The 144,179-nt window shown below is 41.0% G+C and overlaps 1 protein-coding gene across 1 annotated transcript; it reads right to left on the bottom strand.

Annotated features, from left to right (window-relative positions):
* Window positions 1-18,604: 18,604 nt before the first annotated feature.
* On the bottom strand, window positions 18,605-114,627 carry ALDH1A2 (aldehyde dehydrogenase 1 family member A2). The gene is given in 13 exon segments (NM_001287089.1): window positions 18,605-20,437; window positions 28,284-28,358; window positions 28,727-28,884; window positions 29,553-29,717; window positions 31,095-31,279; window positions 33,007-33,109; window positions 56,214-56,327; window positions 56,456-56,584; window positions 58,592-58,653; window positions 71,030-71,159; window positions 74,228-74,368; window positions 74,552-74,656; window positions 114,478-114,627. Coding segments are annotated over 13 exon segments (1,557 nt in total). The 5' UTR covers window positions 114,595-114,627; the 3' UTR covers window positions 18,605-20,364.
* Window positions 114,628-144,179: the final 29,552 nt, after the last annotated feature.

A 144,179-nucleotide genomic window follows, 5' to 3' on the forward strand; every position in this document is an offset into this window, starting at 1 on the left:
CACCTTCATAATCCTATAGGTGGCAGCTCTGTCCAGGGACCCAGAAGGTGTGTGACAATGCCCTGCGCACTGGTGTTCCTTGGCAAGAGCGACAGGTTAAATGAAAATGTGTTTGCCACTCAGAGAGCTGGGGTTTGGTGTCCATGGATCAGGTCATAGCCTCTTCACATGTAAATGATTTGTCACAGATTACTTTGGAGTTATTCTATTGTGCAAGAGAACTGGAATCGTCTAAGTAAAACCACCCCTCAGGAGCCTCTGCTCTCACGAATCCTGAAGTTTTTCTCAAATCGGGGTGGGAAGGATCAAGTCTTTCAAGCTAGAATCTTCTCTTCTACCAAACCTGGTACAGATCTGGCCCATGGATCTAAAAGCAAGGGCCTATTCTATGAGATCAATCAACAGAAACCAGAGACCTCAGCCTGTTGGCCAAACTGTAGATCAGAGCCTGACTGATGGACAAACTCGCGGGGGAAGCTCCTCAAGGGTGAATGAGAGTGCAGTTACCTTAGAAGTAAAGGCTGGACCCTTTGATTTGGCAAGCTGGATCAAGCAGAAGTGTAGCAAGTTATTGGGGCGCGGCTATGTCCAAGGTAGCAGGTGACCGATGGGCATCAACTCATTTCCTTCCATATGAATCATTAAGCATTTTAGAAATCCTTCTTTGTCATCAGATATGCATAACAGATTTTAAAGAATATTTTAAACGTTTAAATGATCTCATCCACAAAGATGGGAAAAAAACGGTTTAAAAAAAATCATTCCAACCGAATTACTATTCCCACCTAGGCAGAGAAAGTAATTTAAGTTTGGAAAAAGGTAATTTCATCTTTATCTTCATTTTTCTTTTAGTATAAGTTAGAGTGGGTAGATAGAGATTTGTATTTCTGCTTTTCAGTAGTTCCTTGATTTCTTATTATAAAATGAACTTCAACAGAGGAAAGACAATTACAGATAGAACATCAAGTAGCGTGAACCCAAGGGTTCAGGAGGATTACTCTATGAGGAGAGACCATTTCAAAACCTCAACAAATCTAGGGCATCTAGGTGGCTCAGTCAGGCATCTGCCTTCGGCTCAGGTCATGATCTGAGGGTTCTGGGGTCAAGTCTAGCATCGGGCTCCCTGCTCAGCGGGAAGTCTACTTCTCCCTCTCCCTCTGCCCTTCCTCCCTGTTTGTGCTCTCTCTCTCTCTCTCAAATTAATTAATTAATTAATTAATTAAATCTAAAAAAAACCCTCAACAAATCTTATAAGTTTCATCCTTCACCCAGCTTAACCCAGACATTATTATTCTATCTAGAGCTATATAGAGACAAACCCAAGAAACATTGTTCTTCAAGGTGAAATGAACCTTAGCAAGGTCCTTCTCCAGTCGCTTGTTTACAGATGGGGCACCACGACCCGGAGAGGCTGTGTCTTGTCTCACGCCACAGGGGTGTTAGTGGCCATGCTAGCTCAGAACATAAGGATCCTGGTAACACACTGACTGTGTGGCCCTTCCTTCTCAACCATGAATCACTGACCCTGGAAGGAGAGAAATAAGACAATTGTGCTACTTACATGTATTTCCTCAATGCTGACAATGAACTCTGTCATGGCATAGTCCTGTTTTCAAGATCTCCAATTTCTCCCCAGTGTCAAGAAATCAGCAGTTCGTAAAAGGTCAAATTTCCTGTACCCTGTTCAAGGGCAAAGGTAGTATCTGAGTGGCCAGCACAGGTTCTGTCCTCTTTGGTAGATGTCAAGAACAGAGCCTATGAGGATTCATTCTCTGTCTGGTCACCACCTTATTCTCCACTTGTCCTGCAGGTCAGAGAACAGGTCCTAGCTCTATCTTTCCACTCTGAGGACACCCCATGGATGCCCACACAGGGCAGCTGCAATGGAGTATAGACACTATCTTTCTGGTTTCCCTCTCCCTTTCTACTCTTTCCCTCTTTCTTTCTGATAATTTTCCCCGGACCCAGATAGCTGAAGTGTAAGGTGTCCTGAATGAGTCCCACACCATATGTTAGTAGCTGAAGGCTCTCTCCACTTTATGTCATACTGGAGATATCTACAGCACAGCCAACCACCAATAGGAGACCTTGCCATCTGAGTTTCCTTAAGTTGCTAATTTGGTAAACTTTCCACTAATAATGCATTGCCATTTTTTTTTAAGTTTCTTTCAGTGGCTGCATTAGCACATTTTACCCTCAAGGCTGTGGTATGATATTCTTTCCTTTTCCTTTTTAGTGATTTATCTGTGATGGTTGCCCTGACGGTCAGACATTATCCTGGTATTGGGGTCCAAGCTGTGACAACAATGTGTAGGTTCTCCACCGACTCTAAAGGAAATTCACTCCACAAACAAGCTTTTAAAATACTAGTTCTTGTTGGTGGCACTCGTTGGTTGTTATTACAAATGTACCTGAGTATTAATATAAACCTATTTTTTTATGGTGGAGAGTTTGAAAAATCTTTTGGCTTACGAAGAGCTATTCCCTTGACATCCACCGGCCTCACCAACTGGCTGGAGTTAGGAGAGAGCTGTTGCAGTAAATCCCGTGTACTGATGGGTGTGCTCAACTGCTGCTAGAGATGCTCAGATGCTGCAAAAAGAGGATGTGTCCCTACTGCTCTTCCCAACTGCAGTTAAAAGATGGCAGATCTGTACCAGAATAACAAAAGCACTCAGATGCTATTGTGAGAATTTGGTTGCCCAAAGTCCTCCAGGAGGTCGTGGGAGTCTGAGAGCCTACTGGATGGAGAGGCCAGGGTCCCATCCATCACCTTCAGAGCAGCATCCTGGGTTGGGGTGCTTCCCCGGTGAGCTCCACAGGGCAAACAGGCATCTCATTTGCATATCTTTGTTGCACTGTTGTATTTTGCACGTCACCACCTGTTTGCTCAAAGGTAGAAGTTCATTAAAATATCCTCCAGCGGGCCTCCTTCCCAGGAGATAGAGTTTTCCTTTTCCCACAGGACCCTCTTCCTGGGCCAGCCCTTACCTTCCGGAAGCCCAGGCAGCTCTTTCTCTTAAGGAAGGAGCATCCCACTCAGAAGCTTCTCCTTTGTTTTCTGAGCCCCTCCTTCTCATTTATATCAAAGTTTAGGTCTTCCTGGACATGCCTATGGTACTCTGATGAACCTCCCTTGATTAACTGTGTGGCTTAGAGTTAAGTGCTTGATTATATTCACAGAAACTTTCGGGTGGACAGTGGGTGTGACCAGATGGACAATCAACATATCTCTGCAGATCCAAGCTCCGCAGTTGAAAGCTAAGTAACTTTGTTCCCAGGGACTTCTTTCTGGATGCAATGAGCTCTGCCTCCCATGGAGAGAAGTATTTTTCTTTAATATTTCTATGTCACCTCCAGAGACTTCTGGACCTATCTACAGATGGCACCCTGTGAAGAGGAGCCCCAGACATAGTTCACCGGTGTTTGGATGAGCTTTTGAAACTTTTCTTAAAAGGTTCCTTGGCTCTCTGAATCAAGTTGTATTTATTTGCCACCCCAAACTAGTATAAAAGTATAATAGTTAGAAATTACGATCACTGTTTCATAATGACACTTTTGACCTTTAATATAGCTTGAGTGGAAATATTTTTCTATGGGAATGGTAACTGTATTTTCTGAAACAAACATCAGGATGCAGATTCTGTCAATAAGTCAAGGTGTTTGAAGAAGATTCTGCCAAAGAATAGCTAAGATGTGCACAGTAATTACAAAAATATATGTTCTCATAATGAATGTTTTAACCTGACTATCCCAACTCCACAAAAACAAAAACAAGATTCCAAGCTTTTCCATTGTTTTTTTTTTTAAAGTTAATTTTAAAGTTGTCACTTAATTTTAGTAGAAAGTTAAATCCTCTCTAAAACTCTCGGGCATTCTGCTTAAGCTGGAGTCTCAGCTTCCCCCTCTGTAATCTGGGGATAATGATGATTCCTGCCCTGCAAGAGTCTTGAGGACTAAATAAGATAATATGTGAAAGTGCTCTGCCATGCAAATTTACTTGTGAGTGATTTATTTCCTTGGAGCATTGACTGGGAACAAGTAAATCACCATAATCACCATTTGCCTTTGTCCACAAGTGAAATATTCATGCCATGAGATAGGCTTTCACCGGAGCTGTACTTTTCCTAAGGAAGCCTGGTGATGTGTGTGTAAAGAAAGAGACATTCACGTTTTATAGGCACAGAAATGAAGCTGAGTCTGATTGCTTTGATACCTTGGAGAATATGATTTTGTATTATTAGAATACTAAGTGTTGGGAACCAGTGTAAAACTCACTAACTGTGTTGCTTGGACAAGCCATTGAATTTGTCTGGCCTTCCTTTCCTTATCTGTAGAATGACCGTAGACTAAATGTGGACCTTCCCAACTCCACTGTAGGATGATTTTTGCTGACCTATTGTAGGAAGGAGGGTAATGATAGGAAAAGCTACGTAACTGACCCTTTCCACATGCCAGGCTCTCCATGGTTTATATCTGTTGGCTCATCTATCCTCACTTGCCCTTGGCAAGGACTATTATTATGTTTATATCAAGGATGAGGAAAACGAAGGCAAGGGAGGTTATGTGACTTGGCTAAATCCACACAGTGAAAGTAGTGGAGCTGGGCTATGCACCCAGGCTGTCTGGGTTCAGAGCCAGTAGTTTCAACTGCACCCTATGCTGAGATAAATTATATATACATTAGATTTGCATTCATTTAACTTCTCTGTTTAATCTATGAATGCATTCTTAAAAGAAATTGAAACTTTCCTGCTAAAGTGAAAGTGCCCTATGACAACCCCATTCCTATGCCAAGCCCTTCTCCAGACATAACCACTGATAGACATTTGGTGTGAATCTAATGTGCACTATGGACATATATGACATGTTTGTGTGTGCGTCTCAATCTACATGGCATCAAGCTTCATGCATTGTTCTTTAACAGCTTTCTTCGCTTTGCATTATGTTGAAAAACATACTATTTTCCCTCTTCCTGGCACATGGAAAGGAGTCAATAAGTGTAGTTCATTCTATTGTAGAGCTACACAAAAGTATATTTAACCTGTCACTGTGAGACTGCACAGTCATGAGTACTAGTAAAAATAAGGATCTTTTCATATACAAACTGGACTGAGCTTTTATGTTTATTCTTCTGTGAATTACTTATTCATATTATTTGTCCAGTTTTCTAGTGGCTCATCTCTTTCTTATTAGTTTCTAGGACCTCTTTATATATTCTGGATACTGATACTTTGTTACATATATTGCAATACTTTGTCCTAGTCTGTTGGATGCATTTTTTAAAAAAGTCTTATGTATTGAATGCTTTCTATGTACTAGGCTTTGACATGCATGAGTAATACTTGTAATACTGCAAATTATGTGTTAGTCTCTCCCTCAGTTTCAGAGTAGAACAATATGAGTGGCAAAAGAGAAACGTCTTGCCATCGGTCACACATAAATGGCACCAGGATCACCAGGATTTGAAGACTGCCCGTTTAAATTTAGACCCAGTCTTACTACCATTCTTGACTTTGTCTATTCAAATAGTTCCATGTGGCCAAATGCAATGATTATTTTTTTAAAGATCAGGTCATTCTTCTAATATACAAAAAATACAAATTTTTGAACTTAACCGGTAAATTCCCCTATTTTCCATTAATGTTATTTGGTGTGACAATTATGCAAGCTGGCCGTAGAAATATAAATCCAACCACAAATGCTTTGAAGGTAGTAGCCAAGTCTTATTCACGGTGCCAGGTCAGAGCCCGCCACAGTACCTACCTCATGGAGGTGCTTGATGAAATGCAAGCTTCACTTGGTGGAGCTCCACAAGGTCCACATGGTGGACTGAATTCTACTTGCCTGGTGTTGTTGCCATGGAAGGATTCATGCTCTTCAGTGTCCATGGGAATGTGTTTCCATTGGTGCATCCCCACCCTGGACTCTAGGCTGAGATCTATGTGAATAGATCCCACTTGCAGAAGGTTGGTCCCCTCTTCCTTTCTACTCATTGCTCCTCCTGAATTCCAGTGGAGTACCTGTGCAGTGCACTTGCCAGCCTGGAGCACTGGGGAAGCCTTGATCAGGGTCACAGAGCAAAGTGGAAGTAGACTGTGTTACCAAGTTTCTCCTCATTTTTTAAAACAATATTTATTTGTTTGTTTCACAGAGAGAGGGGACAAGCAGGGGCAGAGGGAGAAGTAGGGTCCCTGCTCAGCAGGGAGCCCAATGTGAGGCTCTATCTAGGGACTATGGGATCATGACCTGAGCTGAAGGCAGACACTGAACCAACTGAGCCACCCAGGTGCTCCTTGAGTTTCTCTTCAAGAGCTCCTATTCCAGAACATGCCTCACCCATGTCCTTGCAAGATCCATTAGCATCTCAGAGAGTAGGGTAGCCATCATTTTTATTTACTGTCATCAATTCCTGGTCACCTTCCCCTGCCTTCCAAATAATTTTTTAGAAAGATTTTATTTATTTATTCATGAGAGACACAAAGAGAGAGGCAGAGATATAGGCAAAGGGAGAAGTAGGCTCCTCACAGGGAGCTTGATGCGGGACTCGATCCCAGATCCTGGGATCATGACCTGAGCCAAAGGCAGACGCTCAACCACTGAGCCACCCAGGTGCCCCTCCAAATCAGTCTTAAAGGCCCTGCAGGTACTTTCTGCTTTGGTTACATACACTTAGGATCTACCCTTGCTTGATGGACAGATGTGTTCCCCTTGAGGCTGATTCCAAGTAACTCTGGGTTTTCTCTTCTTGCTTACATCTGCACATTTTTTCCCCTAGAAGCTACTGTGCTAGAGAGAGTCTGTATGAGATTAAGATTCTGGGCTTTGGACATACCTCTGAATCGTCTAGCTGTGTGTCATGCAGCAAAAAATGCCTGATATGTAGTAGGCTACATGATAAATCATAACATTCTCTCTCTGGCCCCTTCCCTATACTCATCCTCTTAAAATCCTCTTTGGAAGCAGGGAGGTATTAAAAGAACTCAAATGTCACCTTCTCTATAAAATTTCCCCCCAAACTCAGCCTAGCCCCTGCTCACCTATCAAAATTGATCACTTTCCTCCCCTGCCTTGTCACTGCAGTTTCTCCTTCCTGGTACAGCTCTTATCTGATGCCACTAGAGTGAGTGGTTCATTTCTGTCTCCCACCTTAGACGGTAAGCTTCAGAAGACCGGCCCCTCTCACTCAGTAGGTATTCCCAGCACCTAGCATGCCAGCAGGGAGCGGTCATCTCACTGAAAGTATGAAGGAAAGACAGAAGGAAAAAGGACATGGGGGAAGTGGGGCTGGGTTCTGGGGAGAGGGAGCAGGTGCCAACAGAGCCGGAGAACAATAGCCAATGGGTTATTTGGGGTTGGCAGAGGGAGCAGCGGAGTGTGGGCCAGCGGTGATGGAGATGTGTGGCTGGACAGAGGTGGTGGGGTGAAGGCCAACCAGCCCTACAGGTGCTTCACCCCAATGCCTGGAATTCCACTGGACTCGGGATCCTGCACTGCCACTTGTGATTTCTTCTCAAATCTCAGTGCCATCAACGAGACACGACTGGCCAGGCCTCTCACAGCGGGTCGTGCTGGGACTGGAGGGAGCAACGCCCGGGTGAGGAAGCGGGTGGAGGGCAGGGAGTCAGCTCACAGCCAGGACCGGAGCCCAGGTGCCTGGCCGGCGAGCAGGGCCCTCTGGCCCCGTGGGGCTGCAGAACAGGACCCCGCCCGGGGGCTGCGCAGGAATTCTGCTAGCGCGCACACAAAGCCCCACTCACGGCCAGCTCCGAGGAGGGCCACCTGAACTGGATGCTGAGAAACAGGAAACAACCAAGCCACGAAGTAAGCTGATCCGAGTGTTGAAAAGATAATTTGTCCAGAAACAGACCCCTGGTGAAGCTTCACTGTGTTATTTATTAGCTAAGGGCAGGAGTCTGCAAATGACGGTTGCTGGGCCCATTACTGGGAGATCTTTAAGGCCATTAGGGACTCAAATATCAGGAACGAAGTCACCTCCGTCTCTAGGATTCTTAGCTCCTTTTCTGGGAAGGTTTTTCGGATATGAAATCAGTCAGCTTTGGGAAACCATCCCTGTGCTTAAATTTGGGGTGCTGCAAAGGAGAGGGAGAGGGGGGAAAGAGGTAGTGCCCATGGCGGAGCTCACATCCTCCTGGGCGCCCCAGACAGGCAGGTCTCACTGGTCCAGTTTCCCTCTGGGGCAGCGCCGGGGTCCCCACAGTCATCCTTCCAAAGCCCCCGAAGCGTGGCCAGGCATTGGGCCCTGAGCAAAGGAGAAGCTTTTCCTGGCCAGGTTTCTCTTTCTTTCTTTCTTTCTCTCTTTCTTTCTTTCTTTCTTTCTTTCTTTCTTTCTTTCTTTCTTTCTTTCTTTCTTTCTTTCTTTCTTTTTTCTTTCTCTTTTTTAAGATTTTACTTATTTATTCATGAGAGACAGAGAGAGAGAGAGAGAGAGACCGAGGCAGAGACACAGGCAGAGGGAGAAGCAGGCTCCATGCAGGGAGTCCGAGGCAGGACTCGATCCCGGGTCTCCAGAATCAGGCCCTGGGCTGAAGGCGGCCCTAAACCGCTGAGCCACCCGGGCTGCCCCCGGCTGGGTTTCATGGCAGGTGAGAATTCAGCTCTTCCGTCCACAGGAGACACACCAGAGCCCCCCAGTCCCTGGCACAGTGGCCGCCAGCAAGACAATGACACCAGCAGATGCAGGCCGGGGCAAGCAGAGGACAGAGAGCATCGCGTGTCCCAGCCGCTGTCATCGCACTACTGCTCCATGAGGTGAAGCTCTATCACCTCTGAGGCTCAGCTCCCTAATCCACAAAGCTAAGGAGATCCTGGAGCAGATAGACCCCCCAAATGCCTGCCTTGAGACCAGCTACACCACAAGCCCTTGGGCTACTTGTTGATGTCGATGGCATCTCTGGAAAGATACCAAGAAACCGACACCCGGGTCTGCTTCTGGAAAGAGGGCCTGGGGACAGGACAAGGCATTGGAAGGAAACCTTCCGGTACATAAATACTCTTATTTATTTTATTTTATTTTTTTAGCTTTTGAGTTTTATACCGAACACATGCAAACAGCTGTTCAGTAATAACTAAAACAATTCACATTTAAAACAAGATGAACCACATGTAGAGATTACCAGCCTGAACTTCAGTCCAATCGAATCAAAATAGCCAGAGAGGAAACAGGGCAGTGTTTTTAACCAATTCTCCAAGGTGACTCTGATGTCAGGTTCAAGGACCCCTGTCCCCGAGGACACCTCTTCGGTCCCACCCAGGACCACCGCCCAGGTGGCTCAGCAGTTTAGCGCTGCCTTCAGTCCGGGGCCTGATCCTGGAGACCCAGGATCGAGTCCCACATCAGGCTCCCTGCATGGAGCCTGCTTCTCCCTCTGCCTGAGTCTCTGCCTCTCTCTCTCTCTCTCTCTCTCTGTGTCTCTCATGAATAAATAAATAAAATCTTAAAAAAAAAAAGAAAACTAAGCTCTGAGAGGGGCAGGGATGGGGCCGAGTCACACTGTTGCTCAGAAGCAGAACAGCAAGTAAAAGCAGATCTCCAAGCCATGACACCCTCACCCTCAGCCCGTTGCAGGCCCCAGCCTCTTTCCCTCACAATTCTACTTCTTTACACAAGAAAGACTTTCCTCATCTCAGATCCCTTGCCCTTCAAACCCTGCTTTCTTTAAGCTAATCTGGTAAACCGAGTGATGATGTGTTTAGTGGGTACTAATGGGCTAATGTGTTCTATTAAAAGACGCTGCTTGAACCCTTCTGGAAACATTTGCAATTAATGGCTACGTTTTACTTCTGTAAAGTAATATGGGGGATTCAGTATAACAAGTTTCCAAAAAATTCTATTCCAGGTGGCAGAGGAGAAAAAGCATTGGACTAAAATCCTGAAATCTGAGTTGAAAGGTTTACCGTGTGGAAGTCATTTCTCTTTTTTTTTTTTTTTTTGTCTCATTTTCTACATCTGTGAAATGAAGGTATTAGACCGAATAATCTCAAAGGTCCCCTTTAACTCTTAAAATCCCATTATACAGCCCTGTCTAAATCTTCCTTTTCTGGCTAAATCCATACTTTCAACAACAGGCATTGGAAAATACCATTGTCCCTTTGGAGACTAGTTCCTGGTGACACTGAATATTTTGCAGCTCTGAGCACTGGGAGCATGGGTTTTGCTGTTTCAGGATCAGGTGGGGTGGCAAAGGGGACCATTTGGTACAAATTCTGTCTTGGTCACACGAAAGAAGAAGAGCTTGGGGTTCACTAAAAGAAAATGAAACCAAACAAAAATTACAGATGGAAGACAGTCGGCTTGAGTTGGAGGGTACCCAGCACGGGAAGCATGAACACACCTGGTCTCTAGTGATTTCTGTTCCTACTGAGGGAGGAGAGCCAGGTATGTGTCTGAGAAAAGGATGGTCAAGAAGAGAGGCTCTATTTTTCATTCCCTTACAAGGCCTCCTCTAACAGCTGGGATAAGAGGCCTTGATCTGAGGCTTCTGCGAAAATGCAAGCCTCCCTAGAGAGGTAATACTCAGTTCTCATCAGCCATATACCCCTGAGTACATATGGATTTATCAAACCTTTTCATGAGCAGGAGTTTTCTTTATTGTGGTAAAATACGCATGACATACAACGTGCCACGTTAACCATGTTTGAGTGTATCGTTCTGTGGCATTAAGCACATTCCTTATTGTGTTATCAACACAACCATCCATCTTCGGAACATTTCATCCTTTCCAACTGACACTTTGAACCCATTACATAATAACTCCCCATTTCCTCCTCCCCCAGCCCCAGCCACCACCACTCCACTTTCTGTCTCTATGGACTTGACTCTTTAAGAACCTCATATAAGCGGAACCAGGCATTATTTGTTCTTTTGGGCCTTGCTTCTCTCACTTAGCATAACCTCCTTAAATTTCATCCACGTTGTAGCATATGTCAGAGTCTCTTCCCTTTTTAAGGCTGGGTAATATACCATTGGGTGGATACACTACACCTGAAAACATGGATGTACAAGTATCTGTTCGATTCCTGCTATGACCAGATTTGAATAAGGGTGGGAGGACCCTATCTGGCAGGTTAGGGCACTGAGAACCTAGGGTTTTCCTGGCCTTTCCATAGAGTGAGTCCTCTGCCCTCATCCCCTCAGATCTGTTCATACCTTGGCATCCACCATGGCAGAAGGAGGTCCACCCACCAGTGAACCCTCCCTGGTGGATGGCTGTGTCCACCACTCCCAGACTTTCCTTCCTGACCATGGAGAGCCTGGCCAAGCACAATTTGGTGGCTGTGGGGACCTTCCTACCTCCTCAGCTGAGGACATGGATGTGTGACTCAAACTCATGTACCAGCACATCTTCCAAAGTCTTAATGACCTTCAAAATAGGAAAGAATTTAATTGGAGGGTATGGGAACTTCTCTCCTAGAGTAGGGCTTTAAAGGTTACCAAAACATTTCTGAACAATGTGTTGAATAGACAAGACTAAAATTGTGGTTTAGTTTCCTGAAAAGAATTCCTGATAAACTAATTTGTTACGAAGTCCTTGATATCGCTGAGGGTAAGTGGAAAAAAATAAAGGACAAGTGTTTCCAATATGCATGTGGCTTTGCGCATTAGTTTATTTGTTATCTTTGAGCGAGAAATGAAAAAAAAAAAAAAGCCAAATCAGAATCCTGGATCATTGTGGCCCTTGGGATTGAATGAGTTTCCAAGGTGGTTTTATTTTCCCTGGGTTTTTTAAGGTTATCAATTCTTCTTGTGGGCAAGCTAGTTTGTAAGAATAACAGTTTCTTGTGGGAATAAAACAGAACAAACAGGCAGCAGAAGAAAGTGTTCTGGGCATTTTTCAGTTTTATTCTCTGTGGTCCTTTGGGCTTAGCTGGTTTTACCAAGGCCCTTGCTTAGGGGAGGGTTCTTGTTCTCAATGTCTGGGCCAGAGCTGCTCCCACTCCCCTGAAAATGCCCCATTGAGGAATCACAGTTTGTAGCTTTGGGGAGAGGCGATGTCTTCCCACAACGTTATTCTTCTAAAGGTGTCACCATCCCCTTCCTGAGAACCTTGGCTTTAATCGAAGTATTCAAACAGACAGGTGATTCTCTCCCCCACACCTAAGCAAAAACACCGCCGGGTTCTCTGAGCTCAGTAGCAATGATAACCACAATAATATTATTGTAATAATAACCTAAACATAGCAAACACTTGTTCTGCACAAGGTGGCATAAGCATCTTCTAAGTTAGCGTTTGCCTCCTTCCCCAACTTGTCCCGACTTGCTACAAGTTCTTTTAAACAAATGGGAACCAGGACACCATCTTCTGTATTGGGAAATCTCTAGATCTCAGTGCCAGAACAGGCAGAGCAGAACTAACTGGGCACAGAACCAGATAATCACCCACCAACCTTCCAGCATTCACCAGAGTTCCTGATTCCAATCCCACCATTTATTTAAAGCCAACACTGTGCAGGTGTCCTCCTGCCTGGCTTCTGCATAGGAACCCAAGCCACGGATGTGCTGGGCCAAACCCAAGGGACTGTGAAATTTACTATCTCTATGGGACTATAGGTCTCTTGAATACTGATTTATTTATTCATTTTTATTAAGGGCTACCATTTTTTGAGCTCTTACAATGGACATTATTAAGCATTTTACGCACATTTTCTTATTCCATTCTCATGACAACTGTGTGAGGTAGGTAATTTTATTGCCCCATTTTCCACGTAAGGAAACTGAGGTTAACTATTTTTTCAAGGGCACACAGCTAGTGAACACTGGAATACTCTAGAATTCTCTTTCCTTTGTCCATTGGAGAAGCTCTTTATGTTACTAACTTAACTGTTACTAACAGCTCCTAACTCCAATTCCTGGAATTAGACTGTGTCAGATCTGAACTTAAAAGAGTAGACATGTGATGGGTGGACACCAGTACACACACACACACACAGCCATAGTCCCCAGCCTTTGTCTGACAAGCTCTTGTCCCCACCACCCCTCGGCAGGGAGGGCACAGCATTTCTTTTAGCACACACAATTAAGGGCTGGGAGTGGCCGTTGTTGCAGGCTCTGGGAGTGTTTGTGGGCATCACACCTCCCTCTGGGCCACTGGGGAGCATGAGCTAATTGTACTAACAAGTGGCATCTGGAATTTATCCAATTTTACTCGAATTCTGTGTTGTTTATGAATGAACCTAACTTGGGAAGTGGAGACTGGGATCTCAGCTGTTCAACATACAGCCCCTTCCCTTGGGCTTGCCAAGCTTTGGCAAACTGAAGAGGGACTATGGGCTCTTGTTCATTGTTACTTGGCTACCCTCATGGGAATCTTTGAAAAGTTCTCCCTCTAGGCCACCAACCAAGAGGAACTGAGAAACGTTCTACACTATCCTTCCATAAATTGGACATTTCTCCTTGGAACTGGAAAGAGAGAGGACTTCCTAAGGTCCTGGAATCACTGCGTTTGACTCCAGGTAGGGTAGGGACTGGAGCTCAGGAGTGTTTGGGCTTGGAGTACTTTTTTATGCTGTTCATAATATAAAATATGAAGTCCACTGCACATCTCTGAAAACAGACTAGGGAAACCACGCCGTAGAAGAAATGAGGCACCTCGAGCCCACTTGATAAGTAACATGTATTTCATGAGAGGGAGAGGAGGGACAGGGACCTGCCTTTGAGAAACAAACCAAAAAAGCAAGGCTCAAAGACCTTGAAACCATTAAGAGGCGCTCACGCTCCAGCAGGAAGGGGGCCCGGGCCAGGCTGGTTTCAGGTTCCTCCTTGCTACATAGATAAATGGCCAAAGGAAACATTATCTAAGCAGTTTCACATCAAAGGCTACATGGCAAGCTGATCTTCCTTTTAATCTGGCCAATAACCAAGTGAGAATGAGACAATGTACGTGTTTAGGAAGAAGGCTCATGCGGTTCTGGAGTGGACTTTCCCATGCTCTCATTCCCAGCCGTCTCCACCGAGGAGCTGTTGTTGTGTAAGACATTCGGGGCGGCCCCGGCAGCCTGCGGGCCTCGTAATCACCCCACGCGGTGTCTGAACAATGTGTTGACTACACAGGACTGAAACTTGGGGAACGGTCGGAGCTGCATGCGTTCCCCCTTGCTCCTAGCTGGCTTGCCTCCAGGCAGGGAGTCTTATCCTGGAGAATCAGGGTCTATAGGATGGCCTCAAAGCTGGGTGAGAAATGGCAAATTCTGGTGTCCTAGGGACTGATTGGCAAAGCAACAGTCACTTTGTTAGGACTTTCTGTAGCTTAGAGCTGTGTGCGTGGCATGATGTCTCTGAGCAACTGAAGAAACAGATGGTCCGTGATGTTGAACTGCCTGCACCGCACTGTGAGATAGACAGGGCGGGGATGACCACCTCCATCCCACTGGGAGGTGGAGGCCCAGCGAAGTGAAGGGACTTACCCAGAGACACACAGCTCGTAAAGGCACCGGAGGGAGAAGTGCTGATCACTCCTCCGACCCTCTGAGGCAATGTGCTTTTCACTCTTGCCACATTGCTGAGTCAGCTGCTTCTCTGTGAGCCAAGCTGTCACTCTGGGTTACCAACACGAGGACGTGGGAAAAGGTCTACCTGACTCTTCCATAAACTGGATGGATGTGCCTGGCGAGGAGTTACAGTGAGAGAGCAAAGCAGCGGGCCTTCAGCTGTGAGCTTCACAAGGGTCGGGCCTGTGCCCAGCTTGCCCTGTGCTCCCGCGTTGTGCCAGCTGCTGGCATCATAAACATTTGTGGAGGGAAGGAAGGGAAGAGAAGGGGGTGTAGAAGAGGCGGGTGGTGTCTCAGGGCCACCGGTCTGCAGTGCTCTTCCCTGACCAGGTGACAGTGACCCCCGGGAACAGCGATAGGACTTTGTGGAACGTGTGTCTTCCAGCCTCATCTTGGCTGCGTTCGTTTCCCACCTTTGTTTCCTTTTCTTCATCTTTTTTCTTTTTTTTTGTCCTGTTTTTAATTCATGTGCTGTCGTCGTTGTTGTTTCTATCATTCTTGTTATATTTTAAGCATTTGATTGGCTTCAAATATTTCGGGGATATTAGTCAACCAAAGAAGCCACAAAAAACAAAACAAAACAAAAAAACAAAACCAACCTAGAAAAACTAAGAAGTGACTATATAAATGCAGGTAATTGGCAATGAGCATTTCCGTTCTGCCCGCAGCTGCAACCCTGCCCCACCAGCAGAGGATGCAGCCAGTATTAAAACTGCCTGGAGATTTTTCCCGGGAGTCCTGCTATCCCTCCTCCCTGCACCTTCCCCAATGCTACCCACATTTTTTTGTTTGTTTTTGTTTGTTTGTTTGTTTGTTTTCATTGCCAGTATCATTTATTAATAACAGCTGAAGAGATCTGTTGCTTTTTAAATTTTTATTGGAGTTCAATTTGCCAACATATAGCATAACACCCAGTGCTCATCCCACCAAGTGCCCCCTCAGTGCCCATCACCCAGTCACCCCAACCCCCCGCCCACCTCCCTTTCCACTACCTCTTATTCATTTCCCAGAGTTAGTGTCTCTCATGTTTGTCACCCTCACTGATATTTTCACTCGTTTTCTCTCCTTTCCCTTTTTTTCCCTTTAACTAATTTTTATATTCCTCAAATGAATGAGACCATATAATGTTTGTCCTTTTCCGATTGACTTATTTCACTCAGCATAATACCCTCCAGTTCCATCCATGTGGAAGCAGATGGTGGGTATTTGTCGTTTCTAATGGCTGAGTAATATTCCATTGTATATATAGACCACAGCTTCTTTATCCATCTTTTGATGGACACTGATGCTCCTTCCACAGTTTGGCTATTGTGGACATTGCTGCTATAAACTTCGGGGTGCAGGTGTCCCGGCGTTTCACTGCATCTGTATCTCTGGTGTAAATCCCCAAGAGTGCAATTGCTGGGTCGTAGGGCAGGTCTATTTTTAAGTCTTTGAGGAACCTCCACACAATTTTCCAGAGTGGCTGCACCAGTTCACATTCCCACCAACAGCGCAAGAGGGTTCCCCTTTCTCCACATCCTCTCCAACATTTGTTGTTTCCTGTCTTGTTAATTTTCCCCATTCTCACTGGTGTGAGATGGTATCTCATTGTGGTTTGATGCTTATTCCGAGGCCAGCTTCCTCCTCCTGACCTCCGCCAGCTAATCCAGCTTGAGTTTCTTCTAACCTAAGGTGGCGTTTATTGACTGGGAGCTCACATCCTCTTTCCATGGGGCCCTGGGATGGGCAAGAGCACGGAGCAGGATAGGTGAGAGTAGGGCAGGTCACACGAAGTCACTGGCCTGCGCTGGTGCCCAGGAGAGGCAGGAACTGTACCGGCAGATGCTGAGCATGGTGGGGAGCTCCAGGGAAGGCCTCCTAGCTCGTGGCATGAAGCACACGCATGGCAGTAGCCACTTATCACCTCTCTCAATTCACCGCCACCACCTGACTCTACTTTGTAAAGGAAGAGATAAATTCAAAACTCCCCAGTGCAGGGCTCCTAAACCATCCCCATCCTCTCAACCTCTTGGCTGCCTGCCCTCTTCTTAAGCCCTCTTCCCTGGGTTTCTAGAGTGTACACTTAACATGATTTCCTCCCAGGTCTCTGCCTACTGCCTCCATTTGTCTCACTCGGCCTCCTCCTCCTTGGCCGGGTTTTGTTTTTATTCTTGCGTTCTCTGTACATAGAGCCATCACTCTCATGGTCATGTCACAGTCCAGTCCCCCGAGCCAGGTTCTAATCTCTTATCTCCAACTGCCTGCAGGTCTGTCTGGATATTCCTTCATCAATCCCACAATTGTTCGTCCAAAGTCAAAAGTCAAGATCTCTTTCCAAAACCTCTTTACATGTGTTTGACTTTTGGGCAGTGGCACTGCCATTTCCTTCTCAGGCTTAAAGACATACTCATTCACTTTTCATCCTTTCAAATTCATTCACTGAGTTCTGGTGACTTCCCCACTGATTTGATTCCTTCCTTTCCATCCCATGACTGAGTCAGGACCACACCAAACTCATCCTGCAATCGGATCTGCTTCTCCTGCCATCCACATCCATACCGCTCCTGAACAGTATGCTTTCAACACTTCCTTGTCATTCTCTGGCCCCAAAAGCACCACGGACCCCCCTTTTTCATTAGAGTACCATGAAGCTCTGGCTGACCCCCAGGGGACAATCGGAACAACTGCGGGCACGTGGTGCCTGACACATCTCATGATCACATGAGCATGCCTCACCTCACCTCTGCATCTCTGCACAATACTGTTTCACAAGAGCGCCTTCTTCCTGCCACCTTGCTTGTTAGAATTACAATCCTTCCTGAAGCTCAGTTCAAAACCCACATCTTCTGCCAGCTTCTTGGATTGTCCTTTTTTCTTGGGCATCTTCCTGTTTTACCACACAGTACAGTCGTATTTACTGTTTCTCTCGGTTCCTTAGTCCCTACATTGTAATATTCTTGTCCTTTATTATCTAAAAGGTCATGAAAAAGCATGAAACCATCAATATGAAGGCACTGAAGGTGTTTTGGAGGAAAAGGTATAGTGGGAATCTCAGGGGTTACAGTAAAAAAAAAAAAAAAAAAAAGACCGTGAATATATAGGGCTGATGGTAAATGATCAATGTCTCCGTGTAAGTTTCATTAGTGACATTTGTAACACGGTCTTCTTTTGCCTTTTTGTTGGTACCATAAAGGGATGAGATTTGAGGAATTTTATGCTTTGAAGAACCATCAAATTTTATTTATCTTATTCTGGATTCCTGTTATTTATAAATTCTACAATGCCACCTTCCAGATGACCTTTCAATGATTCCTCTATGCCCATCCCATTCTCGTTTTCTTCCTGAGGGCCCAAGATAACGGACATGGGGTAGATCCATGGGGAGCCCACATCGTCTATCTCAGAGTCTATCCCAGTGCCCTGGGCACCACGTGCCCCAGCCTCAGTTCGTTCATCTGAGGGACAAGATATCAGCGGTCAGAGCAGCACATGTCTCCCCAAGTCTGATTCCCTTTGTGGCCGACTAACTCTTCAGTTTTTGTTTTGTCTCACTCGACCAGGACTCGGGTGGAGATTCTAAGGAAGGGACATGCAGGTCTGGAGAGTGGAAACCACTCCCCAAAAGCTCTACTCTGAGAACGTGGAGAAAGCAAACAAGCTCTGGTTGGTAATACAGCTGCAAAAATAGCGCAGCAGGTTGTCAGCTTTTGACTTCATCTCACCACGGTAAATAAAAATAAAGCTACTGCCAAGTGCCATCAGCAATGCGAGCTCTGCCGTGTAGCCCACGACTCTCAGGACTAGGCCCTAAACACTCCTTTACGTTTTAGCTTTCACAGAGGCTGTTTTGAATGAAAACAGTCATCTCATAGATCTCATACCTGATTGCACTTGTTTGCCACACAAAACTGTATGTATAGACAGATCTTAAATAGTGTCAGAAAACAAGGGCCTTGTTTACTCTGCTGCATTCTGGTAAAATACACTCTCGCAGACTTCTGCTCAGTAACCAGAGAAAACGGCACAGCTGAAAAACCCAGCAGCTGAGAGAAGGACCCAAATATACTCAGTATGACACAAAGATTTATAAACACAGCCACATAATCCCAAGGAGTACACAATATAAATGCTTTATTGCTAGCACAGAGGTTTCTTTTTAAGTAAATTAAAAGAAATAAATCTTCATTTTCACATTCTATATTGCAGTCGAAAAGGTAACTAGCTGGTTAATGGGTATGTTCACTTGGACACAGGCTATAGGAGGAGAGCATGACATTCACATGGAAGGATTCAGAAGCATGGCATCTCTCGAGGCATCGGGCCACTGAATGCACTGTCGTTTGTAGAGAACAGCAAATGGAGCTTCCTTTTAAACATCATGAATAGACGAGACTTATAAATAGAAAACTGGTCTGGTGAGAAAGCAGAAACCCATTACATACAGAAGGCTACCTACGTGCGGTCCATATTCCGTGTACTCTAGGTTATGTTTGGTACTTTTAAATAAATGATCTTCATCTAGGTTACAGACTGGATTGGGTTCAGCAACCGGGAAAAGGGAAGGAGGAGAGGAAGGTGACACTGTCTGTCAACGGGTGGATGAGCTGGAGAGTGGAAGAGGAAGTGCGCGGCTGGGGGAGAGGGAGAGGGACTGCTTTGCCAGGAGGGAAAAGCACGTGTGGACGAGGCACAGGACGTGACGGCTGAGCTCTGGTGGAGCGTGGTCATCGTGGCACGCTGCAGCTCTGCAAATGGAAACGGGAACCTCCGGGCTTGGCCGGATTTTCCAAGGTTACTGCCAGTGGATTTAGGGCACGATAGGCCGGAGTGACACCCAGAGCACTGGGAGTAGCGGTGTAGGTGCAGGGGGGCGGGAGGGAGAGCAGGGGGCAGAAGCAGCCAGTGGAGTCCCTCCGCAGAGACAATTCACTTCATGAGAACTGTCAGCTAGGATTGAAAATGAACTTATTTCTGCAAGGCCCCCAGCATTACTTTTTACCAAATTCTTGAGCCTCCCCGATTCGTTTTGGGGTTGATTGGTAAGAGAGGCTTTGGAAAAAGATCTTATCAATTTATGAAAAACAACCCGCCCCCCTGCCTTATTCCAGAATCACCCAGAAGGAAGGAAACACACACGCACACCCACACACCCTAAAACCCAAGCAGCAAGCTCAGAAGCCGCAAGCTGCACGTGACGATCTCTGGATCTCCATCTTCCTGATCTTTCACTCCTGTCTTGTACGGATGTGAGAAAGCCAGGCTGGGTCAAGGAGCACCCCAAGGTCTCAGTTCTTGGTACATCTGCAGCGTACCAGCTCCTGGCAGTCTCAGTCTGGTCTGGCTCTAACTAAAACCATTTCATGTTTTGCTTTGAAGAAGTGGATAACATGAAATGGTAATTTGGCTGCAAGACCTTGGAAAATTGTTCCCGGCCCAAACATCTGCCCCAAATGAGCTCAGTTGAGAGATCTCCTTGGACGGGTGGGAGGAGTGGGTGAGTGGGGAGAGGCTGGAAGGGGATAAAGGGAGACAATGGAAAGATGACCTCTCCTCAGGAGGAAAGTTCCTTGGGATAAAAGGAACTGCCCATCACGACGGAAAGGGGGACTGGAGGTACCCGACAGTGACGCCTCCTGCCTCCGTCCCACTCTCCCCAATATTTGGTATCATGAAGGTGATCCCTTACAGAGTGCCAGGAAACCGGGCCCACACGGTCGGCTTTCGTTATGCGATGACGGCCTGGCCTACGTGTCGTTATTTAAATCTTTAAATAAGGACCGAGTATGGACTTTGGATTCCTGAGAGCCGGGCCCCCCAGGGAGAGCAGAGAGGGAGAGTCCTGCGGGCTGGCCTCCACCGTCCTCCTTGGCCTTCTTAGGAGTTCTTCTGGGGGATCTTTACTGTCACCGTCTTCACCTCGGAGTACTCTCGCAAGCCGAACTCCCCCCTGAAAGGCAGAAACAGGCAGCGTCAGGCACCAGGGCCCCGGCAGCCTGGCGTGGCCCTTCAGCACCTGCACCCAGCAGCCCTGGGGGTCCAGGGAGAAACGTCTAACGAGTGGCCAGCCCAGCCCTCCTCTGAGGAGCGAAGAGCCGTCATGTCACGAGCAGCGACCGTTTTTTTTTTTTTTTTTACCAATTTATTATTATTATTATTATTATTTAATATTTTTTATTTATTCTTTGGGGGGGGGCAGAGACACAGGCAGGCAGAGGGAGAAACAGGCCCCATGCAGGGAGCCCGACACGGGACTCGATCCTGGGTCTCCAGGATCACACCCTGGGCCGAAGGCAGGCGCTAAACTGCTGAGCCACCCAGGCTGCCCAGGATTTTTTTTTTTTAAAGGTTTTATTTATTTTTTCCTGAGAGAGAGAGAGAGAGGGCAGAGACACAGGCAGAGGGAGAAGCAGGCTCCATGCAGGGAGCCAGACGTGGGACTCGATCCCGATCCCGGGTCTCCAGGATCAGGCCCGGGGCTGAAGGCGGCGCTAAACCGCTGAGCCCCCCGGGCTGCCCGCAGTGACGGGTTCTTAAAGGCAGAGGCCGATCTGTCTTCACAGCACTGCGCGGGAGGGTGCAGCATTCCCAGCCACGCCACTGCGTCCCTCGAGGACGATGGGTGCTTTCCTCCTCTCAGACCCACTCCTGCCGCTGGGCGCCCCCCGGCGTGGCTGCGTCCCAGTCTCTCCCCTAGACACCTAGTCCACCTGGGCTGAAAGAAACAGAGATTTCCAGGCTGCGACGCCCCCTTTTTGATGCTCTGGATTTCCTTTTCACTGGTCCTTAGACTTAACAAATGGAAGTGAAGACCCAAAGGCCTAGCAGGGAAGAGCGCAGATCGCCAGCAATGCCTTAAAAACAACCCTGCCATGTGCTGCCCGCAGGGCCGCCCCCCCCCTCCCCCCAGTCGGGGGGAAGAGAGAAGAAATCAGAATAACTGACCATAAGGGAAGTAGTGAGCTGGGCGCACCCAGACACTGGGTAATGGTTTCGAAGGTGGGAGCTGGGCCCCCTGTCTCCATGGGGCCCTCGGGACACTCCACACCAGGTCTCTGAGCCCTGCCCTCGGGGTGCCGGGGTGGGGCCACGCCTCGTGCCACAGTGCTCCTTCTCTTCCCCTCTGTCCTCTTCTCATTTCACCACATTTTCAGTGCCCTTTCCCGCTTTTATTTCATGGTAAAATCAAGCACATTCTCCTTTTTTTTAGAAAACTGAACTTTTTTCCTTTTTTTTAAAAAAAGATTTTATTTATGTATTCATGAGGCAGAGACACAGGCAGAGGGGGAAGCAGGCTCCCTGCGGGGAGCCCGATGCGGGACTCGATCCCGGGACCCCGGGATCACACCCTGAGCCGAAGGCAGACGCTCAACTGCTGAACCACCCAGATAGGTGTCCCCGCCTCCATCCTTTTTAAAGTCAGTCCTCAGTGAGGCTCTTCCTGGCTCTCTCAGGAGGAGGTGCTCCTCCCTCCACGTTCACAGAGCACCTTGTGCGCACCCCTGCCACGGCGGCTGCCCAAGCCTGTCTCCTCCCAGGGACTTGGGGTTTGCTGCCCCTGCTTTCTGCCCTCACCGAACCCAGTGGGCAGCCTGCAGCATCAAGCTCCAGTGGCACCCGTGGACCCCCGTCCCCAGTTTTAGCCTGTTGATATACCACCTCTGCCAGGAATGAACAGAACACTTAGAGATATATCTGAACAAGAAAATATTAATAATTAATATTAATATTAATAAGGGCTGTTTTTAAAAGAGTCACAGATGGGGCGCCTGGGGGACGCAGTTGGTTACGCGGCCAACTCTTGGTTTCAGGTAGGTTCCTGGTCTCGGTTGTGAGATCGAGCCTCGGGTCGCTCTCTGCGCTCAGCATGGAGTCTGCTTGGGAATCTCTCCTCCTGTGCCCCTCCTCTGCTCTCTCAAAAAATAAATAAATCTTGGGCAGCCCAGGTGGCTCAGCGATTTGGCGTCGCCTTCAGCCCAGCGCGCGATCCTTGAGACCCGGGATCGAGTCCCACGTCGGGCTCCCTGCATGGAGCCTGCTTCTCCCTCTGCCTGTGTCTCTGCCTCTCTCTGTGTCTCTCATGAATAAATAAGATCTTTAAAAAAAAAATCTTTGGGATCCCTGGGTGGTGCAGCGGTTTGGCGCCTGCCTTTGGCCCAGGGCGCGATCCTGGAGACCCAGAATCGAATCCCACGTCGGGCTCCCGGTGCATGGAGCCTGCTTCTCCCTCTGCCTGTGTCTCTGCCTCTTTCTCTCTGTGTCTCTCATGAATAAATAAGATCTTTAAAAAAAAATCTTTAAAAAAGGAGTCATGTATGAAAGATAGTGTGTTACCGTAACTGGTCTTTACAATCAAGACCTGCTGTAAATGATTCATTCTTCCTTCCTTCCAGAAACCCCCTGCCTTGCACAAGGCTCCAGTCACTTTGCCAGCAGCAGCAGCACCTCTGAGCACCGAGGTCACCTGAGTCGTTGCGCCTGTGCCCTCCCCACCAGGATAGGAGAGGCAGCTTCGGAGGGAGCAGGGCACCTGTGCCCTTCTCTCATCTGTGGCGACCACCGTTCTTGCTCACGGGAATGAGAATAAATCTGGGATTGTCCCACTCAGTATCAGCTTCCCTCATGAGCTCCTTCCAGGCCCTGAGTCTTTATTACCAGCTCAGCTTTGGCTCTCTCAGGACTTTTTCCTGCCCTTGGGCAATTCTCAAAGTGCCTCTTCATCATGGACATCATCTGCCTCCTGTTTGAAGTGAGGTCACCCCCTTCTTTTTTCTCAGCTTGTGCACGCACATGGGGCAGACCCCAAATCATTTCCTCCCACTCAGATCTCTAAGTCGGTTGTGAGAAGTGTAAGGAAGCCTGCAGAGTCAGAGTGTGGTGGCATGGTGGCTTTCAGGTGGGACGACAGGGTCCCCTAATCCCTGGGTGCAATGGGAAATCATCGAGGACTGGAGGAGCTCCTCCCCTGGGTCCCGGGCAGCCCTGTGCCACCACGGTGCTCCGAGGATGAGGAGTGGACTCAGGTCTGCCACAGAAACAACCCTGGGGCTGGGGGGCAACAGGCAGGAATGTCGGCTCAGCCCTGCCACTGGCTGGCTGTGTGGCTCCAGGAGAGCCACCCCGTCCCCTTGGCACCCGGTCATCTCTCAGCCTTCGGAAACACAAGGATCACCCTTGGAGCTTGCTTACATTGTGGATTCCTGACCATCCCCACCAAAGACTCTGTCCCAGTAGGTCTGGGGAAGAGCCCAGGAGATTATGATGCAGGTGGTTATTTGGGCCACCCTTTGAGAAGCGCTGCTGGAAAGTCTCCGAAGGCCCCACATACAGATTCCTCAGCTATTTCGCCATCTCATTCCGGGGGCTTTCTCTCAAATCTAACTTAATCCGGTTAAATTCCATGGAAGAACAGCACTACAGTGCAAAAGCATACACACTGCTCTTGCCGCACCCCGATCTCTTGGTCCAGGTCGCCTCCACAGCCCCACAGTGCGCCCGGGCAGACGCACGCCCCGACGCCTGTATTCCCGCTTCTGAGCCAGACTGGCTTATATTCTCTACCATGAACCAAACCTGGCATACCTACAAGTAAGGTAAGATGTTAGATTTGGGGGTCTCTGAGCCAGCTATTTTAGAAAATCACTCCTAAAACAAAGAGGGATTTCTACGTAGGATGTATACATCCCTGCTCCTTTCTTTGCCTTACAGCAACATTTCTCAGAGTGAGGTCTCCAGACCACCTGCACCAGAATCATTCCATAAGCTTGTTAGTAGCATAGATCCTCAGTCTTAGCCCAGATTTACTAAAGCAAAATCTCTGAGAGTTGGTCCCCAGATAAGCAGTCTCAGCAAGCCCCTTCGCCCAGACTGCATGTGACTTTCTGTGCACACGCATGCATGTATGTATATCTATGGGCACACATGCATGCAGACATGCAAACTTGGGAAGCCCTTATTTAGAATATCCTAATAAGCTTCTCATCTTCAAGGCCTGTGTCCTTAGTTTTTAAAATGCTGAGGTCCACAGCTTTCTTTCCATGCTCCCAGTTTGTGACATGTATTTACAGCTTGGCTCGGGGAAGCTTAAAAGAGGAGTAAGGGAGGGGGCAGGGAGAGTGAAACAGGGGGAACTGGTTGAAGGGCGGGCCTGAGGTGAGCGAGCCCCCTCTGTGACCCTGGGAATCAGAGATGGGCCCACCAGGTAATCTGCAGAGGGCAGCCTCAGGGGCTCCCACAGCCCACCCGCCCACAGCCCACCTTGGAGCTTGTTTGCACAAAGGGCTACTTCTCGTCTCTATGCCTCTGAGAGATGGGCAAAGGAGTGCCAGGGACCAGAGCCACATGGGGTTCGTGAGGCCATGAGATGAATAATACTGTCCAAAGGAAGGTAAGAGGAATTTCTGGGATGGCCGTGAGAAGGAAGAGTGGGGAACCAGGATAGGGAAGGTTTTTTAATTTGAAGACTTTGAGACCATTCTAAGTCATTTAAGGAAGAAAAAACATGTTTTGGGAGCAAGTAGGGACAAAGAACCATATCGTTTAGACAAGATGAAGTGAGTCTCATCAAAGAGAACTGTTATTTTTTAACTGTACTGGGAAGGCCAAATGACTATGGCACCAAGGAGGTAAGTTGAGAAAGGTTGCTTTTCGGTCTCTTGGGCCACTGCTCTCCATATGAGCCTGACATAGTCAAACTATCTCCTGGGCCACTCCAGGCAAGGGTAAGGTTTCTAATGGGAAGAGACTGGACCTGGACAATGTCACAAGCCTGAATCCTGTCCATGCTGAGGGTCCAGGGCTAGCCTGGGACAAGCTCTATCAACCAGCAATTATTGATTATATTTTATGCCCATGATTCACCCTCTTAATGATCTGTAATAAAGCAGTCAGTGTGAGCAGTACTCCCAGAGCCAGTGATTGTCCTAACATTTCAGAGACCAGGAAAGCACACAGAATACCAAGATAAATGCATTTTGAAAGGTGGAAACAGAAAGTTAAGGCCATATGCAAGAGAAGAAGAGATACTCGGAGCACACAAAGACTTCATAAAAGCTGAAAAAATACTAATAACCGAGCAAATGACCGGTTCTGGGTTCTGGCTGTAAAGCAAGTGGGAAACACTGAAGGCCAGAAGCAAGAGAGATTTCTTCCTGGCATTCCCAGGGACTGAGTAGAAGTTGATGATACAAGCTGAAATTCAGGAAAAATTCTGCCACACTTCCAAAGTAAGACATTTATTAAGAAAAAGAAGGATCACCTACATAACAGTCATCTACTTGACCACCAGTGATGATGGCAGCTAACATTTCTTGAGGTTTGCCAGATACCTGGTAAATCCTACCACTTTATCCTCATCGCAACCTTTTGGGGTAGGTACTATAAATATTCCCATTTTAGAGATGAGAAAACAGAGGCTTAGTGAGATTAAGTAAATTGTCTAAGGTTGCACAGGTATTAAGCAATAGAGCCAGGATATATATCTTTAGCAATGTGATTCTAGAAACTCTGCTCTTAGCCTTACAGCTATGCTTAACTTACAGTTTAATGGCTAAGAGCTAGAAATTACCAGCTGAAGTATCTGAATCGTATGTAAATCCTCTGTGCCGGTCTTAGGGGTTCACTGTACTTTGTCCCAACACCATAATTACTTCTCCCACAATACCTCTACTCACTCTTCCCCCACTCCTACCTCGCTTTGCCCACCAACCCTGCAAACTATTCCTCTCCATCTACCTCAATGTTGCTCTCCATTAAAGGCCAATTCAAATCCCTATATTTGGTCCTACTTAAAGGTTTTCCAGGCTTCTATAGTTCACAATGATCTCCCCTATCCCTGAACTCCTTTATGACTTCATGGTCTTCCCTGGAATTCTTCTGACTCTTTTGATGTTGTATATTTCATTTATCCAGCAAAATGTCAAGTGCTTTGACGAGCCACATCTTCCCCCACGAGCCAAGCACTCAATACTACAGCAGACTGACCATGAACTGGCACTGGCTCATGCAAGGATACATTCAATAACGGTGGAGTGAACAGACATGAGGATGTTTCCTCTTGGGAGTCACAGGATTTAAGAAACATGGAACCAGGCTCCTTTGAAGAGGAAGGAAAATGGTGAGGTCTTTGTTTTTTCTTTTTGTTTTGTTTTTGAGAAAGTGAGTGTGTGAGCTGGGGCAGAAGGGGCAGAGGGTTGGAAGAGCAGAGGAAGAGGGAGAGAGAGAGAGAATCTCAAACAGAATCCACGCTCAGCTCAGAACTCAACACGGGGCTCGATCTGACAACCCTGAGATCATGATGTGGGCTGAGTCGGACACTTAACTGAATGGACCACCCAGGCACCCCAGGGGGAAATTTAAAAAAACATTTTTATTATGGGGAGGGACGTGTCAGTTCAGGAAGACCCTGGATGACCTGGGTCAGCCTCTGAATGTCACTCAAAAAATCCATTTATATATGAAGGCTGCAAATAAAATCCCCTTGAGTGTAATTTACCTCCACTACTATCCCATTTTCCAGGTCCTCTGCCTCTCAGGACTCTTCCCAGCTCTGATCTCTTCCTTGAAGAGTATGTGCACCTGGCCCCCCCTGCTTCCTTGGCTGGATATCACAGGAGTCACTGAAACCGACATTCAAACTCCACATCGGCCACTTACTGGCTGTGTGACCTGGGCAAGCTGCTTAGCTAGTGTAAGCCTCAGTTCCCCACCCGAACCACGGTGGGTGGGAAGGTCGGTGTATCTATCCCACTCTGTCGTCGTGACAATCAAATGAGACGTCAGGAAAGAAGCTAACATAAAGCCATACACAGAGCAGGCATTTAATGGTATCTATCACTGTTACTGTGAAATCCTTGGGGCAGGTCTTCTTCCTCTAGTCTTTGCCAGGACATCCTCTACTGGCCAGGGATCTCTGCCTTAAAACCTCTGGGATCTCCTCAGCTCCCATAGAATGCCTAAGCCCTCTGAGACTGAGTTTACAACCACCTTCCCACTTGTGCCTTCGGCAAGTCCCCCCCAGCCATCCTACATCCAAAACCCTGTGGTCCCAGCTTCAGACAACCTACCGGAGCAGAGTAGGGGACAAAAGTGAGGGGCTTGGGAAGTCAATGGTAACCAATATTCAGCCCAGAAGCAGCAGGAATGGTGGGGGAATAAGGCGTGTTCTAGAGCTCACAGCTGCAGCAATTTTGCTATGGGGGAATGAGAATAAGCAAGAAATCCTGATTTTACGGAAAGCCTCTTCATTTTTGAATGTCAGTTAAGGATTTTAAAATGTTGTGAGGCAAAACGAAAAGTTTCTGCAGGCCAGATTTGTCCTTGGGCTGGCAGTGGGTGACCTATGTTTGAAACACCAAACTCCCTGATGTTCTGTATTTGCTGTGCCTTCATGCCTTTGTTCCTGTGACTCCCTCTACATGGAAGGACTGCCCCCCAAACACTGAAACGGTATTTGCTCTGTGAAGTCTTCTCTGACCCCATCAGGCAAAATCAATGGATTGTTTCCTCTGTACTTGCAAGATGTCTGGCACATTTCCATCAAGAAAGTAGCCCTGATTTTATGAACTAGATGGTATATTAATTTTTAGCCATCTCCATGTAAGAGAAGGGACTTGTGTGTTATTGACCTTTGTGATATGGAGTGCAGTGCTTCGTGTATAGAAGTGTGCACTCAACAAAATGTTTGTTTAGTGAATGGATGAGAGTAAGAGAATTAAACAGTTGTTTGCAAACTCCTCTAGGCTGATATTTGCGCAATCCCTGTTTCTCTGCAGGCGCCACCAACTTTGGCCACTTACATTTCTCTCCCATTTCCAGACATCTTGAATCCCCCAAAGGGGCTCTGGGCATTTAAGGCATTGTAACAATTGATCCTAAGAGAAGGAAACATAGTACCGTTAGTATGAATCTGCTTGCTCAGAAGTAGTTATTTATATAATTACTAAGTATAGTTAAATATATATGCCACAGCATAATATTTCTTTTAAAAGTTTTATTTTTTAATTCCCTTTTTTTTGCATATGAAATATTTATAATTTAAAATTTGCTGTGATTTCCTGACCTAGCTGGTAAGGAGTGTATATCCCTTCCCAGGGTGAAGGCTGGTTGCCTTCCTTCTTTCCCTCCCCCTGGGAGGATATGCTTATTTCACCCACATTCCAGAGATTATGAGGCCCCTACGCCCCTACGCTACCAATGGCTTGCATTATGGCCAGAGCCATGAGGCTGACTCTGCTCTTACCAAACAGTCCCAGCTTGCATTGCAGAAGACACTGTGAGGGCCTTGTTGATGTCGTTAGTGAAGACGGCTGCTACAAGTCCAAAGTCTGAGTTATTGGCTCTTTCGATAACTTCATCCATAGTCTTAAACCTCAGAATTTCCTGAACAGGGCCAAAGATCTGCAACAAAATCATGTGACCCAACATGGGGTTGCTCTGCCATCCTTTACTTACTTGCTTTCCGCATTTCAAAGCAAGTTTGCTCTGCCTTCATTATTTAAATGACATTTAAGTTGTAGCAACACAGAACTGTAAAATTTCTCAAACTGGCCAGAACGGGATTACACAGGAGTCTAACCTTAGGGTTCATTTAACGCCCTTCTCCACCACCCTCCCTGACAAGACTGCTTTCTCTGTGATTCCCCAGACACTGCTCCAGAACTCAGGACCACTGCCCTAGACTGCTGGCTGGTGTGTTCCTGGTCCCTCTCTTGCACAAATGTGAGGCTGCTTGGATGCTTTCTTCTTCTGATGAACAACTTAGTAACCCACGGTTGAAGGAACTGAACTGTCGCCAGCACATTGCTAGGGCGAATGATGGGCTACTATGATTGTCCTCTCGGCTAATAATAATTGCAATCGTACAGCATGTCACCCGGCCTCCATCTAGCTTGTTTACCTTCTGATTTAACGTTTTCTTGAAAACAGGATTTTCACAGCCATGTTTAGTGCAGTTACAGAATGTATATAAAACATAAAGAGCCCAAACCATAATATCATCTGCAGGAAATGCTCTGGAAGCTGTCCCAAGAAAGGTGTGGCTTTTGTTAGATCCCCATTTTTGATACCTCCTCCTTGGCAATGCGCATATCATCGGTGACGTTGGAAAACACTGTGGGCTCGATGAAAAACCCCTTTCGGCCCAGGCCTTTGCCGCCACATTCCAGCTTGGCACCCTCAGCCACACCACTCTGGATGAGTTCCAGGATCTTGTTGTACTGTTTCTTATCAATCTACAAAAGAAATTTTCTAATGACTCTGTGTAAAGTCTTCTATGAAAACAGAAATGTGTACTCAAGGATCTCTCACTTGTGATTTTTTTTCAAAGCTCCATTATATCTAGTTCAGTTATGTGGAACTGCTGCCATTTTAGCCATTTTTTTCCCCTGAAAAAAATGGTGACTTTGTATAGTTCAACCTAATGTATTGAGAATTCCAATAAATGTACTGCCCTGATGATCCTGCCAAATCAGAAGTACCAGATGAAGATTTAGACAATGTTTCTAAATGATGGAGAAACTGGCTAATTGATTATTTGCAGCTTCTAAATGGGGAAAAAATGACTAGTATAACCAAATGAACAGTTCAACAAATACTGATACTAAAAAAATGAAAACAATAGGTAAACTATATGGTGCTCCAAATCCTATTGGGGTCTATTTTTAATGGAGCTCTTACTACACATTTAGAGGAAAAGGTTAAGTAGAAAAAGCAAGGACTAGCTTCCTATTCCATAAAATAAGGTTAGTCTTGCCCTCCACCAAGTCATAGTCATCACTCCATTATTATGGTAAATACAAAAACCTAAATTCATTTGAGTTTGAATTGCTCCACTAGAACATCAATCCTCTTTCAAATGGTCCCCAAACCTAGATGTTGTTTCTTATCGGGAAGACCCATATGCTAGAGATCCAGATGCAATCTGATCCAAATATCCTTTAACTGTAGATAGATCTACAGTTTAAAATTAAACCAGAACTCTACCTGGAAATATGCTTTGATGACTGTGGAGAACCTGCAGAGCCAAACAGTATGGACTGCGGGGACTTATGGGGCCCTCCCCACCCCATCGCAAGAAGCATTCAGAGTAAGAGATAACCACACAGCAGAGGGGTAAGTAGACAGCCCTCTAGTTCCTACACATTCACAAGCCACGAGTGACTTCCCCAAAGTAGGTCAGGTTGGCAGAGAGATTCCTGAGCCACTGATGAAAGGGTAAAAGGCTCTGAGAAAGGCAGATAGTCGCTCTCCATGACTGTGGCATCTGTAGGGATGTCTTGAAGGCCAGTGGTTAGGCCCAGGACTGGGGTCTCAGGTCAATATCCATTTTGTCATGCTCAGGACTTTCTTTAGAGCTAAGAGACTCCAGTTTACCCCCAAAGTTCAAAGTATCCTTGAGGCAATCTTAATCCCTTGACGTTTCAGAGATAAAGTTTAGACAGGGCAAGGGAAGCATTAGGATAAGCAATGCCTCCCCAGTGACGTTTCCAGTCATGAAGATGGGGTGGAAGAGTAAGCAGGGAGTGGAGAAAGAAGTTGTTTCTGGGGTCCCACTAGAGTGTCCGGTGCTCGCCAGGGATTAAGAAAGGGAATGTTTATGATTTCTCTACCTGGGGTCCCTGCTCAGTGGTGGGATCAAAGGGACTCCCCACTATGCGCCTCTTGGCCCGCTCCACACTTCTTCTGACAAACTCCTCATAGATGGACTCCTCCACAAAGATGCGAGACCCCGCGGTGCAGCACTGGCCTTGGTTGAAGAACACCCCCTGGTGAGCCTGCTCCACGGCGTAGTCCACTGCAAGAGGAAACAGCCGCGTCCTCAGCTCTAGTTCACCTGCAGAGGGGTCCGTCTCTGGAGTTGCCTCCCTTCCCTCTCCCAGAGCCCCGGGTATAATGCCACGCTCACCACAGAGCGTAACGGTAAGTTGGCAACACAGGGGAAAGGCCTGGATTGAGAACACAGTGTAGTTGGAAGTTCTAACTAGATCCTGACATTACTTGCTATGTGAACTTGGAACTTGGACAGCTTCACTTCTCTGAGTCTCTTTCTTCTGTGAAAAGGGGGGCTGGACCACAGCATCTAGAACAGGAGTCCCAAGTCCCCGTATGCCAAGAGGCTAAGCAGATAATGTAATGGTATGAATCTGCCAGCTAGTAAAAGAATCTGATGGAGACTCAGAAGGAAAGCCACCGCATCTGGCTGTTGCTATGCATGACTGTACACCACTGGTTGCCAGATATCCAATTTTAAGAAAAAACAGAAATCAGGATTTTTAATGTTTAGTTTTTATTTTTTAAAATGCTGTGTGACATTTAAACAGGTAAACGTACGTATGGCCTGCTTTTGGTCTGGGGACTGCCAGCTTGCAATCCTTGATCTATAGAGCCTTGTAGCTGTATGTTTAACTAGTATTGTGCTGAATTAAACTGTAACAGTAATGGATCTTCTTGAAACACACCAAATTTCCTCTACATTTACATGGAATTGTATAGCAGCACATAGTTCCTTCATCTCAGAGCTTATACTTCAAGAGAGGACTAATCTGGTGTGTGCTGATTGCTAAATGACTGACTGAATCCATCAGTCACTCATCAATCAATCAATCGTGTCAATAGAGGGTCCACTGCCCAAGAGAAATTTAGGTGTGACAGTTCCGATCCTTCTGACAACTAACATGAAGCTGATGCTGAACTTTTCACGGACTCTGAGCTGGGGCTGAAAGTCAAGCAATCTGCTTTCTGCTTTCTGACGTCTCCAGAGGTGAAAGAGAAAGCAGCCCTGCCTGGTGGGAGGAGAAGGGAGAAAAAAGGCGTTGAAAGAGATTTTGAATTTTTATTCCTTAGAAAGCTTTTCTAAACAGAAAGACCACACCTATGCAGAGTGGCCTAGAGGGCCTCCTGCCTGGAGACATGGGCTTTCCTAAGTGACTGCTCCATGCTGCCATAAAGTCCTACCTTCAAGGCTTGACCACCTCCAATTTAGGCCCATTCATACAGAACTGACCAAAGTGCTAGTCATTCTGGCTGGAAGTCACGGAAGCAGCAGAGGATGGAAGGACTAAACAGAGGAGGGGCTGTGGCTCTGGGAAAATGTTGGCAGGGCTAGTGAACTAGAACTTTTCTTAATGATCTACAAAGCCACCAGACACAGTTGAGAAGTTTCAGATTTCTTGAATCCAGGCAGAGAGGGTATATTTCAGGGGTTCAGAGGCTTAGACCATTGCTCTTTCCACTACACAGCACTACATAAGCCTTCACCTCTTCTACCCTTCTCTACAGTGTCTCAGGAGCCAAAGCAGCTCAGTAGTGTCTAGGAAACAAACTCTGGCCAGCTGTCAACTAGCAAATGCTCTTTCCCAATACTAAATTCTTTGCCCCTGAGGAGGAAGGGTCCAGATTCTTCTACTTGAAGCTTCTTCTTAGCTTCATGGATCTTTCTCTTAGTGTCCTGTCAAAACTAGAGATTCAAAAGAGCACCGAAGGAGTGTACTGGGATATGTATGAGATCCATGGTTGACTTACAATCAGCATCAGCAAAAATAATATTGGGACTTTTCCCTCCAAGTTCCAGAGTTACTCGCTTCAAGTTACTTCTTCCAGCTGCTTCTTGGATAAGCTTTCCAACCTGAAAAAAAGGAAATAGAGGGGGATTTTGTACACCTTGCAGTTGAGACAGTCAGTGGCCAAAGTCAACTATGAGCAGTAGTGGGAGGCAGTGGTGATGGATTCTGCAAGGCAAACCAGCCCTGTGGACGACACAGGAATAGTTCCTGTGGTCAACTTGGCCAAGGTGGGTGGACAAGATACAAGTCAGTTGGGATGCAGTTTAATGTCTGTGGCGAAGTGATTTGGAAGACTGCTTTAGTTTCATGATGGAAAGAGCACTGAAAAGGGGTTTAATCTGGAATCTTAATCATCGAATGATTTTTCTAAAGGCAACTGGCAGGCAAAATGTGACTAGAGGTTTTCCACCACTGCACTGTGGCTTGTGGCTTTGGACTCTAATCTCTAAAAAAAAGCCAACTGGCTCCACATGAAAGACATGATGAATATAAAACAAACTCTTCATGCATTTACAAAAATGCCAGGTATGTCTTTAATCACATGGTTCAAAGAAAATATAGATGTTACTACACCTTTGCCTCTCCCTGGGTCTATAAGTAAAAGGATTCCAGGCAGCTGAGCATCTGTCTATATGAGTGCACTGCCTATTTACTTAGAAGCCAAGCAAACAATAGGCTGGGTTGAAGACAGCATTTACTACTGTGTAAACTCACATTTCTAATGAAATTGCAAGTGTTGAAATGGAAACCGTAGCTTACCACCTACAGCCTCCCTTCAAGGAAGAACACATTGATTGCCTCGGTGAGTAGAAGTGCTGTCAACTCCTTCAGAGTCTGCCTCAGAGGAAGATAGTTTCCTTGCCCAAGAGCATACCTTCCCCGGGGTGGCCTATCCACCGGTGGCAGGGTATACAGGCCCTCACTTTCAGCTCACCACAGGATAGCTCCAGAGGACCATCTATGCTCCTCCATGCTGCATGTTGTTGGCAGAAGCTGCCGGGCCAGCACTGCAGCTCAGTTTCCCCTTGTGCCTACTCCCCTTCAGCAGGGATCCCCAGTAAATAATCTGCATGGCAAACCATCTCAGCAACCACTTTCGGAGAACCTGACCTGTAATGGCGAACTGCTCGACTATGGGTTAGAGGTCACATTATGGAAAATGCCATACAGCCCACATAGGTAGTTTGCTCTTGTTGAAATGAAAAATACTGCTTTTGCCTCGAATCCTACAAATGTAAAATATCTTAAAAGCCTGGAGAAGAGAAATGCTACACTTCAGTCCCTCCTACCCCTGTTGAAATCCTCTAGTAGGACTGTAACTCCTCAGGCAGTATAGTCCTGGTCGAGAGAAAAGGCTCTGGGGCCTGAAAGTTTTATGGATTTTATCACCTACCAGCTGTTTGACCCTGGGAAATTTATTTAACTTCTCTGAGCCTCAGTTCCCTCCTTTGTAAATGGGACTCAAATTTGTATCTACCTCAAGAATCCAGTTGTCCTGAGGATTAAGAGAAGAAATTTGGCCCTTAAGACTGAGCCTGGTAAGTAAGTAACCACATGTGATAACTACATGCGGGCAGGAGAAGCCAAGGCCCCTCTTTCACATTCGATGCAGAGAAATGGAGGTCACTGTTAAAAAGAGTTACTGCTGCTAGACTTTCCAAAGCAGGTCTCCCCCAGACCCCTCAAACTGCTTCTGCAAATCAACTGCTACAAGAAAATCCTGGGGAAAGGATCTGACTTCCCTCAGTCCAGCATTCACTGGATTAAATGCTTTTATGTTTTTATTATTACCCTCCCTCATGGCAAAAAATAAATGTAGAAAATATACTTTAATTCTGAGGAAACCTAACCATGGGGGGGGGGGGGGGGAATAGTGATGTCTTTGAAAAAGCTAGAACTAGAGTTTTCATTGCAGGAAAATGCTAGTCTCCAAAGGGTTAAAAAGTACTAACATGTGGCCCTAAAGATTACTAGGGGGGGGGGGGAGCATGAGCCCACCAGCCAGATGGCCCTTCTCCCGTCTTGCCAGCTTGTCTGTCTTCTACCTCAAGGTAAGGTCCCTGGGAAGACAGGTGAATAAAGGCCCTGTTCTCAGGCAAACAAGCTCCCTCTCCCTCTCGTTCAGGAAGAAAATACAGGTATACAATGGAAAGGAAATCTGGTGCTCCGTTCTGGCAAGAAAGCAGCAATCAGGTGACAGTTATGACTGATGCCTGAGAGCCCCAGCAAGAGGGGAAACCTGTATGTAGGGCAGCTGGGACAGCAGCCACGGGGAGTCCCTGGCTGGGCTATCCTCTGTGACCACCTGTTCTCCCGAGGAATTCTAGGGTTCTTGGCTCTCTCTGCGCTAAGGAATCCATATTCACTGCTGGGGACTCATCTTGAAGTCCAGGAAGGTAAACAAGCAAGTGTTTTCTCAAAGAAAGCGATCACTGGAATTCACAAACTGATTATGAATTATAATAAAAAACTAACATTTACTGAGTCATTCTGTCAGACATTTACATATATAAGTCTCTCAAAAACCCTTCACAGTAGGTACTATCTCATTTTATCGATGACCAAACTTAAGAGTCAGAAGTCAATGGATGTCACCAGGTTACCCAGCAGGTGGCTGCAGAGCCTGTCAGACCCCAGGCAGACTATGCCAGGACACACACAGAGCGGGTGACTCCCTCTATGCGCCTCCCTCTCCCTCAACTTTCTGCCCTTTCTGTCTTCCTTTCTGTACTTACCGAGCATCTAAATTGTACTGCATGCCACCAAAAACCTGTCCGTGAACCCCAAATTGATTTTAAAGTGAGGAGGAATAGCACTTTTTGTAGCTACAAATGATGGTCACAAACCATCAGTTGCAAAGCCTGTATTTTGCCTTCAGACTGACATTAAAAAAACAAGCAAAAGCACGGAGAGATCACGGGTTCCACACACACATCTATTCACTGAATAAATGTCTGGGGCTGGTAAAGGGCATGCTGGCCCAGCTGGCATCACACTTCTGTTAGCCCTACTCCCTGACATTAATCAAAAAGTTCTAGGGGTTGGTGTTATTTGTGACTACAAATGTTGTCCAGTGATTATTTTCATGGCTACAGTAACTATACAAAAACCTCGCTCAGTGTATGGTCATCAGAGAATACCTAAGAATAATTTTTCCTGTGTCAGTGCTTTGCCAGCCTTTCCTTAGAAACCAAATTTGTGCTAAACATTGCAAGGCAAATCTCAGATGAATAATGCCTTTCCTCTTCATCTTTGGAAGAAGGTCAAGTTGCAGCTCAGCCTCAAGAAACAACTGGATGTGTTAGGCCATGGGAGAACCATTCCCATCTAGAACAGCCTCAGGACAGGACACTCTGAGAAGACCCAGTTTTCACTGGTCCCCTTCATTCAACACATATTCCTGTTCTACTTTGTGCCAGGTGCAGTGTGGGGCACAGTCCTGTACCAGGAAGGAACTCACAGCTAAGAGGACTGCCATATAAACCTAGTAGGTGCTCAGTTAAGTGCAGCTTTGAGGTTCACTTGGAGAAATATCTGAGTCAGATTTAATACTAGATCTGAGCAGATGGGATTATGGTTCTGCAGTAGTTTGTTATAAGCCAGTCAGAGCACTCTGGTCCTTATGTACAGAACTGCGCTTTGGAGATGTACTATTACTCACGAATTCTCTCTGGGAGAGAGAGGGTAAATGACCCCAAATGGGAGGCACTCCTCATTAACATTACCAAAAAGGGAAAAGAGATGATGGACAGGAGAACAGATACAACTTCAAAGCAATAGATTTTTTTTAAGGTTTTATTTATTAGGGGGGCAGAGAGAGAGAGAGAGAGAGATCAGAAGCAAGGGGGAAGGACAGAAGGAGAAGTAGACCCCTTGCTAAGCATGTAGCCTGACACAGGGCTCTATCCCAGGACCCCGGGATCATGACCTGGGCTGAAGGCAGATGCTTAGCCAACTGAGCCACCCAGGCACCCCAAGCAGGAGATTCTTAGAGGGAAAAGTAATGCATAAAAACAGAGTTCAAGTGAGAACTGACTCCATGTCCACTTACAAAACATGATAGGTCCTGTACAAACTAACCTAAAATACTACTTGTACAAACCTCATGCTAAAGTTTCTGAAGCAAAAATCTACAGAGTTAGACAATTTCAGGAAGAACAAAATACAGACACCACACCAAGGCCTGGGATTAACTGGCCCTTCCGAGATGGGGAAGTAGTGAACAGTGTTCCTTGGGGGTAAGTGCAGCTCTGGTCAGGAGGTGGAGGAGCATGAAGACCCAAATGGGGCTGCAAGACACACAGGCCTTGTGAGTGATTAAAGGTCAAGTCCATAGGGATGGATTCATAAAACCAATTCCTATTCTGATAAAATAGGCAACCTCTCCTAACCTATTGCTGATGAGCTGGCTCATTATAACAATACTCAGGTTTAGGGACTGCAGTTTGGCCCACAGGAGTCAGGAGATCCAGGTACTACAAACGGTGGCTTGGCTCCTAACCCCTGTTTCAATGTGGGAAACAGGGGTTAGGCTCCTCGAGCCTCAGTTTCTTCATGTGCCGAATGAAGGCACAAGCCAAGCAGTTAATGCCTGGAGTACTCCAGTTGGAAGAGTTTTAAAAGACACATAGGGCTCCTGGAGCCCTTGCTTGTTCTGAGAGTCCACAATTCCTCTGCATTTTTCTTGCTTATGGAGAAGTAGCTTTTTGTTGAAGTACCCAGCTGCACTGAAGGATAGAAAATTAAAATTTAATTTAATTTAATTTTTTAGTTCCCTGCCCCGCACGGAGCTCATTATGAAAGAGTAAGTGATAGTGTTCCTGCCATGTGGTTTCTTAACTCTGCATTCCCTGTAGTCAGCTGTATCTGTGTACCCCAAACAGGCGTAAGGGTGCGAAGTGGGGGCTCCCCCACACATAATGGAACTGGGCTAATTCTCAGCAGGAATGTTGGCACAGATAACTCTGACTCCCATCCTTGCTTTGAATAGGCTTCAAGATTGATATTAGGAGTATTCCCTGGAAGAGCCACAGTGTACCAGACTACGTTCATTGCAATACAGCAGGGTAGGGAAACGCAATTTGGTGCTTTGCAAGGGAAAGGATTTGTTATACAGAACAATAAAAAAAGGCCTCCCCATGCACTCTGTGCTCTGTATTTAAGGCTGTTGCTCCCTGGACAGAGTTTCTGATGTTAGGTAAAAATTTTTCCTTTTGTTAATTACTGAATTGTCCATATTAGGATAGGTTCTTTCTCAGAAGTATTTCTTTTTATTAATTAGCTAATTACATATATTAATAAGGGTGGATTCTTTCTCAGAAATATGCCACCTTTAAAAGAAAATACAAAAATTTCAGTAAACTGGTTGAAGATGCCTGTTTTTTGGAGTATATTTTTGTTTCTTAAACATCAAACAGACTGACTCTATGCTTTTTCCCTCCTCTCCTTTATTTTTCACTGTTGCGCTTACTGCCTATGATAGAAATAGAAATGCTGAAAATATGTGTAATTCGATATTTTTTTTTATTGGTGTTCAATTTACTAACATACAGAATAACCCCCAGTGCCCGTCACCCATTCACTCCCACCCCCCGCCCTCCTCCCCTTCTATCACCCCTAGTTCGTTTCCCAGAGTTAGAAGTCTTTACGTTCTGTCTCCCTTTCTGATATTTCCCACACATTTTCTCAAATACCTAGAAACGATAGCCCAAATCAGTCTGTTCAGATTTCCACCAGAAAATAAAAAGACTAAGATATTTAAGCAGTTCCTTTAATTTCAGTGATAACAACAATTTCCAAACTTTGTCAAATTCAGATTATGAAAACCAATATAGCCACTAACCACCATCACATCTTGTCCTTCCAGCCACATGAAACCATTTGCCTTCCCCTAAACGTACTTCTATGTCTTCGTAAAAGCTGTTTCATCTGCCTAAAATGCCTTTCCTCCCCTTGCTTACTGATAAATTCATTTTTCCAGACCTACTTCTGCCATTACCTCTGTGAAACCACCCTCCCTAGAAATCTGGTGGTCATGATCCTCTGATCCAAAAAACCTCTTACACCATTCTTATTTAATAGCTGTCTTCTAGACTCAATTTGTGAGCAGATAGATTCTCCATCCATCCATCCATCCATCCACCCATCCATCTATCTGACATACATAAAAGAGATTTGTTGGGTCACTCCACCTGCTCTTGAGGTCTCTGGAAATCAGAGACTGGGAGGGCTTTATGGAAATAAGTGGGAGATTGGAATACAGGATGCCTATGTCCGAGGTAGTTGTACTTTGCCACAGCTACAAGAATAGCTTTGGGCTTCCCTCACTTATCTTTGGTTTAAATTTCCTCTTTTTAATGAGGGGGAGGACTTCATCTACTTCTGGCTGCAGAGCTCCTGGGGCCCTTAAATACTTTTCCTATGGCTGGACTCTGCCTTCAGAGATTGATTATTTTACTCTGGATTATTTTTAAAAGTTCCCCAGAACATTCCAATGTACTGCTAGGGTTAAGAACCAGGAGATCAAAGAACTTTTAAAGGCATTTCTTCCACACTTGTCTCTCACCTTGCATCACTGCTTCTCTTTCCTAGCTGCGCCACATTACTGTCTGCTGAGCTCGCATTCTGTGCTGCTTGCTCTCATAAACAGGACTTCATTTAATCTTCATGCTGTTTCAGTGAGGCGAAATCACCCCCCATTTTGTAGTCAAAAAAAAAAATGTGACTCCGAGAGATCAAGAAATGACTTGCTGATAGGCACCCACCGAGAGGCAGAGCCAGGATGGGACTCCAAATGTCTATCCCCAGCCTCCAGTTCTTTCTGCTCCACTACAGTTTCTCTTCACCAGATGCCCTCCTGGGGATTAGGTCTCCTCTGCTAGGACAAGAATCCCAACAGCGAAACACACTATCTGCAGCTAACAGATATTGCAGATTGGCTGGCTGGTACACTTAAGCATTCTTTTGTTAACTACATAGGACCCTCCCTTTCATATTTCAGATAAATAAAAAAGGCAAAAGAGTTTGATGTTTTGGTTTGCTTTGATAGGAAGACTCCTAGAGTACACAACTCAATGGTACTACATTTCCCACCAGCCAGATGAACTAACTCAAGGGTTGGGCATCTTAGGACCTGTTCATTATCATCCAGAGCTTCACAGAGAGAGACCTGCTGCAGAACAAATCAACAATCTCCGCTAGCAGGCAGAGGCCACAGCAGACCTCTTCTTGTTCTTCAGTACTCCAGTTTTGATTTAAGTGTTAAGAAAGGGGGAAAAAAAGAATTTAAGACCTGTATACCCAAAAGCTTTGATACATCAAACTGGTATTTTTGATTCAAGTGCTGGATTACTTGTGGACTGACACACCCTGAGGGAGAGGCCCACTAGCCTTTAAAAACAAAAAATAGCTAAAACACTAGTAGGCTGCCTCCCCCACCTATAAAGAGGTGGTGACGCTACAAGAGGAGAGAATGGCCTCCAGCAGCAGTGAGGGGGTCCGGACCATGCAACAGGACATCCCTCTCACTTAGGAAGTGAGAGGAGAACCCCGGCTGCGTCAATTAGAGTCAGTGCTAATACAGCTGTTAGCTACAAACATTTGTTTGGCACGGATCGATCTGGACTCTCCTGTAGTTTGCTTTGATGGTCTCTCTACTATCTTGTTGACTGATGATGAAATCACGGTTTGTTAATCTAACTGAATAAAGAAAACACCACACCAAGCAAAGTGCAAACTGCTTTCCTGTACTGGGCTGAGGTTGTTTATTGACTCTGTGTTTATAAGGCCCTTTTATATTCACTTATTAAATATTTACATGCATTGCTTATGTATTTAGCTGTATAAGGAGAAATTAATCCTATCTTTAATCTGAGTAACTCTGTTTGTTTTTCAAAGGCCTTTTGCTCCAGTGAAATGGAAAGGAGCCACCTCAAACAAGCTTCTTGTCACTGTTGCAGACATTCTGTGATGTACCAGTAAGTCTCCTCTGCCTAGGGTCATCAGACCTGGAGCCATGCTCAAATCCACATTTAAGTGACATGTTCCCTCTAGAAGAGTCTATGCAACTTCCCAAGCAGCGTATAAAGTTAAGAGAACAGATGGATAAAGAAGTAAAAGACCAATGAGAACAGGGTGGAAAGGCCTTTGGGGATTATGTGATCACTGGATTTGCCTGTGAAAATTCTCTACCCACCACCATGAACATGAATAATTATAAGCTGGCTTTCATATTCCAGACAGATGCTTCTCCCTTGGGTCTTCTAATGTCAATGATATCGTTCCAGGGAAGAAACAAGGAGATACTCTAAAGGCCATCAGAGGGGTTCCCTCCACGTGAATGCAAGCCCTTCTAGAGAGAGAAACATCACATACAGACTGTGTCAGAAAAAGTAGGTTTAAATTTGCTCTCTGCACACTGCAACAGGCTCGCTCACTGTTGTGAGGATTTCTAAGAGCAAAACTCTTCATAGGGCCACCTTCCACCTCATTCTCTTTCTCAAATTCTCCCTTCTCTCTTTCTCACTTAGATCCCTCTACTTAAGATCTGCACCTTTGAAGATTACATATTTAGTTTTTAATGTTCTTTCTGTTAAGGTAAAGAATTTCCCATGTTATGTAAAGGTACAGTAATAAAAAAATGTATGGTATTGGTAAATGGACACACACATGAATCAGTGGAAGAGAACAGAGTCTAAAAAAAAGACTCCTACAAATATGGACAACTGCTGCATGGGAAAGTCACAAAGTCAATTCCATAGGGGAAAAAAAAAAGCCTTTTCAAGAAATGGTGCTGGAACTCTTAGTATCAACTTTTTTTTTCTTAAAGAACTTAGTTCCTCACAAAAACTAACTAAAAAGAGATCACAGACCTAAATGTTACATATGAAACTGTAAAATTTCTAGAAGAAACATAAGAAAAGATCTTTGTGATGTTAAATCAGGTGAAAATTCCTCAAGCGTGACACCAAAAGCCTATCCACAAAATTGAAAAATTAATGAATCAATAAACTGGATGTCATGAAAATTAAGAACTTCTGCTCTACAGAAGACACTGTTGAGAGAATGAAAAGATAAGCCACAGAGTAGGAGAAAATACTTGCAAAGTACAATGAACCTGTACCCAAAATACATGAAGAATTTTTAAAATTCAACAATAAAACAAATAAAATAACAATAATACAGTAAAATGAGGAATATTAAAATATACTTCATCAAAGAAAATATACAGATGACCAACATACACATGGAAAGATGCTCAACATCACTCATCAGCAGGGAAATGCAAATCAAATCCACAATGAGATATCACCTCACACCTCTCAGAATGGCTAGAATCAAAAATACTAGAAACAGCAAGTGTTGGCAAGGACATGGAGAAAGGAACCCTTAGGTACTCTTGGTGGGAATAGTGCAACCATTATGAAAAATAGTATGGATGTTCCTAAAAATATTAAAGATAGACCTATCATATGATCCAACAATCAATCCAACTTCTGGGTACTTATCTGAAGAAAACAAAAACACAAATTCAAAAAGATATCTAAACCCTCGTGTTCATTGCAGCATTATTTACAATAGCCAAGATATGGAAAAAAAGAACTATGTCCATTAATGGGTGACTAGATAAAGAAATTGTGATATATGTAAACAATAAAATATTATTCAGTCATAAAAAAATTAAACTGTTGCCCTCTGTGACAATATGGGTGAACCTCAAGGGCATTATGTTAAGTGAAATAAATCAGAGAAAGACTAATGCTGTATGAGTTCTCTTATAGTGGAATCTAAGATATATTTTATATATGTATACATGTATCTATAATACATATATGTATAATATACACATATATATTACACATATATACATATATTTACATGCAAACCTGTCTAGAGAGAGAAATATTATATATATGTATATATATTTATACACATATAAAATAAGTTCACAGATCCAGAGCTCAGACTGGTGGGTTGCCAGACGCAGGGGATGGTGAGTGGGAGAAAAGGGTGAATTGCTTTTGTTTTAGTTTAAATAAACCAAATTCTTCGAAGGGGGGCTAACATAAAAACAGTAAGTATGGAGACAGCCTGTCTTGCAGGTTCTCCATCTACAAAGCAGGTGCTTTACTCTCTTCCAGGACCACAACTGTCAGTATGTATGCACTCAGAATTTTAGCTCCTGTGCTTCAGAAACTAACATTGCAGTGAGGAGGGCCAGCTTCCAAAAGTAAAAAATGTGCAATGGAAACACCACATAAAATCAACTACCTATAGATCATGCACATAAATGCATAAGTGATAGGATTCTAGAAATAAGAGGAAAGGATCTCCAACTGATATACCAAAATCACCTGTAAACTATTTTAATAAGCGTTTTTTAAAAAAATGATGAGAACTGACTTTCAATTATGCCACATTAGGTACGTTATGTTGATCTGCCTCATGATAAGGTTTGGACTGATTATTACCTAATTTCAAAAACGGTTAAGGATAACTAATATATACAATGCGTGATTTCAACTCACAGCCCAGAAGAATCAGTTATAAGCCAGTAATGGGATCTTCTGCAGATGTTGTCTAGTTGAATGCTCACAACCACTTCATAAACTAAGGAGTCACTCCCCATTTCACAGAAAATAAACTCAGAAAGTTAACTTATAATCAGGTGGAATTTGGCATTAATTATGTATTTATGAAATAAATTTATAGCAAAATGTTTTCAAATGGGCTTCTGTAATTTTAAAAAAACTTTAAAAGAATGTGGTGCATAGTCAAAAGTTCCCAACCTCTCTCTCTCTCACAGTCTATATATACATATTTAAAACACTCTGTTGAGATAACACTATACATTTATCAGAATGGCCAAAATTAGAAAGACCAACCATACCAAATGCTGGAGAAGAGGTAGGGAAGTTGGAAACCTTACACATTGCTGGGAGGAATGTAAGATGATACGATTACTTTGGAAAATAGTTTGGCAGTTTCTTAATCTACCTTACGATCCAGCGATTCCATTTCTAGGTATTTAACCCAAGACTAACAGAAATATATATATATATACACACACACACACACACAGATGCACAAACACTTGCACATGAAATGGTCATAGGAACTTTTACTGACAGTAATTCCAAACTAGAAGCGACTTAAATGTCCACCAACAGATGACTGGATAAACAAATTGTGATATATCCATAAAATGGAACTCACTGGAACTCATGCAACTCAGCAATGAAACTCAGCAACAAGAAGGAATGAATTACTAAGATACACAACAAAGATGGATTTTAACATTACTGTGTAAGCAAGAACAGTTAGAAGAGTACATACAGTGTGTTTCTAGTTATACGAAATTAAAAAAACACAAACAAGCTGCAGTCGTAAAAAAGCAGATCAGTGCCTAGGAATGGGAAGGGGGGTGAAGCGAGAGAGGAGATCACAAAGGGCCAGCAGAAAACTTCCCAAGGTGATGGAGGTGTCTGCTCTCTGAACGGTGGTGAGGGTTCCATGGGTAAATACATACATTAAGACGTATCAAATTGTACATTTATGTGTAATTTACTGTGTATCAATTACACCCCAATAAAGCTGTCAATAAAGATACATTAAACAATGGAATACACATTACTTTATTAGACACAACAAATAGATGTGTTTATTTGGACTTTGTGGTCTGTTGATAGGGGAAATTATATTTAATTTACCTGACTATATATGACCTGGTAGCTTTGTGTTTTTTTTGTTTTTGTTTTTTAATTCATGAGAGACATAGAGAGAGAGGCAGAGACCTAGGCAGAGGGAGAAGCAGGCTCCTTGTGGGGAGCCTGATGTGGGACTCAATCCCAGGACCCTGGGATCACGTCTGGAGCCAAAGGGAGACGCTCAACCACTGAGCCACCCAGCATTGCCCCGGATGGTTTTAATGAAAACCATCCAGTATTAAAGTCAAATGCGGTAGGTATAAGTCAAATGTTAAGATAATTTAAGCTTGACAGGGAGAAAGAAGTGATGGGGGGAAAAAAAAACAGGAAAGCCAAAGGTGCTGAAGAGAAAGAACAGATTAAAGGGCAAAAGAAGCAATTATGATTAGAACTAGAAAGAGGCAACATTTGAGATAATCAGTCTCAGTAAGAATGAAGCACCACACTTACTACAGAAGTAGACCAGTTCTCATTCACCTGCACAGAAGACATAACAAAACCACTGTGCTAGGGGTCAAGGGGCAGATAATGGAGAGGAGGGCACACAACCGAAAGGCATGGCCCATGCCGTGGTGCAAGCAGTCTGGGAAGGCTGGAGAAAGGGGAAGGGGCAGGGCCAGGTCAGGAACCGACTTGTCTGTTACCTGGAGGAGTTCGGACATCCACTCTGCAGTGAGAAGCAGAAGTCTAAAGCTCAAAAAAGAGGGTAATAACTACAGTGAACTACTTTAAGGAAATATCCTAAATGACGTACTGTGTTGACTCCCTCACTGGATTATCTCATATTGACAAATTAAAAATTAAAATGAGCCAGTTAAGTTACTATAGGTGAAAAATTTTTTTTACTGATGGTCTTCTGGGAAGGAAGAGTTGGAATGGGAAATGGTGGTTTATTCCCAAGTTCAGAAACCAAGAGTTATGACTGAAATGAACCTTATACCTTCCCTTAGGAATAGCGCTTTTATGCAGGTTAAGGGCTAAGGCAACAAAGATGGCTTGTAAGAAGAAAATCTGAGCAGCTAAGCCTGGAGTGTAAAATTTTCTATGAATTCACCAGCTGATTCTCTGGGCTCCCTTGAACGGCCTCTGCAGGGGGCACACAACGGTGCCACAGCCTTGGAGCTATGCTAAGTCTAGAGAACCTTCTGAGAAACAGGCCTGAAGCACAAAGAAACTACCAAAGAGAGGGAGGAGAAAGCTCACGAAGAACTCAGGTGACCTTCCAGAGTGTCCGTTCTATGCTCTGTGAGCCAGGGAAGGCCCAAGGTCATTTGTAAAACAAGAAGTGATTAAGGGCATTTAGCACTGCCTGGCATACAGGAGGAGTCCAAATGTCTACTGGATGAAAAAGGACTCAGAGTCTCAAAGTCCTCTCTCTGTGGCGGCTGGCAAGTCCGTCTGGGCCTTTCGGGGCTCTGGGGCTGCTCCAGCACATGCGGAGCAGGAAGGAGACATACGTCATTAGCTGTACACAGACTGAGAAGTGGCAAAGGAGTTGCTACAGTTCTTGTTCAAGAGGTGCAGCTTATGGAAATAAGGAAAGAGCCTTGGCACTTTACAGTTGCACTGCATGAGTTACAGCTCCTTCTGAGAAATATAACCACTGCAGAACTCTGCCCCCGTGACAACGAGCTCCCCTGTGTTCGGTCAGCGTTTTCCCTGATTGCCAATACTGCATAGGTTTGTAGTATGTGTGAGCTTTTGGAAAAGTCTGTCAACTTCTAAATAAAACATAGGCCCTTTTTGCTGTTTCTCTTTTGAGAAATTATGAAGGGTAGAGGGAATGCTTGGGAAGTCCTTGTTGTACTAAATTGATTTTGAATTCATTTTTTTCCCCCTTCTGGCACTGAGAAGAGCTAGTATCCCTGTGATGAAGTTACAGACAGCGGACGTTGTGAGTGGCAGCTGTCCATTCGCATAGATGTTTTCTTTGGCACAGGTTAACAAACTCAAGACTTGTAGTTGTTTTCTTAAATGGGCCTAGGAACATGTCCTGGGGTATGACTCAACTAGTCCAATTATGTATCAACTAGTGATTCCTGAAAGTTAATGAACATAAGAATCACTAGAAAAGCTTATTCAAATGAGAATTCCTGGACCTTATTTCCTAGTGTTTTGACTTAGAGGCTCCTAGGTGGTGATGCCTAGGAATCTGCATTTAAACAAGCCCCTCTGCCCTCTGCGAGTCTCCCCCCTCCAGTCCCTGTAGGTGAGAGAGTCCCTGAAAAATTATTGGAAAACACGGTAACCACTTTACACTTTGCCACAAAGAAATTCTCCCTGGTTCGGGATTTGGTTCTGGCAAATACTGGCTGTGGGAGTGGCCCCTGCTCTAGGCCACAGTGGAATCATACACAAGTTCCTTAATAAGTACCAAGTGTCCTCTTCTAGCAGGCTCTCTAAATCGAGTACACTATTCCAGTTAAAAGGAAAAAAGGATTCAAAATCAATTAATCCAAGCGAGTACCTAGGTGATCTTTCAAAAAAGTAAAATAGAACAGCAAAAACAAAGACACCCCCACATTTATTAGAGGACAAAAATATTTGTAAACTATTTATAAAAGCCATAAGACAAACAAATGGAAAGTAAAACTGCTAGAGGACAGCAGGAATTAGGAGTTATTCATAGCCTCTCTTAATAGATGAAGAAATGAGAGGTCCGAAAGACTAAATAATTTGCCAAAGGTCACACAGCAGGTCCCAGGTTGGCTGAATCCAGCCCCCTTCTATTCTCCCCCACTTCCTCAAGCATAAATTATTCTATAAATTTCATTTGAAAATTAATAGAAAACAATGATAGCTAATATTTACTGCTGCTTTACTAAGAGAACCAGGCCCTCGTCTTAAACATGTTACATTAGCTTATTATAGCTTCAAAATCCATGGATTAGAATTAGATACCTTCATCCCTTATCTACAGATAGGCAACTGAGGGCTGGAAGGATAAAATAATAACACGTACTGTGAACAAATCACACCACCATTCTAGAGGTTTAAATTATATCTAGTTTTTTTCAGAGGGATCTGACATAGCTTATTTAAACTTGATTTCTTTTAGTATGACTTGAAGACTGTGCTTGGAATTTCTTACTGAAAACGTGATTTCCTCTTTTTTTTTTCCAGCCCTCTCCATTTTTTTGTTTTTGTTTTTAAAGGGGCAAAATGTGGTGTTGTGATGCAGTGCTCTTTCAAGCTTTCATTTAGCAAAAGGAATACTTTATTTTCCTTTAAGAGGCTCTCAATAAAGGATTGAAAGAAATTAACTTAAGTTTAATGACATTAAAGCTCTAAAATTCCCAAACTTATGTGAGATTCTTTGAGGAGGTCAGGTCTTTGTTATCATCAGACTGATTGGATTGATTACTAAAGGTTTGGCTCAGTGACTAACTTTGGTTATGATAAGCCACTGGATAGCTTTGCAGATGAAGATTAACCCGGCCTGAAAATAGGGGAGGGTGATATAATCCAAGGAAAAGAAAGTTGATTTATGAAAAATAAGTGTAGGATAAAACCTAATTTTCTACCTAACTTTGGCCCATTTCTGTGTCCTCTGAATATTAAATATTTCCACTAGAACAATAAGATTCTGTTGTAGCCGTCACTGAACTTCTGCTGTCCAGTGTTGGTTCACTCTATCAAGTGTTTGGGGTGCTAGAAAATTAAACGCACCAATCCCTCAAGATGTCTCGTGTGTCAGGATTTAGGTTCTTAGGACCAGGTTTGTTTTTTTTTCCTCCCACCCCTATGAGGCTTCTCACTTCCAGAAGAGACTGTTAAGGATACACACTGATGTAATATAAAATCTACAGCACTCAAGTTTAAATGCCTGTTAGAAGTAGAGCTGTCTGAAATGACAGAAAAATGAAAACTACATTTGCTTTTGAGAGGCAAATACTGAAACCTCATCTTCCATTTCACATCCCAGCAAAACACGTTATCGAGCTTTTGAAAGTGCTGGTCCTTAATATCAGGCTTGGGAAATGATTCTAAGAATTGAATGGTTCCCAGTACTTGTTGATTATCTGCTAGTGTCCAGCAACACATCACTCACAAGGGTCCCAAAAGTGGGGGTTACTTTCCTCCAAGGCCTTTTTGTCTATTGGTCCCAAGAGCACTACCATTTCATTTTCCTCAGAGAAGAGGAAGATAGGCCTACACTTTCCCAGCTGTGAATATGAACAACTGTGGAATTAAGAGGTAGAATTGTCTTTTTCTTAAATATTATCTTTGAATGAGGTAGCTTTTCATTTAAACTTGAATATCTTGAACTACTGATATAGTGATAGTGTTTTATGGTGGAAGATGGAGTGAGTGTAGCATAATCATTACCCTTTAGCTCTGAGATTAAGCTTTTTTCCCCCCTCAAATTCAGTCCTTCCTCCTTTACAGAGCTAGTGGATATTTATGATGCCTGTTAACTACACATCAGATACTACCTGAAGTGATGAGAATGTCTAAGATAGGCTCCAAAGAGAATGCCACCGCAAGAATCTGCATATGTGGCCAAGAAGTAAATACGTTTATAACCTCACTGACTATGATATATCCAATTTGAGGCAATGAGGACAAGAAGAAACTGTGAGGATAAGTGATCTCCCTAAAATATGAAGAAAGAAATCAAAGAACAGTTTCAAAATTAATCAAAAGATGCCACAGAAGCTTCTGCTTCTGTTCATAATGGATTAAAGACAATGGACTTGTCTTCCCACTATAAACAACTAGAAAAGTATATAAAACCGCTGTCTTCAAACTGGCCAGCAGGCAGTTTGGGACTGTGATCATATAGGTGAGAGAAACGAGTAAGGGAAGACTTCTCCACCAAAAGACTTTCTCGACTGCAGCATGGGATGGGGAGAGCAAGTAGAACAGGGTGGTCTCACTAAACTGATGAAAAAGATCAGAGTTTAGTGGCTAAAAGGTGAGGGGCTTAGTACCGGAGGGAGAGAATGAGGTCTAAAAATCGATTGCTAAGCTGGGAATACATAGGGTGAGACTCCAGGAAACTGGATAAAGAACCAAGACCAGGTCATCTGTATGCTGATAATTCCTGGAGCTCATATAGGACTGGGTGACATGTGAGTTTGGACCAACCAGAGTGGAAAGACCTTGTTAAACACTGGAGCACTCAGCAGAAGCTCCAGGAGGAACTTATCTTAGTTATCTTAGTAAATTTTATTTTAATTTTTGGAAAAGATTTTATTTATTCATGAGAGACACAGAGAGAAAGCAGAGACATAGGAAGAGGAAGAAGCAGGCAGAAAGCCCAATGTGGGATTTGATCCCAGAACTCTGGAATCACACCCTAACCCGAAGGCAGACATTCAGCTGCTGAGCCTCCCAGGCGTCCCAGTAAATTGCAATATTCAGTAAAAAATAAACTAGTCCCAACAAAGCTTAAAATTTAGTGTCAAAAGGGTCAAGCTGTCTACAAGTGACTTAACCATTTGTTAAACACAAACAAACCCAGCACTCTTTAAATAAGACAACATAATCCACATGGTAACAATCCTTCCCAAAATTAACAGACATGAAAACAAACTACATATATATATATATATATATATATATATATATATATATAGAAAAAATACATATATATTTGAAAACTATATATACATTTGAAAACATAGTGTTCAAAGTTTTCCAAATTTGATGAAAACTATAAATTTACAGATCCAGCTATAAACTCTTAGATCCAAAAATTTTCAATGAACCTCAATTAAAGGGAAAAAACAAAGAAAACTACACCGAAGCATATAAAACTCAAATTATTTAAAACTAGTGAAAAGAGAATATCTTAAAAGCATCCAGAGAAAAAATACTACATGTGGTAAAAACAAAGATAATGACTGCTAAGTTCTCATCAGAAACAGTACAAGCCAGAAAACAGAATGGTATTTTTATAGTGTTGAGAGCAAAATAAAACAAAAACTGTCAAATCAGAATTCTATATTCAGAAAAAAATCTTTAAAAAAAAGAAAACAAAATACATTTTCAGACAAAAGCCAAGAGAAGTTGCTGCTAACAAGCTGCACTCTAAATGTTAAAGAAAGATGGTAATGCAGGGAAATTAGTATTTGGAAAGACACCTGGGTCTACAACCAACAAAAGAAGAAGGACAGAAATGGCAAGTTTGTGAGTAAATGTAAAATAATTTTGTTTTCTCACTTTAAATTTTCTTAAAAGATAGCTGACTTGCCAGAAAGGGTACACAGCATATATAGTAGTAAATTACAGGGCAACAGGATAAAGGATGGGATGAAAAATAGAATTCTCTTGTACAGCCACTATATTATATATGAAGTAATCACCATATTTAATGATAGACTATGATTAACATGCATATTGTAATTACTAAAAGCAAACACTTTAGAAAGAAGTAAACCTAATAATCCAAAATAGAAGATAAAATGGAGTACTCACTTCACCCAAAAGAAGGTAGAAAAAGGAGGAAAAGAGGAACAAAAAAACAGATGGGACAAGTAGAAAACAAAAACCAGGATGGGAGATTTACATCCAACCACATCAGTAATTCTTTAATATTAAACGACAATAAAAAAAAAACACAGGAGAGTACGTATTGCATTACTCCATTTATATAAAATTCTAGAATGGGCAAAAATACAAAAAGGATCAGTGGTTGCCTGGGGCCAAGGATACTACCCATAAAGAGGCATGAAACATCTTTTTAGGGTATGGAAATGTTCTGTATCTTTATTTGGGCAATGATTATATGAATAATTTTGTGTACATCTGGTGTTAGGCATTTTATTGTATGTGCTTTATACTTCAATGAAGTCTTTTAAAAAGTTGGAAAAAAATCTTAAAGACAAGAGATGGCAAGACAGAGATTTGAACCCAAGCATCCCGGAAACAAGTACTTATGGTCTTACTGATTCACTATGCTACTTTTTTGTTTTTAAGATTTCATTTATTTATTTGAGAGAGAGAACATGAGAAAGAGGACGGGAGGAGAGGGGGGAAGAGAGAGAAGCAGGGAGCTCGATCCCAGGAACCTGGGATCATGACCTGAGCCAAAGGCAGATGCTTAACCAACTGAGCCACCGAGGTGCCCCTCTCTATGCCACTTCTTATCTAGCCTGAAAGATTGGGTCATCCATCGATGTTACTTGCCAATACATGATATTGTGACTTTAACAATCTACATGACTGACATGTAAAATGAAAAGATTTGCATGGTGCTCCTAGAAGAGAAGTAAGTCTTGTACAGAAAGCATGCAACCTCAATTTAGTAGATAGGTAACACCAGTCAACATTCCAATGAGAGTTTTTAGGGAGAAGGCAAAGAAATTCAATTTGAAATTTTATCTGAAAGAATGGGCAAGAATAGCTAAGAGGTTTTGAAAAAACAAGAGGGTATCTTGTCTGCTATACGGCAACATATTTTTTTAAGATTTATTTGGGGGGGCAGGGGGAAAGAGAGTTGAAGGTGGGGCCGGATCCCAAGACCCTGAGGTCATGACCTGAGCCAAAATCAAGAGTTGGACACTTAACCAACTGAACCACCCAGGAGCCCCTATTGCAACATCTTTTAAAACCTAGTAATTAAAGCAATCTGGTACTAGTGAAAGAACAGACAAATAAAATTTTGAGTCCTAAAACAGAAACATGTATATGTAGAAATTTATCATATAATGTTACTGTTGTATTCAAATTAGCTGCAAAAGGATAGGTTGTTTAATAAATGGTGTTGGAGTAACTGATACTCAGTTATAAAAAATAAACTTAGTCAAAATCACTGATCAGCAGGGAAGTACAAATCAAACTACAACGAGATATCACTTCACACCTGTCTAAATGGCTAAAATCAACAACGCAGGAAACAACAGGTGTTGGGAAGGATGCAGAGAAAGGGGAACATTTCTGCACTGTTGAGGAAGCAAACTGGTGAAGCCACTCTGAAAAACAGTATGAAGGTTCCTCAAAAGGTTAAAAATAGAACTACCCTACAACCCAGGATTTTCACTACTAGGTATTTACCCAAAGAATAAAAAAATACTGATTTGAAGGGAAACATGCACCCCGATGTTTATAGTAGCATTATCTACAATAGTCAAACTATGGAAACAGCCCTAACATCCATCAATTGATGAATGGATAAAGATGTGGTGTATATATACAATGGAATATTACTCAGCCATAAAAGAATGAAATCTTGCCATTTATAATGATGTGGATAGATCTAGAGAGTATAATGCTAAGTGAAATAAGTCAGTCAAAGACAAATACCATATGATTTCACTCATGTGTGGAATTTAAGAAACAGAACAAATGAGCAAAGGGAAAAGAGACAGAGAAAGAGAGAGAGAGGCAAACCAAGAAACAAACTCTTAACTGTAGATGACACACTGATGGTTACTGGGGTGGGGGTGGGGGTAGGGGTAGGGGTAGGGGTGGGATGGGTGGAATAGGTGATAGGTGATGGGGATTAAGGAATGCACTTGTGATGAGGACTGGGTATGGTATGGAAGTGTTGTATCACTACATTGTACAATCTGAAGTATTACAGTGTATGTTAACTGGAATTTAAATGAAAACTTATAAAAATAAAAAATAAATTTAGGTCTCACCTTTCATTACACAAGCAAATAAACTCCAACCAGATTAAAGAATTAAACAAAACAAAACTATAAAGATACTGAAAGAAAATGTTAAGTACCATCTGTATCATCTTAAAAGGATTTCTTTAAGGATGACAGGAAACCCAGAAGCCATGAAAAGAATAAAAGAAAAGACTACACACAAATTTAAAACTTGTGCATGGCAAATAATTCTATTTTTGAAAAGTTAAAAAGCAAAGAACTGAGAGTATTTGCAAATCCTACAAGGAACACAGAATTAGCATACTTAATACATAATGAGATTTTATAAATGAAACCATCACTCTAATGCATTCTTGGTATAAGCAAATTAAAACATAAACATTCTTTTATTTCACAATTCCATTTCTAAACTGTATCTAGCAGAATGTCTAATATGTATGAAAAAAAATTTATCTTAGATCTCCAAAGATTTTCATTTCAGGGATCTGTGTGATAGCGAAAAAAAGTGAAAAAAAGCCTCCTAAAACCCTGAAGTGTATATTAGTAAGGATTAATTGAACTATGATGATACACTGACGCAAGAGTATGCCACTCAGCTCTTAAAATGAATGAAGGAGATCTGTAACTACTGCATATAAGCTGCTATATCTCATTTTATATATTACGATCTCGTATTATTAAAGAAATATTATACAGTAGAAAGCCCTAAACTGACTCAATCTGGACCACTGACTGGTTAATTAATTAATTAGTTAATTAATTTTTGAGAGAGAGAGAGTACGTCTGCGTGAGCATGCAAGCATGCAATGCAAGAGGAGCAGAAAGAGAGGGAGAGAGAAAATCTTACGCAGACTCCATGTCCAGCATGGAGCCAGACATGGGGCTCGATCTCACCACCCTGAGATCATGATCTTAGCCACAATCAAGATTCGGATGCTTCACTGGCTGAACCACCCAGATGCCCCATGACTGGTTAATTTTTAAAAAGGTTAAAGCAGGGAAAGGTCTTTAGATATTTCATTTTAATTTAAAAAATATGTACGTTCATTCTCTAGTCTTTGGATATGGAACCAAGGACTTTTCTTTAATTATGGGTTTACCTTTCCTTTCTGATGAAACTATACCCCTAAAATACTGTTTAGGATTTCTGGTTTCAGTTTCTTTAAAGTGGATCGAAGACTTAAAAATATTTGCAAAGCAAGCCAGGTGCACATTCTATCTAGCTTTATATTTTCCCCCAACTTTTTATAATTGTCTTGCCCACTCCTAGTTGATTGCAGTTTTTAAGGCATCTAGCCCTTAGCAAATCTTTTCAAAGCACCGGACTTAGCTTAAATAGGAACTCTAATTTCCTTTCACGTCCACAATTTTGGTTTATATATTTCATTAAAACTGCAAATTACTGTAACAAGTACAACTAGAATATGAGGTTTGGAAACAAGGTTAACTCTTTATAAACCTAAAACTCAAGAATCTCTAACTATAAATTAACAGGTTTATTAACCAATCTCTCAGGAAAATTTTTAACATGAGTCAATTTAACCAAGTATCATTCAATGCATCCGCTGATAGAGTCAAGCCCCTATGCCTGTGCTGTTCAGTGTGGTAGTCACTAGCCACATGTGGCTCAGAGCACCCACAAAGGGGCTAGTGTGCATTGAGATGTGCTGTAAATGTAAAATACATGCCAGAAACAGAATGCAAAATACTGTGACAGTGACTTTTTATATTGATCATAAGTGGAAATGATAATACTTTGGAAATACTGGATTAAATAAAATATTTTGTTATAATTAATTTCACTTGTTTTAAACTTTTTTCATGGGGCCAATAGCAAATTTTAAATTACAAATGTTACTGTCATTGTATTTCTGTTAGGCAGCACTGTTCCAGATCTGCACGCATCTTTTGTTGAATGGGGATGTCATCTGTGAAGTTCTACTTGAAACAATCAATCAGACCTTCTTTCTTATCATCTCTGTTACCTGAACCAAGACATTTAGAGTAACATTTTGTAATAAATCTTTCTAAGCACAAACTATGGCCCTCGAGCCGAATTTAGCCTACTGCCTCTTTTAGTATGGTCTGCAAACTAAAAACAGTTTTTGTGTTTTTTAAATGGTTGGGGGCAGGCGGGGAAGAATCAAAAGAAGATTATTATTTTGGGATGTGTAAAAATTATATGATATTCAAATTTCAGTATCTATAAATACAGCTTTCTGGGCCTGAGGTCATGCTCAGCTTGGCCATCACCTATGACTGCTGCTTCAAGCTTTACGAGGGCAGAGTGAGTAGTCCCAACAGAAACCACATTACCTGCAAGGTCTCTAATAGTTGCTATCCGGCCTTTTACTGGAAATGTTTGCTGACTCCTGTGCTCTTCACCATCCCTTACGGCTCAGGGGCATAGATGCCAACTGCATCTACAGGTTTGGTGAAATAGTGAAGAGAAAGAGCACTGTGTTTCCATTTTAATCTCTACTGGAGATTCGTTTGGACTTCCAGTTTCTTAACCTGCTTCTGCCATTAATGTCCTTGACTCAGAAAAGTGTTTAGAGTCTCAGCTTCTGGGATAGATTTTGTTTGTGTGCTTCTTTTTGCCTCTGAGAAGTGTTCTTTTCCTTTTGAAATATAACAGGGTGTTTTTGTGTTTTCTGGGACAGGTTTTACACAGATGGCATCACGAAAAAGGCCCCAAGAGCCGCACCATCGGAAGGTCAATGCACAGCTTTACTTTGCCACTCTCAGGTCTTCCAGCAAGTACCCCCACCACCCTTTGAGGGCTTGGACACTCCCTGCCCTTTTGGTGTCCCGCCTATAGGTAACACATAACGTCTTCTTTCAAACCCTCTCATTTGCAGGACTGTCCCTCAACCCATGGCTTCTCAGCTACCTACCTCAGTTGACCCTGTGAACGCAATCTTGTCGATGCCAATGTGAGAAGCTATGGCTGCCCCAGCCGTTGGCCCGTATCCTGGCAAAATATTGATGACTCCCGGCGGAAAGCCAGCCTAACAAAACAGAATCGGAGGAAATGTGGCCTGTGAGAGCTGAGGAAGCACATTAAATCGGATATGCTCCAGTAGAGGCCCCAACTACGAGGGGAGTGGGAGCCACTCCTAAAGTCGGCTTCTCTTACCTCTTTGATGAGGGCTCCCATGTAGAGCGCGCTGAGTGGTGTTTGTTCTGCTGGTTTAATAACTACTGTATTGCCACAGCAAAGAGCGGGAGCAATTTTCCAAGCAAACATCAGCAGGGGGAAGTTCCACTGAAAGGAAAAAAAACTCAAGGTTGATAAATGAAAAAATATTCCTCTACGACTGCGTTTTCAAGCTGTGACTGCTCGGATTTCTCAGACTGGTCCTCAACATAAATCTTGTCCCACCACAAAGTATAGATGTTTGGGTATTTTAATGACTTCATTAAGAAGAGAATAGGAGTGACCTTGAAAATCTCTCCTTTTCTCTCTGTTCAGCAAATTACTATAGCCCAACGACCCACCAAAGGAAATCTCATGGTGAAAAGGGAGTCTTTGTTTTTTCTTTGTTTTTGTTTGGTTTTTCACTGTTATCGTTTTATAGGTTTTTTAAATGAGACTTTGGTTCCCGTAAGTTCTTGTGTATGAAAGCTTTTTTCTTGCATTTGTGATTTTATATCAGGAATTTCAGACTGGGTGCGGAAGAGCTAGAAAAGAAAACTGGCTGTTAAGTCAACGTGCACTTCAAGGTGGTGCCTTTTCTTTAGATACAGGTATTGTCACAAAGCATGCAAGGACAGAAAAGAAGCCCTATTGACTGGTGAGTATGCAAAACTGCTCATTTGTCTTCTTTCCCTTGCAAAATAAACTAATGGGAGGCGGAGAACTACATGCCAGTATCTGAATTGGAGACCTCAAACAGTTTAAACTGCTTTTTTAAGAAGGATATTAAGCTTGTATTGTCATAAGCACAGGGATGAACCTCAGTACTATCAGGTGTCATTGATAATTTCATTAAGAAAGAAAACAGAAATCCTGGTCCCCTGGCTTCAGCCCTTGACCACAATGTGTTTCTGCCTGAAGCATCTCAGCTGCCACCCTTGAAAGATTCTCACTGGCCCTGGCAAGCTTGCAAAAATATACAAGTGTCTTGCCTTCACCAAACACCCAATTTCTTTTCCCCTTAGTTGTTTATAAACTTGGGAGTCCACAGTGATGTTTTAATTCCATCTACAGTATATAAATCTTGGAGTGCGGTAATTGAGCTGGAGCTGGCTGACAAGCGGCTCTTGTCCTGTCAGAGAAAGCTGAAGCTCCGAGAGCCTGGAGAAGGGCGAGAAGAGCAGGTTTGAGTGCCCGCAATTAAGGTGACAGACCTCACCCATGTCCTGATCCACGTGGGATTTCCCTGGGTGGTTTAGGAGCCGCAGACCTTAAACCAACCTCTCATTTTCTGTTTCATTCTCTAATCAAATCCACAGAAACCTGCAGCTTGTGGAACTCTTAAAAAAAAATACTAAAACCTCTCAAAAATCTTTGCCCCCCCTCCCCCAAGCCAAAGATTACTTTCTTCTATATTTTGGAAAGAGAAGACTTCTTGTCTCTACTGTAAGCGTTTAATTTGAGCCTCCCCTGAAATCCTTGCCAGAATGATTAGCTAGTACTGTTGGAAGATTCGATGATGTTTTATACAGTGCCAAGGCTGTGTATGAGAGAGAGGGGAAAAAAAAGACAATGTTTAATGTTCCAATCCAAACACTAAGCACTACATCTATTTCCCTTTACAAGACATACAACAGCCCGGCATGGTTTCAATTATGACCGTGACGTTAATTGTACTGCTGTGTCTTCTGTAGAGTCTTCTATCTAGATTCTTGTGAAAAGAAACAGTGGGAAAGAATGGGATTAAAAGACCATATAAAACAATATGCCTGGAAAGATGGTGAGTCATAGTCCTAAAAAATAAACAAGCAAATATAACAAAGCATTAATTTTCCATAAGCAGAATGAACATCCATAACCAAGGGCAGGTTATTAATACACTGGGCTTTGCTTTGCTTATTTTAATCATGAGAATTCCACGGCTTGAGAACTCAACTCCTGGTAACGGAGCCGAAAACCTATTAACCTGTTCAAATAAGCATTTGCGGGGAGGCTGTTAAAGATATGTCAACAACATGAGCTCAGTTTTTTCCCCCAGTAATGGAAAGCATACCTCACTGAGGTCCATGTTTTATGTGTCTTTAAGAGAATTGGTTCAAATGAAAATAAATAGGAGGCGTGAGGAGATTCACTCACCGGAATGATCTGTCCACACACTCCAATGGGTTCATGTCTGGTAAAGGTAAAATAATCTCCATCTGAAAGAAAGGAGCATGGTCACTACCAGAGAAGTTGGGTTAGAAGAAAAATATGTAGAGGGAGAATTTGGGTGGTGATGAAAAAAATCATAAATAAAGTTGAGAAAACATCCTACTCAACCGTGAAGGAAAGTCGTAGAAGAGCTTATCACGTGGCATAGGGTGTTTCCAGCTATGGCTTCTGGACACCCAGACTACTGATGAAGGTGCCTCAAAGGTGAAATGAAGGACAAGTTGATGACCCTAGAAGCAGTCTTCCAGGGACGTGGGGGCAGGGGACAGGTGATGGGAGTAGAGGGGCAGGGAACCAGAACATGGTAAATACTAAATTTTATGTCAAGTATTAAAAGGATACCTAAAGGTGAAACAGTTATTTAAAAGGTACCTCAAAAAATTTAAAAAAAATAAATAAAAGGTACCTCAACATTTTAAATAACTTTCTGAAGTAATAAAAAAAAATCTAAGTAAAATGCTACTGGGTAAATTTTAAATGGGAGTCAACTAGAAAAGGTGAGTAGTAAAAGAAAGATTTTTTAAATAATTGAATCCAGGCATCAGAACACACTTTCTGGGCACTGGGGGGGGGTGGGGGAACACAGATATGTCCAGGCCTTTTTCAAGAAGGCAAAAGTCTATCTCAAAAAAGATTCTTTCAAAAACCCAAAGACTCCACCCTCAAATTAGTCATGGAAATGAGGACGATTTAATAACCTTACTTTCACTAGAGGAGCAATTGGAATAATTACCCAGGAAATCCAAACCAAATTTTTCTTTAGGAAAATGCCATTATGTTTATGTGAATTATTTTATTTTTAAATTTGTTTATATATGTATTATTTATTGAAACAGTCTATTGTTAATGAATATTTAGATTATTTCCAGTCTTTTGCTAGTATGAACACTGCTGCAATGAACTATTTCATCTTTATGTACATGTACACATGTGTTTGATCAATTCCTTGAGGTGGAATTGCTGAAAGCAAGCATATGTTCATATTAAACAGTAATAAATCTTTTGACTTGACCTCCCTAGATGTTGTATCAACTTGTACAGCCATCAATGATGCCTAATAGATTCTGTGTCAAACACTATTATTTTTTCATTTATTTAAATTTTGTTAGTGAACATATAGTGCAATTCTGGTTTCTGGAGTAGAATTCAATGATTCATCACTTCCATACAACACCCAGCGCTCATCCCCACAAGTGTCCTCTTCAATACTCATTCCCCACCTACCTTCCTCCATCAACCCTGAGTTTGTTCTCTGTCATTAAGAGTCACTTATGGCTTGTTTCCCTCTCTTCTTTCTTTTCCTCCTTCCCATAGGTTCATGTTTTCTTTCTCAAATTCGACATTTGAGTGAGATCATATGGTATTTGTCTTTCTCTGAGCATAATATACTCTAGTATATTATTTCTTATTTCACTTAGCATAATATACTCTAGCTCCATCCACATAGTTGCACATGGCAAGATTTTATTCTTTTTGATGGCTGGATAATATTTCATTCATACACACATCTTAGCTGAATTTAGCATAAGACACTTCAATGTCAGTACTGGACAAAGTGTTTGTTTTTCCCTCAACCTCCAACCCTTTGGCCACTTCACTCATATTTGTTTTCTGTCTCAAAAGCTGTCCTGCAGGGAAAGTGAAGACCGTCAGTTAATTCTCCTGAAGAACATTAATATTCAAGATGAGGATGAAGTAGGGACAGGAGGAGTGTGTCGGTTGGGGGAAGAGAAAGGAAGTGATTGTTTATCCTTGTCTCTCAACACGACTAAACCACTCCTATTTATCACACAGAACTGTTTTAATTAAATTCAATACTAGGCATTTTAAAATAATGAAAGGTCTCTCTCTCTCTCTCTCTCTCTCTCTCTCTCTCTCTCTCCTGGAATTCTTCCCAGAATTCACAGAATTCAGAATATCTGTTGCGGTGCATCTTTTCAAAGAACCTTTATTTTCCCCTTCACATACAAGTATATGTAGCATACTTTTATTTCTCCCTCAGGCTTTAAAAAAATATAAATGTGATCGTATTATTCACAGTCTTCTATATTTTTTCTCACCTTTTTTTCATATATGGCTTACACATTTTTTAAATTGCTGAATGCTATTCTACTGGCTCAATAAATACTTGTACTACTATAAACTGTCCTGAGGGACAGAGATTGCTTTCAGTTTAGGCTATTATAAATAATGTTTTAAACATGATCATTTTACATTATCTTTGCATATCTGGGGAATTTCATGGTCAAAGTGTATATGTACGTGCATTTCACATTTTGATAACTACTGCCAAATTATCCTTCAGAAAAGTTACACAATTTATAATTCCAACAACAAAGTATTTTTTCCTATCCTTTGACACTGGGGCTTTTCTTTTCTTTTTTAAAGATTTTATTTATTCATGAGAGACACAGAGAGAGAGAAGCAGAGACATAGGCAGAGGGAGAAGCAATCTTCCTGTGGGGAGTCTGGTGTGGGACTCGATCCAAGGACCCTGGGATCACAACCTGAGCCAAAGGCAGATGCTCAACCACTGAGCCACCCAGGCGTCCCAACACTGGGGCTTTTCAAACATTTTAATTTCAGTAAACGTGACAGGTGGAAAATGACACCTTGTTTTGATTTGAGTTTCATGAGAGATACATGGCATGAGTATCTTCTCATGTTTGCTGGCCATTTGCAATTATTTTCTTCAGATTTATATCTTTTGTCTTTTTTCTATAGGGTTATTCAAATTTCTAGTCATTTGAGGAACTCTACGTATATATATTAAGGAAATCAGGTCTTTGTAATATGTATGTATGAGGTTTTTTCCTAATTTGTGCATATTTTGTTTTATGGCATTGCTTTAAATGGAAGAAATTAGGGAACAACTGTTGGGTGGGAATTATTTTAGCCCATATCTCCATTTAAACAAAAAACCCAAATGTGGAAACTGTCCATAGAATTACAATAAGAAGTCTGAGTAATACTTTAAAAATCAAATCAAGGGATGCCTGGGTGGCTCAGTGGTTGAGTTTCTGCCTTCAGCTCAGGACATGATCCTGGGGTCCTGGGATCGAGTCCCACATTGGGATCCTTACAGGGAGCCTGCTTCTCTCTCTATGTCTCTGCCTCTCTCTCTGTGTCTCTCATGAATAATTAAAATATTTTAAAAAAATCAAATCAACTATCTTAGCTTTGTTCTTTATAAGTCACTACGCTTTTTCAATTTACAATCTCTGGAGAATTTTTTTTTAATTTTAATATCAGTATCTTTTACTGCTTCACTTTTCTGTATGTGTGTGAGATATAAATGTGATATCAGGCTATTCTTGGAAGATTTTTCAAAAGGAACAATAATCCTGATCAAGAGGCTAGATGGTTTCATTTACATGGAAATTCTTCCCAACTAAACTGTAACTTGGCTATGGCGCCAGCTCCGGATGGATAATCACAGACGACAGAACCAGAGTATAATGGCAAGAAGGGGAGCAAATGGGCTGAGAAAAAGATGGGAATCTGAACTGAAGAACACCACAGGCATTCCCTGTGGCAGCACACGTGGGAACTGAAGCAGTTCAGGTGAAGCATGTCCCCCTCCAACCCCTGTATATTCTAAGAGCTGAATAATTTAGTTGTATCACTTGCATCATTTTGAAAGTTGCTGAAGAAATGAAAGAGAAAACAAATATAGGTGAAATCTGACAAAGCTGACCTTGTAAGGAATTGAACCTGACTCCATAGTTGTGTCTCAAGAGAAACTGAACTATGGGGAATGAACACTTCCTTGGATGAACTGTCCATAGATCTGACGCTCAGCTAACAGTTGGCACAAAGAATGGACTGAAGAGTCTTCTATCCCTACAGCTCCTCTAAGTAGGAAATAAAGATATCAAGGACATTTTGGGTGCTTGAACTCTTCCCCAAAGAATCTGGGTAAAAGAGATAAAGGGCCCTGAGCTTGAATAATCTGGTTATTGGAAGATGATTCTGGACACCCTGAGACTGTCTAGAGATGCCTGGCAAACATGAGAGCTATGCCTTCTACACATACCCTTGGCTAGGGCCAACTACACCACAGAGGTCCTTCAAGCTACTTGGACTGCCCTGTATCCCACCAAGCTTGTACGCTACTGTTACCAAAGGCCAATCACTCAAGAGACACCTTCATAATTTTTATCTCATCCAAGTGTATCACTTACTGTTACTTAATAATTTGTTAAATAATCTTTTAGAAATATGTAAATTAGCCTCACCTTGAAAAAATCTATGAAACAAGAGGTTTTGTGAACTAGCAATATTTTCTTCAAACCTAATAATTAAAATGAAAGGTGTTCACTACTTTACTGTGTAGAATAATCTTGCATGCTCCAGTGCCATGGGGTATGCTACTGTACTTCTCACATTTAAATGTGTATATGAAGCACCTGGAGAGCTTATTAAAATGCAGATTTTGAATTAGTAAGTCTGGGGTAGGACCTGAGAGTCTGCATTTCTACAAGCTCCCAGCCAATTATGGTGCTTCTGATCAACAGACCCCACTCCAAGTAGTGAGGTTCATAGGAACCAAAAGAGCAAAGAGGGTCCATGGGTATCATGATGACCCACAGCTGCTGACTTCATGTCTGTTTATTTACTGTTTGCCTCTCTGATAACTCTACTAATTTGCCTGAAGTGAGTTGAAGTGTAGGAGAATCTCATCAATCTTAATATTTTAAAAATACTAAAACAAGAACAAAAATGTGTACTTCTATAGAGCTTTACAAACCATTTTCACATTCTTATCTCATTTCATACTCAACTGTATGAAAAAAATATAGGGCAATAGTTATTATGAGTATTTTGTAAGTAGAGAAAAAATGGCACAGAGAGGTTAAGTCTAAAGTGATTTAACTTGGTTACTGTGGCTCCTGGACTTGAAACTAGGTCATCAGATTTCAAGTTCATTCCCCTTAGAAATATATTAAAGACTCTTCTGTGAAGAGAGGTTGGATTTAGGTGGATATCACAAAGCACATAATGACAGCATGATGTCTAGCTGTGCAAATAAGGGAAAAATGATAACCTTTTTGTGATGACTGAAGATGATTTTTTGAGCATTTGTTATTGTGGACGCAGAGAACTCACATAAACTCCACTATCTAAGAAACAAAGGGAACACTGCAGAGTAACACCTCCTCCCCTCAGATGGGGCAGCGCAGGACTGAGTGCCTCTCTCCTCTTCATGGAAGCAGAGTCAACTCTTTCTCATATACCTAAGATGCTACATAATGAGTACTCTTCTCTAAGAGAAACTTATAGCCCATCTTCCCATAGTTGTTAATAATGTTCTCTAAATATGGCAAGATGACTTAAAGGGTATTCCCTTCATTTCTCTAGCTTTGTGCTATATAGAAGTGCTTCAGCTCCATGTAGAAAACAATCTCAGGGCGCCTGGGTGTCTTAGTCAGTTAAGTGGCTGACTCTTGATTTCAGCTCAGATCATGATCTTGGGGTTGTGAGATCAGCCATGTGTTGGGCTCTGTGCTGGGTGCGGAGCCTGCTTAAGCTCCTCTCTTTCCCTCTGCACACTTCTCTGGGGAAAAAAAAAAAAAAAGGAAAAGAAAAGAAAAATCTCCACCCAAACTCAGATACTCTGTTTTAAGGTTATGATGATTTTAGGTCTTCTTACTAAATAAGTATTACAGGGAGAGCTCAGACTCTGCAAGAAAGACTGTATTTGATGAGAATACCAGAAGAATGTTCTGGATGCCAAATTCTGAGCCAACAAGTTAGAACATAACTATGGTGGGGAAAACTACAGAAGAGATGAGATACCAAACTAGAAATACAAAATCATACATGTAGGAATTTTATCTCTCAGCCTCCTATTTCTTTCACTTGAAAAAGCAAAAAATACAGAGTAATGGATACTGCTCTTGAAAGGAGTTTAAGATACATCCAGAGACAACTTCTCTGAGATGTTTTTATATTTGAATTTTTACAATTCCTGAAGAATATTAAAATCTTACAATTAAGTATTTTATTATACCAAGAATCTGGTTGACCTATGGATCAAATTTTATTGACTATGTGTAGATTGAGCCATTTCTAGAATTATATTGAGAAAAGCCTTGAGTAATAGAGTAAACCTCGCCTGTATTTGGGAAATGGTAAGCCATTGTTCTATGTTCTTTGATGGGAACTTGTCAAATTATATAGGAGAGACAGAAATTATTTAGTTAATCAGAACTGAATTATTTGAATTATTCCTGCAGAGTTATCCTTGCTAAGGCAAATTTTATTGTTGCTTGAAATAATTATTTTACAGAATTTTTATTCTCATAGGAATATCTGCCACTGGCACACTCTCTATGAACTAGAGTATATTTAGACAATATGTCAATAAAATCAGTAAAATGTGAAATGTGCCAGAAATTGAGGAGAAATTTATCTAATACAGACCTCAAGATATAGCTTCCGATTATAATACTAAGAGTATTTCAAGAACTGCAGCAAATTTTATATACTCACTAAAAGTGAGTTTATTTAATAGCATAAAAATCTGTTAAACACAATTCAGTGAATGGACTCTCTAACCTGTGTTTCAAGGAGTAAATAACTCTTTTGATGACCCCAGTATTGAACAATTAGACCAATTCCACTGAGCTCTCCCATTATGTCCCCTAGCAAATATCTATGTATTTTGACACTGCACAGACCTCACTAAACATTTACAGCTATAATGATAAACCCTATAAATGCCTATGGAAACACTGAGACTTGGTGTTAGCATATAGTGGTGTTACCACTATTCTTCCCAGGAGTCTGACAGTAGCTTCTCAGAAGTTAAATTACGTACTCCTGAGTCATGAAGATATCTTAGTTTCACCACCACTCCGTTAAGTGGTTGTGAAAAAAAGTGACTTCTTGACCTCAGTTTCTTTGTCCGAAAAATGAGTAGACTGGCCTCAGGTCTTTCTTAACCTTCACTTCTCAAAGAAGTTACATGTGGGCCAGACTTCACAACTTCCTGTCACTAGCAATTCAGGTCCCACTGACGACGTCAGCTTCTTCTCTTTGGGTGGGCAGAGTAAAAAGCTCCTTAATCTCAGCCCGAGTGAACAAAATACCTGACCATACACATTCTCTGTCAACAGCACTAAACTAGATTGAGCTGCTGAAGGCAATACCTTATGATCTGAGTCAATGTCTGCACATTTTCAGCCCATACTGTAGTTTAAAAGGTTAAACGGAAAGAGGGTATAGTAGATAAATAATCACATATGGTCTGGGTAGATTTTTTAGCCTCTGCTAATGTATCACAAGGCCATCTTTGTCTCAGAATTCAGCTTAAAGCATGGACATTTCCCTGCTTACATATCACAAAATCAATAAAATCAACACGTGTTACAGAAAAAAATCTTAAGTCATGCAAATAGATTAACCTGCATTTCTCCTTCGGTAAACGGAAAACAAGCTTGGATTCTTTCTCCATTATAAGGAGTCTGTGGGCATGAGAAGCAGCAGAGGATTTTGATATAGGTTAAAAATAATCAAAATGGGTACAATAGTATTCCCCCTGCAGGACTGCTATGAGATGAGAGATAATATAGTGGGCACGAAGTGATCAATAAATCATAGTAATGATTATTATTTATCAGCATAATTAGGAGGAGCCATAGTAAAAGGATCAAGCTTAAGATTTATGGTCAGAAAGAATAGCTCCACTGAATACCATGGCAGGAAATAAAAACCAGTGTTGACAAGTGAACAACATCGAGACCCTTGTGAATCACACTGATGCTGCATGACTCCGTGATGTTCTTCCACTATGGGCCTTGTGTGAGAGGCAATGGGGATGGATGGGAGAAGCTTTCAATTTGGAGGGACAAACAGCTGTCCAGTGGAAGGTTCAAAGTGCTCTTGCCATAACCTGTTTCTCGTGTTCTCAAATACTCTAAAGGTAAGGTACCCTTCAGGGGGGAGGGTAAAAAAGCAGGTCCTTGCTCTAAGTAAAGTGCTCTCTGTACAATGCAATTTTGATCAAGGCATTTGTCTATTTAAAATAATTCAGTGATTCACCATTGCTGTAGCGTGGTTTACCAGGCCCCAGAACCTCACTATCCTCTCCACCTGGCTATACCGTCATGCCCACTACCACACTGCACTGTCCTCCCTCCATACTCTGCACAGGCTACTACCACCACCCATGATGGCCCTACTTCCATCTTCACTTAACTGCCCTCTTAGACGTTACCTTGTTCATCCCACTGTCTTCTCCAGGAAGCCTTAATACTGGGTGAGACGCCTCTCCTATGGAGCCCCATTGAACTTCATGCTTCCATACGTGGATGTGCCACACCGTACCTCAATTGCTTATCTACTTACTTGTTTTACTACTCGTTAAGCATCTCACTTACTCACCTTTGTATCTCCAGTGCAAGGAGAGTTTCACAGGACATGAAACACAGCAGATGCTCAAAAACAAACAAGCAAAGAAAACACAACAAAACAAAACTGTCGAATGAATGAATGCATGGAGGAAAGAGTGAATGACAGAGACTAAAGATGATGCCTGTGAGAGGAGATGAAGGAAAAGTTCTTCCCAAGATATGACAGCTCTCCTGCCTCCCTAACTGGGAAGGAGTGAAGGAGACAATGATTCGATTCTTCTTACTCTTCTTGGTTCTTACCCTTTACTGCCACAGATACTAAGCTGGGCGAACCATAGGATATCCTTCATTCCCGCATTTCCTCTAGAAGCAACGGTTCGGTATTTGCTGATTAGTGTCCAAGCCAACTTTACAGAATATAACTACCATGGAATAACAAGAATCAAAAGTGTATTAATCTAAAAATCTGCAGTGTTAGAGAGTTCACCAGGGTGACTGGCCTCTTCATCTTCCCATCCTGCTGAACCAATCCCCCCGTAAGAAGGTCTATAACGGTTCAGGCAGAACGAGACTCTCAAGCCTGCCACCTACTAGCCACGTAATCTTGTTCAAGACACTAAACCCTTGCTGTCTCATTTTCTTATCTGTAAAATGGGTACAATACTTTTTTTTTAAAGATTTTATTTATTTATTCATGAGAGACACACAGAGAAAGAGAGAGGCAGAAACACAAGGCAGAGGAAGAAGCAGGCTCCATGCAGGGAGCCTGACATGGGACTCGATCCCAGGCCTCCAGGATCTCAACCTGGGCTGAAGGCAGCACTAAATTGCTGAGCCACCCGGGCTGCCCACAATACTTTTAAAAACCCAACCTGCTTCACAGGATCACCCACAGAATCACAGAGGTCCTGTGGCTGTAAGAACATTTTACAAGATCAACTACTATGCAAATATAAACTACATTATTCCTTTATAATTCCAAATGTAAAATTAGGGTATTTCACAAAGAAATGTATGTAACACAATAAAGGCCGCATGGTTAAAGACTAATAAATAACCTTCTTATATTCCAGAGTTCAGTTGGAAAAGTCAAGAATGAGGGACAAAATGAAGCTGATGTTAAATTATGGATTTACAATGACAAACACAAACGGATTGACTGAACACATGTGAGAATAAATAAGTGAATAATAATGACCCCCCCCCTTTCTCTGATCTTCCCCTACACCGCCTCACCCCAGTTCAGTCCAGCTAGGTTCCCTAAGCACTGCACTAGCCCCAGAGGGGCCTATGAGCTGAATTCTCAGTAGCCTATGGGCAAGTGCAAATGTACCTAAACCCAGAACAGAGAGGAAAGCTGCCAAGTTCCCAAGAGCCTCCATCCTTCCCTCATCTGCGTGAGGTACCCCAGGAGGGCTCTTGCATCTCAAGTCCCCAGCGTCCTAGGATCACCGCCCAACCTCCTGACTCTCCCGAGGGTCCCTCACCTGGTGGCTCCCTAAATGAACTTTAAGAAAAACTAGGGAAACTAAAAATGATTTAGGATTTAAGAGAATTCCTCACTTTTCCCTCCAAAGACAGAACACCAGTTCTTGAGTAAAGAAAGGTAAGAGAGACTACTGTGACAGCCTTTTCTAAGCCCTGTGTTTCTAACTCCTACTCAATGTCCTCAGGACCTCCAAAGAGCAGCAGATGAAAACAGTGAGGCCTCTTTTCAGATAAAGTAAAATCAAGCATTAAACATCAGAGACTCCAGTAAATCTTTATCTAATTAGGGTCTTCTCTCCTAAGAAAGCAAAAGAACACTAAGATATTGTTAGGCCAAATAAAGATTTGTGTGTTCAGCCTTCTGTTTCACCTTATTTCTTAAGATGCTTGTAAATCATTGGAAAATATATTTAAATGCCCACTATGTATTTAATAGTGAAATGGTGCTGGTGGGGGTGGGGGTGCGGGGGGAACCAGGGCCTTGGTCTTGTTAATTTACCTTTCTACACTGAAATAGGAGATGCCAACCTAAGAAGGCTGACACATATTCTGTTTTTAACAAAGCTTTTAATTCTCAAGTCCTCCAATAGGTTTGCTCATACCACATAATAACCTTGCTCCACCTAGGCCATTCATAAGTCCTGCTGGTATTGCTAGAGAACAGGTGTTCTGGAATATCCTCAGAGCCAGGACTGCACAAAGAGTCCGATGTTTCCTAGGAGCAAACCTCTCCATCCTGAGTCTGCTGAACAAGTAAAACCTCTGGATGGCAAGGAAGAGTACCTATAACTGCAAACCCATTTTCTAAAGACTTACATTCTATGTGCGGCCATCATTCATCAGGTTTGTTTGTTTATTTTTTATTTATTTATTTATTTATTTATTTATTTATTTATTTATTTAGTCATGAGAGCCACAGAAAGAGAGAGGCAGAGACACAGGCAGAGGAAGAGGGGAGCCTGATACGGGACTTGATCCCAGGACCCCGGGATCACGACCTGAGCTGAAGGCAAACGCTCAACCACTGAGCTAACCAGGTGCCCCTGTGGAGGTCATTTGAAAACAGACCTTTCAAGTCTCACCTCTGTGCCTTCTCCACTCTCACTGTGACTTCTTGCCCCATGCCTGAATGAAGCACCACAACAGCCACTTGGCTGGTGCTGGTCTCTATCCTTTACTCGCTGCTCAAGACAGAGAACCACCTGCAGAGGCATCATCTGGCAGCTGATTAGGAATGCAGAATCTCAGCCCCCACCCAGACCTATTCCATCAGAAACTGCCCCCAGGCAATACATACATGCATCAAAGTCTGAGTAGCACCGCTCCAAGGCATCTGCACTACCAGCCAGCCACTCCCTTTCCCGATAAACCAACACTTGGCCTAGGAAGGCCCTCATGAGGCACCCCAAAGTGCCCAGCCCTACTTTCTACTCCTCCTAGCATACCCACAGAAAGCAGGCTGTTTTCCGGAGATCACAGGTAAGAGTACCTGGCTCAGCACTTAGCAGCCACCAGGAGCCACTCAATGAACATTATTTCCTTTCCTTATGTCTGTTCACCTTCGTATCTCCTTCAGTTGCTCATTTCCTCTTGTGTTCTTTCTTCCTCCCAGGATCTAAAATGGATCAGCTAGTGAAGTGATTCACCGGACTCTAATGTCAGGATTTCGGCTCTACAAGTTGCTTGCTGGCGAATTCGGAACACAGCTTAACTTCACTAGGCCTCAGTTTCTCCCTTTGTCAGCGAGGATGCTAATAATGCTGCCTGCCCTTTGGGGTTGCTGTGAAAGCCCTCAATCAGGTGTTAGCTATGGTTAGCATGTGATCAGGACCTGTCCACCGGCAAACCTGGCTTGGAAACTTTCCCTCCCCTTTATAGGACTATGGCACTGACCGGCCAAGCCACATGGCTCAGCACCTGATTGTCACTTTCCCACAGAGATATGCGTTTGTGTTGTTGGTTCTATCTCCTAACTTGGATCTTAAAAGAAAGGATGGTTGTTGTTTTTACCGACTGTGATAGTCATGCTCATTGTAGAAAATACAGAGAAAATACAGAGAAAGAGACATAAATCATCCACAATCTCACCACTAAGAGACAACTGTTAACATTTTAGAGTACTTTCTTCCAAACATGTAGATCTCATGTTTCAGGAGGCAAAGGACCAAGTCTTAATGTTCTTGGAATCTGCCCTGATTTCCCCACATCCAACACCTCTCCACACCCCCAGCACCTCACAAAGCAGAGTGCTGAGCACTCAGCAGCTGACAACTCCACCTGGGCCTTAGCTGACTGCTGTGCTGATGGAAGTGGCTTCCCCTGCACTTAGGTGTGGACCGTCCATGTACAGAATTAAAGATGCTGTCAGAGTTAGGGACGTAGTCTGTTCAGATCTTCAGTTCAAGCTGCCGTGAGTGTGCTCCTCTCTGCGTTCTGTGACTTGTTTGTGTTTGATGGTGAAAGTGTGTTTCTGGTGGAGCCTCAGGTTACCCTTTCAGTGTACTGAGATTTCACGTACCTACAGGAATGGTCATCCCGTGAATTTTATCAGCCCAGCCAGCATAATATCGAAGGGTTTTGATGACCCCCTGCAAATCCACGTAAAAAGCTTGCAGGAAGGGTTTGCCGCCATTTAGGGATTCCATGGTCTGTAGGAAAAGAAATGGAGAGAACTTTCCAGTGATCTACTGCATAATTTCTGGAGCAGAAGGAAAAAAGGAAGAGAGAGAGTATGAATGAATGTGAATAATGATGCATACCTGGTCAACTCTGATTTCCCAAATAAACAGGTTTTTAGTACTGCCAGTTTAGTTTAGCTTCCAGTAAAAACCACAATGAATACATATCAACATGTTCTTGTGCCTGTGTGTCTACAGGAACCACTATCCAAATCATACATAAATGCAACATTTCTTCAACTGATGATAAAGAAATGTTCTGCTTGTCAAACCGGCTTCTGTCATATTAATGATCAGAATGCGTGGGGATTTTTCTGGAGTCTACACCAGTAATCTGAATCCATAAAGAGGAGCAGGGACTTGGGCTTTTATGCAACTGATGAGAATATAAAACGTTCTTCACCGCTGCCAAGACCCCTGCTGAGAAATGGAATATCCACAGTGCACAGCGAGTTTATTTATTACCATCAAATAAGCAAGATCTCCTCTAGGGAAGCTCACACTTTAACAACTTTAGGGCTGGGTTTTTGGTAAATATTTATGTTAACAACCATTACCCATTAATAGTGAAGTATCTGGTCCATTTAATAAAAATAGACATATCGAGCAGTTCTAGATTATAAATGTTACTATTTGAATGACATATTCCTAAACTGCTTAAATCTGTAGCAACAACAAAAAAGATCCAAATGAACACACTGAAATGAGAAGAGTATTTCAACTTGAGAAATATTAAAGGTGTTACAAGTTTAACAAATTAAATAAGCAATAACATATGTTTATAATCTCACGTCCTTCTCTGTAAGCACATTTTATAACATACTGGCACGAGAATGACTTCAGCGCTGACAAAATTAAAATGGAAATATTCTCCATCCAATGATATAAAAATACAATTACTTACAGTGCAACTTACCCACTTACTATATGTAGAAGATGGGACTCATTTTAAAAGATCACATTGCTTATCACTGTATATTGACTCACCTTTTATTAAAGGGAATCAAATTATTTCCCAGTACTTTTAAGGAAATTTATTATTCCATGCAGCCAGCACACAACCAAGTTCTACAAAGCACTGACCAAAGTCGAGTCAATAACCAGAATCTGGGCCACCTATATGGTCCCAATAAACTGTTGACATCAGCCAAATTCACCTGTGTTTATTTTCAATTAATTACGTTTACTTGGATGAGGTATTAACCCCACTCTCTGGCCAGAAACTCCCCTATATTCTAGAGGCTACCTCTTATTAAAACACAGTCCTTCCACAGCTTGGGAAATGTTTAAAAGGAGAAATCTCATTTAATGTAATGGCAAAAGGGAATTGATCCCAGTGAGACATATGTCAGAAAAAGGATGGCATCTGAATTTTATGATACGAAAATATAACTGCAGAAATGAACTATATCATTATCTAGTACACACTGTTAATGGAATGTTGTGAATATTATATAGATTGCACTCAAGTAAATAGACACAGACCATCAATGTGCTCCCCCTGACCACTTATGTGCCAGGAACTGTGCTGAGGTCACAAAAGAAGAAGTAAAATACAGTTTTCATCACAAAGAAATCATAATCCAGTGGAAAGATAATAAGCATGCAGACCAGCATTCCCCTCAAGGGTTCCAAAGAATTCAGTTTTGCACAATACAGACAGATGAACTGCAAAATAGTGCAGTGCTGAGGCTTAAGGAAGTTTGAGAAACAGTGAGCAGGGCTTTTCAGAGGCTCAGTGTCCTGCGAATATCTGAGAAGAAGCTACTTTATCATGGAACACCTTTTTCACACAGTGCAGAGAACACCTCATTAGAACAGTTTTCCTTGATGTACCAGATTAGAAAGTGTTTTTATAGAAAAATAAATGTTGTATACAGTCACAGTTCTAAGTCATCTCTGTAAAGGATTCATTTTCGTTCCCATCCTATGAGCAGACCCCTCAAGGGGACAGTGGGAGGGAAGAGCCATAGTACAGGGGACAGTGAGGAAAGACACTCAGACTTCCCTCTCCCAAAGCAAGCCCAATGGTGCCCTGATTTCCCACGTGGAGGGCACAAGGATCACTCCTAAATAGTAACTAATCAACTGTGGCTTATGGGGGTGGAGGTCCCTGGCATACAACACAGGCATTCTCAAACGGTTCCAGCTTCCAGGCCGTGTGTATTCTCTAAGAAATAGACTTTTATTAAAAAAAAATAGCAAACAAACAAACAAACAACCCCACAAAAAATGTGGGGTTTTTGGTAAATATTTATGTTAACAACCATTACCCATTAATAGTGAAGTATCTGGTCCATTTAATAAAAATAGACATATCGAGCAGTTCTAGAGTATAAATGTTACTATTTGAATGACATATTCCTAAACCCCACAAAAAAAACCATAAAAAAATTAAAAAATAGCAAAAACAAACACACAGAAGAACCACTGGGAGAGAGGAATTCCTTCAGTGAGAACATGATTTAGGGAAAGAAAGTTGTCGTCCCCCTCCTCTCTCTCCTTTTTCTTGGTTCTAGAAAGTGGCAGAAGAACAAAGGGAGCAGAAGTGTCTGAGAGGCCTTCTGCTTCTGAAGGATTCTCCTTTAGTCAGGAGAGGTTAACTCTTGGGGGGTAAAACAAAAACAAAAACAAAACAAAAACAAAAAGACCAGTCCTATTTGATTCTCAAATGAATCATCTGGGATTGGCTTTCTGCAAGCTTCTGGTGACTCTCCTGCCACTTAACTGTTTTTGTTGGGTTTTGTCTGACGAGGGTAGAGTAAGTCTGGAAAGGAAGGCAGGAAGTTCCTTCCCAGCCATGAGAGGCTATGGTTTTGTTCTCCAAAATTCAGTTAGAAGAGACACGGAGCTGCTCTTGCACTTCCCTGCCTGCTCCCACAAGCCACGCACCTCGCCTTTCTCACATATATGATGTACTCATCTCGTTCCCAGGTTGGCTTCACATCACACTTGTGGGAAAACTGAGGAATCTACATTTCACTGGAATGGTAAACTTAGGGTCAAGCCTTGATTTTTTTTTTTTTTTGACTACTTACTGCAAGAACTGCCCTGTCTCGTTCCACCAAGTCTGCAAGCTTATCCAACAGGCGGCCTCTTTCTGAAGCATCCATCCTTCTCCACACGGAACCAAGAGAGAAAGCCAGGCGGGCTGCCTGCACCGCTTTGTCTATGTCTGCCTGTGAGAGAGGAAGAGGCACAACTGAAGAGACAGAATGTTCCAGATCAAGGAAAAACACCACCTGCTTTCCCAGAAGAGGTGATGAACGAACGTCAGTGCTGGCATTGGGAGAACACAAGCTTAGTGCTTGCTGTCTGAAGGCAGTTATGTCATAGGGAACCTTCTTCTAAGAAAGACATACCTTGTCTGCTTCTTGAACTTCACACACCTGCTCTCCTGTGGCTGGATTATAGACAGGGAACACTCTCCCACTCTCTGAATTCTGCCACTCGTTGTTAATAAAAATCTGAGGGAGCAAACAAGAGAAAGAGGTTGGTGAGACGGGTGAGAGGAAGCCATCCAATGGTGAAGTATTATGGAAGTACCACGGTAGTAGTATTTGTTCTCCATGCTTGCTGGCATCTAAGGGAAGCATAGAATTCGAAGCATTACCAGAGACCCTCCAACAGCATGCAGTCCAGCCTCTTCTGGAATTCAGGAATTTCTTCCATATATTTTTTACCCCAAGGTCATCTGAAGATTAAACATATTTCTTACCTTTAGTGAACCTGCCAACCAGTGAAAGAGTCAAAGATGGAAGGACAGAGTGCCACATACATACAAATGATACACTAAGGCTGAGAATACATTTACTGATTGTCCAAACTCTGGCCACTATCCAAAAGGAGTAAATCATAGAACAAATGGATAGTCATCAAGCTTGAGATCCTAGTTTCTTTGTCAGAGGCATAAGTAATTTCCCAGGGGAACTCAAGGAAGCCTGGAATAAGTAAGCATTCACTTAATTTAGAGTCAGATCCTAAACTGAGCAATGACTTTGAGCAAACTAATCAGTGAGTTAAACAAGTTACATGTGTAAATCCAAGTTAGATTTCTTTCCTTTTGCTGAGTAGGCTACACAGCTCAACAAAGGGAAAAGGCCTGTCTTTCAAACTGGTCTCTCAAGGATTTCTTAAGACCTTTGGTTTCCTTATAAAGGAAATGGAGATTCTATTAAAATGGCAAAGAGACCAATAGTTTAAAAATTATTCAAGTTAATATCTCAGAATATTTCTAAGAAATGAGTTGATGAAAAAGAAAATGTGGGTAAAGAAATATAAAAATTTTTATTGATATTGGGAAACCCAAACAGGTATTTTTAGACTATGAAAGCTCAAAGAATAGACAAAAATATTTTACTCTATAAAATTTATAGTGTGACAATGAAAATTTCTGAACTTATGAGCCATCAGTCAGTTTAAAATAAGCACAATGATAAACTGATTTGTTATTGACTGCCATTTTAATAGTCACAGATGAGGCTAATGAGGATAGATCTACAATTTTAAATATCTAGTTCTAGATTATTCCAAAGCTTTATTTTTCTTTGATTTGATAAAACAATGAGCCTGTGTTGAAGAAGATTTCTTTTCCTGAAGGTTTAAAAAAAAAAAAGAGTTATTTATTTATTGAGAGCAATATGGGGGAGTGGGGGGGGCAGAAGGAGAGGATCTCAAGCAGACTCTCTGCTGAACATGGAGCCTGATACAGGGCTCAATCCCAGGACCCTGAGATCATAACCTGAGCTGAGATCAGAGTTGGATGTTCAAATAACTGAGCCATCTAGGAGCCCTCTTGAAGGCTTTTAAGATCAAGTGAAAAAAACCTTAAATCTGCATAAGCATTTAATTCATATATAACAAGCACAAACACAATGACCTTGTAATTGCATGACATTTTAAATGTACAATTTATAAACATGCTTAATGTAATATATGCATTTATTTAATAAATAGATAGATACTTCTAGATATACGACAGGCAAAGATGACTAGCAGTTCCAGCCCTCCAGGGTCTTCCAGTCTCTACTAGTTCATTAGATATTCACAACAATTCTAATGGCAGAATTTTATTATTTCTACTAAAGATGCGAAAGTTGGGAGGATGGCAGATTAAGAGTCTGGCAGAGCACATTCTTGTGGTTCTGGGTCAGTCAACTGCTCCTTCTACCACATTAGAATTTGCAGGACTGCTCAGCCCAAAGAAACACAACTAGTTAGAGTCCAAGCCTTAATCAGATCATAGTTCTTGGACTCCTGGTCTAGTTCTCTTTCTACTCCATTTAACAAACTTCCTAACAGTTCCCAGCTCATCAGATCTGCATATTCTTTGAAACACAATATGATCTCCAAGGAAACAAATGGAAAAAAATTAAGAGATCAGTTTCACTTCTAGAGTGAAAACTATTATCAGGTTTAAGGAAGAGGGGTCTTGCCAATATTCCTTATTCTCTTTATTCACTCTTTGACTGAAACTTCTTAACCTTTTTAATCCAATTTTAATTTTTAATTTCTTCACTGAGCAGTTCTAATTATATGTAAGAGTTGATATTTCACAACTTTTACTGATTCTTAGAGGTCTTCCAAAGATGAAAGAGAAAAATTACTTACTTTTTAAGGGAATAAAACTTAATCTCTGTTTTCCTTTAGGTACACGGTCATACTATAATTTTAAGATACATTAAGGTACACGGTCATATTATAAATTTAAGATACATTATAGGATATTAGTGACCTTTCTCTGTATCTTGAAACAATTTGCTATTTCATCATCCTAGGAATTTCCATTATCACTCATCATTTATTTCCAACCATGCTAAAAAGAACAAAACAAAAAATTATGGGACTGCCCAATAAGGAATAAATAAGTACATTACAACTATCTTATCATCCTTCTGTTTTCTTATTGTGCTATCCAAACAAATGCAGCATCTTTTGAAAGCACATACAAGAAGTCCGGAGACACCATCTTTGTCATATTCTTTTAGCTTTCACTGAAAAGCTAGGAATTCAGAATTTTTCATCTCAGCCCAAGATGATATAGAGAAGATTTACAAAGAAAGGTGAATCTTTTGCAATTGTAGATGAGCAGAAGATGAAGGCAAAGAGAAACACTGGAAACTACTGAAGTTGACTCAGGAAAATCTTGGACTACAAGTCTTTAGGATAAATAAGTAAATTTTCTCAAACTCAAGAATCAAAAAGCAAAAAAATGATATTTATAAATACACAAAGAAAATATGATACTCTAACTGATTCAATAGGAGAGTTAATTATTTACTGTTTTGCAACAAAAACCTGGACCATCTTGCTTAGCCAAAAGCAAATGTGACAATTCTTTTAACTTTATATTTGTAGGCAAAATTTACTTGATATGGTTCATAAATGGACAAATGCTGAAGGTAGATGTATTTACAAAGGTGACTGGAAGAACAAATATTATGTAGAAATAGAAAATTTCACTGGATTGATCAATTTAATTTGTTTATAAAACTAAAAATAGAAACATTTTGTTATAATGGAGTAGAAAGATAGCCATCCTCTTTTATACAAAATTATGAGCACTCAAACTTTCCAATACTATTACATTGTGAAAATACACATGCAAGAAGTAACCAGAAGTAATGATAAGCTATAACCTTTTAGAGATGTGTTTAAAATCTGCAATCAATATTTATGATGTGAGTATTTCCTATTTCATACATTATGACTGATGAGCAGATTCAAAGGCTCTTGCCCATTTCTGGGCAATACCTCCAAAGACCCAGGAAAATATGGAAGAAAAATCTGGTTTGTTATGTTTAAATTCTTGTTTTGTTTATCTATTCTTACTTCTGTAAATTTTTCATAAAATAACTTAAATTTTTAAAAATATAAAGAGTTCGTTGGACCCAGACAGTAAATGTGATGACTATTTTTCCTGGTATGCTGAAGGTTAAAATATTTGGTATTTTTATTGGTTATTCTTTTTTGTAGACCTAACCTTATAATACGACATTTAAAAAACTTGTACTGATAACTTGGTTGGTGCACAGGCTAGCAAATACCTCCAATATTTGCAGGTTTTAAACTTCTCAATTTTAAAAGTTTTGAGTACTGTCTAAAGTGTTCTTCTCTGACCAGGGATCATTGGAGAAATAGTTCATTTCGGGGCTGTATCAGGGAAAACACAAGATGATCCTGGACTATCGTGGTGCTGGAAATCAAGTACATACTCAAAAACTGATGGAGACATTACCAAAAAAACCCACAGAAGCCAAAGTGAAGGGGCTTCCGATGACCAATACAGGGATAATTAAGCAACAAAATAATGATAGCAATCAATTATCACCCATAGAATGAAAAAGACATTCAAGAGCCCAAAATGATACAAGTTTTTAAAAGAATATCTAAATTGGGGATAAGGTAAAGCTCTGCTTCATAGCAGAGTTCCAACTAATAACTGTGAAAGAATGATGAAATTAGATAATAATCATTTTTCAAATAACACAGTAGTAATTACTAGAGGCAAAAATCATCAATGGATGGCAAAATTAGCGGATAAAAGCACAATGAAAGATTGGATAGTTTGTGTAGTCTCAAAGTATCTTCCCTCCAGATACTTATTGATTTACAAAGAGAAAACAGGAACTTTTGGAGAAACTTGGCAGATGGCACGTTAATCAAGTGATCAATGTTAACACTGCCAGTAATGGAACAAATTAATTGTTATTGACATTTTATCTATTTGTCCTAACAATAATTAGAAAACTGTGATGAAATCTCTTGCTTTGGTGGTGCATTTGTCAACATATCCCTTAGGGTCATCATTTTTAGGTTTATAAATTTTAGGTTATTTTGTTAGCGAATAGAAGTGCGTAACTATTAAATTCTCTGGTAAACAGAACCATTTATCAATATGAAGTAGTCCTCCTGATTACTAACAAAGCTTTGTGTCTTAAAGCCTATTTTGTTTAATATTAGTAAAGCTGGGATCCCTGGGTGGCGCAGCGGTTTAGCTCCTGCCTTTGGCCCAGGGCGCGATCCTGGAGACCCGGGATCGAATCCCATGTCGGGCTCCCGGTGCATGGAGCCTGCTTCTCCCTCTGCCTGTGTCTCTGCCTCTCTCTCTCTCTCTCTCTCTCTGTGACTATCATAAATAAATAAAAATTTAAAAAAATATATAAGTAAAGCTACCTAAGCTTTTGTGTATTTCTGTAACATTTCCCTGATAGATCTTCCCCATCGTTTTACTCTCAACTATGTCTTTATTGTCTTGCTGAGTGTCTTCAAATGATGTATGGCTAAATTTTATTTTAGTCAATATAAAAATTTCTGTCTTTTAACTGGCAAATTTAATACATTTGTATTTATTGTATTTATATTTTGTGTTTTATACCGTGTGATATTCTGGCTGGATGCTTTCAATTTGTCTTGGTTTATTTTACTTCCTCTTGCCTGTTTTTTTTTAGTTAAGTAACTGTTGTTGGCTTTACAATTCAATTTCCTCACTTTATTGGTTTGGAAGTTGTACACTATATTTCTATTCTTTCATTGGTTATCCATGATATTTTATCATGCATATTTAACAACTTCAAATTTAAAGTTAATATATATCTTAACATTATAGTTTTAGAACACTAAATCTAATTAATCTAATTAATCTCCTCCAGGGGTTTATTTGTTGTAAATTATTATTTTATATAGCAAACATCTTCTTATATTTGCTATTTTTAAAGATTTTCATTTTCATGATTGCTTAGATTTTCATTTAGTCAAGATTTTGGGGGAATAAAGTCTAAATTCTGAACACATATTTACTGCACCCTCATTCTCAGCAGATATCCCAAGAAGGTTAGACAATTCTAAATAGACAAGTATTTTTTCACAATACTTTGGGTATATCTATTATTCTTATATTTTCTAAGTTGCAATGGTGTTTATAAGAAGTCTGCCGTAAATTTCTGATTATAACTTCCTGTTTATGATTAGCCTTTTCTGTCTGGTTGCTTTTCAGATCTTGTCTTTGACTTGGTGTTAAGTTTCATCACAGTATGTCCAAGTATCAATTTCTTTATCTCAACAGTAAAGCATTGTGCTTATAGTGTCTGAAATTGTCTCATAAATTCTGGAGTATTCTTCATCATTATCATAATTTCCTTGAACACCATTCTCTGTACCGTCTCCTTCTGGAACTTTAAAAGAGTTACACCATTGTAGTCTACCCTCAATGTCCAGTAACTACTCATGTTTTACCCCTCTTTAAAAATATTTTATGTAAAAATAGCTTTATTGTTTTTGTAAATGTGGGATATATTCTTCTAAATAATTTAAACCAAACAAAAAAAAAACAAAAGTAAAATTTCACCTCAAATTTCATCACTCACAGATAACCAAAGGTCATATATTCATATCTCTAGGCCCAATACATACATACACACATAATTTTATAAAACAAGATATCCCATATACATGAGCTTTATAACTTGTTTTTGAAAATTTAACAATATGCTATAGACATTTTTAATGGTTTATTTGTATCCCAATGTGTATGTTTACGTATATAGGTGACTGTGCAGGTTATACATGTGCATGTATGTGTGTAGCTGAATTTATTCCCTCCTCAACTTTCTACTGAAGAATGCTTAATTATTTCCATTCATCTCCTTTTTCCTTTGTGTTGCAGTTGAGCTATTTCCTCAGTCCTGTTATCCAATTCTCTTTACCTGGGTCTAATCTGCTCATTTTAATATTTATATTTTTAATGTTTATATTTTTATTTCTAAGAGTTTTGCTGTACTTTTTTTCAAATATGCTTGGTCATGCTGTCTTGGTTTTCGAAAACTGATACTTTAATTTTTAGAACAGTTTTGAGTTTGTAGAAAACTGAGCAGATAGTTATAGAGATGTTCCATATGCCATATTCCCCTCCTCAGGTTCTTCTCTTTTTAATATCTTGCATTAGAGTGGTACATTTGTCCCAATTTATGGACTAATACTGATACATTATTAACTAAAGTCTATAATTTACATTAGGCTTTACTCTTTGAATTGTATACTTCAATGGGTTTTGAAAAATGCATAATATCATGTATCCATCATTAAAGTGTAATACAGGTAGTTTCTTCGCTGCCATAAAAATACTGTGCTCCACGAATTCATCTCATCCCCTTCCTATAAACCCCTCATAAACACTCATCTTTTTTTTTTTTACTGTCTCCATCAATTTACCTTTTCCAGAATGACATATAATTGGAATCACATAGCTGGTAGCCTCTTCAAGTTGGCTTTTTTCACTTAGCAATCTGCATTTAATTTTACTTCATATTTTTTTCATGGCTTGTTGGATTTTTTAAGGCTGAATAATATTCTTTTGTATGGATGTTCCACAGTTTATCTATTCACCTTCTAAAAGATATCTTATTGTTTCCAAAATGGGGAAATTATGGATAAAATTGCTATTACGTGCAAGTTTTTGTGCGAACATAAATTTTCAACTGATGTAAGTAAATGCCTAGGAGCAGGATAACTAGATTAGATAGTAAGACTATTCTTAGATCTGTAAGAAACTACCAGACTGTTTTCCAAAAGTGAGTGTCATTTTGCATTCCCACTACAATGAATGAGAGAGCTCTTGTTGCTTCACATTCTCATCAACATTTGGTATTTTCAGTTTTTGGACTTTAGCCATTCTAACATGAGTGTAGTGGCATCTTGTTGTTTCAGTTTGAAATTCCCTAATGACATATGATGCTAAAAATGGTTTCATATGCTTATTTGCTGTCTATATATCTTCTTTGGTGAAGTGTCTTAGATCTTTTGCCCACTGTTTAATTGAGTTGTTTTCTTAGTGTTGAATTTTAAGAATTGTTTGTATATTTTGGATACAAGTTCTTCATCAGATATGTGTTTTACAAATATTTTCTCTCAGTTTGTGGCTTGTCTTTTCTTCTATTTCACAGTGTCTTAGCAGATAAAAAAGCTCTTCATTTTTAGGAAAATCCAATATATCAATTTTTCCTTTCATGGATCATGCTTTTGGTGTTGTATCTAACAACTTACTGCCAAACTCAAGATCATCTATACATTCTCTTATTTTATCTTTCAGGGGTTTATAGTTTTACATTTTACATTTAGGTCTATGACCAATTTTGAGTTAATTTGTATGAAAGGTGTAAAGTCAGTATCTAAATTCAGTGTCTGCATGTAAATGTCTAGTTTTTCCAGTACCATTTGTCAAAAAGGCTATTCTTTGTCCATTATTGCCTTTGTTCCTTTGTCAAAGATCAACTAACTATATTTGTGTGCACTTATTTTTGGGCTCTCTATTAATTGGTCTATTCTTTTGCCAACAGCGCAGTCTTGATTATTATAGCTTCACAGTAAGTCCTGAGGTTGAGTATTGCAGGTCCTACAACGTTTTTCTACTCCTTCAATATTGTTGAGTCTCTTGCTTTTCCATATAAACCTTAGAATTAGTTTGTTTATGTCTACAAAATAACTTAGCAGGATTTTGATTGGGATTGCCTGAATCTACAAATCAAATTGGAAAGAACTGACATCTTAAAAAATATTGAGTCTTCCAAACCATGGACTATCTCTCCACTTATCTAGCTCTCTTTTGATTAATTTCATCAATTTTACTCATACAGATCTTATTATACATGTTTTGTTAGACTTATACGTAAATATTTCTCTTTTTGTGGTAATGTAAATGGTATTGTGTATTTTATTTCAAATTCCAATTGTTCATTGCTGATATACAGAAAAGCAAATGACTTTTGTACATTAACCTCATATCCTGCAATCATTTATTAGTTCCAGAAGGGGTTTTTTTTTCTGAGTTTTTTGTTTTGTTTTTAGTGAATTCTTAGGGATTTTCTACCTAGACAATCATGTCATCTATGAACAAAGACAGTTTTATTTCTTCCTTCTCAGTTTATTTCCTTTTCTGGTCTGTGTTAGCTAGGACTTCCAGCACAATGCTAAGCAAGAGTCACAGAATGCAGTTTTTTGTTCCCATAGACAGAAAGCATCTAATTTCTCATCATTAGGCATAGGTTTTATGTAGATGTTTATTACTGAGTTGAGGAAATTCCCCTTTGTTTTTATTTTGTTAAGAGTTTTTTTTTTTTATCATGAATGGATGTTAGATTTTGTCATATGCTAATTCTAGATGTATATATACTATCATGTGATTTTTTTCAGTAGCCTGTTGATGTGACTGACAGATTGTAATAAACAATTTTTGAATTTTGAACCAGTCTTGTATACCTGGAATAGATCCACTTAGTTGTGGTGTATAAAATATTGTTGGATTTTATGTGCCAATATTCTTTAGAGTTTTTACATGTATGTTAGTAAGAGGTATTGGTCTGTAGTTTTCTCTTCCTATAAGTGTCTATCTGGTAGTAGTATCAGAGTAATGCTGGCCATATAAAATGAGTTATAAAGTGTTCCTTTTGCTTTTGTTTTCTGGCAAAAATTGCAGAGAATTGGTATGTTTGGTAGAAGTCACCACTGAAACCATCTGGACCAGTGCTCCTTTTTTTGGAATATTATTCATTATTAATTCAATTTCTTTCTTTTTTTGAAAAGATTTTATTTATTTATTCATGAGAGACAGAGAGAGAGAGAGAGAGAGAGGACGCAGAGACACAGGCAGAGGGAGAAGCAGGCTCCATCCAGGGAGCCTGACGTGGGACTCGTTCCAGGGTCTCCAGGATCACACCCTGGGCCAAAGGCGGTGCTAAACTGCTGAGCCACCCAGGGATCCCGTAATTCAATTTCTTGAATTTATATGGGCCCATCTATGGTTAGCAAATATGAGTTTCCATTCTCAGCTCTCACCATCAACTATTTATTCCTTTTGTATGTGTCTCTTAGGTCAACCTCCTGAGAAGAACATCTGATTGGTTCCAGCACATTTTTTTCAAACACCTCCAGTTGTAAATTAAATGACTGCTCTTAGGTCCAAATATACGAAACCAGTAAGAAGAAGATCATGTAGTTTAGTTTGAGGCTTATATTAAAGGGCCAAGTCCTGGGTCAGAATACTTTCTTTTCAAAAGAACTGTGGAGGGGCAGGCAACAAGTGATGAATATCTCAAGAGTGGGTGCCAACTTAAACAGGTATTGAGATTTTAAGAATTTCTGTATTTTTAAAAAGTCTTTAGTATTGGTATCTGAATAATACTGATTTCAAAGAGTAATATGGAAAGTATTCTCTTCATTTTTCTGGAGGGATTTGTGTAGAAGTAGTATTATTTTGTCCTCAAATATTTGATAGAATTCACCAGTTAAGGTATCTGGTCTTGGAGTTTTCTTTGGGAGGTTTTCTAGCTATAAACTCAATTTCTTTAATAAATATAGGGCTATTCAAGTTATCTATTTCTCCTCGTGTGAGTTTTGGTAGAATGCGTCTCTCAGGAAATTGGCCCATTAGTTATCAAATGTGGGCATGAAGCTGCTCACAGTATTCCTTTATGATCTTTTTAATGTCCATGATGATCCCTCTTTCATTTCTGTTACTAGTAATTTATGTCATCCCTCTTTTTCTCTTTGTTAGACAGGCTGGATATTTATCAATTTTATTGACCTTTTCAAACAACCAGCCCATGGTTTCATTGATTTTCCCTACTGTTTTTCTGCTTTCAATCTCACTGATCTCTGCCATAATTTTTTAAATTTTTCTTCTGCTTGCTTGATATTTACATTACTCTTCTTTTTATAGTTTCCTAAGGTAGAAGCTTAGACTATTTGTTATTTTATAATATATAACTCAATGCTATAAATTTTCCTCTAAGTAGTATTTTCACTGCATTCCACAAATTTTGAACAGTTTTATTTTCATTTCATTCAAAATGTTTTTAATTCCTCTCAAGACTTACTCTTTGATAGATGTGCTACTTAATCTCCAAATATTTCAGAATTTTCTAGCTATCTTTCTGTTACTAATTTATGGCTTAATTCTATTGTGGTCTGAGAGTGTTTTTTTATATTATTCCTACTCTTTTAAATTTGTTAAAGTGTGCGTTCTAGTCCAGAACGTGGTCTATCTTAGTGAATGCTCCATGTGAACTTGAGAAGAATGCATATTCTGCTGCTGTTTGATGGAGGTTTACTTTACTATTCTTAAAGGTGATATTAGCATGATTTTATGGAAAAGCCAGCTTTTCCATTTTCTTTCTGTCCCCAAATCATTTTAAGATCAATGTTCTTTCAATTAATCAATGCATTAAAATTAAAGTATGCATGGATAGTTGTTTTGGTGTCATATTGTAATATTTCATGTTATACCATGTAATAAAGCAAGAAAAAGAAATGAAAGGCAAAAAAGGTTGAAAATGTAATATTGTCTTGCTTTTCAGACATGACTGTGTAAAAATTCCTAAGAAATATACAAAAACAAAAAACAAAACACAAAACCAAAGGTATAATTTAGCAAAACCTCAAGATTCAAGATCAATATATTACTAACAAATCATTGGAAATTGAAATTTAAATGCATATATTTATTCACACACATTAGTTCATGCAAGATCTAGTTTATTGTGAACTAGATCTCTGTGAACTCTAAAGAAAGTCCCTTCTACTTAGAACATATAGTTTACTTTAATGCCAGAAGAGGAAATACTGGGGAGCAACTATTAACCCTTTAAATTATGTGAATTTTAAAAATAATAATAAAAAACAGGTCTAAAGAAGAGTTATGACTCCTAGGTGCCATGTAACCACTTCACAAAACTGAGGGACCTGCAAAACTCTCACCCTCCCAAACCTCCTCTGTAGAAACAGGTTTCGATAGGAAAAAAAAAAAAAAAACGTTGAGTTGGAACTAAGAAAGAAAGGAACAGTTGAGCAGAAATCTGGGTTCACAGAAAAAATGGACAAATATTTATTAAAAGCCTACTATGGGGTGCCTGGCCGGATCAGTCAATGGAGCATGCAACTCTTGATCTCGAGATTGTGTGTTCAAGCTGCAGAATGGTTGTGCAGATTCCCTAAAATTAAATCTTTAAAAAAACCAAAAAGCCAATTCTAAACACTGAGTTGTTTGCAGGTATTACTGAAGACCCACAGAAGACACATACTCTACTCGCTGCTGTCCTGAGCTTATTATGTTTCAAAGACAAGATTACTTTCAGAAAAGTTAAATACTGTAAGGTATTCTATGATTTAGTGTCAAGATGAATGATAGAGATAACCACTGAAGGAGTCTGCCTGAGAGGAGAGAGACATCAGTGTGGGCTGACATGTTAGCAGAACACTTCAGGAAAACAAGAAATAATGAGGGAGTATGACCCAGGGATAAAGTAGAAGAAAGAAACTCTATCCCTAATAAAATGATTCAGCTGGCCCGATCAGCCCCTCCTCCCTGACTTCAGTTCCTCTTTGAAGATGATTCGATACCCTGGTTTAAGGAGGGTGACAGAGAAGGAAGAAATGGAAGTTTAGCTGCTCTCCTTCCCTCCAGCAGTCACCGAACCCTACCAAGCAGCTCTGGTGGTTGAGCAGCCCTGGAATCCTGGCCCCAGCCTCTGCTGCAGCACTGTCTTCAGAGGAAGCAGGGTGCCTTTGGGCAAGCAGGGCCCCCAAACCACAAAAACCCATAGAGTACAGAGGTCAGACTCATCAAACTAGTCACAGTCACAGAAAGAAGGGAGAGATTCTTTTAAATGTTATAAATTGATATATTTAGAACAAGCTGCAATTAAAAGGAGTGAAAAATATGGCAGAGGAAATAGGAAGAAGAGACTTAGAGAAGATAAGAAAACTAAACACTGAAAAAATAGTGTTAGAAAACAAATATATTTGTTAAATACAGTTGTTAAAATAGAAGAGACTGAGAAAAATAAGCCTTATGGATTTCCTACTGACCAAAGAGGAAGAGAAATGGGGCAGGGGGGCGGGGGGTAAGAGGGAAAAGGAGAGGGTCTGAGAGCATTCTGAACTATTCAATACTGGGTAACTAGCTTTCTTTTTTTTTTTTTTTTTTTTTTTTTTTTTTTTTTTTTTTTTTGGTAACTAGCTTTCTTTTCTTTTTTGCCCTGCAAATACAATCAGAAAAAGCATTAAAGCCAGACTGGCCAGAAAACATACACAGCTCATAGTAGAAGAACAATGTGATAGCCGTAGACTTGTGTCATCAGAATCTTGCTCTTGGCAGACATGTATCATGTTCGTGGTTTTGGTCAACATCTGCATTTTGTTGGTAGCCCACACAATGGAGAAGGGATTACACTGTGGGGGAAGTGTGGTATTCTTGGGTAGCATAATCCTGCTATCCTAAGTACATGTACTTGGGCCAAAAGGTTCTCAGAAGCCATGTAAACAAATGCAGAAATAAAGACAGGGAGTCCCAGGCAATCAGTAGGGACAATTTTGTTATAAAAAGTCTAGTCTAAACACAGCAGAACTCATGACGTTAAGTCTCTTAAGATACGAATTTCCATGCTCTCCTCCTATTAACAACCTCCCATCCGTTGTTCCCTTATCTCCTTCCACAGTTTTTATGAAGCACCTACTCTCTTCTAGGCATTGTGCTTGCTAGTGTCTCCTTAGATTTCTAGATTTTCTTTCTTTTCTAGGCTGAGCAAATTATGTCTTTCAGGCTACATATGTCTGCCTGGCTCCAGTGTAGGATCTCAAAAGTACAGGAGGGCCAAAGGGGTTCTGGTGCCAGTTATCCCAAAAGACAAAGGCCACTGCTTCCATGGAGTGCATCAAAACACACTCGGGTAATTTTTTAAAGAGAAAATAAATCATTCCCATGACTGATTCACTCGTAGAGAACAGATTTGGCTAAAACAAACTCAATTATGTATAATCAGTCCTACCTACTCTACGGCCCCACGATTCCCATATCTGAGAATGCTCTTGACATCTGTTTTAGGAAAAATAGTAAGACACAGCCAACTGGTCTGAGCAGCTTTATCAGAGTCACGTTGAATTACAGCATTTGTTACTCTGTTGAAGCAACATGGCCTTAAAGCCAAGTACTCACCAATGTCAGTTGTGACATGTTCCCAAATTAGAAGGAACTATACTTGCCGTCAGTGTTGTGGTAGAAGGCAATGGGAATTGCTACTGGTAATGGTTAATGTTCATTTCTTCCTGTTCCACTTTCTATAAACAAGGTAATGCCTATACAAGCTCATTACTGTAAACTGAGCACATTTAAATTGGCAGTAAAACCAGAGTATTTACTCTAGTGCACATATAAAGTGCCTCATCCAATGTTTTGGAAATGTTTCAAGTTTTGAAACCAAGCAGCTGGCAGCTTTACAAGCCAAACCTTACACTTAAATCACTCACACTGGAAGGTTTTTTGGTGTCCCGTGTCAGGTAGTACCATTCAGCAGACATTCATTCCCCCACCCCTTGGATTCTTTTGCAATAAATTTGCATTCACGGGGCTCTTATAACTCTTCCAGCACCACAGACTCCAAGGGCTGTTGATTAAATGTATATATCCTGTGCATTTAATCTGACTTTCATTATGGCCACTTCGTAAAAACGCCAGAGACTGGACAAGCGATGACACATAGCAAGAACCTGGAATCCCTGCAAAGCCTCAGCTTAGGTTTTTTTCTCCTTCTTTATTAATAGTGACCATTTCGTGGCCCAGCTCTAAATCAGCACAAGTATTTGACAGCAAATGTTCCTATCTCTGGATTATATATAACCCGTCCTACACTCCAGATGAAAAAGGGGTGACCCTGGGAAAGGAAGGGTTTGCTTCCATGTAAATCATGTTACAAAGTGGACAACACCCAGAGCGTCCATTGTTCAACCTCAATTGTGAAGGCCATTCCCATTTACTATTCCCCCAGAATCGACGTTAATGAAGGCGGACGGAGGCCATAAATCAGCCTGGGAATTTTACAATGTAATTCTGTATTAAGCATATGTATTTACATTCAAAGTCACTGATTAACCACTAGTTTTTCCAGAAGTGGCCAGGGCCATTTCTTTATAAACGAAGAAAAGTCTCCTTTCATTTCTGAGAGGAGAGGACACGAAAGAAATACTGTACTATCTCCTAAAGAGGGGAATTCAGACTAGGAAGCGAGTCACCACACTGGTTATGGGGAGGGAGGAGCTGGAATGAGAGAGGGAAGAGGAGGACAGGGGAGGGGAGCTGTGTGGGAAAGGGGAAGCAGCTGGCATCTTCTCTCTGTGTCCCTTCGAGTCCTTACCTCTTCTGGCCATGACCACTCAGTCTGCACCTACCTCCCTTGAGGCTCTGTGCTAGGCATGACAGGGACAGAAATACGGGAGCATCAGCACCTGCCCTTGGAGCAAGTGTCCTGCTCTGCAGAGGGAAGACTGTCACCGTACAAGCTCTGAGAACACGACTTGGCAACAAGTCACAAGTATTTATGGAACACCTACTCTGAATACCACTGAAAGGTAATATCCTCTATATTCCAATCTTCTAAAATGCCAGACTGGTCATTGGTGGGCCTCAGAGAAATCCAACCAAAGAGCCACACCTGCCTGGCGGAAGCCTGGAGGACATCCTTATGAGGATGGGACACAGGTGACCTCAGAAAAAGCCCTGGCTCTGTGGACCCACAGCTTAAAAAGACAGGCTGTCTGCTAAATCAGGCCTTCTCTGAGAGTCCTGCTAACAGAGAACCATCTAACCATGCCTCACTACACCGTGAAGAGGAAAACCACCTGCAGAAAGAGAACCTGGGAGAGGAATTTATTTTAACCCAAAGTACATGCATAACACGCAGTCAATGAATAATTCAGGTTGTTAACAGTATTAGATGCCTATGGTATCCTGGAGCATTTTCACTATTTCATTTCATCTATGTCACAAATGTGTGATGTAGGTATTTTCCTTCCAGATGTATAAATGAAGGCTCACGTTACAAGTGCAAGTTTATCCTGAGAATAATTTACAGGGCAAAAACCTGAGTGTAGGTCTCTAAATGCTAAGTACAGAGCTTTTCCATTCCTTTCCACATTACTGGTCCCCTCCCCACCCTACCCCGCTCCCCATCTCTGCTAAACTATAACCTTAAGTTAAAGATCTATGTTCAGTTTGGCCAAAAGCAACAGAAAGAATATAATTAGAACATTTCCCGCAAAGTCAGAATCGAAAACCCAGCCAACCAAGAGAATGATGATAAAAATTAACATATGAGTGCTTACTATTTTCCAGGCGCTGTTCTACACACTTTACACGTATTAACTTCTTTTAATCCTCAAAATTAGCACATGCAGCAGGCACTATTATTATCCCTGTTTTATAGAGGAGGAAGCTGAAACTCAGAGATGTAAAGGAGCTTGCCTACAGCTAGGCATTTAGTGGAACTGGAACTCAAAACCTGCAGAGTCTGGGCCACCTGGCTGGCTCAGTCTGCCTTTGGCTCAGGTCATGATCCCAGAGTCCTGGGATCGAGCCCCAACCCCGGGCTCCCTGCTCAGCTGGAGGTCTGCTTCTGCCTCTCCCTCTGCTCCTCCCCCCCACCCATTCTCTCTCTTGCTCTCTCAAATAAATAAATAAAATTAAAAAAAAAAAACCTACATAGTCTGGCACCTTCGTCCCTCAGCCCTGGACCCTGATGAGTGCCCTGGGGCAGGCAGTTTCCTTCACTACTGCATGACCTTCAAGGGGACACTTGTACTGTTCCAAAATAAATATACAGATTTCTTCCCAAAGGGTGGGTTCCTTCATAATCTGGTCCCAACCAGCCTTTCTAGTCTCATCCCTAGCCAGTCCTCACCAAGTATCTAAGCTGGACTGACATCTATAGCACAGCACCACGCATGTAAGTGAAAAACAGATCGTGACAAAGTAAGACTGTGCTTCCCATCAAGGATATGCCTATACTTAAATACAGATCGGGGTGGGTGCCTGTGGAAAAAAAAATAAGACTCCTCTTTCATATAGTGTGCCATAAACTGAGGAGCACAATGATACAAAATCTGTGCATCTAAATTCCTCTCTATGCCCTCCATACTGAAATCACACCAAACATGCCATGAATTGTCATAAGTAAGGGTCTTTGAGCCTGTTGTCCTTCCCTCCCTTCTTTACCTGACATGACATTAGGATGTGGTCATCCTTCAAAACTCAGTTCAAATACTTGAGAATGTCTTCCCAAATCCCCTCAAAGCTAACTGCTGTTCTCTGACTTCTGCCTGTGTGTCATATTTTCCTATAATACTTTACCTAGGTCCCCCCTAGACTGTTTGCTCCTTAAGGACAAATACCATGTCCCTATGTCATCCTTGTTTTTGTATCTCCAGTACCTACAAAAGGCACCGTGAAAAGGTAGTTGCTCAACATTTAGACGTTGCTTTTTTTCAACAAAAACCAAAACCATATGTGTTTTAATTCCGGGAGCCAGGTCTCTGGACTCCTAGAACCATTTTCATCCATCCAGAGAAGCAGGCCCCTACCCGATGCTGAATACTATCCCACTAACTGAATGCTCCCTACCTTTTCTTGTCTGGACTGAGATTACGACAATCAGTGTTCATCTAGGACATTGTTCTAGATACACTCTGTGACAACAAGATAATGGAGTTATTTACTTACCTAAAAAGATTGCAAGAGCCACAGTACCTTGCTAAGTCTCTTTAGGATAAAGCTGGTTCAGAAGGAACCCCTTTCTTCTGGGGCCCTGGACATCGACACCTGAGCTCCCTTGAGTGATCTGCAATCTGCAAAGCCAAACTGGAATTGTAGTCTTCTCATCTGACCACTACCAATTATGTAGTGTGGTTCATTATTTCAACTGACTACGCCGAGGGGTTTATCTATAATGCGACATCACTTCAGCAGTCTAATTTTCTTCTATAGTAAAAGGAGGTGAAGGAGGCAGAGTGCTAGCGTTTTGCTCTTGGCTTCACACCAACTGTGTGGCAAGTCTCCCAGCTTCCACAGCCCTCAGCTTCTGTGTCTATGACGGTACCATCCCCGGTAACTGAGGACAGGCTAATCTAGGGTACTTGTGATAGCCTCCTGTCCAGCCCCTTGACAGATATCGATAATTGATCACAATATCTTCCAGTTGAACTTCTGGATACTTTTCAACATGTCACGTTAGAAAGCTACTGCCACCTGAATGGAAGATGTCTTCCCCAGTGGCTTACAAGTTCTAATGACTGGGTTCATCTGAATTACTGGGTGTCCAACACACATGGCCACCAGTGGGCGCTCAATAGGAGTTTATCAGTTCTGTTACCCCCACAGCCTTGTCTTGCTCCTTCTCCAAGTGCATGTTGATGTTTCTACAACCATTTCAAAAACCTATTTCTGTACCCACATCAGAGTCAGTCCTCTGGGTTCAGAAGCGGTGGTCTCTTCTTCCAATTATGTCTAGTACTTGAACATGCAACTGATATACTAGAAAGACACCATTCTGAAAAAGCGAAATTTAGGTCAAAAAGAGTCCCACAACAAACATTTTAAAACTCACGCAAGGTCAACACTGAGCACAACTGGAAATTGCCCACCTCTCCCAAAGAACTGGTTGTATTGTATTGTTGTGAAACTATGCGGTATGCCACAATCATACATTAGCAGCCAAATCTTAATTAAAGCATTATTTTTAAATGCACTAATTAATGAATGAATATCTTTTTCTTGACCTAAATATAGTTAGTGGAGTCTGCTCAGGTCAAGAAGAGATAGATTCACAAGGCTGGAAAGGGCCTTAGTTATACTCCACGCCAATGAGAAATGTTACTAAATAAACTTCTCAAAAGGAGTCCAATGACTTGCCTAAGATTACATCCCCCCCACCCCCACCGCCAGTGGCAGGGTAGGGACTGAAATCCCCCATCCTAATTCCCATTCTAGTGCCTTCTCTAAATTTAATCTTCGCTGATGTTCCTCTGGAAAGCAGATGTGATGGCTTCCTGGGTCATAAGAGCAATCCTCACTGCATTTCTTTCACCATGTCTCTAAACAATTACTCTGCACAAGGAATGTTGCTTGAGTCCCCTTTTTCTTCAACACAATCAACACAGGTGACAGCAAAATAATTTTTCATTTCCTTTTTTGAAAGCAAAATGTGTTAGGGAAACAGTGGTGATTTCCATTCCTGATGTGATTCTGCTTAGAGATGAGGTCCTGGGATGTTTTCTGCAGTCCCCCCAAGTGTGGAAGCATGAATTTCTGCCAGAGGACAGGCAGCAGTCTGACTACTGTGATATGCTGGTAGAAAATTATTTATTGGACTTATTAAAGAACAGCTTTGTGCTCTTACAACCATGGGGCTATCTTTGAGGACCCAGGAAGGGTACTTCGAAATCACCCTAATGACTTCCCACAGGGCAGGCAGGTGGTCTTGGATAAACAGAGCAGAATGGGAATGACCAACCTTGACTCATTTAGGAGCTGGTAACAATTTCACTGCATCAAAGTGATTCCTTTTCCATATGTTCCTTTCTCAATAGAATCTAAGCATCCAAGACTGAAGAAGAAAACGGCATCAGGATCCCTTGGGTGGCTCAGTGGTTTAGTACCGCCTTCAGCCCAGGGCTTGATCCTGGAGACCCGGGATCGAGTCCCACATAGGGCTCCCTGCATGGAGGCTGCTTCTCCCTCTGCCTGTCTCTCTCTCTCTCTGTGTGTGTGTGTGTGTGTGTGTCTCATGAATAAATAAAATCTTTAAAAAAAAGAAAGAAAAGGGCATCAAATGCTGAAGTTTTTATAATATGCTCATAGCTGTTGGGCTCGTGGTTCCTTTTCTTGGCTAAAGGAATTAAAGTGTAAACTCATTAGGGCACTTTGTTAGGAATACTCTACACAGGTATTTGGAGGAAAAAATCTGTAAGTATAATTTTCTCCTGTAAATATTTCATGGCATCCTAGATTCTGGGCAGGAAACGTCATGTTTTTCCCTATCTCAGAAATATTACCCCTTCCTGATGGAATATGTTTAAGAAATCTAACAAGTACAACTCTCTATTGCAACAAAGGCTTCCGCCAAACAGACCTGTGCTTTCCCAAATCTGAAAGGAACAGTATCTCAGGATCCAAGAGAGGTGATCTGAAATGTGAATGGAGTATAACATTGTGTTTCTGGATTAAAACAGTAAGAACCATAAAGACAGGTTTTTTGAAAGCCAACTCAAGGTGCCTGGGCTGGTTTATACAATTTTGTTTTATTTTGTTTTTCCAAATGAAACCATCAGGATAACAAAGCAACATGAAGTCTGTTCTCCCTAGGACAAGGGGAGAGACTGATGTTGCTTAATATATCAATCACCAAGATTAAGTGTTATGAGAGTTGCATGTGAATGTAAAACAGAATAGAGAAATAAGGAAATTCAGTGAAGAAGAGGTGATTAATCTTGCGCATATTCCTTTATCTTCCGTATAGAACCAACCAGAGTGGAGATACAAGAGCTCAAAGACCCCCATGTACACCTGCCTTTTATCACTTATGCAATCCTGAGCCATCTCAAATAGACTCTCAAACTCTCTGAGCTTTGTTCCCTTCTCTGTAAGAACAGAAATAAGGCCCATCTACCTTGCAGGGCTGTTGTACATTTAAGCGAGATAAAACGTGACTGTGCCTAAGGCTTAGCTGGCTAAGACAGAAGTTTCTTCCTTCTCTAAGTTACTTGAGAAAAGCTCGCTTGGCTTCGTTTGGCTTCCTCCATATACTAAATAGCACTTAACATGCACTCAGTGTTCAAGGGATATAACAAATCCCATCACTGTGGAAAGAAGTGAAGATGGGATAAGGAATCCAGATTGACTGTCCACGGGGATCTGATGCACCTAGAAGTCCTTTACGTTGTTTTATAAATTTCAGCAGTTACCTGGATAAAGACTCAAAACAGTGAATTTAGCCACGCAAGGCAAGCCACATTACTTGGTCACTTCTGCAGCAGGAAGATAATCGAGGATAAATCAGATTTGCCACACTTTCCAGCCCACAGCAAAGTGACTGTGATAATACAGAGAGGCTGCCATGAATTTTCTAATTGGGGACTCTAAACCCCCCGCGAAATTCCAAAGCAGCAGGCATTAATAGGAGTTAGGTGTAAATAATTTCCTATCTTCAATGAATCTTTAACATAAAGCTGCCACGTTTTATTTCAGTAATAAAATGTTTTGTTTTTTTAATAGTAAATGCTTCAAATGATTTGTATTAAACCCTGCAGTAGATTGTGCCTTGGAGAGTTGAATTTTACTCAGCTTGCCACTTTAAACTGCTTTTGGCTCATCAAAGGAGAGTAGCAGATAGCAAAATCAATAACCAGACTGATCTATCTACAGAAAAAAGTTCAATTACTTTTAATTAAGCAGTACAAAGAAGTAGTTTAAGGACTTGTCATATATCCGTTATCTCCTTTTACGTGATTGCTCCATTGTTTCTACTGATACACTGCACTTTAAAAAGATCTGTGGACAAAAGAGAACACACAGCACTATCATTTAACTATACAAAATTAAGTTTCTATTGTAATAAGGAGCTGTACTGATCACCTCAGTGTGCTACTCTGTAAAGCTGGGAGACTTTGATTATTATAATCAAAGGTAAAAAGGTTATTTTTAACTTTAATGAAAAAATCCCTACCTTACTTCTAATTAAGAGGCTATCTACATAAAGTAAAATAATCAAGCAAATGTTCAGATCATTCCTGGGAGGAGAGAAGCCTCCTGTTGAAATATCTAGGTAGTTAGAGCAGAAGTGAATCTGTTGACTTCCATTCTTTGCTTTGCTTCACGCCAAAACATCTGGCTAAAAAGTGAAAAAACACCCAAATGGCAATGTATAGGAAAACACCTAGATGATTGATTGCATTTTTCACTTTAAAGTCAGTGTTTTGATATTATAGAGACATGGCTTTGGTTCAATAGGTGTAATCTCTTACTGGCAAAAGCAGGGCTTTATAAAGCTTGCTTTGACAAGGACTAACTTACCAATTCTAATTTTAAATCAATTAGCCATTTTTAAATAATGGAACTGATATTACATACTCTGAATGCCATTTATCTTGAGTCTTAGGCTGAAAGGTAGGAAAAGGGAAAAGTCTTCACTAGGAAAGACTACAAACTAGACTTTCAAAGTATGCAAATAGCACAAGGTCAAAAGAACTGAGAAATGAGAGGCAACATTTTTAAATAGCTGTAAAATATTAATTCAAAGCAATTGTGCCAGAGTATTTAAAAATGAAGGTTGCATGCCCAACACATGACACTAATGTACAATGCTTACACGACTTGTGTTAGTGTTGTAAACAGAAGTAAGTTATGACCTTAGCAGTTCTAGGTAGCAAAGATCCACCCCGCTTTTCCCGTATCCATCTAACCTCAAGGTCTGTTTCTGAAAGTGAAAGGACACTGATGAGAGTCCAGAGACAAAAGGTCATTCATTAGTCATGTTCCCAGAGGACAGTTCAGTTTGGGCAGCCTTCGGGGAACAAGGCTAGCTCCGAATGAACTGGGAGGTGAGGTAAGGGGTGGGGGAGGCTGGCCTCTTTCCCTGAAGGAGGCTGCCTGAATCTTCCAGATTAAAGGGCTTTGGGGTCACTCCAGGGACCTGTGATCCAGATCAAGGAAGACCTAGTATTCCATTTGACTCAGAATTCCACGGGGCAGGCAGGGTTTTTCTGCCACAGACTGAGACGGTCTAATTTTCCCAGATTTTGATTGTATGGGCACCCAGGTTGAATCTCACGGATGTCCTTTTGGTCTTCTTTAATCGCAAAAATGGACAAAGGTGTCCTAAAATCAAGTTCTGCCTCCCCATTGCTCTCATAACATATATATATATATAATGGGTGTACTTCTACGTGTAAAAAAGATTACTAGATAGTGTGACTTGGTATGTCGTTTAAACTTCCTGTGGCTCAGGGTGCCTGGGTGGCTCAGTGGTTGAGCATCTGCCTTTGGCTCAGGGTGTGATCCTGGGGTCCTGGGATCGAGACCTGCATCAGGCTCCCCGTGGGGAGCCTGCTTCTCCCTCTGCCTGTGTCTCTGTGTCTTTCAAGAATAAATAAATAAATAATATTTTAAAAACAAAATAAATAATGTAAAATAAACTTTCTGTGGCTCAATTTTCCCATTCGTAAAGTCAGATAACAAAACTACCTTGACCAGTGGATGTAAGAATTAATTGGATTGCCAAAAAGCCTGGAGTAGCATGCACTCAAGCTTTTAACTGATTCAGATTCTGAATGTAAATGACCAACCTAAGGCAATTTATTGGCCCCCAATTTATTGGCCCCTGAGTGACTAGCTAGTCACTCAGGGATCCCTGGGTGGCTCAGCAGTTTAGCGCCACCTTCGGCCCAGGGTGTGATTCTGGAGTCCTGGGATCAAATCCCATGTCAGGCTCCCTGCATGGAGCCTGCTTCTCCCTCTGCCTGTGTCTCTGCCTCTCTCTTTCTCTCTCTGTGTCTCTCATTAGTAAATAAATGAAATCTTTAAAAGAAAAAAAAAACTAGCCACTGCTTGTTCTGTTTGTTCGCTCGTTCATTTTATTCTTCTTCCCATTGCTAGTAACTGAGGCAACTTTGACAAACTCTCAGAGACAAACAGGGCAAAAGGATGGAGGAAGAAGGGAAGAAGGTAACAATGGTGAAGGCCACCCAACACATTAACTGGTCTCTGGGAATTTCTGACCGCTGCCCTCTTCTGACTCTCCCCCTGAGGGAGGCTGAGGCAGGCTGATTGCTGGGCCCTGAGAGGGTCTGAGCAGCGGTTTGGGAAATGTGCTCTGAGAGGAGGAAGTTCTGCAAAGGGCTTTAAGGCGTTCCCGTCAGTCTTGAGAGAGAGGAGTGTAACATGATTTCTTTGGTCTTCTGCTCGGAAACAAATGTTCCTCTGCCTATCTTCCCTAGGTTTAATTAGTCTTCTGTCTTTCTCAGAATTCAGTCTGTTCATTTGCAAATGGCAGACATCAGAAAGGCTAGTGACTGTGGGTGTAGGTGTTGCTGGGGGGAGAAGGCTGAAGTGTTTATTTTCAAAGCCACAGGGGTCCCCATTTGAAAAAGCACCCAGCTTATCTCAATGTTTTTGTTTGTATGATTTTGAATTAAAAGGTTGGAGCAATTCATTTAGGAGATTAAGTTGTCTTTACAATGGGCCCAGTTGCCCTATTTGTTCACTGGTATTGCTAGAGAAGTCTTTCTACTACACTCTTTGTTATTCTAGTGCAGGGATTTTTAAAAATTCCTTGAGTCTTTGATTTTTATTGCCAATTAATTTTACCTTAAAGTGATATTTATTTGCTGGTCACAGATAAAAATCACAAACCATGTGCCTCACGGTTTAGAGTTGCCAGTCTAGCAAACGCAAACGCAAGATGCCCAGTAAAATATGCATCTCAGAAAAACAATTAATTGAATTTCAGTATGAATATGTCCCAAACCACTGGCAAATCATGGGGCGTTCTTATATTTAAAAAGTATCCGTTATTTACCTAAAATTCAAATTTAACTAGACGTTGTGTATTTTATCTGGCAACCCTACCAGGTTTTCACGGATGTTGTACACGCTCCAAGAATGCCAAGTGGAAACTAGGAGAAATTCCATTTCATTATTTCATTATCCTACTTAAACTGGCTTCTTGCAGAGTTGAAGTACTTCATTAGTCAGAATAATACTCCCAGTTTATGAAGAGATAAACAGATAACCTTGGGAAACCAAATGAATTTTCACTACAGGAGGAGGCCTACTTCTTTTCTTTTTTTTTTTTTTTTTTTTTTTTTAAGGAGGACTACTCTTAACTACCAAAACCCATTCATTTATTTTAATTTTTCTCATTACGAAAAAGGAAAACACAAAAGGGACAACTGGTATCTTTGGTTGAATTAGAACTTCATGTCATGAACTACTACATTTAAATGTCAGCGTCATCTTTCATTTATGTTACAAAGCAAACATCCTGTGCAAAGAGAGAGGCTGAACATCCCAGTGCATATCCTAAGGTTGAAGAGGCCTTCAAAACAATAAATAAGTGATTTCTCCACAGAAGACTAAACATTTGCTTGTGAGAGTAAGCAAAAAGCAAGCACAATCATTTCCATGATTTCACACAGCACAATCATTTCCATGTATCTGCTGATATAGTTAAAGAGAAGGATTATTGGTTTTTTTCTTTCAATTAAAATTAAAATTATTGCCCTTGACTCAAATCTGAGCAAATACTGTTAAACATAATTATATCTATGTTGTAAATGATTAAATTCTTCCTCCTTGCTTCCTGCCATTACAAATATGCAAAAAAAAAAAAAAAAAAAAAGTCTGTGTGATGCCTTCCTCTACCCGGGAATTGGAATGGAATATTTATAGCAATTCATTCCTAACACCCCTCAGTTCATAAAATGTGATGAACTAAAAAGCCTAATTGTGCATAGCTTATGGAGCCAATTTCATCACCCTAAAGTCACGTCTAATATTTAGGAAGAAAGGGTTTTTTTGCAGACCTCAGATCACCTGAATTTTTCTTCTTTTCTTCCTTTCTTTTTAAAATAGGCACCTTAACAACAAAGGGAAAAGGAAAGGAGACGTCGAATGAAAGGCTCAAATTAACCTTCAAATATCTGAGCAAAAAATCCCTCTTTGCCATTTAAACAAAATATTAGAAAAATCTTGCTAGGACTTGATTTTGAAATAACCTCATGCTAGAGGTTAAGTCTTGCTAAGAAATGCCACCTAAAACTGCCACTTGACCCGGAATTCCTCTACAAGAAAAACTAGCCATAACTACATGTGAGACCTTATATGAGAAACTGCCAGAATGTCAACTTCATTTGCAGTGGCCCCATATGGCCTGATCGCCCTCACTGGCATGATAAATCACTGGCAGGATCCTTACCTTCCTACGTTTGATCTCTGCTCAGCAAGATGTGGTTTTGATGTGAAGAACTCCAGATCTCTTGGGTCAGAGACAAATAGCAGTGGCACTGACCTGCAAAGTGCTAAGTCTCTATTAGACTCAAGTGAAAAGCCCTAGGCTTCTGACAAGCTCCCTCACCGCGGAGTTCACCAGGCCCACCGTGGTTTCCACGAGCTTCGGCTAACAGAAAAGCTGCTGAGATGGGTTGCAGGAAAAATGCCAATAGGCTTTTTCTTTCTACCACTGTTACCCGTACTAAAATCAATTTTCCCTAAAATTTAAAGAAGGAACTCTCTTGCGGGGGGGGGGGGGGGGTCACTGCTCTAATTTCTAGTGCTATAAGTCTTTAAGGAACATAGTTTTTGTTTTTGTTTTTGTTTTTGTTTTTGTTTTAAATTTCTGGTGGATTGTCAGGACACTGCTAAATCACTCACTCACGTAAAGAGAATCCTTAACAGATTTTTGTGGACTGCTCTCTGGTCATTATAAGGACATCATTAGCCAAATATTTCAAACACTGCTTTGAATACAAATTTGGGGTTCCAAAAAGACTGCAAAGAGGTGTACAAACAAGTTCAGTATTTTCCTTCTGATTCTCATAATCCCAGGTTTGGGCTCCGGAAATGGAAGAGTTCTCAAGAGTCAAGGTAGGGGTAAAGAAATCTTACAGTTCTTCTAATCCAGTTCTTTCTATAAGTATGTGGGTTAATAAATAAGCCTCTGGGTCTCTCATGAATAAATAAATAAAATCTTTTAAAAAATAAGCCTCTCATTCTGCTTTATCATTTTATAAGTAACAAAACTGATGTCCAGGGAATTTGAGTAACTAACCTAGTATTATAAAGCATTTTCATATCCCCAGAATCAATTATAGAAGAAAGGACTCCGTAAGTTATCAAAGAATTGGGGCACCTGGGTGGCTCAGTGGTTGAGAGTCTGCCTTTAGCTCAGGTCATGCATGGGGCTCCCCACAGGGAGCCTGCTTCTCCCTCTGCCTATGTCTCTGCCTCTCCCTGTGTGTTTCTCATGAATAAATAGATAAATAATCTAAAAAAAGTTACCAAAGAATCTGTTCATTCATTAATTCCAAGAATATTTATTGTGTGCCTGCATGTACAAAGAACTGCTAAAAAGCATGCGTCAGTGGCAGAGGTAGGACCAGTCTGCTGCCTTGTTCACGACTCTACAGGCAGCCTAAAGATTTTCTATTTCAAAGCTAGGGTAGGTGAGTGGGACTGAAGGGGGGCAGTTTTTCATCCTAAAGCGCGTGTGTGTGCGTGTGCGTGTGTGTTATTCTCAGAAGAGAGCTATTCCTTGCAAAATACTTTAGCCGGAATTCACTTTCTAGTCCTGGGATTTTTTCAATTAGTAACCATGCAAATGAAACCAGACAATTTTCTTTCCTAGTACTCATTCATTTACTCATTTATTCAAACACGAAGATGGGTGGACCACACTCTGTGTCAAGACCACCATGATAACTCGGTTCTATGAGAATTTGAGTCCAGGAAGAAAACCAGTCTAGGCACTAAGCAATAATTGGATCCCTTGTTTTGGTATTATCAGAGATGCAAGTTATTCGACAGTAATAAGAAAAATAAAGATCTGAAACAAACCTAAAAAAATACATTCGAAAGGCTTCTTGCAACAAGTTCAGAAGCCATTTATTATAAAAATAACAACCAAATCATTCCAAGACTTGTAAGACTAAAATTAGTATGAAACTTTAGCTGGCTGAAATGATGAAGAGCCCTCAGAAAGAAGAGTGTGCTATCATTTTAACAGCTGCATTATTTCAATAGCCTTCTCCTTTATACCACTCACAATTAGAGACACTCATAAATAAGCCCCTCATTAGCTCTCTGTAGAACTAAGTTGGTGACTCTGCAAATGTTCATTAAAAGCAAATGTCTGGTTTCTTTTTTTAGCTAAATATAGTTTATGTACCCATATTTGTACATACACATCTACACTATATATTGAGCAATAATCTCTCTCCTTAATTCAGATCATCAAGAGCTCCTAAAATCACCGATTTGTGTGCTTCTTTTCCAAGCCTTCTCTTTTTCTCTGCTGGAATTCCTGTTAATGATACCAGAATGTGGGCAAACCTCATTAGTCTCCCTGCTGTTTACAAGACAGGATTTATGCTCAATGTGCTGAACACAATGACACACATCACTAAATGGCTGAAACTACCACCCAGGCTCTAATCTGAGAAATTTTTCACTCAGTACAAATACCTATCAGCATGGAGAAACATGGAAGAGCAATTACGGCCAACACATGTAGTCTTTTAAGAGTACACCAATAAATACCCATTTGTGAAGGTTAATTTAATGCAACCCAGGCTGTTATCTGGAATAGTATATGTCACCAATTCAATCCATTAAGTAATTACTAAATTCTCAGGAGGGCTCACAGAAGTCAAATGTGGTTATTCCAGGTTCATTGCTTCTGGTCTCCCAAAGGAGCATTCAGGCCAACAGCTGGAAGAGCTGACTACAAAGATTCCCAGGCATAACTAGACATTTTATGAAAACAGGTAAATGAATCTGACCAAGGAATGAGGGTCCTCAAAGGCCCGCCTGACAGAAACACTTAAGGGAGGTGGAAGAGAAGCAGAAGAAAGACAAGGAAGAGAAGAGAAAAAGATGGAAAAGGTGAGAAAGAGTAACTCTGATTGAGAAGTAGAGAAGAAAGAAAAATGTCCTCTCTCGAGAAGTGAAGACAGAAATCTGAAGACTATGAGATCTGGCTTCAAGGAAACAACTTGTTAGCAGATTCCTTAGGTAGGATTTTTGAAATCATTTACAATGAAACATTAATCGTGCATCCCAACTACTACCCTCCTGGCACTGAAGCTCTGTTAAAGGATAGATATTGGATGAATTTCTGGGGCCCACTCTCTATTTCTCTATTCTGCATTCCCACTGAGGCTGCAAGCAACAGATGAATCTAATGCGGTTAAACCTTAGTGAGAAATGATGGCTTATAAAAGTCAGGGCGGAACATACCCCCCCGACTCTTTCTGGCAAGTATCTCTTCCACATAGGTTACAGTCAAGTTACACAAAAAATGATGGCCTATGGAGAGAGGATGCACTAGAAAGAATGTGAAATCTACTTACTCTCAATGGTCTCATAAATACTTATTTCCAGGTAAATCTAAAGAACACATAACAAAGAAAAGCACTTTCTGCATGGAAAAACAAACAAACAAGCAGGTGTTGGTAAGGGCAGTATGAGGCACCCAACCAGTAGGAATCCAAAAACACAGTTCTTTACTGTAGCCCAAAGAATTACACCTACCTGAAAGATGATATCAATCCTTTATTGTGGGGATTTTTTTTCAATGAACTCTCTCATCTTTATATGAAATTGAAATTGTTGCTAATGGTAGCTACTACAGTGCCTCTTATAATTAAGTTTGGGATCTGTAGTCAGAGAGCTGGGCTTGGGATTGTCCTATGCAATACTTGGCAGAGCTTGAGGTTAATATTTCCAATTTTATTGGCTTTGTTGTGGTTCTCGTGCTTGCTCCTGTTGTTATGAGCAGAGAAAGAAGAAGACCAAGTTGGGATGGCCACTTCCTAGCTATTAGGAAGAATGTTTTTAACTTCAATATGCTTGACTTTCTCACTTATAAAGTGAGACTATTAACGTAATATCCGTGTCATAGGACTGCTGGCTGCAATTATTAAATGTAATCATATGCACGTAGCACTTTGGATATTACAGTAATAATATTAAAAAGAACTATGTGTAGCCAGTAATGACAATACAATATAACAAGTATTCATTCAACAAACATTTCCTAAGCATTTCCCTGTAAGGCACTGAGCTAAAAGTTTCAGCAATACCAAGATGAGCAAGAGTTATAATCTAGTACAGGTTAGGAGTAGGGAGTTACGAAGAAAATGTAATCATCATGCAAAAAATCGTACTATTGAGTACTGCAAACAATTAATATTAGGCATTCAGAGAAAATGGGTTTATTCCCCCCCCCAAAAAAAGTGTGGGGCCAACTGTCAGGTGTTACATCTGTAATATGCACAAAAGGGCTAGATTCAATTTTAAGGTTGGAAAATTTCATTCTTCCTCGGTAGCTTCTTTAGAGCTAGAGGTACACAAGCACACATTCAATAATTTACGAAATCCAAACACAAAAGTGAATGTGAATGTGTAATACCGCTTTAAGCTTAAAACACAAGGAGTTAAAACATTAATGAAATACAAAGTAGTGTTATTTTCAAGCTGGGTGCTATGGAATAATTTAAATTCTCTAAACTAACAGGGTGAAGCACAGTATTGAATTAGTCATTCAAGAGAAAAGTCGACAGGAAGTTCTTTTTCACTTTATATTAGTTGTCATCCCTCTAGTTTTTCTCCAGTCATATAAACAAATAGCACATGGTGAGGAATTTACCTATTTACCTGGTAATGCTCCTTCAATAAATGAGTGAGGGGTGTGTGTGTGTGTGAAAGAGAGAGAGAGAGAGAGCGAGAACAGTAGCTAACATGAGCATGTATTCTGTTCTAGGGAATACAAACAAGAAAGGTGGGGAAAAAAGTTTTGACATGAAAAACTTATAATGATCATATTATCTTAAAGTTTTATACAATGAGTCCTTAGAGGTAGGTTTATAGAATGTACTACTGTTCTTAGTTTAAAACATATTTGTACTAAAATCATCCATGGAAGTAGGACTAGTTTCTAATATTTTCCTGTTACAGAGAAGACTAGGTTTCTCTGTAGGAAACTACAGACTAGGAATACCACACATTCTGAACCTCCTAATCTCAAAAATTGCCTGGAATGCAATTTGAAAAATTCTTTACATATTAGTATCATTTTATTTTCCCATATGTTACATCACTTGTCTTTAACATCTACCTGTGTTGTTATACACGTACAAATACCAATTACAGATGCCCTAAGACACAATGAGAAAGATACATTTTTTAAGACACAATGAGAAAGATACATTTTTTAGTAATAAAAAACTTTCAGGGGCGCATGGATGGCTCAGATGGTTAAGCATCTGCCTTCGGCTCAGGTCATGATCTCAGGGTCCTGAGATCGAATTCCACATCAGGCTCCCTGCTCAGCAGGGAGTCTGCTTCTCCCTCTGCCTCTCCCCCTGCTTGTGCTCTGTCTCTCTCTCTCCCAAATGAATAAAATCTTAAAAAAAAAGATTCAGAAGACTATATAAAAGAATATCTTGAAAAACTCAGAATAAGGATAGATTTCTTTAGAAAGACACCAAAAGCACTAAACATAAAGAAAAGAAATATTCCTCTCTTTTTGCATTTAAAACCATATGGCATTACCCTTGAAGGAAGAAGAAGAAAAAGTACAAAGGGGTAGAAAATTTTCATGTGGTACATAACTGTCAAAAAATTATAATCCCAAGTACATAAAAATTGCTACAAGTCAGTTAAAATACACACATATGCAAGCAGAAATGAGCAAATGATATACTAAACAACTCATAAAGAAGAACAGCCAAATGGCCAATGAAGATATGGAAAGATACTAAACCTCACAAGAAATCGATGCAATGCAAATTAAATCAACAATGAAATATCATTTCACATAGACTGGCAAAATGTAAGAAGTATGAGAACTCCAAGTATGGGTGAGGAAATAGAGTAGCAGGTACTTTGATATACTGCTGGTGGCAGGGGGAAACCAGTTTAACAGTGTTGGAAGTTTGGCAATCCCTAATTAAGATCTAGATCCACATACTCCATGAGCCAGCAATATCACTTCTCAGTATACATCCTAGAAAAGTTTCTCATCCAGGCACATAAGGAGATATGCTTAGAATATTTAATGCAGCTTTACTGTAATAGCAAAATGCTGGAAGTATCTTAAAAGTCACTAGTAGAATGAACAAATCAAGTTTAAAAAGTGAAAAAAAGTCACTAGTGGAATGAATTAAAAAATGTAATATATTCAAAGAATCGGATCTGACGATGAACGAATGAATAAATGAATGATGATGAATGAATTGCAAATACATCCAGTAACATGGAGGAATCTTGAAAATATTATGCTATGCAAACAAAGCAAACTGTAGCATGGTACCCTTTATATAAAAAAATAGAATTAGCATGCAAAATAAGAGTATATATTATTTATGAATACAAATAGATGTACAGATACATAACCCAAGGTAGAGATAAATGTCTCTGAGGAAAGAACGGAGAAGAAGAGAGGAATGGAAGAAGTTCATAGGTGGAGTTTCAATGCATTTCTTTAAAAAAAAAATAGAAGCAAGGATTGTTGTTAAGCACTAACACGTCTGGGTACAGGTACAGGACATGCCAGGACATGCTAGTTATATTATTGTCTATAATCTTCTATAGGATTGAAACATTTCATTTCCTGTCAAGTAGGTCTAACAACACAGTGTGCAGTTGGTTGGCCGAGCCTGAAGCATCTCTTTACCTTCTGATGCTCATGGTGCTTTCAGTGCATTCATCTCAAGCATCTGCATCTTTTATTATGCACCATAGTTGTGCGCATGTCCTTACCCCGCATCCAAGTGGAAATTCTCCCCAGCCTCTTGAGGGCAGGGCCCACATCTGTGTAACTTTTCATGCCACAGAGTGATGAACAATGCTTTGTACACAACTGGCCCAAATAAATGTCAAATGAATGAACAAATTAATAACTTCAGGTGAGCCAAAGTGTGGCTTTGGCTATAGTTAAAAATAAAAATGACCTCAAGAGATTACAGTTAGATATCCTTTCCTATGAAAATCAAGGTATATTGGTATGGTGAGTATCAGACTCTAAAACATACATGATAAACCAAAATTCACTGGCTTGGGTTTGCTTGGGAATTTAACCAGTTATATTGATTCCTGATCTCCTCCCCAAAATCTCTTCTATGCAAAAGTCCAATTTTCACATGTAGGGAAGTATGACTTCAGTTATTCTCTATAGATTTCTACAGACATTTCATAATTTTGTCTTCTCAGGTAAGGCCTTCCTATGTCCTCTTTTCCTTCCGACCATAAACACTCCATCATTACACACCTATCAGTCAGCTCACAGAATGGGTGCATGTATTGGTTGTGGGGACTAGGGAAAGAACTAGGTTATTTTTGCCTATTTCTTGGTTTACTTAACCCACAATATTTTGTAAGATCCACTTATCTATTGGAAGAACCACCATTTTTGACTAAGTTTAATCTTTGAGAAATCTCTAGAAGTGACCTGGGGCAAAACAAACAAACAAACAAACAAAAAACTCTTGAGAGTCACTGGACTTGAAGTCAGAAGATGTAGACTAGAGGAATGAAAAAAATGTACAATAAAATGTATAAAAATATAATCTTTAACTATTTTGAAATTATTTTGAAATTTCCCTCCTATATTTTATAATCAAGACTCAAAAGTGTATGAGTACCTGTGATACCCTAAATTCTTCGCCAATAAGAGACAGGTGTGTCCAGTTTTAGCTGGACAGTAAGTTTTATATTTCCAGAGATCTAGGGCTAAAGCAATAGCTTCTCTGGCTCTCCAAAGGTCAGCCTGTGATGGGGGAAAGGAAGCAGAGCAGCTAACTACTTTCGGAGGTAACAGAGCTGAACTGAAGTAAGGAGAAAGCTTCCTTCTATAATAAAAATTTGAATGTTCACTCACAGACATTCTAATTTTTAACCACATTCTATAGAGGTCAATAAACCCCCGTGTTTAGCCCCAGGGAAATTTTGTTGAGAGCCCAGCAAAAGTCTAGGTGGTGAAAGCACCCAATTACTCCAACTGGAATTTTCAAAGGTTGGAAGTATTTCCAAATCATGTGACACAACAGAGACGTGCTGTAAATAAACTCATTAAGACCTAAGATTTTGAAGGGAAACAATTTAAACATAACTTCATCATAAAGGCCAACAAATGAGCAATGAGAAATGCCAGAGGTTAGAAATTCTCAAATGTGGATAATCTCATGTCTGAAAGATAAAATGGAATGGAGCTCAAAGATGTATGAAAAGGCAATTAACAATTATCCAAAGTGGGGGGCCTGAGAGGCTCAAGCGGTTAAGCATCTGCCTCTTGATTTTGGCTCAAGTCATGATCTCAGGGTCATGAGATTGAGCCCTGCGTCTGGCTCCACGCTCAGCATGAAGTCTGCTTGAGATTCTCTCCTTCCTTCTGCCTCTCACCCCTGTTCTCTCTCACGCTCTCAAAATAAACAAATAAAATCTTTGGAAAAATTGTGCCAAGTGACATTGTGGCAATGGTCTTTATATGCATCCGATTTGGTGTCTGAGGGGAAATGACTGGCTTTGAAATGGTCTGTCACAGTGAATAAAGAAACTAGTGAAATGCTAGAAGGGCTTTCAAAAGAGTCACTGCGCGGTGGTTTTACTTTCTGGAAGGTGAAGTGCCATAAAATTGGGCAGTCAGGATCAGTCAAAGTCTCTCTAGTTTTAAATCATATGAACTGAGATACCTTCCCACTTCTACTTCTGAGAATGTCCTCAAATGCTGCCGTACCTCCCAGATTTATGTGCCAAAAACAAGGGAACATCTTTGCCCAAACAACTTAAAATGCCAGAAATGGCTGTTTGCCATCTGTCACTTAGGACCAGCCACTTGGGTATACTGAGGCATATTAATACCTAATAAGATATCTGATTTGATTATTAAAATACTGGCTGGGAAACTGTTTGATTTAGTGACTTTTTAATAAAGAGAAGACCCTTGGTAGGGAAACCTCCAAGATATCTCATTTGATGAAAATCCAGTGTAAAACTGTAAGGGATCCATAGCTACCCATAATATTAAACTCCTATGACTAATTAAAACAGTAAACAGTGGCCTGTTTTATAAAACTTTATTGACCATACAGTTTTGATCTTTCTTAAAATGGGCCTCAGTTAATCCATAGCTCCAAATGAAAAAATGAAATGGAATTAGCCCTTGGCTGATTGCCATCCTATGTACTTTCACATAGTTGTTCATTTAGTCCTGACAACAACCCCACAAGGTAGCTACTATTACCTGGCATTTGGCAGATGTAGAAACTGGCACTCAGTGAAGAAACTCCCAACAGGAGACAACATCCACACCTCGTTTACCGTGCACCTCCAGAGCCTGGAGGCATGCATAGGTGGCCCTGGGTGCTGAATCCACGTTAACTGCCCACATAGCTAATAAGTACATGTCTAAGGTTTGAGTAAAGTCCTAGTTTAACTCCGAGCCTTTCTTTTTCTGAATCAAGGGCTTATAAACTTTTTCTAAAATGTAGGCCATATGATCTCTGTTGTGACTACCTGACTCTACCATTGCAGTGCAAAAGTAGCTCCAGCTAACACGTAGCTGGATAAACTTTTATTTACAAAATCAGGCAGACAGTCTGGAGTTTGCTAACCACTGCAAGATGTCACTAAGATAAGTGAAAAAGACAAAAATATACATCAGTATTTGTTTCATTGTCCAGCTGAGCAAGATTTGAGACAGAACTACCAATGTTGGTACTCTGAGATGTTTTTTGATGTGGTCATGGTTTGATCACTGTGCTTGGGTAATGCATCAGAGAACTTACTACGCATGCCTGGCTTCTCCTAAGCCTTGCTACAAGGAAATAAGACCTTATAGAATAGGCTCCTCAGAGAATCTTCTACCCTCTAATACAAAAATTATCAAAAAACTCTGTCATTCCTCATTTTATAGAATTGTCTCAGCAAATGATGATTCCATACGGTAGCATACACCTGTACAGTAGAAGGCATCAGGGTAGGACCCCAGGAGAGTTATCTAATTCAAGCCATACAATTAAGATGGCTAGCTTCTCTAGCTTAAATGGAGATGACATAAACTTCAAAAAAACTGTACAATTATGAAAAAGTATTCTTTTGAAAATCTGATGTTTCTATAAACATGGAAGTGTGTGAGTCACAATTTACCATCAAGAGATCCTTGGTTAGAGGTTTGGAAAGAACTAGACCCACCCCATCTTTTAAGAAATAATCCCTAGGACAGGCAAGAATCTTGCCCTAGACCCAACAACAACAACAAAACTCAAAGGCACATCAAAAATTAGTAATTTAAAGTCAGAGAACGAAAAAGCCACAGATGCAGCTGCTTCTTAAAAGGAGTGGGCCAGTACCTGGTCTCTCCATGTTTGCAATAGAAGCAACAGAAAGAATAAAGATTTAAACTCTTTCTCACAAAAAAACAACCAAAACAAAACAAAAATCCCAAAACAAAAACAAGCAACTATGTGACTGCTAGAAAAAAACAAAGTGTACGGTGAGGCAAGTTCCCGCAGTTTATTTTTTCTTGTAAGATTTTATTTATTTATTTATGTATTTATTTATTTATGTATTTATTTATTTATTTATTTATTTAAAGAGACAGAGAGAAGTAGAGACATAGCAGAGGAAGAAGCAGGCTCCCTGTGGAAAGCCCGACTCAGGACTAGATCTCAGGACCTCGGGATCACAACCTGAGCCAAAGGCATAGATAGGCTCAACCACTGAGCCACCCAGGGGCCCTTCTGGCAGTTTTTTAAAAGTCAAGGCCAAGGTCTTCCTTATCAATTATTTCTACTTCTTTCTATTCTCTCTCCTTCAAAAGGTTTTGCAAGGATCAAATAAGACACAATGAAAGTGCTAAGTAAACCATTAGGCCCTATAAACTATGTAAGTGGCATTATACATTTTATTATCACTATTGTTACTACATCGATCGAGTCAACTCCTGCCATGCTGACAATTAATTTTTGGCACCCAGTCTTTCTGATAAGACCCTAAGCTCCTGGAAGGCAAATGCCCAACTAGCATAATGGAAAGCACTGTTGTTCAGAACACGAACGACACTCAACGACCACCCAAACATCCTTTGGACTGAATTGAAATGGACTCTAGAAAAGAGCAGATGATCAATAAGAAGTTTTTAAATAAATAAATAAATAAATAAATAAATAAATAAATAAATAAACAGTAGTTACCCAACACACATAAGCGCTGATTCTCAGCTGTCTTTTACTTTTTCTCTTCTAGTTCAGTAGGTCAGTACTCTGTAAATGTTCCCTCCCTCCCCCTGTTCTAGCTCCCCACAGCATCAGATGCTGCAATAAAACACACCCTTTACATTACTATTAGTTATAGGCATAAACTGTCCCTGAGAAAATGCTCAACACAGAGACAGCACAATGTGTGTGTGTGTGTGTGTGTGTGTGTGTGTGTGTGTGTACGTGGAAGGGGGATGTGGCAGCAGGGAGGAACTAGTGGTGCCAGAAGAGATGATAGAGACAATAGAGAAGGTAGGGCCGGGATAAAGACGGGAAGATTCCAAAGACCTTCGGGGAATCTGGAAGAAATCTCCCCTGCAGTTCGGGGCAGTCAGTGAAGGGCTAGCTTCTATTTGACAGTGTGTGAGCTCCTATAATATATTCAGTCATACGAAGTTTTAAGCCAGCCTGAAGAAAGAGAAACAATTCAGAAAAGCTTTAATTCATAAAAACACAGCTAAAAGCAATCAGATTCCTGTGACAGTTGATAAGCAGGCTTCTCAGGATACAAGCAAGGGAGTACACACTCTCTCAGGCTCCAAGCGGTCCCCTTGCTACTTCTTGTTGATGGAGTCAGCACTCTTTCTTGACTAACGCAGTCTTAAAATATAATAATTTTAAAAACCCAACAACCACCCCCATATTCCTTAATAAGGAATCATTTTTAATTCTTGGGATCTAGCTCACCGCACTAAGGAAATAAAATTAGACATATACCAAAAGCGGTACTGCCATTGATCCTTAGTCTAAGATGGGTATTAGAACTTCACAGAGGCAGGTTTATATTAAAAACTAAATTTAACTCCATGAAAGTCAACATAGGAGCACAGCCTTAGCCCCTTCAGCATCCACGGGGACTGAGCTGTAATGCTGGAGCATTTTCACTGGACCTTTGACACACAAAGCTGTAACTTTTATTTCTGATGATCTCCTCCACGCCCCCTTTTATTTAAAAAAATGCAAAATACTTTTAGAAGAATGATGAAAAATACAGGAAATGCAAGATCACAAAGGCAAAGTTTTCTAAATGCATGCTACTTGAAATCCTCATACTCTGACCATTTACCCATAGGTAGTAACTTCATGTTGGTCCCCAGAACACATTTAAAAATCCTGTCGTACCAGCCTTCCCTAAAGATGTATTCGTTTAAGAAGACAAAAGGGATGAAGGATCCGTCTTGTTTGCCTTATACCACTTTGTGACACAAACACCGTATTTGTTTATGTTATTCCTCCAGCCTTCCAGCACAGTCATTTCTAAGCCATTACTCTTAAAAATTCCTGATGAGTGTGGTACTACTGTTCGAAAGGACGAGCTGTCCATTCTCCCTTTTTCATTCTCCTGTTTAAAATTACTAATATCCCTCACTGCGGATCAGAAGTGAACTTTCAGAAACCTTTCCACTAATCTTTTTCTTGTAAGTAAAAGATCATTACCCATTACCCTCAGCTACCAAAAGAGCAGCTTCTGCTCTTCGTGTTAAAAGAGCTGCTCGCCCATGACGCTTGTCTCAGAAAATTTAGAAGTCTCGCTAAAAAGCTGAGGAGGAAAGCTGCTGGGAACGTTCACAGATACCTGATTTAACAAGGTTCTGTGCAAAGAGCCTGCCTTTAGATTAGCATTACTCAATGTTTATGAGGGTTGTTTGTCAAGCCAAAAATCAGGTGCCTCCTCCCCACAAATTAAAGAGTCAAGTTACAATCCATTATTTCATTTCTGATTGTTTTTCTTTGTAATAAGTGGGAAAGTGGATCCTGGATAAAAGTCTCTCCCGAGCTAAAAGACTCCACATTAAAGGCTTCAATTAGCTATAAATCAGTTGTCTTTCCTACTGGGGGAGAACAAGAGAAAAAGAGAGCGGGGGTAGTTGGAGGAAAAAAGAGAACTGGAAGAGCCTCCAAATTAAATTCCGGGATACCTACTGCATACCTAAAACTCCTTTCCGGGGCTGTGAAGAAAATCCAAACAAAAGTCAAGACTAAAATCAAACCCTCCCAAACGTGAGAGTTTGGTCCTGTCTCCCGGGTAGATCTTGGATCTTAAGAGCTTTCAAGAGAAGCTGAAGAGGTTAGGGACCCTCATAAAACAAAACGTTTACGCTGTGTACTTTCCCTGCTTGTGTCCCAACCCAGCGATGGGTCCCGCATTGGCACTATTGTTATGCAAACAGTGTCTAAATGGCTGTAACCATTAACGACCTCCCATTAAAATGGCCTTCAAAACTTTGTCACACCATCTTAAAAAAAAAAAAAAAAAAAAAAAGCTAACAGGTACATCAGAGCCATCATAAATTGGGCATTCAGAACAAGAACCATCTTGACTGGTGTCCTAAACCAATGCAAGTCAAATTTGGATATTCGGATCTTTAAAAAAAAAAAAAACTTTCTCTTTTAACCATCAAGCCGGGAACCAAACAATTTCCTTAACGGATCTAGTTTACCTTGTAATCAGCAGGACGGAAAACAACTTTAACCCTATTGTGTGCGCACAGCGCGTGTTTTAGTTAACCGGGAGAAATCTGAGGTAGGAATCAACTGAAAGGATAGAAAATCAAGAGAACTGTTAAGATGAACTCCCAGCAACATGCCTTTCAGTCCCATCCATCTCCCTCCTCTCCCCCCTCCATCATCATCATGCTATAACGTTATCATCACCCTCGTGTGTCTTAATATATTTTTCTCTACGTGAAATTCGTAGGAAGTCAATTCAATTTACACGAAGGCAGCGAATGGCATAGTCTTTTTTTTTTTTTTTTTTTTTTTTTAATGTGGTGCAAAAGCAACAACAACAGCAACGACAAATCCTGCTTGGCAAACCCAAGACGTCAGAGTTCGTTCTAAGAAATGCTTTTTTTTTTTTTTTTTTTTTTTTTTCCTGCAGTCCGAAGGCGAGCCCCGTTCGTTTTGCACGAATTGAGAGGGTTTCCGAAGCTTCCAGGAGAGCTGCCGCCAGCGCGCGAACGAAACGCGGACCCCGGAGCGGCGGGGCGCCCGCGGCCAGGTCTCCGCGCGCGGCGCAGGGTCGCTCCCTCCGAGGCCCGAGCCCGCAGGCGGAGGGGAAGAGCGGCCGCGCCGCGCGGCCCACCTGGCGGCCACCCCGGCTCCCACCTGCAGCGGAGGGTGCAAGAGTCCGACGCCGCGCGCACCCCGAGGGCCCGCTCGGAAGGCGGCGGCGGACGCGGCCTCCTAAGGAGCCGTTGACGGCGACCCCCGGGGCCTCGGGATGCTCCAGCCCCGAGGACGGGGCGTCCCTCCGCCGCGCACGGATGACAGCCTGGAGCCGGCCACGCGCGCGCACCCGCACACACGCACACACACACACACACACACCCTCCGCCCCACCGGCCCCGACCCCGTCACGCCGCCCTCGCCCCCTAACGGACCCTGGACAGGGAGGAAGGTTCTAGAAAGCGCCGGCGGACGGCAGGTCCTCGCGGCCGCTTACCTTGGTGTACTTGATTTCGAGGTTGGGCGTGGGGGACGGCAAGAGGTGCAGGGAGGCCATGAGGGCGGCGGGGTCGGCCTTCACCTCGCCGGGCATCTCGATCTTGCTGGAAGTCATGCTGGCGGGCCCGCGGCGTGGGCGGTGCGGGCGGTGCGCGCGGTCCGCGGGCCGGGGGCGCGCTCGCCTGTATATAGGCAGGTGTCAAGCTGGGGCTTTTCTTATTGGACGTGAGGGCCGAGGCGCGGGGGGCTGGTCCATCCTACCTAGGACGCCCCGGGCGCAGCCCCGATTTACATAAAGCCCGCCGCCCGCGCTGCGCGGCCGGTTCTCGCGGCGCCCACGGTCAAGGGTGCCCGGCGGCCCCCCCCGTCCCCGCCCCCGGCCCGCCCCCGCCCGGCCGCGGGGACAGCCCCCCGCCCCCGCCCCGACGGCCACAGTCGGAACCCGCGGCGCTCCGAGAGCTGCACCCGCCTCGCTCGGCCCGGGCCCGGCGGCGGGGGGGAGGGGGGGGCGCGGGGGCCGCGGGGCGCACCTCGGCCGGTGTCCGGCGCAGGTCGCGGCCCCAGAAGCTCAGCGGGCGGAGGGCGGCTCCTGGGGCGCCGGGCAGGGGCCGGGCAGGGGCCGGGCAGGGGCCGGGGCGCACCCAGGGCCCCTCCCACCCACCCGCGTCCCGGGGCCGGCCCGACCCGCGTCGCCCCTGCGGTGCCGGACCCCCGGGGTGGGGGCGGGGCGCCCTCCGTTCTCCGCCCTGGGCAGGCGGCCCCGCACCGGAGCCCGGGTGCGCCGCGGCCGCGGGATCCCGCCCGGGGAGTGATGAGTGCGAGTCCCTCGCCCCGCGCTCAAAGCCGAGTGTCCCCGCAAGGCGGCCTTGGCCGGGCTTCTGCCGCCCGGCTGCTGCCCTCTGCCGGCGGGGACCACCCCGGGCGGTCGGGGCTGCGCCCCGGGATGCGGGCGTTGGTCCTCACGCGCTCTCCGGAGTCTTCTTGCATCTTGCTTCTCGGATCCCCCCTTCCAATCCTTCCCTCCTCGCCCCCAAATAATACAAGGATATGCTCGCTTTGCTTTTTTTGTTGTTGTTTCTCACAACAGCTACGATCCCGACAGGCACTGGAGCGGGTTCCTTACTTGAGCTGCTCCTTTGGTGTTGAGCTTCCATATCTATACCCGCCGCCCCCCCCCCAACTTAGGTATCGACATAGCTCCAAAAGGCCTTCTTCTAGTTTGTGGGATCCTAGAGGTCAGCATATAGATGTACATCAAGAGCCCAGAGATCCCATCCCAGAATGGGCTTTGGGCTGGGTGGGCCAAATCCGGGCTTCAGGTAAAAAATCTAGACCTTTCTAGATTTCCAGTGTGAGCGTGACAAGGGCCTACTGATTCTTAATCTTGGATGCCGTTTTCAGGGTCCCTCGAACCTCATTTCTTTGGATGTTAAGGGACAGCCAGAAGAGATCTCCCCTCAGGTACTTTCCCTAACTAAAAGTGCCAAACAGTCAGTGCCTGGATGCTAACCAATAGCAGAAATAGACAAAAATATTTCATTTTGGTTTCAGGGCCGTAGAAATAAATTCCAGCCCCTCAGAACCCAAAGTTAACTACCCGAGGCTACCTGAGTGAATTGCCTGAGCTTAGGCAATAGAAAGATCTCAATTCACAGGGGATCACTAGGGTCAAAAATTGTCCTTTAGTAAATCGTATATGTTGGTGAGATACAGATTTTTTTTTTAAAGCCTTGGAGAGAGTCGGAGATACAATGGAGGAATGAAGAAAACGGCCCCAGAGTTAGTTGGGGAGAGAGGGAGAAGATAGAAACAAGGAGGAACCAACCAATGGTGCTCATTCTGCCAACATGTTTTGCAAGGCAGGAGGCTGGAGGCTGGGTTTCAAGCAAGATGAGTAGCCTTTGCCATCACTGAGCTGGAATCCCTTCTCCACAGGGAGATAGGATCACTGACTGTGTCTGTGGGGAAACTTAGAACAGAGCATCACCCATATGATCTGGGGCTCCGCTAAGGAAGAGGCCTGATCTCTGGGAACCACGGCCTTTGAGCTGGGCCTGAAAAGGAGAGGTGAGACACCCCCAGCAAAGGAGAGGAGAGAATAGGCAGTAGAGTCCACAATAGCAAAGGTATATAAACTCAGGGGGAGGGGGTAGGATTAATGTGGCTGGGGGAGCAGCGGATGAGGCTGCCAAGGCAGTTGACTCAGGGTGTAAGGACCTCAGTTCTCGAGACACTGAGATGCCATCAGAAGATTCTGAGGATGAGAAAAAGGGAAATCTGTATAAATTGGACTGATGAATGAATATTGTCAGGAAAGACTCTCACAAACTAGAAACCATTGAGCTATCTTCTTCGCAAAGTACGAGACAGGATGGTTCACCCTTGACCTCACTTCTTGCTTGCTGACTCTGGTTCTAGCACCACGGCTGGAAAATCTCTCCCAGGGAAGTATGATGGAATCACTAGCATTGGTTGCACAGTGATGGGGAACAAATAAAGAGAGTCCCTCTTCTCCAGGCAGGAAAAGGAGGCTCTCTTAGCTTTTTGTCCTAAGCCACTCCAAAAGGTCTAGTATTTTGGTTTTTGGTTTTTGTGTTCTTTGTCCAATTCAAGATGAGAGACAAGATTTTGCAGAAAAGAATAGTGGATTACAATTACTTCTTCAGTGTACATTTTTCTTCATTTCTGTTCATAGGACTTTGCTACTTACTTGTAAGGCTGCCATAACCTCTCTTCTCACATTCTCAGTCTTTGCCTTTTTTCTTTCTTTTACTCTCTTGTTCTTTTACTTTCTCATTTCCTCTGTAGATTTCACCACCATTAAAGAGGCCATCTTCCCCACAACTACCTTCAGATTTGTAGCATTTTAAAAATCACTCTTTTCCGTGATTTGGTTAAGAAACATTTTCCCCCACCCTTATAATGTTTCCTTCTCCCACCCCCTCCCATCTGTAATTATTTATTGTTTAGGATACATCATGTTTATAAAACCCCTTGCACAAGGGAACACAAGCTACAGCATGCTCTATTTCCTTGTGAAAACAATTTATTAGGCCTGATGGAGCCAATATCCTGGAGTTGTAGAGGAGAAAAATAAATTCTTGCCTCATATTTCCTCACCTAAATAATAGAATGCAAAGTTGTAATTTTAAGGCATCCGCTTTATATGAAGTTTGATTTTTTTTTTAAAAAAAATATGAAACCATAGCAGTCTGGGCTTATTTTTAGTTGGCAGTTATGGGGAAACAAATTGAGAAACATGCTTTAGAAAAATCAATGAAGGAAACTGAACGGAGCACAAAGATTCCTCCTCCCAACCAAGGAACGCTTCTGGTTTTGACAACAACAATGTCCAGCTTGAACTTCAAGCTTCTATGTTCAGGGGCTGTGTCAGCCTCAGGTGGCTCTGCTTAATTGCCTTCCTGTTCCCATTACTAACCATGCTGACAGCCTACCTTTTCTAACAGATACACTCGCATTTTAATTTATCTGCAAAAATAAATCACACGTTATGGCATTTCTCTCTTCCGGGTTAATTGAATCAGTTCCTTAAATGTCTCTAACTCTAGTGATTTAAAAGGAGCACATTGTTTGAAATATTTAAAAAATTAGGGCCCTTGGGTTGTATGCAGAATGATCTCAGTGCTTATTTCAGATATAAGTGTTTCCTAATGATCTCATTCATCTCAAACGGGATATGCTCAGCTACTTCATTTAAAATGTTTCCTGAAAATTCTAACAGGAAAGCTTAATGCGAAGTATATTTATAGAGAGATGGTATTTAATTTATTAACAAAAGCTTGTAAAGAGCGTTGCATGTTTTTATCCAGAAATGCTTAATGAAGTATTTTGGATCCATTCTGAAAACTTCTATAAAACAAATATACTTATATTTTATTTAACGTGAATAGTAACTTTTTATTTGGGATCTAAACACTCATTTAATTATCCTGTTCCTTCCAACATCTAGAAGAAAAGAGGCTGAGATTGTGGCATTTATTAACCATAAAAATTCTCTATATATTAAGTCCCTCCTACCCCAGTGTGGCCTCTGGTCACTGTATTCCATGAAAAGGGGTATTTATGGTTGCAGGGATTAGATTCCTAATTGGTTATGACTCCAAAAATAATGTTTTGATACAAAACACAGTTCTTTCCTTTTAAAATATATCCTCTACCTTTAGGGAGCCTCGAGAGACTATTTTAAAAGTGGAAACTAGATTTGTCTTTGTTATAAAGCCCAGTTCCACCTCATATATGTTTTAGAGGCATCAATCTAGGGGCAGGGATGAGCTCAGCACTTTATCAATAGTCATACTTAACAGGCACAGGGAGAAATTAAAATCCCAGCTCTACAGCCCTCTCTGCCAGGCCCCAGGAAAAAGGCATTAGCTCCCTCTGCAGTTGATGGCATGTATGTGCAAATGAAGGCGAAATGTCAAAAGGCAATAGTTTGAATTTAGTGTATTTTATCCACCATTGATGAGAAATATATGGAGATGTTACAGTTTTAATTTGAATCAGGCTGGTGGGGGGTGCAACTCAGAATGCAGACCGATTTCAAACTACAGTTAATTTAGGAGGGACTTTCATTAAAAAAGGTTTTGGCTTTTAGGATAGCATAGAAAGTAAAATACTCAGCCACCTACCCGTGCCCCCCCCCCCCAGTCCTGCTCACACAGTAGTTCAGAACATGTGGTATCCCTGAGCAAATCACATGAGTGTGTCTCAGATTGGAAGCAACTATTTTTATCATGGTGGGTGAGGAAAGGTTACTAAAAAAAAAAGAACTCTTTGGCATGTAACTAAGTTAAGTTTGCTTTTTCTGTTTTCCTTTCATGTTCCTTAATTTGCAGTTTTACTTTTACTTTTAAAATGCGTCACATCTACATGTAACTCTTAACTGCTACTCCTTACTTTCGGGCTCTCCCATTCTTAAACATAGCTCTTTCTCCAGGTGCCTCTGCCCTTAGGCAGTCAGTCATCCAAAGGGTCCTTCTCCTTGTGGAATTGTCACATGAACTTTGGTGATATTTGGGACTGGGATCCGTATCCATGTTCACTAGAAAGCGAGGCTAATTGAACAGTCACTGTCTCCCTCTTTTACATGCTAGAATGAGCCACCGAAGATCTTTTCACGGTAGATGTCTTGGCAACAGAAGGGGAATGCCGCTCCTTTCTTCTCAGCAGCACAGTTCAATCTGTGAAAGCCACGGGGCACACATGGGAGACATTCAGAGCCAGAACCCTGACTTCCAAGGTACACCTCCTGCCCCAAATGGCAGAGGCCGATCTCCTGCTTCAGGCATACGTCTTCTCCCTTCCAGGGCATCTGTGACTCCTTGACTACTGGTGCTAAACACAGACTTTGTCCTCCCTCTACCGGTCAGATAGCTCCGAGTGAACAAATATTCCCTGACAGCACCTTACGAGCCAAGCATTGACGTGGAGTCTATGGAGAACAAAATAGGAGTGTGTGGGATGGCAGGAGCTGCATCTACGAAGCTATTCAAGGGCTGGAAGGGACAGGAAAGAAGTCAGAAGATGCGGTGTACAACGACAGCGAAAGGCAGTGGCAGACAGGGACAGGCTGTTGGCAAATACCTCAGTCGGCCTTTCCCCAGGCCTTGTAATCCTTGGTGCCATGGGGAACATAAGACACAAGTGGTAAGGACAGCATCCCCCAAAACATGTCCCCCAAAGAGCTCCTTTGATAGCTTTTGGTGGAAAGCTAGCTAACGTGATTGGAGAGCTTAACTCTGTAAAATGGCAATTCCCAAAAGCAAATACTCAGAGCTGAGATTCCTCCCATTTCCCAAATCTGAGTGAAATGTGTTCAAGTAGGAGACCTTTCGGTACAGACCTGGCCAGAAGAGAAAGTAGAAGGACCAAGGGCAGCAGATTTTTTTTCCTCATTAGGTTAGGAGAAAAGAAAGCATTAAGTGTGACATTAAGTCATATTTCTAATGCTGACATACCTACTATGGATTGACATTGCCACTTTACTCCTTCCTGCTGAGCTGAGGGGATCAGACAGGCATGGAATAGTCCAGTGGTTTTCAACCCAGCTTCCGATGATACTCATTTTGGGAGCCTTAAAAAATATGGAGGCCTGCTTTCACCTCCGAAGATACCAGTTAGTCTAAGGTAGACAGACACTGCTTTTTAACACCCAAGGCACTCCTTTTAACAAAGCTTCTTGGTGACTATAAGACACAGCCTGTTTGGAGAACCAACTGGTCAACCCATGGGAGGTTAACTCTGGAGTTACTTGAGTCCACTCTGCAGCCTCTGGGTTGGAAAAGTGGATTCCATGCTTCCTACTCTGTAGTGCTCTTTGATTTGCTATTTTTAATTTACTATTTGAAAAACACATCAAGCCTCAAATGGATTGACCTTTCTGCTAATGTATTTCACCTAAATTAACGGAGGCAATTAACTAATTTATATTGGAATCGTGCACTTTCCAGTTCACATTTATCAACTCTTAAATGCTCGATCTGGTGTTGCAGTTTAAATTTTTTATTATTACCCTTTAAATCTGAAGAAATGTCTTACATCTAATTAGCCAAACTTACATATTCAATTAATAGATTCATTATGGGCTAATGAATATGGAGGCAGCACTAGGGCAACATCTGCTTGCCGTTGAAAGGACTCAAACTTTTCTGCTATGAAAGAAGAAAAATCTGTTACATAACTAAAACAGCTTGAACTTTCAGTTTTCCCATTTCTGCTACTATAATGCCCGGAAGGAATTTTAGGGGTCTGCTGACATAGGAAAGACAATATGTTCTCCAGAGATAACTGCCTTTACAGAGAAATATGAGAATCAGAATTGTGAAAGAAGTACACATGTACAGACCCTTTGCGATATAAAACCCATACAGGTCTAGATTTTCACTTCAAATTATTGAGGTTTTTCTAACCTGCATTTTTCATGAAAACTGCTTAAGAAAATAAATTCAATGGAAAAACTAATGTCACAAATTAAACAAAATCTTTAACTTACTGTTAAAGTTTAGGATCATTCCAAGCTCAGGTGATTTTATAGATTTAAAAATAGGACCAGACGTTATTTTAGGAACTGGATATTTCAGTAATCTGTTATTTTGGGAGTCTAGATAATTCAGGGGTCTAAAATGAATTTCCACAATATTTTCAATTATTGAAATTCTGTTTTTTTTTTATTTCTTTGGCTATGAAAAACAGACATTTTTAGTAATCATGAAAAAGTCATGAGTTTCAGGAAAGGTGGCTGGAGCTAGAATTCATGTGAAAGACTCTTTTTAGAGATGGCAAGATTGTGAGGAAAATAATCAGATTCCCTCCCAAGCATGTGATAGGTCCCACGTCGGAGCAAGAGTTAAACAAGTGACTTTGGACTTGTGTCTGTGATGTGACAGTAATTAGTAACTGAGGACATGTGCATCCTACCATATTGAGGGATTATAAGTCTTTTATTCTTTTTTTCATTTTATACTCCTTACATTCAAGCTAACATTTGAATCATGCAAAGACCACATTTCTTACTTTTAATTATAGAATTGCATAGTCCCAATATCCTTGCTGTAGTATCCAGTGCACATTTGTTAAATTTTTTTTAATATTTTATTTTTATTTTTATTTATTTATTTATGATAGTCACACAGAGAGAGAGAGAGGCAGAGACATAGGCAGAGGGAGAAGCAGGCTCCATGCGCCGGGAGCCCGACATGGTATCGATCCTGGGTCTCCAGGATGGCGCCCTGGGCCAAAGGCAGGCGCTAAACCACTGTGCCACCCAGGGATCCCCTGTTAAATATTTTTAAAATGAATTACTATGATACTCATTATGTCTATTACTGATGGCCTCTTACGTGCCTAGCACTGGCCACACTCCTTGGGAGTATGATAAAGAAAAATATAAATTCTGGTCACACCTCAAGGGATTAATAATTTGATCCTCATAAAAAAATCTCTATAATTGACAACACATATACCCAGTCCCACAAGATTTGCTGGGTTTCAAGGGTGGTTTATCCTGTTCAGTGTCTGAAAAATAGTGCCTGTGTGAGTAAATCTTCTCCATGCTGCTCCCAGTGGAAGAAACAGAAGGAAAAAAAGGAAATAAAAGAAAAAAAAAGGCTCCTGATCGGCTCAGGTGGCCTGGAAGGAGAACACGTAATACTTGAGTCAGAGGGAAGCCTGCCCTGGTACCCTTGCTACAGAGGTCCCTGAAGTTACAAATGCAAAAGGAGCCAATTTAGTAAAAAAAAAAAAACCCAGGCACCTAGGTGGGTCAAGATCTGGCGTTTCAGTACTAGTGAGCCCTGAACATCCACGGTCACCCTTGATCACAGGTTCAGGCCTCTGGGAAAGGCTCTTCTTCATCTCTATTGTCTTTTTTCCTGAAAACAAAAGACAATATTCAAGTGCTGGAAAGTTAGTGTGTTTAAGCATGGTCCTCGTTAGTGTACAGGAAGGGTCTGAGCCGTGCGAGAGTGGAGGTGAGATAGAGAATAAGTGAGCTACCTCATCACGTCCTCTCCCCAGACAGCGTGAATGCAATAGGATCCCAAAGTGGAAGCATCGTTGCCCAAGAATGCCGAGTGTCCATTTTCTTGCTTCTCTTTGTATTCCAGTAGATGGTTTTTGCAGTAGTCACAAATTAACATGGTGTTCTTGCCAGTTGTGTAAATTAACTGAGGAATATTTTGCAATATTAAATAATTTGTAATACTCTAAAACATATATATATGTATGTCTAGACATCACATGCATTAAGTGTGATATTGATTCTTTATCTTGGCAACTAGACAGATATTGAACTCAAGAATTTCTAATAGTTTTACTTTTTTAATTTTTGATGCTGGTGTGGTTAACATACAGTGTGATATTAGTTTCAGGAGTATAATATAGTGATTCAACACTTCCATACAACACCCAGTACTCATCACAACTCATGCCCTCCTTAATCCCCTTCACCTATTTCACCCATCTCCCCCCCCTCCCCCACCCCTGGTAACCATCAGTTTGTTCTCTATAGTTAAGAGTCTGTTTCTTGGTTTGTCTCTCATTCTCTCTTTCTTTTCCTTTGTTCATTTGTTTTGTTTCTTAAATTCCACATAGGAGTGAAATCATATGGTATTTGTCTTTCTCTGTTTCATTTAGGGTAATACTTCCTAGCTCCATCTATGTCATTGCAAATGGCAATATTTCATTCTTTTTAATGGCTGAATAATATTCCATTGCATATATACCACATCTTCTTTATCCATTCATCTACTAATGGACACTTGGGCTGCTTCCATAATATGGCTATTGTAAATAATGCTGTTATAAACATAGAAGCACACATATCCCTTTAAATTACTGTTTCTGTATTTGGGAGGTAAATATCCAGTAGCATGATTACTAGATCATAGGGTAGTTCTATTTTTAACTTTCTGAGGCATCTCCACACTGTTTTCCACAGTGACTATACCAGTTTGCTATCCCACCAACAGTGTAGAAGAATTTCCTTTTCCCCACCACCTCACCAACATATGTTGTTTCCTGTGTTCTTGATCTTAGCCATACTGATATATCTGAGGTGGTATCTCATTGTAGTTTTAATTTGCATACCCCTGATGATGAGTGATGTTGAGCATTTTTTCATGTGTCTGTTGGCGCTCTGTATGTCTTCTCTGGAGAAATGTCTATTTGTTTCTTCTACCTATTTTTTTTAAATTGGATTATTTGTTTTTCCAGTGTTGAGTTTTGTAAGTTCTTTTTAGATTTTGAACACTAACCCTTATTTGAATATGTCATTTGCAAATAACTTCTCCCATTTCATAGGTTGCCTTTCAGTTTTGCTGATTATTTCCTTAGTTGTGCAGCTTTTTATTTTGATGTAGTCCCAATAGTTTACTTTTGCTTTTATTTCCCTGGTCTCGGGAGACATATCTAGAAAAATGTTACTACAGATGATGTGAGAGACATTACTGCCTGTACACTCTTCTAGGATTTTTATTGTTTCAGGTCTCATACTTAGGCCTTTAATCCATTTTGAATTTATTTTTGTGTGTGGTGTAAGAAAGTGGTCCCATTTCATTATTTTCCATGTAGCATTATTTTCATTTCACTCTTTTGCACATAACTGTCCAGTTTTCCTAACACCATTTGTTGAAGAGACTGTCTTTTCTTTCCTTTTTTTAAAGATTTTATTTATTTATTCATGATAGACATAAAGAGAGAGAGAGAGAGAGAGAGAGAGAGAGAGAGGCAGAGACACAGGCAGAGGGAGAAGCAGGCTCCATGCCGGGAGCCCGATGTGGGACTTGATTCCGGGACTCCAGGATCACGCCCTGGGCCAAAGGCGGGCGCTAAACCACTGAGCAACCCAGGGATCCCCGAGACTGTCTTTTTCCCATTAGATGTTCTTTCTGCTTTGTCAAAGATCAATTGACCATATTATTGTGGGTTTTTTTTTTCTGGGTTTTATATTCTGTTCCACTGATCCACGTGTCTATCTTTGTGCCAGTACATAGTCTTTTTATTACTATAGCCTTATAATATAACTTGAAGTCTGGAATTACGATACCTCTAGCTTTGCTCTTCTTTTTCAAAATTATTTTGGATGGGGCACCTGGGTGGCTCTGTGGTTGAGCATCTACTTTTGGCTCAGGTCGTGATCCCAGGGTCCTGGGATTGAGTCCCACATCAGGTTCCCAGAAGGGAGCCAGCTTCTCCCTCTGCCAGTGTCTCTGCATCTCTGTGTCTCTCATGAATAAATAAATAAAATCTTTTTAAAAATTGCTTTGGCAATTTGGGGTGTTTTGTGGTTCCATATAAATTTTAGGATTTTTTTGTTCTAGTATTGTGAAAAATGGTGTTGGTATTTTGTTAGGGGTTAAATTAAATTTGTAGATTGCTTTGGGTAGTATAAACATTTTAACAATATTTGTTCTTCCAATCCACAAGCATGGAATGTCTTTCCATTTCTTTATATCATCTTCAATTTCTTTTGTCAATGTTTTATAGTTTTCAGAGTACAGATCTTTCACAATTTTGGTTTGGTTTATCTTACTATTTTTGGTGAAATTGTAAATGGGATTGCTTTCTTAATTTCTTTCTGCTGCTTCATTCTTAGTGTATAGAAATGCAACAGATTTCTGCACATTGATTTTTGTATCCTGCAACCTTACTGAATTCATTATCAGTTGTAGTAGTTTTTTAGGTGGAATCTCTAGGGTTTTGCATAAATAATATCATGTCATCTGCAAATAGTGAAAGTTTTAATTCTTCCTTATGAATTAGGTTGCTTTTTATTTCTTTCTGTTGACTGATTGCTGTGGCTAGGACTTCCAGAACTATTTGAATAAAGTGATGAAAGTGGACTGTCTTATTTCTCACATTAGAGGAAAAGCTCTCAGTTATTTTCCATTGAGTATGGTGTTAGCCATGGGTTTTTCATATGGGACCTTTATTATGTAGAGTCTAAGAGTTTTATTTTTATAAAAGCACTTTATGAGATGTAATTATATATATATTTTTGTAATTATATTTTTAAAAACTGGGTAATTTTAAGTTTGATACTCATTAATTTTAATTTCTCTTTTGCCTTTTTAATAGAAAATTTTAAATAGTTTAGAAAAAATAACTTTTGAAAGCATTTATGAGAAATATTTTACTGTTTCTAGTTTTTTTTAATAAATTTATTTTTTGGGATCCCTGGGTGGCGCAGCGGTTTGGCGCCTGCCTTTGGCCCAGGGCGCGATCCTGGAGACCCAGGATCGAATCCCACATCGGGCTCCCAGTGCATGGAGCCTGCTTCTCCCTCTGCCTGTGTCTCTGCCTCTCTCTCTCTCTCTCTCTCTCTCTCTCTCTGTCACTATCATAAATAAATAAAAATTAAAAAAAAATAAAATAAATTTATTTTTTATCGGTGTTCAATTTGCCAACATATAGAATAACACCCAGTGCTCATCCCATCAAGTTCCCCCCTCAGTGCCCGTCACCCAGTTTCTAGTTTTATTTAATTCACATTTCTAATGAAACATAGTCAAATTTGTACACTTCAAATATAATTCCTTCTTAAAAAACTTCAAATCAATATCATCAAATTATGTGAAAATCTTGGTTGTAACAATATAGTGATTTTGGTGAAATGAAAGGAAAAGCTGCATTTTGCGTTCTGTGGAATACATATATAATTTACAAACCACCCAACTCTTTATTTCATTAGTTACCCACACATTGCTGGCCCGTCAACAGAACACTAAAACATACACAATATGTCTATGTTTTTTGCAGTATTGATTATTATTTTTAAAGATTTTATTTACTTATGAGAGACACAGAGAGAGAGAGGCAGAGACATAGGCAGAGGGAGAAGCAGGCCCCCCGAGAGAAGCCTGATGTGGGACTCGATCCCAGGACCTGGGGACCATGCCCCAAGCCAAAGGTAGACGCTCAACCACTGAGCCACCCAGGCGTCGTTGCAATATTAATTATAACAACCAAGACGTGAAAACAACCCCAGTGTCTATCAATAGATGAATAGATAAGAATATGTGGTGTATATATAGTGGGATATTACTCAGCTATAAAAAAGAATGCGATCTTGCCATTTGTGACAACATGTATGGATCTAGAAAGCTGTATGATAATGAAATTCAGTAGCTTTGACATTTTGCTGACTTTCAGCCAAATAAAAAAGTATAGCTTTACATATTTAAAGATGTTGCCATCGTGAAATTCTATTAAATCAGAAAAGAAAAATATATTTAACAATTTGTAAGTTAGTTAAAAATTATAAAATATTTAAATGTATAGTATTTGGGTCTCCATTTGTCCTCTTTATCTGGACCCCACCCATGTTAGGGGTGGGCCCATATGTAAGGATCTGCTTTTCTCCAGGGGCTTAAGAGATTTATGTTTCTTTGTGTCCTGATTCCCCTTAACTTCTAGGAGAACCTAGGCGAGTTGGTAACTGTTTTCTTTTGTTGACTATCCTGTGATATTTCCCTCGCATATTTTAAAACCTTTCTCTAAAAAGGGGTGTAAAGTATTTCTAGAAACATTGTTTGAATTTGAACTTAATATGTTAATTACCTTTTTAGTTATAAGTTGTTTTCATGCATAGTTAATAGATTGAATCAATGTTATTGAGGTTTTCTCTCTCATTTTTTTTTCTATATTCCCTGTGCTGTACTTCACACCTCCATTACTTATTTATTTTGTGGCTGGAAATTTTTACCTCTTAATCCCCATCACCTACCAATTTCCCTTCAGCAGTTGCCAGTTTGTTCTTTGTATTTGAGTCTTTTGTTGCTGTTGTTGTTGGTTTACTCTTTTATTTTTTTAGATTCTACATGTAAGTGAAATTATATGATATTTGTCTTTCTCTAATTTATTTCACTTAGCTTTATATGCCCTCTAGATCCATCCCTGTTGTCACAAATAGTAAGATTTCATTCTTTTTTATGACTAATATTCCATTGTATACATACCACATATTCTTTATCCATTCATCTACTGATAGACAATTGGGTTGTTTCCATGTCTTGGCTATTATAATTAATACTGCAATAAACATAGGCGTGCGTATATATTTTTGAATTATTTTGTTTGTTTTCTCTGGGAAAATACCCAGTAGTGGAATTACTGGATCATATGGTATTTTTATTTTTAATTTTTTGAGGAACCTCCATAGTGTTTTCCACAGTGGTTGCCCCGATTTACATTTCTACCAACAGTGCGCAAAGATTGCCTATTCTCCATGTCCTTGTCAACATTTGTTATTTTTTATCTTTTTATTATTCTGACAGGTGTGCAATGATATTTCATTGTGGTTTTGATTTACGTTTCCTAGATGACTAGTGACAATGATCATCTTTACATTTGTCTGTTGGCCAGCGGTATGTCTTCTTTGAAGAAAAAATATCTATTCAAGTCCTCAGCCCATTTTAAAATCAGATTATTTGTAGGTTTTTGGGTTTTCAGTACAAATTATTCATAAATTCCTGGATAGTAACCTCTTTCGGATATATCATTTGCAAATATTTTCTCTCAATCTTTAGGTTGCATTGTTGTTTCATTGATGGTTTCCTTTGCTGTGCAAAAGCTTTTGATTTTGATGTTTATTTTCATGATAATTTTTGGTTTGTTTACCCTATATCAATATGGAAAGGGCATTGGATCAGGATTCAGGAAACCTAAATTCTATTCCTGAATATTCCCTTACTCACTATGCTTTAGCCATTGAAACATCCCCTGGTAGAAAACGTTTATGCTAATGTGAGTATATCCTCATGTGAAAGTGTCAAAGTTTGTATTAGGAGATCTGCATTTTTTTTAAACCACAAAGGTAAACAATGCCAATTTTCTATAGTACAAAGCCACTCTCAAAACTGTGGAATAGAGAATTAGGATGTGGTTGAGCTAAACAAGTTACGGTATATGTGAAATATGATTATTACATTACATCTTTATAATCCAACAAAAATAACTACAGCACTATTAGGAACTCAGGGCTATAAAGATGCATAAGCCATTGCCTCAGATGAAAGAGGTCTGTGTTCAAACCAGCAGGGAGCGTAGTGGTGCTCTAACAGGTGTGCAGTGCTACAGAGATCAGAAGAGAAAATAGCTATATCTCCATGGCAACCAGAAGATGGCATTTGAGCTGTACCTACATGGTAGGGCACACAGGCAAGACTAGTATGATGGTAGGAAGACTGGAACAAATTTTGGAAAAGAAAAGTATAACATACCTGCAGACCAGTGGTAAGGACATAACCTAGATGATAAGCTAAGAAATGATTGGATAGAACAGGGAGCTCAAGTAAAGTGTCTATTTGTCTCTTTCTCTATTTCTGTCTCTGTCGGTCTGTCTGTCTCTGTCTCTTTCTCTCTCTCTCACATGCACACACACACACACCTCTTTACATGAGGATATGATGAGTTAGATAGATGGTAGAGAAGTGTAATGTGTAAGCTATTGCCATTCAACATTGTAAATAGCCAGGTGAAACCAAAAAAAGGTTCAAAAGGTCTATGAATCAAAGGATTCCCGGGAATGAGGGAAATTCCTAGGGTTATAGGAGAAGGAGGCAAGGTGATGAAGAAAGGGTTGTGAGATGCCTGGAGGTGTTGCTAAGAAGGAGGTAAGAGTCACTCCCACCTCACTGGCTACAGTACCTTGCAAGGTACAGGCTGGTCTCTGTGTTAACCGTCTCCTCACCAAACTCTATCTTCTAGCTCACTACCATTCTCCTGTCCAGCCCTTTCTCTCCAGCTCTGTTCCACTGCTTTGGTCCTGCTCTTCCCCATGTCCTGAATAGCATAGGTAGCTCTGCAAAGTTCTACATTGACAAGAATGAATTTCAGTTGAAATTAAGTGACACCAGGTCAGTTCCTGTGGGATGTCGGAAGCAGGAATGTTTTGAGCCACTGATAAGAGAAGAGGATTCCTGGACTATTATAATACTTCTGTCCTACCGCTTCTGGTCTTGTCCTACCCTTCACGCAACTGACAGAGTGTCCTTTTGACATCTCGACTATGAACCTGCTACTCTTCTGCATAGCGCCTTCTCAGTGCCTATAGGATGAAACCCAAATTCCTTGATGTGGCAGAAAATGATCAGAGCTATGACTTTGGAGGGTCCATTGTATAACCATGTTGAGAGAAGTAGACCATTCATTCAAGCCTGACAAGAGAACTCGAGGTCACCCAGTCTGAGCTTTCCTAAACTCCCCTCATCACTTATGAGTATCATAGACTCCCAGAGTCCTCCCAGGCCCACTGGATCAGTCTCCGAAGAAAGGGCCCAGGAGTGTGTGTGTTTAACAACCGGAGCTCTCCCAGAGTATTCCGATGTTCAGGTGGTTTGGGGAAATAGTGAGAGAGTCCACGACCTTGTTTGACAGATGAGGATAGGCCATATTCCAGAATGGTGGGACCTGAAAGCAGGAGAGTTGTGAATGAGACTGCAGACCTCATGATAATGTCAGCAGAGTGTTGGTGACAGAGCCTAATCTAAGGTCCACCTTGGGGCTCTCAGCAGTATATGATCCAGGCAGGGAGGGGCCTTTCTCCCACTCCCATCACTCCCATGGGGCCGTGACAGCAACATCCCCAGCTTCTGGCCCCAAGCTTCTGGTTGTTCAGAGACAGCTGAAAGTACACAAGATTTGACTGATGGGCAAAATTGTGAGTGCAGCAGAATCTGCTGCTGGCGTTTCTAGCCTTTCCCTTTTTGCTTCCTTTTCTGGCTTGTTAGTGTCCTCACCTCTTCATCCCCTCAGTGAGTCCTTGTTCTCAACCCTTTCTTCTCCAGATACATAGAAATGGCTTTGTTGTCATCAGCCATACTTTGACTGAGGCACTGTTTTGCTTTAGACCGGGCATTTATACCATCCAGCTTTCTCTCTATCTATCTCTGTAAGACTTAAAAAAGTAAATTATTTCAGGCAGTAGTAGAAATAGAAAAAAAAATGTGATAGAAAGTCAAGGAAGTCACCTTGCCCTTGAAATGATAATTTTCCAAAGGTTGCCTTAAATTTTTCTTCAGCCATTAGTTCATATTTAGTGAGTGGGGACCTTGTGTTAAGTAAGGACTATGTTGAATATTTAGCAACCAGAAGAGAACGGGGAGATATATTATTAATAAAATAAAATAAAATAAAATAAAATAATAATAATAATAACAAATAACAGGGCTTGGTCTTTTTCTTTGACTTGCTCACAGTCTGGTGAGGATGAAAAGCCAACCAGAGAATACTGCCAGAGATATGTGTAACATACACAGCATCCTGGAGAACTGAATAGTTAACCTTCTTTGGGCTGAAACAAGAAGGCTTTATAGAGATGCTACACTTGAATTTGGACTTGAAGCATGGGAAGGTTTTTACTAGGGAGTTAACACGGAGAAGGAAGGACATTCCAAGTATAAGGAACAGCATACACAAGGGTACAGAGGCACAGAAAACTTTGTCACGTTCAAAGAAAAAAACTAAGCAAAACAGAATTTCAGTATGGAAAATCTAGAGTGAGTGACAAAGAGTAGAAGGAAGTGATCCTGAAGGGGTAGATGGGAAGTGAAGGGTCTACCATATGGCAGACTGTATTTTTCAAGTGATACCATTTTTCAAAATGGCTTCATCAATATATATCCCATCCCACAGGATCTATAATCCTCCATCCAGAGGTGAGGTCTCTGTTCCCACTCCTTGAACCTGGCTACCTCTGTAACCTCCCTGACCAATAGGATGTGGCAGGAGCGCTGCAGCATGACTTCTAAGGCTTCTTCTAAGGCTAGCTCATAGAATAAAATATGGCTTCCACCCGCTGTGCTTCCACCCCACCCACCCTCCCTCCCTCTTTATCTTCTCCTCCTGCCTCCATCGCTTGCTTCCTGGACCCTTGTCTTTGGAAGTCAGTATGTTGTAAGGAAGGCCAGGTCAAATGGAGAAACCTGGCACTTGGCCCGAGTTAGACCCCAGACCTGGGAGGATGACACTGGCCAGTGTCCCCATTTACACTGGCCAGTGTAAGAATTCTCTTACTTTTATGTACCCAAATAGTGACAGTCAATAAAGACAGCAAAATACTTGAGCTGATTCTCTTTCACTCTCTGATTCCTGCCTTCCTCTCTGCTCTTATATACAGATCCTAGACTTTGAGAGTCTATGTTCATGGTGCCCTCACTCCTTCCTAATGATGTCTTGTGGCCAATGGCACATTCCTCCTAGCTGAGGAATCTTTTCACCTGGCTGGTGTCTTTTCCTTGCCTTCTCTCCAAGTAAGAAGGTCATGGTGCCAGTCTTACAGTCTAGAGTTTCTGTTGCCTCTAGCTCATGGGCTTCTGGGTTCAGAGGAAACCTTAGTCATGGAGATCTGTAGGGGGCGTGGGAGGACATGTTTGAGGGAAAGAGGATCTCAACTGTTGGGGAGGTAGATCCTGGCTTTTTCAATATAAATGAGTAAAATAACGATAATCCTGAGACTTATATGATTTATACTATTGAGTACCATTTTGACGCCAAAGATGATTGTAAATACCGAAGGAGTAATGATGTGTTTCTTAATATACATAATTTGGTCATAGTGTGTTCACAGTATAATATCATTTACCACTTATAAAAAGACTCTTTAACTGTTAACAGCTGTCAAGTATATATAGTAGAATGTAAAAGTCTAAGAGATATTTAGAAAAGCAATACAGGGATCCCTGGGTGGCGCAGCGATTTGGTGCCTGCCTTTGGCCCAGGGCTCGATCCTGGAGACCCGGGATCGAATCCCACATCGGGATCCTGGTGCATGGAGCCTGCTTCTCCCTCTGCCTGTGTCTCTGCCTCTCTCTCTCTCTCTCTCTCTGTGTGACTATCATAAATAAATAAAAATTAAAAAAAAAAGAAAAGCAATACAGACCCAAAATAAAATGAACTAAATTTTTTCCTGTACTTCATTTATGCTTCATTCTTCCTACTAAATATTAGATTCATCTCTAAATTTATCTGGAAGTAGTTGGCAGTAATATCTTACATGAGCTGTCACGCAGTTTTATTCATTTTGTTAGAATTTTTGATTCAACTTCTTCAGAATTCCCCTATTGAGCAATTTTTTTTCTGCCGGGATCTTTCATATTCATGACCTTACTCAATTGTCACATTAAGTCCACAAAGTAGTGCTTTATCTCTATTTTATAGTTAGGAAAACTTTCCTGATTCTAAGTTAAATGACATGCTCAAGGTTAAATGGCTCTCAATAATAAAGCAGGGCCCTGATGGTAGGTATTTTAGCTTTCAGATTCAAAATTCTTTTTACTGTGTACCCGAAAGTATGATGGGCTGAGGCCATATCTTTACAGCGGCTGTAACTGAAGGTAAACTGCTTTTGTCAGTTATGATCATTTAATTTGTTTTTATTCACATAGTGACAGACTGACAAGTCATACCCAAATGCTTGGTTAGATGTTCAGATCTGGGTTGCTAAGCCTCTTAATATGTGGCCAGTTTCACTAGCGCTGTGTGAGCAACTGTCCTGTCACTCGATCACTTTCCATTCAATTATGAGCATTTGTAGACAGTTCTGGTGCTTAAAAACTCATACTCTGTAGCCAATTCTTTGGATTCAGATCCTAACTCTGCCCCTTGTTAGTTCTCTGACCTTGAAGAATTATGTAACCTCCCTGTGCCTTAGTGACTTTGCCTTTGAAATGTAGATAATAACAGTGTGTGTCTTGTGAGTTTGTGGTTAGTGTTAAATGAGTGAATATAGATAAAGGTCTTAGAACATTGCCTGGAACATAGTAAATGCTATTTATTTATTTATTTATTTATTTATTTATTTATTTATTTATTTATGATAGACACACAGAGAGAGAGGCAGAGACACAGGAGGAGGGAGAAGCAGGCTCCATGCCAGGAGCCCGATGTGGAACTCGATCCCGGGACTCCAGGATTGCACCCTGGGCCAAAGGCAAGTGCTAAACCGCTGAGCCACCCAGGGATCCCATAAATGCTATTTAAACATTACTACTACTACTACTACTACTACTACTACTACTACTACTACTATTACAATTCCAGGAATGTAAAGGAATCAGTATGGAATCAGTATGACAATTTAATAGCACACATTTATGTGTGGTTATGTGTGGATATGTATATAGCTGTGTTGTTTTTTTCCTTTCACTGTCTAATTTTCCAACCAAAATTTAAAAATTCCATTGTCTGGAACTTGAAAAATCTCTCTTTCTTCAGTCGTCCTGGTATCTAGACAAAATAAGTGATGACTTGTATTAGTTTGCTAGGGCTGCCATAACAAAATGCCATCGATGGCTTACACATAGAAATGTATTTTCTAACAGATTTGGAGGCTGGGAGTCCAACATCGAGGTCCCAAAAGGTCTCGTTTTTCCTGAGGTCCCTCTCCCTGTGGCCTGAAGGTAGCTACCCTCTGGCTGTCTCTTCATATAGTCTTCTCTCTGTGTGAGCACATCCCTGGTATGACTTTGTGTGTCCAAATTTCCTCTTCTAAGGACACCAATCAGATTGGATTAGTTTCTCATTTTAACTTAATCACCTCTTAAAAGGCCTTATCTCTAAATATGGTTACATTCTCCGGGGGCATTAGGACTTCAACATATGAATGGGGCAGGGATGGGGGGAAGCATAGTGTGACTACTTAGATTATTTTACATGAACACATCTACTGGGTAGGAGCTGTGGTCTGTTACTAGTATTATGTAAATCCCCAGAATTTCCCGAGGATATTGTCCCTGGCAGTTGGAGACCTGTAGACCTGTATAGGCAGTTGGAGTACGAGAGCTTTTAAAATCCTCTCGGGCATTTGGCTGGATTGCTGAGTTCTAAGGGAGGGTAAGTGAGAAGAATAAGCCACCCCTGTGAGCCCCTTGTGTGACTTGCCATTGACCTGCCAGGTGCTGCTATGCTTATGTGACACAGAAAGTGGATCTGCTGGGAAATGCCAACGTTGATCAGAGTATTTTCTGTGGGTTTACTTTGGAGGTTTTTGATCATTTAACTTGAAAATAGTTGTGACTTGGCTTTCTCAAGGAGGCAATCAGTAAAGAGCAGAAAGAAAGGACGGAGGTTGGAGGAAGCAGCTAAGCATGTGCTGTCAGGACAAAAAAACTGTAGGTTCACATCTCCTGTATCAGTCATTCCTGGAGGTATTGGGAGATTGACGTGAAGGGACATGCTCCTAAATGGATGGGCTATAATCAAATAGCTCTAATCATCCTGTTGCTCATTTGCAAGTGGTTTTTCTCACTAAAATACCGTTATCGTAAGGGGAGGAGGTACAACCAGGGCGATGGGGAATGGAGTCAGTGCAGTTCAGTATGAGAGATCTTCAAAATTGTCTTGTCTGATTTCCCATTTTCCAGAATGCATTGATTTCACTCATTCTTGTTCTCCTTCTCCTAAAGTAGATTTCTCATTTGATCAGTAGTACTCAACACTTCCGCACCTCCTTTTTAAGATTTTATCCCCTATAAGAAAGAAATGAACCTCTGAATTTTTTCATAGCCTTCTGTTCTGTCTTCCCATCATAAATAACATAAAAGAAAAAAAAATAAATAACATAAAAGAATGATCAATTTAACTTATGTGGCAAAAAAATCATGTTAAAGTTAGTGATAAGATAATGAAATGGCTGTAATACAGCTGTGAAAGAGTTTTGAATTTACAGTCATAGGATTTGGATTTATATTCTGATTCTGCTCTTTACCAACCCTGTGAGGCCATGTCATTCTTTACTTTCTCTGAGTCTCTGCTTCCTCATATATAAAATGGGGAGAGGAATAGCTCTCTCAGGATTATACTGAGAATTACATAGAGTCTAGCTTATAACAGTGCTACACCTAGCACAGGGCCGTACCTATAGAAAGTGCATGGCATATCTTCATTAAATCCAAGTCCGTTGTGTTAGGATTTTTTAAAAAATATTTTTATTGTGGAAATTTTCAAACATACAGAAGGAAAAAGAAGAATTATACCAAACCCCCGTGTACCCACTACCCACTGTTCAACACATGTCAACAGTTTGTCAAACTCCTTTTATATCTCAACACTTTCTGTTCTGTTACACGTAAATACTTTAGTACACATCTCTAGCTTGCCCCCATATTGTTATTATACCTAACAGAATTAAGAGTGATTCTTTAATATCATCTATAACCTGGTTGATATGCAAATGTTCTTGATTATCTTCAAGTGACTATTTTTAGTCAATTTGTTGGAATAAGGATTCAGACAAGACCCACAAACTGCATTCATTATGTCTTTTAATAAATGCAGTTTCTTCTTTTAAAAAAATATTTTTTACTTTATGCCACTGATTTGTTAAAAACAAACATGTTATTTGTGTCATAGAATTATTCACATTCTGGATTCAGCTTTTGTTCTGGATTCATGGTGTTATTCAACTTGTTCCCCTATCTCCTACATTTCCTGTAAATGGGTGGTTGGATCCAGAGGCTTGATTGTGTTCATGTCCAAATTGTATAGACAAGAATGCTTCATAAAGTGTGCATTTTGAGAATGATTAATGATGTCTTTTTCACTATTTTACAATCAATTTCAAAAGTCTTCCTCTGCCACAAATCCAGGCATATAATGGCCATGGTGGTAGTTCCATTCAGTTGACGACAGAACTTCTTTAACTTACATTGCCATTGAATGTGGCTGTAGCATTTGTTGTTGTTTGGTTTTGTGTGTGTGTTTTTTTAATAAAAGGCTGTAATCTAGTACTGTTTTAGAAACTATGATCCCCCACCTCTAGTGAATCAACTACTTTTGTAAGTCACTCACCATTCATTTTATATACATAGATATTTAATTATAAGTAGTGTCGAATCACAGTATATTTTTAAAAATGAGTCATTGTCTCAAATTGAATATTATAGGAAGGGGTGCCTGGATGGCTCAATTGTTTGAGTGTCTGACTCTTGATTTCAACTCAGGTCATGATCTTAGGGTCCTGGGATTGAGCCTTTCGGTGGGTTCTACACTCAGCACAGAGTCTGCTTTTCTCCACCTCTGCTCCTCCTCTCACTCATGCTCTTTCTCTCTCTCTCAAATAAATAAATAAGTAAAATCTTTAACAAATATGATAGGAATTAGTCAGAAGACAACTGTCTTCTCTGTGGTCATGCCTCAAATTAAAAATAACTGAAGTTTTGGATTCTGGATAATTTAGAATCACAAAATAGCTCTCCCCCAAATGTCTAGATATTCTTTTGAAATATTGAGACAATTCACATGATTTCCCTCAAGTAGCTTCACAAGTAAATATTTATCAAACCCTACTTTGAATAAGTCAAGTTTGCAAGGTGCTACAAGATAAGACTTAGTTTCTGTCCTCAAGGACTAAGTTTGGTAGGGAAGGTAGTGAGTACACAAATAGTCATAATGTGAAGAATGTGTTGGAAGAGTGGCAAGAAACAAAGCATGCAAAAATTTATCTTAAAAATTGGGTTATGGAAAAGTTTCTGGTGGCATTTGAGATGAACTTTGAAGATTTTGAGTTTTTTGTTGTTGTTTTTTGATTTGGAAGATTTTGTTTGGTCCTTGAAAGATAGAAAATGATGGCTTTGGCAGGAATGGAACATATGAAAAAGCATCTAAAAATCCAGGCTTAAAATCACTGGATATGGTTTGCCTCCAGTTAAAAAAGATAAGCAGAGGGGTGCCTGTGTGGCTTAGTCGGTTAAGCATCCAATTCTTGATTTTGGCTTGAGTCATGATCTCAGGGGTTGTGAGATCAACCTTCTCATTGAACTCTGCGCTCAGTGAGGAATCTGCTTCTCTTCTCCTCCCTTTCCCTCTGCCCTGCCCCCTACTCATGCTCTGTCTAAAAATAAATAAATCTTTAAACAAAAAAAGAGATGAGCAGAGTTTGAGACAGAAAAACAAATCTATACCTTTCTTCCTCCCTCCCTCCCTTCCTTCCTTCCTTCCTTCCTTCCTTCCTTCCTTCCTTCCTTCCTTCCTTTTTCTTTCTCTCTCCCTCTCGCATCCTTCCTTCCTTCTTCAGAAGGTAACAGAAAAACTATTTATGACATACAGTGGTGTCAAAGACAAAAGAAGGAAGGGTTTTAAGGTGAAGAGAAGCACCATTATTCACAAAAGACAAAAATGGAAACAACTCAAATGCTCATCAACCAATGAATGGATAAACACATGTGATATATGTGTACAACGGAATATTGTTCATCCATAAAAGGGAATAGAGGACTGTTACATATTACATATGAATGAACCTTGAAAACATACTAAGTGAAAGAAGCCAGTCACAAAGGACTACATATGAGATTTTATTTGTATAAACTGTCTGAAATAGACAAATCCATAGAGACAGAAAGCAGGTTATTGGTTACTAGGCCTGGGGCCAAGTGGAAGGATTGGAGGGAGTGGAGTTTCTTTTAGGGTAATGAAGTTTTTTTTGTTTTTGTTTTTTTTTATTGGTGTTCAATTTACCAACATACAGAATAACCCCCAGTGCCTGTCACCCACTCACCCCCACCCCCCGCCCTCCTCCCCTTCTACCACCCCTAGTTCGTTTCCCAGAGTTAGTAGTCTTTACATTATGTCTCCCTTTCTGATATTTCCCACACATTTCTTCTCCCTTCCCTTATATTCCCTTTCACTATTATTTATATTCCCCAAATGAATGAGAACATATAATGTTTGTCCTTCTCCGACTGACTTACTTCACTCAGCATAATACCCTCCAGTTCCATCCACGTTGAAGCAAATGGTAATGAAGTATTTTAAAATGGATTGTGATCAATGCACAAGTCTGTAAACACAATAAGAACCACTGAATTGTATACTTTATTTGAATGAATTGCATGGTTTGTGAATTATATCTCAGTCTAGCTGTTTAAGAAAAAAATAATAAAGGGAGTGGTCCATTGTGTCACTTTTTGCAGGAAGGTCAAGGAGAATGAATACTGAGTAAGGCTATAGAATTTGATGATTAAAAGTTTGTTGGTGACCTTAGAACTTGATGATTAAAAGTTCACTGGTGACCTTTAAAAGGGGGATTTCTTCTCTGAAATGATGGGATTGAAGTGAGTGGGTGAAGAGGAAGTGGAAGCAGACTTGCCTTTTAAGATATTTGGCGGTACAGAGTGGGCCACAGGACACGAGTGCTTCAACTTCCCCCTAATCAGCTTCACCATTTGATTTTTAAAAATCATCTCATTAATATTAGTTATTTCTAAAGAAATCCATTCTTTTGGGCTAGGGCTTACCTTATACCTTCATTCTTGAGCTTATTTTCTATTCTCAGTCCCAGAATCTTGCCTGGTTTGTTGTGTTCTTTCTCAGTTTAATCATAAAGAAGCAGCATACAAATCCAAGTTATGGGACATTCTACAAAGTAATTGGTCTGTAATGATTAAAAGTGTCAAGATCAAGACAGTCCAGAAAAACTGAGGAACCCTTCCTAATTGAAGGAGACTGAAGAATTACTGTGATAACTATAAGTAACACATGATTCTAGATGGGCTTCTTCTGTTATAAAATACATTATTGGAACAATTGCTGAGACATAAATGGGGTCTGAGGATTAGATAATAGTAATATATCAATGATGGTTGTATCATGTCTATGTGGGAGAATGTCCCTGTGTGTAGGCAACACTAGGATAAATGGAAGTGATGGAACATCACCTGGCAACTCACTTTCAGATAGTTCAGAGATATAGCTCTTTGTGTAATTCTTGCAACTTTCTGCAAATTTGAGGTTCTTTAAAAAATATAAATACAAGTATCATTGTGAAGTGAAAATGTAGTGAGCCTGGAAAGATAATCCTCCCAGCAACCTTCATAAGTAAGCTCAAATCCTTCCTGAAGGAACAAGAGATTAGCCTCAGTCTCAAAGAATTCCCACTTAAGAAATCATAGAATCTCAGAACACAAGAAAATAAGTTGTGAGGAAAAGCCAGCAGAAATAATACATAGCAGAATTAGAGTCATAAAGATTTCAGATATTTGACTTAGTGAAAAATATAAAATTCATGCTTAATATGTATTTAAAATATGTTTAACATACTTTAAGAGGTAAAAAAGAAGATTTGAACATATACAGGAGACTATAAAAACAACCAAGAGGACTTAAAAAAGAGTCAAATAGAAATTCTAGGAAATAAAAATGTGATTGAAATTAAAAAATTTAAGTTTGATATTAAAGATTAGACATAATTCAAGAGATAGCTAGTGAACTTGAAGATAGAGTCAAAGAAAATTTCCAGAGTGTAGCCCAAAAAGGTAAAAGGATAGAAAATATGAAAGAGGTAAAGAGCCACAGAGTCTAGGATATGAAGGACTAATGAATGTGTCATTGGGTGTTTCAGAGAGGAATAATAGAGTCAGAGAGGAAGAGTCAGTATTTGAAGAGGCATGAGGTTGAGAATTTTCCCAGAATTATTGAAAGAAAATCAACAGTTGTCAAAAAAAAAAAATCAAAAATCATCTAGCAAGAAATGCCTGGGTGGCTCAGTGGTTGAGTGTCTGCCTTTGGCTCAGGGCGTGATCCTGGAGTCCCAGGATCGAGTCCCACAATGGGCTTCCTGCATGGAGCCCACTTCTCCCTCTGTCTATGTCTCTGCCTCCCTCTGTGTCTCTCATGAATAAATAAACAAAATCTTAAAAAAAATCATCTGGCAAATACCAAAGAGAAACTGGTCTTTATCTAATATTAACATCACACTTATACAAATGAGAGATATTTAATATTTATGGCTTAGAAGACTTAATATTATAAATATGCCAATTTGGCCCACACGATTAACATATTTAATGCAATTCCAGTAAAAATCCTAATAGAAATTTTTATGGAACTTAACAGACTGGGTCTAAAAGGTATGCAGAAATACAAAATACCCAGAAGATCAAAGATACTTTTAAAAATGAACAAGATGGGAGAACTTACTCTACCATATATCAAGATTTATATTAAAGCTATCATAATTAAGTTAGTGTGACATTTGCTCAGAGATAAAGAAATAGAAAACTGGAATGAATAGAGAGGCCAGAAACAGATCTATATGAGTACTGACAGTCAGGTGCTACAGGGCAGTAGGGAAAAAAAAGACTTTTTAAACAAATGGGGCTGAAATAGTTGCCTGTCCAGATGAGGAAAAATGAAGTTAGATTTCTACCTGACACTATACAGAAATATCGATACTAGATAATTAAAAATCTTTTATAAAAGGCAAAATTAGAAATCTCTAAGAAGCTTATAGAGAATACCTTGGTGACCTTAGGATTTGGGAAGGATTTATTTATTCATTTATTTGTTTGTTTGTTTGTTTGTTTGTTTTGGGGGGAAGGATTTTTAAAAACAAGATATGAAAAACTACAAAAGACTAATAAATTGGATTACATTTAAAGTTAAGAATGTTGAGTCATTAATTTTGCTTTAAAATGTTGTATTCTTTTTCTTTTTTTTTTTAAGATTTTATTTATTTATTCATGAGAGACAGAGAGAGGCAGAGACATAGAGGGAGAAGTAGGCTTCCTGTGGGGAGCCCAAGATCATGACCTGAGCCAAGGCAGATGCTCAACCACTGAGCCACCCAGGCTTCCCTGTACTCTTTTTCTTAAAGAAGGTGCCCAAATTGTAGATCTTCGTTCTTCACAAAACCCGCATCCACATCTAGTCCTTTCAAACAATACCTTCTTTATTTTCTAAACATACTTTATTTCCAAAGACAATATTTTAGATATAGGCCTTTTCTGTTTTCTTCTTTACTTTTGTGTTTGTAATAATTTCATTAAGAAATTTCTCTTCTGTAACCCAAGGATACTATAGTCTCTTTATAATAAAAGTTCTATTTTTTTTGGATTTTATTTAATTGGAGTTCGATTTGCCAGCATATAGCATAACACCCAGTGCTCATTCCGTCAAGTGCCCCCCTCAGTGCCCGTCACCCAGTCACCCCATCCCCCCACCCACCTCCCCTTCCACTACCCCCAAAGTTAGGAGTTTCTCATGTTCTGTTCCTCTCTCTGATTTTCCCACTCATTTTCTCTCCTTTCCCCTATAATCCCTTTCACTATTTTTTACATTCCCCACATAAGTGAAACCATATAATGTTTGTCCTATTTTGATTTGTTCATGAGGACAATTAAATGATGGATAACTTTGTAGAAGAAAACAGATCCCAAAGCATAGCCATAAGTGACAAAGTTAACAAAACCAGGGCCAGCTTGAGAGAGCACCTGAGCCTATGAACAAACGATGTAATTCTAAAAGGCTAATTCATTCACCACCACTTCGCTAGGCTCTAGCAACAGCTCAAACACAAAGGGGCTTATCTGGTTCTTCCTAAATGGGCCTGGCAAGAAACTCACGTGTTCGTGCTTTATAGCCCAAGTAGAACTGGCCTGTCTTTATAGACTAAAGAGTTGCTAACTGTTGATACGCCAAATAAAAGCAATGAAAATTGTTCCTCAAACCAATGCCTAAAACACTTGTACCTTGAAGCTCTATTTTGAGGTAAAATTTTCCTGGAATTATAGGACATAGTTCCCAATGACTTATTCCCTGCTTCAACCAGGCTGAAGCTAAACTGAATCTGTTTAGGTCAAAGTTACACCTACCTAGGTCATAACAAGGTTCACATACTACGTGCACTTTTTAAGGCTGTGCTGTCCCTCTCCAGGTATGTTACTACACAGTTATAAAAACTTGCCCACCTACAGATTCCATCAAACTCTCAAAGGTAAAAACCATGTGACGTCAACCTCTGAAGTCTTATATTCCTCACATGGATGCCCCCAGAAGCCTCAACAACTATGTGACATTTTCAACTTCATAGTATCCGTCCTTATACTTTACATAAACAACTAATTGGATATTCGTGTTGTGTATATGAATATAGGTCCCATTTTCTGCCTGTTTGCTTTGAAGAATTCTTTCCTCATTAACTAGCAATGCCCTTATTTATCATTCTGTATTATTTTTATTGGTATGTATGGTTTGTCTTTTCAACCAAAAACTGAAGATTCAGTTTTTCATTTACTTTAGAGACGTTTAAAACATTCTCTGAAAACTTTTTTTCTCTCTGTCTCATTTTTTGGGCTTTCTACAATAGAGAGAGGGGTTGCCCTTATGTTGGAATGTCTCCTCTGTTCCCTTCTCTCTAATTGCTTTAATCTCTTTCCCTCATTTTTTCCCCCTTCTTGTGTGTTTCTTTTTGGTTTACTCTGAATAGCTCAAGACTTCTGATCTCCAGAGCTGTAATATAATAAATTTATTTTGTTTCATGCCATTAAGATTGTGGAGATTTGTTACAGCAGCTATGGGAAACGAATGCGCTCATCGTCCATCAGCTCCCATCCTCTTGGCTGGCATAAGCACCGCTTCCATGGATGCCAGCTGACTACCCCCAAGCCAGCAACATGCCCCAGATAATGGCAAGTCTGCAATCCCTCCAGCCTTCGCTAGGGTTCCACGGTGACTTGGTAAAGCATCTGCTCTTAGGGCTTCCGCTTAGCTTTTACAAAGGTTCCTGACTTGGTGCTATAGTACTGGAGAATGTTCTGAGAATCCTCAGGATTGAATTCCCTCACCTTCTCCCTTCACTCGGCCTCTGAGAGTTGGGGCCGTGTTAGGTGCCACACTGGACTGCCTCAGACTCATATTATCTATGTTTTTTTCTTCCGGACCATTTGTGGAATGTCCTACTCCTTTCTTGACTGGTTGCTGCTCAGGAATCTTTCACTCTTTATTTTTAGTAAATTTCCTAAGAAAGTGGGTAGGGGAGGAAAAAATCAGTGATCTTACTCGAGACCACCAGGTTTACATGGAAGTCTTCCACTGTGATTTTTAAGTTTTCATCTCCATGAATTTATTTCTTGATCTCAGGAATTCCTTCTTTTGCTCTTACATCATCTTGAAATCATGAATTAGAAATTTTCCAAAGTTATCTTTTTTTTTAAAATAAGAAGCTAATCTTTTATAAGAAGACATTTGCTCCTATTACATAGAGCGATTTTTTTTTTTTTTTAAAGAGCAGAATCTTTTCACATGCCTGGAGATTTTATTTTGTTTTCTGTTATCCTTAAAGATGGTTATATTGGTTCCCAACTTTTAAGATGAGCTATGTTGGACAGAGACTGATATTGGTCCCCAAGCACATGTTCAAAACCCAGAGAAAGGAAAGATAAAGAATTTTAAATTTTCATCCTTTCT

Source organism: Canis lupus, chromosome 30 (genome assembly GCF_011100685.1).
Source record: "Canis lupus familiaris isolate Mischka breed German Shepherd chromosome 30, alternate assembly UU_Cfam_GSD_1.0, whole genome shotgun sequence".
NCBI classification, from domain to species: domain Eukaryota; kingdom Metazoa; phylum Chordata; class Mammalia; order Carnivora; family Canidae; genus Canis; species Canis lupus.